This window comes from Lynx rufus, unplaced genomic scaffold (assembly GCF_022079265.1).
Source record: "Lynx rufus isolate CCGP_SWC_20201006 ecotype Redwood Valley unplaced genomic scaffold, mLynRuf1.p SCAF_6, whole genome shotgun sequence".
NCBI classification, from domain to species: Eukaryota; Metazoa; Chordata; class Mammalia; order Carnivora; family Felidae; genus Lynx; species Lynx rufus.
In genome coordinates, this window is record NW_025814878.1 from 14,638,999 (window position 1) to 14,783,177 (window position 144,179).

At 38.6% G+C, this 144,179-nt stretch overlaps 1 protein-coding gene and 1 pseudogene across 2 annotated transcripts; both read left to right on the plus strand.

Annotated features, from left to right (window-relative positions):
- The first annotated feature begins 8,910 nt into the window (after nucleotides 1–8,910).
- On the plus strand, nucleotides 8,911–115,730 carry EPM2A (EPM2A glucan phosphatase, laforin). 2 transcript variants are annotated; one of them, XM_047103145.1, is made up of 4 exons: nucleotides 8,911–9,211; nucleotides 47,988–48,162; nucleotides 105,016–105,257; nucleotides 113,360–115,730. In XM_047103145.1, exons 1-4 carry the CDS (start codon nucleotides 8,911–8,913, stop codon nucleotides 113,635–113,637), a joined length of 996 nt encoding a protein of 331 aa, XP_046959101.1. In that variant the 3' UTR covers nucleotides 113,638–115,730. The 2 variants fall into 2 exon arrangements, with proteins under 2 accessions (XP_046959101.1, XP_046959102.1); XM_047103146.1 differs by lacking the exon at nucleotides 105,016–105,257 and having other exon boundaries at nucleotides 113,360–113,638.
- LOC124528353 (ADP/ATP translocase 3-like) lies at nucleotides 27,520–30,443 on the plus strand (annotated as a pseudogene).
- Nucleotides 115,731–144,179: the final 28,449 nt, after the last annotated feature.

Here is a 144,179-nt window from a genome sequence, read left to right on the forward strand (position 1 = left end):
AAATTAAAGATTCTGGAAAATCAATTCTTTCCTCCCAGTGATAATAAATCACACTTTCTCAAAAGAATGTTACTGCATCCCAAAGATATTTACTTAAAAAAAGCAATCTCACGTACCTAACATAATACTTCAAAGAGTTTGATAACTAAATGAGATTATTAAATATATATTAGCCTTGCCATGATTAATACTCTTTGCCTGGTAAGCTTGTGGGTGGTGCACTCACATACTCACTGCCAAAGGTAAAACAAACAGATTGTAACAATTTATAATATACTAAGTTTTGCTGTTATGAAATGGCATAATTGCACTCGTTCGTTCCTTCATACTGAACTAAAGTGTACGAAATAGTTCACCTTTTGATTTTAAATAAGTTTGATATTCTCTCTTTGGAGAGTAAACACCCAAGATATTTTCTTTTCTCTATTTTCCATTTTTTAATTATAGAACTGCCATAATACACTTGTTACTTTATTTATTGTTTTTATTAAAAACTGTGAAACATATACATGAGAGCATATTACTAGTCTAACATGTAATTTATTAATATATAACATGTTTGTCATATAGTTATCTTAGAAACACAATTTCTGGGGTCCTTATCCTCTGTGAATCTGAAAATTCAAATAACTTAAAGAGGCCCACGGCTGGTGTAATAGTTGACTTGCTCTGTTTGGTAACAGTTTTATTGAGATATTATTCATAAAAGTAATCATTTAAAGTGTACAATTCAATGGTTTTTAATATATTCACAGATTCAGGCAACCATGACCACAATCACTTTCATTTATTTTTATTTATTTATTTAAAAAAAAATTTTTTTTGACGTTTATTTATTTTTGAGACAGAGAGAGAGACAGAGCATGAACCGGGGAGGGTCAGAGAGAGGGAGACACAGAATCTGAAACAGGCTCCAGGCTCCGAGCTGTCAGCACAGAGCCCGACGCGGGGCTCGAACTCACGGACTGTGAGATCATGACCTGAGCCGGAGTCAGCCGCCCAACTGACTGAGCCACCCAGGCGCCCCCACAATCACTTTTAGGATATATTATTTATTTTTAAATTGAAAAAAAAATTATGTTTATTTATTATTTTGAAAGAGAGACAGAGACAGAGTGTGAGCAGGGGAGGGGCAGAGAGAGAGGCAGATACAGAATCCGAAATAGGTTCCAGGCTCTGAGCTGTCAGCACAGAGCCCAACGAGGGGCTCAAACTCCTAGACCGCAACATCATGACCTGAGCCGAAGTCAGACGCTTAACCGACTGAGCCACCCAGATGCCCCTTTAATTTTTTTTTTTAATGTTTATTTATTTTTGAGAGACAGAGCACAAGTGGGGGAGGCACAGAGAGAGGGAGACACAGAGAGAGAGGGAGACACAGAATCCAAAACAGGCTTCAGGCTCTGAGCTGTCAGCACAGAACCCAAGATAGGGCTCGAACTTGGGAACCGTGAGATCATGACCTGAGCCAAAGTCTGACACTCAACTGACTGAGCCACCCAGGCACCCCTAGAATATATTTCTTAAAGATTGTTTTTTTAAGCAATCTCTACAGCTAACATGGGGCTTGAACTCACAGCCCCAAGATCAAGAGTCACATGCCCACAGTCTGAGTCAACCAGCCACCCCAGTTTTAGAATATTTTTAACACTCCCTCTCCCAAACTCCATACCTTTTACCATCACTCTTCATTTGTCCTCATTTTCCCGATTTCCTTCAACCTGAGACAACCACTCCTTTCCATCTTGTAGATTTGCCTGTGTTCTGGACATTTCATATAAATGGAATCATACAATAGGTGGTCTTTTGTGACCGGCCCTTTGACTTAGCATAATATTTTCAAAGTCAGGCCAAGTTATAACATACCTCAGTACTTCATTCCTTTTTATGGCCAAATTATATTCCATTGCATTTTGTTGATCTGGCCATCACTTAATAGACATTTGGGTTGGTTTCAATTTTGGGCTACTAGGAATAATGTTGCCATGCACATTCGTTTACAGATTTTTAAATGGACGTATGTTTTCATATGTTTCAAGGAGTGGCATTGCTAGGTCATATGGTAGCATGATGTTTAACCTTTGGAGGAGCTGCCAAATTGTTCTCCAAAGTGGCTGCACTATTTTACCTTTGCATCAACAATAAATGAAGCTTCCAGCATCTCTACATACTTGCTACTTTGTTTTTAATGCTATCATAAAGACTAACAAACAGAAACTCTCGGAGTGCATGGGTAAACAGCAACTTGGCCCCAGTTTCAGGGAGACTTTGTGGGTGTGGTGGAGACCTAGTGTCAGGAGTTCAAGCCCATCAAAGGGGCCGGCAGTTCCTACTCGGTTCCAGCCCTTTATGCCTTGGAGCCTGGGGCACCTTCTTGCCAAATCTTGTTTTTCCAAGAGAAGACAAAAATTTGGATATTCCTGTGAAATTTCCAATATTTATATTTTGGCAAATTAAGTAAAAGTTCATGTCTGTCTGTCTGTCAGGTATGGTCTGCTGTTTTGCGTCCTTTGCTATAGACAGTACCAGAGGCTTCTAAGGTCACAGACCAACGAGATTGCAACAACCATGTTACTTCCCTCAGAGGGAACAACAGGTGCTATTGTTACAATTTCTTTATCGGAAGGAGCTCCTCCCACCCTTATCCCTTTCTCCCCACCCCAGGGTGACTTTGGAAATTCTGCAAGCCCTTTTCTGTGTAGAGGCATAGAGACAAGGACACTGCAATCCATTTGGTCACATTTCTGGCTGAAATTGAAGGGAAATGTGCTAAGTCAGGTTACAAAAACTGTTTCATAGTAGCAGTCTCTGGCCTCCTTCTAAGGAAGTATATATTTTTGTTTCCTGTTTCATTCATCTCTTAGAGATCCTTGAGCTAAAGAAAGGCTGTGGAGTTTCTGGTGAAATTCCTGCAGAACTAAGTCGTAGTGCAGAATCTCCCACATGGCAGACGCCAAAGACAGACAATTTCCACACAGTGACTGTATATAAAATCTAAGTTACTGTTTTAAGTCTAGTCAGATGCATCTGTATTTGTCCAGGCTGATGCATATAATCTGTTTACAGCTGTAATTTTACTAAGGATCTGTCCCAATGAGTAAAAATATTGAAGTTTGCCAACTGTATCTAAACAGCTATCAATTTTTTTTTCTTACACTATTGGAGTCAGGGCTTTAGCTTATATATGCCTTTGTGAGAATTGGCAAAATTTTCTGCTGGGAGAAGGAAATAGTGAAATGTGTTACCCTTGAGCAATCACAGCCCTTATGGCTTTGTATGTAGGTTTGCCATGCAGCACGAAGTTTACCAAGGAGCAGATATTTTACGGGAGGAAAAAGGCACCCAGAACAAAAGGCTTTGCAAGTGGAACATGGATGGAGTTTCAGCAGCCCCCTCCGTTCATCCCTTCAGCCTGGTGCTTCTGTGTAGTATTGAGCTGCACAGCCATGTGCTGAATCCCTGCCTGGAGACGTTACTAGGTCTGGCATTTCCGGGTGCAATTCTTGGCTCTGTCATTTATTAGCTCTGTATGGCTTTAGGCAAATCAGGTAATGTTCAGACAATTTGTGTCCTTCTTCTGGATAATGGAGATCATGACTACCTCATGGAAATGTGGACAGGATTAAATAAGGTGTGTTTGACACTCAGCACAGTGCCCAGCCCGTGATAGACAGGAGCTCAATAATGGGGATATTATTATTAATTATTGTCATACACTGTTAAGAAAAAGTATCCAAAACCTAGAACTGAGGTTGGAAGGGTGACCGCCTGTCCCGCAGGCTGGAGCAGTGCACTCCAGGTTCATTCCAGAGTTATTCCATTCTCTACAGGATATTCGTGCCCAGTTGATGTTACTATTTCCTATTGGTTCAGACCCTCCTACTAAAGTTATAAATTCAATATTGTAGATTTTATCCATTTAGGATGCAAGTGATTTCTGTGTGGTAGGATAGACAAACCCAAGTCTTTCGTTGCCCAGTAGTAAATGAATCCATTTTGTATCTAACCTAGTAATCTTCTAGGAGTCTTTCAGAGTCTGTATACATTAGATCTTGAGTTCTTTTTGAACCATCTTTACCATCCTGCTGGTTCCCTCATTAATTTATACGACAGTCATTTTGGAAAATTAGACTTTGACAATGTCCATAGTGCATGCTTGGACAAGTATATATATATTTTTTTTTTCAAAAATTTTTTTAATGTTTATTTATTTTTGAGACTGAGAGAGACAGAGCACGAATGGGGGAGGGGCAGAGAGAGAGGGAGACACAGAAACCGATGCAGGCTCCAGGCTCCGAGCCGTCAGCACAGAGCCTGATGCGAGGCCTGAACCCACCAACTGTGAGATCATGACTTGAGCTGAAGTCAGCCACTTAACCAACTGAGCCACCAAGGCACCCCAAAAGTTTATTTATTTTGAAAGAGAGAGATAGAGGGAGAGCTCGCATGAGCAGAGGAGGGGCAGAGAGGGAGAAAGAGAGGGAGAGAGAGAATCCCAAGCAGGCTCCACGGGGTCAGCACAGAGACCGACATGGGCCTGATCCCACAAACCGTGAGCTGATACCCACAAACCCCATGATCTGAGCTGATCCCAAGAGTCGGATGCTCAATCCACTGAGCCACCCAGGCACCCCTAAAATACTTTTATTCTTGATATAAACACATAGTAGTGTTAGGAAAAATAAGCAAAGAGTGAATTACAGATTGTTCAAATTCTTCAAAAAATTTTTTAATGTTTATTTTATTATTTTTTTAATATGAGATTTATTGTCAAATTGGTTTCCATACAACACCCAGTGCCCATCCCAACAGGTGCCCTCCTCAATACCCATCACCCACCCTCTCCTCCCTCCTACTGCCCATCAACCCTCAGTTTGTTCTCAGTTTTTAAGGGTCTCTTATGTTTTGGCTCCCTCCCTCTCTAACCTTTTTTTTTTTTCCTTCCCCTCCCCCATGGGTTTCTGTTAAGTTTCTCAGGATCCACATAAGAGTGAAAACATATGGTATCTGTCTTTCTGTGTATGACTTATTTCACTTGGCAGAACATTCTCCAGTTCCATCCACGTTGCTACAAAAGGCCATATTTCATTCTTTCTCATTGCCACTTAGTATTTAATGTTTATTTTTAAGGGAGAGAGAGAGAGACAGACACAGAGACAGAGACAGCGAGCGAGCTGGGGAAGGGCAGAGAGAGAGGGAGACAGAATCCCAAGCAAGATCCAGGCTCTGAGCTGTCAGCCCAGAGCCCAACACGGGGTTCGAACCCATGAACTGGTAAGATCATGACCTGAGCCGAAGTCAGATGCTTAACTGACTGAGCCACCCAGGCACCCCAAGATTGTTCAAATTCTTAAAAAGTACTTGTGACGTTTGCCAGCCCCCTGTCCCACCCCTACTGTCCCCCTTTTCCCCCACCTCAGTGTCCATTCCCCATTTAAGTCTAAATGAACCAGTTCAGCTTTCAGCTAACCTCTTTCCCCTTTCTCAAACGCTTTGCAAGTTCCCTTGGGAGTTTCAAATCATCCCTTCCAGCCACCACTCTTTTATTCCTACTGGTTGAGTTATCAAGCCCTCTACCCCTTTTGAGAAAGGTGTCCACTGGCCTGCCATTCGAATTCCCCCAGACCTAGGAGGATCTTCTTACATCTGAAGGAAGCTCTGAGCTGGTGTCTCTACCCTCAAGGTCCAGTCACCTGGTTTGGCTCTCTACTGTCCCTAGGAAAAGTGAGCTGAGGTCATTGCCTGACAGAACCCAGGCTTGGCTGACCTGTCGGGAAGAGTCTCTCCTTTGAGAGGTGTGGAGAGAGGGTGTGGGTTTTGTAATGCTGACGGCAGGTGGGAATGGGCTGTGTCAGGGAAGGGGTAGGGCAATTTCTTTTGAAAAGGCATATGCTTCCTTTTAATATTATACTCGGACCATTTAAAAAAAATCAATCTTTCTATGGCATAAATTACAGGAAAAAATGCTTGACTAAACTGACTGTTGGTGACGCACTACAAGTGCAGTACTTGTCTGCGGTGGGATGGGGTGGGAAGAGGAATTACTGGAATCTTCTGCAGATAGGAGATTTTTACATGTATCATAAAGGGACATGCATTTTTAAAATAGTTGAGAGATGTGGAATTTTGGGACGAAGCTCTGGTGTGGATCAAATCAGTCTGTTGTTCCAGAGCCTCCAAGGGATTTCAAGTAGCTTAACGTACAATTTTCCAACTCAGAGAAAAGTCAGTTGCAATATGCAAAATTTCTAAGCGATCATCAAATTCTCTCTGGAAGGGTTTGTTTTTATTTTGCTTTTGAAGCCACAAAATTGGGAATAGTAAATGTGGCACGTGTAATTCTTAGTGTGTTCTGACAAGCAATAAACTAATGCTCATAACGGTCCCTGAACTATTTCAATGAAATGATTTGCAGCAGTGAGTGTGTCTGTACATATACAATATTATGAGGGAAGATTTATGATAACTCACTGACTAGTGAAAGATTGTTTCAGAAAACATAAATTACCATAGTTCCAAATAATAGCTTTCCCTGAGGGAGCTTTCAAAGAATTTACATTTGAATTGGATCCTGAAACTCTAAATGTGAATTTATCACCCATTCTTCAAGAAATATTGCGGTTATATATGAGATAGCACTATACAAATGAAATTCAATGACAACAAATTAGTTAGGTCTTTCAAAAATTATTATCAGAATTATGTTTCTTTACTGAGCTGATTCTTGCTCTAAATTCAGCTGGTCTTAATAGCTTCAAGAATCTGACCTCAAATGGATCCCATAAATAATCCCTTCTAATAAATACCATGATTCTTTGAAATGTAAAAAGAAATCTCACATGGAGAACTCAACCAGGAAAAAAAAGCTGGGAATAACACAGCTTAATGCCTGGTAAAATTCTTCACCTTGACTTTTTAAATTTGTATTTCAGTGTCAACAAGATAGGTGTATAAAGGCATAACAGTGACCATTTTCTGGGGCCTGAGGTCAAATCCACTCTAAGTACCAAGACATTTATGCCTTTATAGACTCATTGATTGGTTTAGCTTCATCTGTTTCATCATTCCTAAGGATGAAACTGGTTATTGGAAATAATTATAGGAAGTTCATTTTTCATTCAGAGCTAGTGGTGAATAACTCCTTTAAATACGCTGGGATTTGAAGGCATTCTGTAAATGATTCTCCTAGAAATCAAATTATATATGTATGTGTGTGTGTGTGTGTGTGTGTGTGTGTGTGTGTGTATACACATCTTTAACTGTAAATGGATGAATTTTAGTAATGTCTCTGTCCCTTCCTTGCTGTGGGCTGCTTACTGAAACTTTCTGTGCCTTTTTACTCACACATAAAAATGGAGATAACAAGGTTAGTTACCTCATAGGATTGGTGAGAGAATTAAATGAGATAATAAGAGTTTGAAAACCACGTGCCTGGTTCATAATAATGGTGCAATGGCCGTTATAATTTTCATGGTTAATACATTCAAATGATTGACAAAGTACGACTGAGGCTTTGGTGTATGTCCTTTTGATCTTGTGATTTCTGACTGCATTTTACTCAGTGCACGGTGTAGCCATAATATTTGTATTATATTTCAATCCATGCCATAAAATAGGCTAGAACAGATTTTGTTCAGGGGATTAAAGGAGTACTTTCAACTGTTAAAATTACTCAACTTCTTTACGATAAGAGAAAAGGAAATAATGCTTCTTAAATATGTTGTTTCGTCTTCCTTCGTTCCTTTCTTTCTCCTTCTTTCCTCCCTTCCTTTTCTTCCTCTCCTTGTTTTATATACCGGAATGGGCAGTACTTTGGAAGAGCTGGTAGGAATAATGCCATTTGGACAGTGTACAACACAAGCTGCCCAGGAGAACACAAGAAAGTCCTCAACTGTCAGCTCCCAGGGTCCTTGCATGGCCCAATGACTCTCAATTTCCTAAAATGAGCGTAAGAATATTTTGCAACAGCAATTTGAATAAACTGACTCACATGCCACTGTGATTTAGTGTCTGTTTTGCTACCGAGTCAGCCATGTTTGGCCAGCCTGGCTGTCTTCACGTTTTTCTTTGTGTTTACCGTTAAGCTTAGCAACCAACCAAACACTCAGTGGAATACATCAGTATTGAAGAGTCAAGCATATTCGTTTACTAGATGTTCCACTAAGACACCGAGTTTGTATGATTAACATTTTTGTACTTTTTTTGTTTTACTAAGGCTATTATGAACACGTGAAATTTTGGCTCCCCCCCCCTTATTCACAAGCTTTCAAATAAAAAGCTGATAAAAAAAGTGAACTAGAGGGTATTATATGGGTCGAATGGCGCCTCTTCCAGCAATCAGATTAACCTTCAAGAGCTAGCAGCGTCTTTCAACATCAGTTATTTTACACCTTCGATTTACAAATAACCAGAGGCGCAGGGCGAGTTTAAGGGCCGGAGCTCTCCAGATACCTGGTCCGGGATCTTCCCCTAACTTCACTACCGGCCTCTCCTTTGTTCGTTACGACCGGCACAAAGATAATTTTGGGGCCTGGGGAAAGACGACTGGAAACTCGCGGGGCTTCTGATACGTTTCCTAACCCGGGTTGGCCTCCCCTGCCTTCCCTCCGCCGCGTCCCCAGCCGCCCGGCGGAGCCGCGCCGCAGGACCAGGCGGCCGGCCAGGGCAAGCGTCCTTCCCCGGCGGAGCCCACTTCTCCCGCCGCCACAGGCCGGGCTGGAGCAGGCCCCGGCTCCTGGGCCGCGTGATGCAGCCCAAAAAAGGTGCATCCTCGCACGTGTCCCCGCCGGCGCCCCGGCCCCTGGCGACCAGGCCCCCCGCGCCGCCGCCCAATCGCCGCGGCCGCCTCGCGCTCGGGCCACGTCCGCCGGCCGCGGGGACACGGGGACCGCAGCCGCGCCGCCCGCCGCCATGCGGTTCCGGTTCGGGGTGGTGGTGCCGCCCGCGGTGGCCGGGCGGGGGCCGGAGCTGCTGGTCGTGGGCTCGCGGCCCGAGCTGGGGGGCTGGGAGCCGCGCGGGGCCGTGCGCCTGAGGCCGGCGGGCACGGCTGCGGGCGCTGGGGCGCTGGCGCTGCAGGAGCCGGGCCTGTGGCTCGGGGAGGTGGAGCTGGCGCCCGAGGAGGCGGCGCAGGACGGGGCGGAGCCGGGCCGCGTGGACACGTTCTGGTACAAGTTCCTGAAGCGGGAGCCGGGAGGAGAGCTCTCCTGGGAAGGTACTGGAACCCGGCGGCCGTCCCCCAGCGCGGACCGGGGGCTCGGGGCTCTGCCTCGGCCTGGGGCGTTCGGCCGGGGCCCGCTGCGCGCCCCCTCCCGGCCTTCGAAAGCCGCCCCGAACTCCCCGGGTGCCCCGGGCTGACCCTTCGCGGCCGCCCGGCGGAGCGGGGCCCGGCGCGCCCCTTTCGCCTTTGCTCCCCGACCCTCCGCCCTCTTCCCCGCACACCCAGCACCCGGTGCCCAGTGTGTGTCCCCCGCGCCCCGGCCGCTCCCGGGTTCGCTCGTCAGCTCCGCCTTAGTGGTTTCTGTGTCCTCGCTTTCCCGCCTCGTTCGCCGAGACATCACCCAACCGGAGAAGCTGGCCTGCTCGCTCATCCTCGCGCTTCCTTCCCCTCTTAGATCTGAGAGTGAGCGAGTTGCAAACACGTTGAGTGTTTCTCTTTTCGGCCAGACTCTGGTTTCTTAGGCTATACACACAGTATACGTAGTTGTAAAAACAGCCAACTTTCAAGGTAAAAACTTACTGTTTCCTCCGCACACCTTAAGCCCACTGCCAACTGCCCAGTATATGTGTCCGTCAACCTATCATGTATCTATCTCACGCGCAGATCGTGTAATAGAGGATTCTACGCCTTGCCTTTTCTCGCCTAACGATATGTTGCGGATGCTTTTCAGTGTCACTCCATAGAGATGTATCTGGTTTTTGAAACGGCAACAAGATAGTCTGCATCTAACTTGGGTGCATTTACGTTGTCTCTTTCTCCTTTGCTATAAACAGTAATAGCTTAATGTGTGCAGCTGTCTTTGAGTGTTTGGGAGTGTTGCGGTGGGGTGGATTCTGCCAAGGGAAATTGTTGGGTCAAAGTGTGGCCATATTTTACGTTTCAAAAAGGACTGCCAAATTATACCCTGAAAAGGTTCTACCAGTGTGGACTCCCGCCGGCGATGTGTGAATTCAGATGGCAATTTCTCTTAAGTGTGGTGTGCAAAGTACAGGATTGGAGTAGGTGCGATTCGGGAGTTGTCTAACGATGATGAAATGAATGTCTCTGTAGAAGTTTATATGACAAAAATGGGCCATTTAGTCATAATGGTGTGGAAACAAAGAATCAGTAAAGAGCTTGAGTATTCTGTAATACGTTTATATATTATCCTTGTCCCACTGGGTTTTATGGCCCGGTGGCATTTATTGTTACTTTGTATTACCATGCCAGAATTGAAAGGTAGCCTCACAGGTTTATATGCCCTTCTTTATAGGATACTTCAGTAGGATACTACTTTAGTAGGATACTTTAGTAGGATACTACTTTTATTAATGACATTATATAATAATTTTTTCCCAGTAAAATATCTGGTCATTTTATTAAAAATTAAAGACTTACCCTTCCCTAGTCCCTCTCCTTTTCTGTTTTTAGCTTTTCTGATATTCCTTTCACAGTTCGAAATAATTTGCTTATTATTGCTATTTCTTAATGTATTAACTTTTCTGAGCTTAGATTTTCTGAGTTACTAGGTAAATCATATGTAATATTTTAAAATTAGAAATCGACAGCCACTGTATACCCATAAATTTAGCCATCATACTGTGAAATATGAAGAATTTAAGTTCATTATCTTAATTATGCTGATTTTTATATTATTCTTTGATATAAAAATTATATATTTATATCATTGTTGTCTTTCTATTACATAGAAATTTCTGTGTTAGAATTCTATTATATGGAAAGTTACTCCTGTGTAAGAGGATAAGAAAAATAACTGACTTACACATGCTCCCCTCTCTCCTTACTTTGGTTAATTATTTTCTCTACATTGGTAAGTTTTGTATAATTTTTATTTTGTTTTATAATTGTTACTATTCCTTCTTGTTTTAGATTGGTAACTTGATTCTAAGAATGGTAAATTAACAAACAGCATTATGAGAGGTGTTGTAGGATTCTGGAGCCAGAATGCCTGGGTTCACTGACCTGTGTGTGACCTTGGGCAAGTTACTAAACCTTACTGTTCTGTTGTTGAAAGAACCAAGCTGACTAAAATCTAAAGGAATTAGAATAGGACTTACATTAAGTGTTAAGTAAGTGTTAGTGATTATTACCTTTACTGTTATGATTAGGAAATAATTACTGCAGAACCAAGTAGTGCAATTAGTCTCATTAAAAAGGAAATATAATTTTGTGACACGGAACCTGTGCCACCGGAAGGAAAAATTCTCTGCTCTTCTGCTATAAATTACGATTAGAGTTTACTTAAACTTTGTATTTGGGTGGTAATGTTCTTCTACAACTTGTTTCAAAATTTCTAGTTAATTTTTTTTAGCAGAAGACCCACACTGATCATCATAATTTCCCAGCTTGATTAAGTATTTGATGGATACAGATTTCTCACTCTTTGAAAATATTTTTCCTTGAAAAATTGGGGTTATTCTAATTTTCACTGATACATAGCTTTCTGAGTACAGCTATCTGGGACTTTTTTCTTTTTTTTTCTTAGTTGGACCCCTGTGTTAGTTACATTGTTTGGGATTCCGTGTCTTCCTCTTTCTTAAATATCTTACTCATTTTGTTGGATTGTATCCTAAAATAATTTTGAAGAAACAGTAAATGAGAGATAACCTGAGAGGTTAAATACCTGAATACTTAAATGCCCGAGGATATCTTTATTTTGCCCTCACACTTGATCATTAGGTAGAGTTTTCTAGTCTCAAATTAATTTTCCCTTAGAAGCCGTTGCCTCAGCGCCTTCTAGCACCCATTGTAATTGACAATTGTGATGCCAAACTAAGCCCGTTCCTTTGTAGACAGTCTTTATATTTTTCCTCCCCTTTTGAAACTTTAGAAGCTTTCCTTAAGTTATTTTACCAGGATTTATCTGAGTCTCTTTTGTTTATATTCCTTGACAGTTAATTGGTTGGCTGTTTCAATTTCAGGAATTCTTTCTTTGAACTCAGGGAAATTTTTTATTTTTTCATTTTCTCCCCTGTTTTCTTTGTTCTTCCCTCTGAAATATCTGTTACCCATATATTGTACCTTCTGCATATATGTAAGCATCTCTTAAATTTTGTCTTGTATTTTCTATGTTTTGTGTTTGGATGGATTTTCCTGACAGTGTTTCTCAGATCACTGTTTGGTTTTTAATTAAAAAAAAATTTTTTTTAACGTTTATTTATTTTTGAGACAGAGAGAGACAGAGCATGAACAGGGGAGGGTCAGAGAGAGAGGGAGACACAGAATCTGAAACAGGCTCCAGGCTCTGAGCAGTCAGCACAGAGCCCGATGCGGGGCTTGAACTCACGGACTGCGAGATCATGACCTGAGCCAAAGTCGGACGCTTAACTGACTAAGCCACCCAGGCGCCCCTGGTTTTTAATTTTTTTTTTAATGTTTATTTATTTTTGAGAGGGGAGGGAGGGGCAGAGAGAGGGACACAGAATTCAAAACAGGCTCCAGGGTCTGAGCTGTCAGCATAGAGCCCTACGTGGGGTTTGAACTCAAGAACTGCAAGATCATGACCTGAGCTGAAGTCAGACGCTTAACCCACTGAGCCACCCAGGCGCCCCTCACTGTTTGGTTTTTAATAGTAGGCATTCCATGATTTAGTCCTTACACTGGAATTTTTTTTTTTTTGGTAATCATATTTTTAATCTTCCACATTTTTTCTGTTATTCTCTGATTTCTTTTTTAGAAACTGCTTTTCTTCCTATATGGATACAATTAATAACCGAATCTTTCTGATGATGACATTAGATAGAATTGATTGAAAGTTGTTTCTGTCTTGCATTTATTTATTTTTCTCTATAGGCAATTGTTTTTTTATACTACAGATTTTCCTCAAATATCTGGTAATCCTTGGATGACCATTCATTTTTATGAATAAAGGCTATGCGGATTAGTATGGGTAGTTGGGCTGGTTTTGTTTTGAAGTTGCTTATGCTTACCCCAGATCCCCTCTACATGGGAGGTCATGCATGGGATACTGTGTAATTTGACAGATTTTGCACAGAGAGGTTTCCTTCCTTAGGGTGTGAGGCTGGGGAGCCAGCCAGCTCCAGGTCCTTAAAATTAGCAAGTAAAACCAGACAAACAAGCAAACCAAACTTTACTATGTGGAAAGATATTTTAGCTTATTTATTCGTAAATGGAATTGCTTTTTTTTTTTTTTGTTTTCTTTTTTCGGTTTTGTTTTGTTTTGTTTTTACCTTTACCTCTACTGGGTGGATCCATAGATGTCTCAAGATCTTTCCAGAAAAATCTCTCCTTTCTATGTTTAGGGCATACTGAATTCATGTTGCTGATAGGGTGGGCTGGGAGGAGCCATGTGGGAAACCTTCTTTCCTTCCAGTCTTCTCCAGGTTTGCATCTGTTTATTTGTTAGATCTCTTCTTACCTGTTGCTTTATTTTAGAAATCTTCCCTAACTCCTCTCTTAATCTTTCTCATAGTACCTCTTCCTTTCCTCATACTTCATCTTATAATTTAAAATCACATTAGTTATATTGGCCTAGACTCTTTGATTGCAAGTAATAGAAAACTGAGTGTAAATGAGCCTAAAAAAAAAAAGAAATTATTATTAACTCATATAACCAAAGTAAAAGAAGCATGGTATTTAACCAGACAGAGTTCTCCTCACTTGCTCTCCAGCTCTCTCTCTTCCCCCTTGGATTTGCTTTACTCTGGTTTGGACTTCATTCTCTCAAGCAAACTCTACCAAGCTAGATTTCCCCACAGGGAGCTCCAGGCTTACATACTCAAAGCCAGAGAAGAAAAAAATGTTCTTCCCTGACAGCTCTAGTTAGTAAAATGTGTGGGAGGGGCGCCTGGGTGGCTCAGTGGGTTAAATGTCGGACTTCGGCTCAGGTCAAGATCTCACAGTTCGTGAGTTGGAGCCTGGTGTCGGGCTCTGTGCTGACAGCTGAGAGCCTGAAGCTGCTTTGGATTCTGGGTCTCCTTTCTCTGCCCCTCCCCGGCTCAAGCTCTCTCTCTCAAAAAACGAATAAATGTTAAAAAGAAAAAAAAGAAAACTGGGGGGGGGGGAGAAAACTGGAATTCACCTTTCTTGAACCAATCCTTCTTGCCAAGGAGGTGGGAGTACAATGAGCACTGTCAACAGCAAACCCTTCTTGGAGTTGAGGAGGAACACGTCCCCCCGAAAGTGTGTAGTGTTTCAGGGACAGTTTAGAATACGGTGGTTAACGGGAGGTTATCAGGAAAACACAACAGTTGCTTAAACACATAAGAGTTAAATTTTCCGCTACAGAAAGTACATAGATAGATGGAGGTGGTGATGGTCCACAGCTAATGGATGTCAGGAGAGGGGTCATCATATTTCCTTGGCTTTTTCCTCAAGACACCAGCTGCCGCTCTTATCACCACCTCTGCATCCAGTGGAATATGGGAGGAGAGAGAAGAGTGGAAGTGTCAGCCATGAGTATCCCTTTTATCTAGAAAGCTGTAACTTCAGCTCAGTCCTCTCCTGTCCAAAACACACACTTCTTTTCACTTGGTGATTGTGAGTAAAGCCGCCGTAAACAGTGATGTGCAAGTTTTTATATACACATAATAAAGATTTTGAAAAATATTTAAGAATGGGTTTGCCAATCATATAAAGCTAGAATGAGCTTTAGAAGAAACTGCCAAACCATCTTCCAGAGTGATTCTAGCATTTTTCATTTCTACCAGCAATGAATGAGACTTCCTATTGCTACACATCCTCATCGGCAATTGATTTTGTTAGTTTTTTTGGATTTTAACTATTCTTACAGGTGTGCAGTAGTCTCTGAGTTTTAAATTTTTAATGTTTATTTTTGAAAGGGAGAGAGCGTGAGTGGGGGAGGGGCATAGAGAGAAAGAGGGAGACACAGAGTCTGAAGCAGGCTCCAGGCTCTGAGCCGTAGGCACAGAGCCCCATGCGGGGCTCGAACTCACAAACTGCGAGAACATGACCTGAGCTGAAGTCAGAGGCTTAACCGACTGAGCCACCCAGGCTCCCCTGATTTTTAAATTTTTTAAAAATGTTTATTTATTATTTTTGAGAGAGACAGAGCATGAGCAGGGGAGGGGCAGAGAGAGAGAGGGAGACATAGAATCTGAAGCAGGCCCCAAGCTCTGTGCTGTCCGATGCAGGGCTCAAACTCATGAACCATGAGATCATGACCTGAGCCGAAGTCGGACGCTTAACCAATTGAGCCACCCAGGCACCCCTCTGATTTTTTAAATTAGCAATTCCCTAGTAATAAATGATGTGAAGCATCATTTTATATGCTTATTTGTCATCTGTAATGTCTTTAATTGGGTGTCTGCTCAGATCTCTTCTCCACTTTTTAGGTAGGTTGTTTTCTTATTGCTGACTTTTAACAGTTCTTTGAATATTTGGATACAATTCTAAAGTGATAGGTGATTTGCACATATTTCCTCCCTGTCACCTGTCTTTTAATTTTCTTAACAGTATTATATACAGTGTAAACCTTTAAACTTTAATGCAGTCCAACTTATCTTTTTTTTTTTTCTTTTATGGATTGTGCTTTTGGTTTTGAATAAAAAACTCATTTCTAAGTCCAGGTTATCTAGATTTCCTTCAGTGTTATCTTCTAGAAGCTTTCTATAGTTTGGCATGTTACATGTAGGTGTATAATTCATTTTGTGTTAATTTTTATTTATGATACAAAGCCTGTGTCTAGGTTCTTTTTTGGTTTTCATGTGGGCATCCAATTGTTCCAGCCCTATTTGTTGAAAACTTTGTCTTTCCTTTTTTGATGTGCCTTTTAAAACTCAGTCGGCTGCATTTGCACTGCTCTATGTGCCCATTCTTTCACCCACATCACACTGGGTTGGTTACGGTAGTTTTAGGCTAATCTTGAAATATTAATAGTATGGGCCCTCCATCTTTGTTTTCTTCAGTATTGTGTTGAGTCTTTTTGATGTTTTGCCTTTTCACTTACATTTTAGAATCAATTTGTTGTTATTACAAAATAGCTTGCTGTGATTTGGTTGGGATTGCATTGACTATATATCAAGTTCAGAAAAACTGACATCTTAACAGTACTGAGTCTTTTAATCTATGAACCTGGAATACGTCTCCATTTAATTAGGTCTTCTTTGATTTCTTTCATTAGTGTTTTGTGGTTGCTCACGTACAGATCCTGTACATGTTTTGTTAGGTTTATACATTGTTTTTGGGAGGGTTGTTATTTTAAAGGGTGTATTTAAAAACTTTTCCATTTTATTTTATTTTTTATTAAAAAAATTTTTTTAGGGGCGCCTGGGTGGCGCAGTTGGTTAAGCGTCCGACTTCAGCCAGGTCACGATCTCGCGGTCCGGGAGTTCGAGCCCCGCGTCGGGCTCTGGGCTGATGGCTCAGAGCCTGGAGCCTGTTTCCGATTCTGTGTCTCCCTCTCTCTCTGCTCCTCCCCCGTTCATGCTCTGTCTCTCTCTGTCCCAAAAATAAATAAACGTTGAAAAAAAAAATTAAAAAAAAAAATTTTTTTTAATGTTTATTTATTTCTGAGACAGAGAGAGACAGAGCATGAGTGGAGGAGGGGCAGAGAGCGAGGGAGACACAGAATCAGAAGCAAGCTCCAGGCTCTGAGCTGTCAGCACAGAGCCCAAAGTGGGGCTTGAACCCATGAACCATGAGATCATGACCTGAGCTGAAGTTGGTTGCTCAACCGACCGAGCCACCCAGGCACCCCAAAACACTTTTCAATTTTAAATTTCAATTGTTCATTGCTGATACATAGAAGGAAACTGACTTCCATATCTATTGATACTTGTTTGGATGCTGGACATTGTGGTTTTACATTGTTTTAGAATTTCAGATTTTTTTCTGGCAGTTATTTGTGAATTAGTTTGTTACCTTTGAAGTTTATCTTGAAGGTTTATAAGGTTTATGTAGGTATATAGTCGTTTTTAGTGTAGGGCTAATTTAGCCCCACTACTAAACAATAACCCTTCTATGTTCTCTTTTGAATGCCCCATGTATTAAATAAGATCTCCTCACCCTGATGGAAATGCAAATGTTTCTCGGTTTTGTATTAGCTCTGCCAAGTCTTTAGCATACAATATTCAGAAATTTACTCTGTTTTTTGTATGGCTTGCCATTTGTCCTTTGTATGGCTCTATCAAATTTCATTTTATGCATCCACAGATTGGCACGAAGCCGAAGAATCTAGGAGACTTTTGTGAAGATTTATCGAACTCTTTCTCTTCATTGCTTTCTCATTTCTGGCATTTGTTCTTACAAATTCTACTCACCCTGTTCTCCCCATATTTGTATTTCTGTTTTCTCAATTACAGGTACCATTAAGTTCTATTTGGAATCCTGTCCCTGTGTCATGGCTCAGAAATTCTCTATAAGTAGAAATCCATGGCATTCATATTGTTCGCCTTGTTTCTTTCTCTTCTCTCAGAAATTATAGTCCTGTGCTGCCTTTTGTTCAGCATTTGAAAGCAGTTGTTTCATACATTGTGCCATTGTTTTAGTTGTTACTTTAACAGGAAAGAGAAGAAGTCTTGGACTGATTTTTAAAAGTTTGCAGGTAGATATTTTTCTAGCATATTTTTAAAAATTTTGCAGAACAATTCTTTTTTAAAATATGTTTATTTATTTTTGAGAAAGAGAGAGAAAGAGCCAGCACAGAGCCCAACTTGGGGCTCAAACTCACGAACTGTGAGATCATGACCTGAGCTGAAATCAAGAATTAGATGCTTAACCAACTGAGCCACCCAGATGCCCCACAAAATAATTCTTGATTTTGTGGTTTATTTCTAATATATTAATGTGTGTGTGTATTTATATGTACATGGATTCACACACATACAGAGTCTAATATATGTATTTTTCTTGTTAAAATTAGGTTGTTTTCCTGGTTTTCTTTTTTTTTTTTTAATCAAAAAAAAATTTTTTTTTTAACATTTATTCACCTTTGAAAGACAGAGAGAGAGTGCGAATGGGGAAGGGGCAGAGAGAGAGGCAGACACAGAATCCAAAGCAGGCTCCGGGCTGCAAGCTGTCAGCATGGAGCCCAATGCGGGGCTTGAACTCACAGACCACAAGATCATGACCTGAGCTGAAGTCGGCCGCCCAACCGACTGAGCCACCCAGGCACCCCTCCTTGTTTTCTTTAATGCTGAAGATCCTTAACTCTTTACTTAGAACCTGGCATTAAATTTTGTCCCTATTCAGTAACACTCTGTCTCGGTTTATAGTTTTAGATGTTAATGGCCGTAAGTTCAACATTCAAATTATCACTATTTTTACTCCACTCTTTTTTTCTCCTCAAAAATTAATTTATCTTCATTTCATATTACTTTTTGTGGCACGACAATGATTATGTTAAGGTAGAAATGCCATGAACATTTCTAATTCTTAAATAATCATATATTATAATTTAAGGAGCTTAAACAAATCAACATACATAACTTTATATTTTAAGATAACGTATTAGTTTTCTAGGGGTACCATAACAAATTACCACAGACTGGATGACTTAAACAACAGATTTATTTTCTCATAGTTCTGGAGGCTAGAAGTCCCAAATCAGAGTTTCAGCAGGATTGGTTTCTTCTGAGGTGTGTGAGGGAAAGATCTGTCCAAGGCCTTTCTCCGTGGCTTGTAGACGGTCATCTTTTCCCTAATCCTTACTTGATCTTCTCTCTATGCATCTCTCTGTCCAAATTTTTGCTCTTTATGAGGACACCAGTCACATTGCATTAATGCCTATCCCAGTGACTTCATTTTAAAGTTGACTACTACTATAAAGGTACTGTTTCAAAATAAGATAATATTCAGAAGAACTGAAGGGTAGGATCTCAACATATGAATTTTTGGGGACACAATTCAACCCACAACGTGTAGTAAATTTTTTCTAATATCTAATTCGTTATTATTAACATTCTAAATTATTAAAGAAGGTTATCAGTTGTCTTTGGGTGGGAAAACTTGCCGTATGCCTAATTCACTGTTTTCTATATTCTAGATAAAAGACATGTATTTAGAAGGAAATATGAAGGGATACCATAGCACAGTGGAAAGAACAAGTGTTTGGAATAGGATAAACTCTGATCAGACATCAGATTCTGCCACAGACCTGTATAACCTTATATAAATTACTTAACCCCATAAGTTTGTTTGCTTCCTTTCTAAAAAGGGATGATTAAAAACTGTACTAGGGTTGTTATGAGGACTAGTTCATAAAGTGCCTAGAAGAAAGTAGTAGCTATCACTTTAAGATAGCCAACAGTTTATAGCAGCTGAATTACCTTGGTCTTTCCATTTTCAATAAAAATTCATTGATCTTGAAGAAAGTTTATGTTCATTGAAGCAGCAGTTTTGTGTAATATTTGACTAATCCATACAATGGATTATATTCTAGATTATGCTACATCTTCCCAATATTACTTCCCTTTCCTATTTCTACTTCTGCTTCTACTCCAGCTATGCTATACCTTGGGGAAGACTTGGTTTGAGTGGAGGATAGATGGACATGTACTGAATAAGGGATATCATCCACGTTGCAGCTGAGTTTTGTGGATACAGTGCACTCAATTTTAATTGGATAAACTTTGAGTAGAAGAACAATCTCCTAAGTATGACCTTGGTCCTTTGTTTCATCCATTATGAGGTGAGAGTCTTTCAAGAACATAGTTTTGCTTACTACACTCAAAGGAACCATCAAAAAGGAAGGAATCAAAGTTAAGGAATCATTAAAAAGGCAGTACACACAGAGGGGCCTGGTAGAGCATTACAGGAGAATAGTGTAATGAGATATGAATGACAAGGATAAGGAAACCTTTGAAGAGTGACATATGACATGGTCAAGAAAGATTTATTTTGGTAATAGTTTATTACTGTTGAATGAAAAATTCCACCTAAAAATTATAATGAAACTTTACTGTTTCTTGGTCACCTGAAATTATTGTATGATGATTTCATTTTATGATGGAGAAAGTGGGGTCCAAAGAGGTTTAGTGGATAATCTAAGCTCACACGGTGCTAACCTATGGGAAACGCTGGCTGTGGGAAACAGCTTCTTTTAGGCATGATTCAGCACTAAGCAGGGCATGGGAATTTGGTGAATGAATTTTAATATCCCATCTACAAACTCTTAACTGTGGGACTTGACAGATGAGAAAGAGTTCGTGCTGGCTGTGTAAGATCTGGGATATCTCTGTATTATCCGCGAGAAGGGACTTGACAGAGAATGAGAAGGAATGGGGAAGTGAGTTGATACTCTACTTACTCCAAATGATCCTTCTCTTGACATTCTCTCGGTGGCTCCCCAACTCCTTTTTCTTGAGAGCATTCTTTTTTGTGTTGTATCAGCCAAAGTGACCCGAATTTTTAACAACATCAAGAAGGATCTTCAAACCAAAATGGCAAGCATTTCCTTGCCTTGTGGATCCAAACCAGTTGTACTAGACGGGAGGAAAATAATCCAGGAGTAGATATTATTGCAGTTTCTTATTCAATCTCCCCCAGTACCTGATCCTCTGTCATTTTCCAGAGAGTTAGTGAGAGCTGAAATGAAAATTCTTGCTGCTTTTATACGATTTGTTCATGTGCCCTAGAAGCAGAATGAGGTTCTAGTTTTAGGGTAGGTTAAAGAAAAAATATGTCGCATGCTCCCACAGTCTGGAGGGAGAAAAGTTACGAACTTTTTCTTTTTAAAGGTGGTACATTGACTACAATCTTAAAAATGTTCTTTGCTGCTCCTAAAGAAACAAAATAATCAGTTGGATAAAGCATTAATTTAAACAAGTGTAGGGGCACAAGTATAGGGTTAAGCATCCGACTCGATTTTGGCTCAGGTCATGATCTCACGGTTTGTGAGTTTGAGCCCCGTGTTGGGATCTGCATGGGCAGTGTGGAGCCTGCTTGGGATTTTCTCTCTCTCCCTATCTCTCTGCCCTTCCCTTGCTTGCTCTCTCTCTCAAAATAAAAAATAATAAGAAAATAATTTAAAAATTTTAAACAAGTATAACATACTTTATGTTGTTTAATTTGGGAAAATAAAATGCATATAGTGGAGATTTTCTATTTCACTGTGTTTCTTTGTGTAAAAATAATGCTCATGAGTATTTGGGATGCGAGAGGGAGTGAGGAAAAGATTTACAGTTGGACTTAATGAGATGAGAAACGTCAGAGGAGATTTCAACTTTCTGCAAAAGACTCAGGCTCTGCTGGCAGGTCAGGTCCCCCTCGCTGGGTGTCGCTTAGGTCTTGCTATCGGCTTCTGCACAGGAAGGCTCATTAAAATGTTCTGTTATTCCGAGATCCTCAACTTGAATATTGTTATCTGGACGGTTCTCTGTTTTTTGCTCCGATGGTGGGATCCTGGGCTGCGTCCAGCCAGCGTAGGTCTGTAGTACAGCCAGTATGCACCGAGTGAGAAGCTTAACATTTTCAGTTCTATGACCTTCATGTTTTTAACTGTTAAATCATAATGTCACGTTAACATAACATAGAGCTTTATCCTGAATTTTAGCTAATTAAACCATAGAGAATTAGATAAACGGTTACTGTGAAATCATTTTCTTTTCAGTTTAGTAAACTATAATTTTATATTATAGTTATTATATTATATTGTATTATATTATATTATAATTATAATGATGTAATATATTATATTATGTTGTCATAATTCTATATTATGTCCATGAGCAAAGAAGATTTTTATCAACATTTCACTTATGATTGCCAAAATTTCTGGATGCTATATTTGTAGATTTTATGAACTATTTGTGCCTTTGGAAAAAGTTACTATAGCATTTAGATTCATGTCTTTTGCTATAAAGTACCAATTTATTACCTTCATCATTGACTGAAATCACTAAAAAATCTATTTGAGGAGCGTGACGACCGTTACCCAGAACAATTCCAGAGCTAGAGAAATTTTGGACTCCCATTCACCGAAGATTGTATTTGGAGGTTACACTGTTATTTCCATGATCTTATATTCAGAGCTAATCTCAATATAGTCTATTAAGTTCTGAGGTTGTGTGGATTCTGAATGTTGAATACAGAAACATATTGGCTTAAAGCATCGCTTTAACACCAGTTCAGAATAATTATGAAGTATTGAGCTAATACATATGAATATGCTTTGTAAATGGAAGTAATACTTATTTTATATTAAAATATTGACAGGATTTTATCACTGGCTTATTTATATTTATCATTTTTTAGTGATATTTCGCATTTATTTGCAATGAGGGAGTATCCTATAAAAATTTTCTTGGAAAAGCACTTTACCCCCAAACTGTGTATACATTTTTGCAAAAGCTTCAGTCTTTACTTATTCTGTTTGGAAATTTGAATCTGCAATTTTTACTTGATGATGTCTTTTGATTGTAGTTGAAGAGGTTTTATTATTTTTCAGAGAGATGCACTTAGAATTCATTAGTGAATTGATCTAATTAGGTGTGAGGAATGTAGAGAGACATAATCCAAATCAGACTTAAAACAGGGAACCCTTTTAGGTACTCTGCTATTACAAAGATGAAAAAAAATACTATGAAAATAAAAATGTATTAATTTCACTAAACTTCACATTTTAGTCTTGTTTAAAACCTTATTTTGGTATTAGCCATTGAGAAAGGATGTATATAACTTTCCCTTCCTCAATTAGAAAAAAATCCTAACAAATCAGAATAGGTGTTTGATTCACATATTCAACTCAACACAATTTTGAGGCTCAGTTATCCACCTGGAATTGTAATAGGTGCTTGGAAACAACAGTGAAAAATTCACAGCTCTTGAACTTAAGAGATTTATATTCTAGCTGAGAAGGCAAAGATTTATAATCAAGGAGGGACCGTGACAGAAATCTGAAAATCTATATGCAGTGATGCGGAGGAAGTTCATCCCAGTAAGAATTCAGGAATGGGAGAGGGGTTAGGGAAGTCTTTATAGAAGGGATAGTGTTTTAAACAAACCTGGTATTTAAAGAAAGAGGATCTTCCCTCATTTTTTTCTGTAATTGTGAAAGTAAAAGCATCAGAATTATTTTTAGAAATCAGCCAGATGTGAGAATCATGGTTTTATTAGAGTGAGTGACAAGGGAAAAGCCGAAGTCTGGGGTTCAAAGGCATTTAAGTGGTTAGGCCTTTTGTGATAGGACTCCCTGGAAGGCCTGTGATGGGTGGCTGAGCTGTACAGGGGAGAGTGCTTTGGGGGCAGCTGGTGAGGGAGGTGGGAATGGGGACTGCAGGAGGGAGGGGGGCATCCTCTTGGGGGGGGTGAGTAGGGCCTTCTTTCCTGAGGCCTGGAGGACTGAGGCAGGGACAGCCTTTCTCTCTGCTTTGTTCATTTTGAGCCACTGCTGTTGGCATCTTTTCTTTTTCTGCAAGTGTAATTCAGGGAACTCTGTAGTGAATTTTCTAGATGCATCAGTGATTCCCTAACCTGACTGAGCATTAGGATCACCTGGTGCATTAATTAGTTAATATACAGTGCAATATTGATTTCAGAAGTAGAATTCAGTGATTCCTCATTTATATACAACACCCAGTGCTCATCACAACAGGTGCCCTTTTTAATACCCATCACCCATCTAACCCATTCCTCACCTACTTCCCTCCATCAACCCTCAGTTTGTTTTCTATCATTGAGTCTCTTGTGGTTTGTTTCCTTCTCTTCTCCCCCCCTCCCCCGCCCCCACGCTTCCCATCTGTTCATCTGTTTTGTTTTTTAAATTCCACATAAGAGGAGGGATACCTGGGTGGCTCAGTCAGTTAAGTGTCTGACTTCAGCTCAGGTCATGATCTCATGGTTCCTGAGTTTGAGGCCTGCATTGGGCTCTCTGCTGTCAGCACAAAGTCCACTTCAGATCTTCTGTTCCCCTCTCTCTTTACCCCTCCCCGCTCACATTTTCTCTCTCTCTCTCTCTCTCTCTCAAATATAAACATTAAAAAATAAATTCCACATATGAGTGAAATCATATGATATTTGTCTTTATCTGATTGACTCATTTCACTTAGCTTAATACATTCTAGCTCCATCCATGTCATTGCAAATGGCAAGATTTCATTCCTTTTGATGGCTAATTTCCAGTATGTATATGTGTGTGTGCACACACACACACACACACACACACACACACACACATGCGCGCACGCATCTTCTTTATCCATTCAGCAGTCGATGGACATCTGTACTCTCTCCATAGAATGGCTATTGTTGATAATGCTGCTATAAACATTGGGCTGCATGTATGCCTTCAAATCTGTATTTTTGTATCCTTTGGGTGAATACCTAATAGTGCAACTGCTGGATCATAGCGTTGTTCTATTTTTTTTTTTTTACATTTATTTATTTTTGAGACACAGAGACAGAACATGAGCAGGAGAAGAGCAGAGAGTGAGAGACACACAGAATCCGAAGCAGGCTCCAGGCTTTGAGCTGTCAGCACAGGGCCCAACACAGGGCTCGAACCCATGAACCAGGAGATCATGACTTGAGCTGAAGACAGATGCTTAACCAACTGAGCCACCCAGGCACCCCTACTTTTAGTTTTTTGAGGAAACTCCATTCTATTTTCCAGAGTGGCTGTACCAGTTTGCATTCCCACCAACAGTGCAAGAGGGTTTCCCTTTCTTCGCATCCTTGCCAACACCTATTTTTCTTGTGTTGTTAATTTCAGCCATTCTGACCGGTGTGAGGTGGTATCTCATCATGGTTTTGATTTGTATTTCCCTGATGATGAGTAGTGTTGAGCATCTTTTCATGTGTCTGTTAGCCATCTGGATGTCTTCTTTGGAAAAATGTCTTTCACATCTTCTGCCCATTTCTTAACTGGGTTGTTCATTTTTTGGGTGTTGAGTTTGATAAGTTCATTATAGATTTTGGATACTAAAATCATATATGTTAATGCAAATTTCTTTTCCCATTTTGTTGGTTGCCTTTTAGTTTTGTTGATTGTTTTCATTGACCTAGTGAGCTTTTAAAATGTTAAAAACATTTAAAAAATGTTTTTATTTGTTTATTTATTTATTTATTTTTGAGAGAGAGAGAGAGAGAGAGAGAGAGAGAGCAAGAGAGTGAGCAGGGGAGGGGCAGACAGAGAGGGGAACAGGATCTGAAGTGGGCTTTGTGCTGACAGCAGGGAGCCCAATGCAGGGCTCGAACCCATGAACCATGAGGTGCCCCAACCTGGTGAGCTTTTTAAACATACAGATTCTTGGGTCAGTTGCAGATTTATGGAATCTCCAAAGGTGGAATCTAGAAATTCATCTATTTAAAAGGAGTTTTATTGAGATCTAAGTTACATGTCATAAGATTCACCCCTTTAAGCGTAAAATTCAGTGGTTTTTAGTATATTTACAACGTTGTGTAATTAACATTAATTCTCCAACATTTTCACAACAAATCAATCCCCATTTCTCCTTCCTCCATCCTCTGGCAAATGCAGTAATATATTTTCTGTCTCTGTTCATTTGCCTATTCTGAATATTTCATATAAATGGAACCATACAATATGGGGCTCTTTGTAACTGATTATACATTCTTCATTCGTACTTTCATGATTTAAAGACACTAGCTCAGTCACTTAAGTAAGTTTGTAGAAGCATAACTTCTTAGGCTGGGCTGATTACATCATGAACCCCTGGGGTGTGACCAGCATTTCCTAGTCTACATCCTTAAGAGATTTTGATTTAATAGTTCTGAGACTGGCCAGGGAATAAGAATTTTACAGTTTCCCAAGGTACTTTTGAAAACCAGGTGGTTTGGGAGACCACTGTAAGGGATTCTGCAAGTTGCAATAGTTCCATTCAACCCATACCCCACCCCCAGCCACCTCTTTTTATTTTCATCCTACTGCTTCTGTTATGGTTTGGTTTCTTGGCATTTCAGTGGCCTTTTACAAGATCTAACTCCTTTGTGTCCCTTCTCTATTCAGTCCTTCCTCCACACTGCTACCAGGATTATCTTCCTAAAATACAAATTGGATAGTGTCACATCTATGATTAAAAATTCTTTGATGATTTCTTATTTCCTGCAAAATGAATCCAAACTTCTTACTATGACCTTTGAGGCTCCTCACAATCTGTCAATTACCTACTTTTGTCTGCACTCCTGCCACTTGCTGAAAACAGTCGAGAGTTCCAGCCACCCAGACTCTTTATTTCCCCCCAACATTTCATGCAACTCTTTGATAATGCTATCGCTTTTCTTGGATTTCTGTCACAGTTGTGGCAGTCTTAGATCTGCAGTGAACCATGCTACATTATTCCATTGGCTTTGGTGGAATAATATGAAAATCAGAGGCGGCTTCTTCAAATAATTTATACTTATGATACAGTTCTTAAATACAAATATTATATGATGTGAAATTATTGAATCTATCTAAACCAAACCTCTGGTTAAGGTACAACACCCATACAGGCATATACTTATTTCCTTGGATTAGGGATACAGGGGGTTAGTATGTTAATCTCTATGGGGTGTCTGCCATGGTCCATTGGTGGCATTGTAGGCCAGATTGCTTTCTTTTTCTCTGGCAGCTGCCGAGGCCATCCGTGTTGGTTGGATTCAGTATGAAGGCTTTCATTAGAGCTTCTGGTCAGAGGCTCAACCTTCCAGCATTAGCAACGGGAAGGAATACTATGCACTCTTCCAACTGGAGATCTTATGGAGCTATGAAAATTGTAGCACACATTTTAGTGAACTCATATAGTTTTAGTCATATACAGTAAAACTTTGGATTGCAAGTAATTTGTCCTGTGAGTGTTCTGCAAGACGAGCAAACATTTCTAATAAATTTTAACTTGATAAATGAGCGATGTCTTGCAATATGAGTAGTATGTGATGCTGAATGTCACATGATCACAACTGAGCCACTGGTTCTCATTCTCTCTCTCTCCCTCTCTCCTTCTCTCTCTCTCTCTCTCTCTCTCTCTCTCTGTGGGATTGTGAGTGATCATCTCCCATGCTCAGATGTTTGGTCTCAGGCCGCAGTGTTAGGCAGAAATAAGTGATTTTTCAGAACATTGGAAGGTGCCCACAACTGGCACTAGTGTATTTTCTGTCACTTAAAAGCACCCATGGACTGTCCTTTGCTTTTCCAGACAAGAATAAGCTAGGAGTGCTTTGCTTCCTTCTATGTCAGGCTGCCTGCAGATACAGACCCTTTGCTGCCTTATTGCCAGTTACATTAAATACAGTATATGACAGGAGTTTATTAATACTGTACTGTAGTCAACATCCATGAGAGCGTGTACAATGGCCCTCATGCAGAAAAAGGTTGAAAAGAAAGGCAGTAAGAAGAAGGAGATGATTACAGTGGAAGTGAAGAAAGAAATCATCAAGAAGTACGAATGAGGTATGCGAGTGGCTGAAATTGCAAGATATTATAAGAAATCCACATCTGCATCTTGTCTGCAGAGGAGGAGGAGAAAAAAGCGGACGAATCCCTTACTTCAAATGAGATTAGGGAGATATGTAAAATGTGGGAAACAGTGCCAAATTTTGTAGAAAAGCACCACCTGAATAAGGCCGTAGTAGTGTGAGCAATGAATCTGTTCAACAACAATGCAATGTCACATTTTCACAAAATCCTCAAAAGGAGGCAAAAACAAATGTCGTTGGATAGATTCCTTGTTAACGTTGCGAGAAAAGAAAAAGAGTCCATTGGGCCAGTAAACAGCAGTGATTTCTGTGAGTGATAGAGAAAGTTGTCCTACACAGTAACCCTCCTCTCTCTTGTCTCCCTCACAGCAGCCACGAAGGTTTTCAAAGTTAAGTGAAGGTTAATTTGTTTATTTTCCTTTATATTTTGTATTTTTTATTGTTTTGTATTATATTACAGTATTGTAATCATTTTTAAGTGTTTTTTTCTTACTTTTTTGAGAGAGCATGAGTGGGGAGTGTCAGGGAGAGAGGGGGACGGAAGATCCAAAGCAGACCTGGTGCTGACAAGCTGACAGCAGCAAGCCCAATGTGGGGCTTGAACTCATGAACTATGAGATCATGACCTGAGTCAAAATTGGACAATCAACTGACTGAGCCACCCAGGTATCCCTATTGTAACCATTTTTATACGAATATTTTTGGGTTGTGGAACGAATCATCTGAGTTTCCATTATTTCTTATGGGGAAATTTGCCTTGATATAGAAGTGTTTTGGATTACAAGCATGTTTCTGGAATGAATTATGCTCGAAAACCAAGGTTTTACTGTATACAATTAGTGCCTGTATTGGCTCTGTTGCCCCACTCAACTGGTTGTGGGTTTGACATACATTTGAGTTAGGCAACCCTGACATGTTGATCCTGGATATAATTTGTGTACCACTCCCACCTCCATGGCTATGGTTTTATTTATAGGTACATTGAGCAACCCTGCCATATTGCTTCTGATCAGATGTGGTATCCTGCAGTAGAAACAGGCAGCTTTCAGGACTTTGTGCTGATAAAGTACTATGTCAGTACTGGGACTTGGGACCATAAATCAGAGTTATAAACGTTCGAAATACGTTTCTACTTGTCTAATACATACTTGTGTAGATCTCATGTGTCTGACATCTACATACTCCAAGTCCTCTGGCCTTCTATGATAACCCTTTCTTTTAACATTTAAGTAAAACTGCTTGAATTCCCATCTGGCAGACTGAGAGATCTGACCACTGTCCTTTATGTTACCCAGAACCACCTTTCCTCAGCATATTTGGAAAAGGTGGGGTAAGGCATACTGTTAATTGTTTGCCAATGTTCACATCCTCTCCCTCTGGGTGAATTATTCTTCTTTGCTCTGTTGAAGAAGAATATCTTTGTCATATGGCTTGCTTTGGTTAATAAAATATAAGAGGAAATGATGTGTGTCACTTCCTATTGCTTTGCCGCACTCCTTTCTCTCTGCCAAGAGATTACTATTGATGTTCCAAATAGTGACTGCTCTGTCTGATGATCCCGGCCTGAAGATGATGAAATGTGAAGAATGGCCCTTGCTTAGCCAATCCACAGTGAACTCCAGCCCAGGCAAGAAATAAACCTTTGGTCTTCTAGGAGACCTGATAACTTAGGTGTTTATTATCATAGCATGCCCTATGATCTAAAACAATGCCTAGCATTTGGCGGGTGTTCATTAAATACTTGATGAATGAATGAACTTGAGCAAGGTACTTTCCAGGTGTCTCAAACTGGTATACTAAAACTGTCTTCTCATCTTCAGTGTGGTCCTGGACTAGTGAATAATAGAAATACACTATTGTCTTAAAGCAACAGTGTCTAAAAGACATTTCAGGGGGACAAAAACATTATTTCAAGTTGAAGGACACGTTCATATAATATAGAATAGAGCACAAATCTCACGGGAATTTTTAAGGGAAAAATACAAGTCTTCCAAGAATTTTCATGACAGTATGGGATACTGCTTCAAGCTATGTTCCCAAGACCCCTTGGAGATGTTTGAGAAGCTTTGATAATCGCCGAGTCTCTGTTTTCTCTTCTCTGAAATACTCACTGCCACCATCTCTAAGACGGCCGTGACCCTGATCAGCGGGCTCAGTGGCTGCTGCAGGTGCGAGCAGATTGCCGCCAACCAGCGGTGCAAGGGCATCGCAGACTGCATCGTGCGCATCCCCAAGGAGCAAGGTGTGCTGCCCTGACCTGGCCAACGTCATTCGCTACTTCCCCACACACACCCTCAACCTGGCCTTCCGGGATAAGTACAACCAGATCTTCCTGGAGGGGGGAGGGGCGTGGACAAGCGCACACACTTCTGGAGTTATTTTGCCGGTGATCTGGCCATCTGCCACCTCCCTCTGCTTCATTCCCTGCCCCCCCCCCCCCCCCCCCCGCGCTGGATTTTGCCAGAATCCAAGTGGCAGCCGACATGGGGAAGTCCGAGCAGGAGTTCAAAGGCCTGGGGGACTGTCCGGTAAAGATGACCAGGCACCGGGGCCTGGATCACGGCTTCAGTGTCTCGGGGCAGGGCATCACCATCGTCCACCCGGCGGCCTACTTCGGCGTGTACGACCCAGCCGAAGGCATGCTCCCGGGCCCCAGGAACACCCCCAGACCGTGACAGCCGCGGCAGGCGGGCTCTCCTGCCCCTTCGACACCGTGCAGCTGCGGGTGATGATGCAGTGGGGGCACAAAGGAGCTGACGTTACATACGAGGGGACCCTCGACTGCTGGTAGAAACCTTCCATGACGAAGGGGGCAAAACCTTATTCAAGGGCACATGGTCCAATGTCCTGGGGGCCAGGGTGCGCCTTTGTGCTGGTTCTGTACGCGAGCTGAAGAAAGTCATAGCGGTGTGCTTCCCAGACACGGGGACCAAGGCCATCACGTAGAATATTTATGTTAGGGACCACTGATATTCGAGAAATTCCAGTGTCCTTGCCCGGCCAGATCACGTATAGAGGACTAGGGAAGGTTCTAAAAGGAGCTCTTTGCGATGGACCATTGGCACCAGATTCCATGTATGGGTTGTGGAGGCTGGGGGTGGAAAGGGGATTTAGGACCTCTTCGTGAGTCCACAGGCAGTTTCGCCACACTGACCCTAGAGTCCAGGTGCTTGTGGGACCTTAGTTGTGTTTAAGCACTTAATTTAAGAATCATGTCTCCGTTTGTACTTAAGCACTGTTCTCTTTTGCACAGCTGAATGTTTGCAATTATGTTTCATGTCCAGCATTCTCCTGCAAAACCATAAAAACTGGGACACAGAGAAAAAACAAAACAAAAGAAAACAAAATTCTTGTTTGGACAAGAGTAGGCAGAGGGTCTTTCAGGGGGGCTCCGTGGTGTAAGCAGCCTTGACCTGGGAGCGCATCCTTGGGCTCCAGTGAACATAGGGCTCTGTCAAGTCACTTAATCCACTAGAACCTCAGACTCAGGAAAAGATGTGCTTACACAGTTGCTGTCTGTCCCACTGGACTTTTATTTTTGAGGAATAATATATTTGAAAGTACTTTGAAAATCACTAAGCTTTATCATTCCAATTAAAAATTGATAGGGAATTTTTGCAGTCTTTTCAAATTTCAAGATTTTATTTATGTTATAATTCCACTGGGTGGCAGCATTTCACTTATACTCTACTATAATTCTATAGTTTGTATATAATCTCAGGAAAAAAAAAAAAAGAATTTAATCACAATCTCATTATCTCCCCAACTTATCTTTCCACTTTCTCCTCCTGTGTACTCCCTATCTCCCAAAAGAATTCTGAGAAACAGTCACCATTCATTTAAAAAAGATTTAATGACATAAATGTGAGGACAGTCACTGTAAGAGATTGGTTTGTCCAGAACTTCTGCTTCATTTGGGAGGAAGTGTTAGATAGCTTAATTTTGTTCAGATGTAAGCAAATTACTTTGATGTAGGTAATTAAAACCAGTTGAAAATCACCTATAAAAATCTTGCCACTGGCTTTTTTGTGAATGCTTTAACAATGATTTTTTTTTTAAATAAACTCATTTGGGCATTTTTGACTGATATTATCATGGATGCTTGCTTATTTTATCCTGTGTATCATAAGATCATAAAGTTGTTGTGCAGATTCCTTTGATGTCTACGACATGTTTGAGAAACACTTTATCATGGTTCTATATCAGTTAACTTTGTGTCAGAATTTCTTAGAGAATCAATTCTACAAGATAAGTTAAATAAGACAAGTACCCTTATAAATCTTGGTAAGTGATTCCTTGCTGACTTCTGTTAATATTGAGGCTTCAATGTAAGTGGCAGGCTAGGTCTCCTGGAGTAGTCTTGTTCTGTAGCATGGAAAAAAGTAATTCTTTGGCAACATGGTGAAATGCTAGTTTTCACTTGTAAAGAGACTGCCAATATGATTTTTATACGTCTGCAAAGACTACATTCTGTATGTACAAGCGAAAGCAGCTAGGTGCTTTGGAAAAATTAGGCTGTTGAAAAGCTGTTTATAAAACTTGATGTCGATAGAGAAATCTTCATTTTTAAATGGTGATTCTTGATGTTTAATTTAAATTTTGTGTCAAATAGATCTTTGCTGTTTTCAGGGAGGAAAAAAAAAAGAATAAGTTAAAAAATATATTTATGTCTAAAGTTGAATTGATATGTTAATGAAAATTTCATCTCTTTCTCTGGTGGCCATAGTTATAAAGCACAATTCCTTTTTCCACTATACATAATAATGATAAGCTGTATGCACTGTGTGCATGAGCATTTAAAAACATTTTTTGAGGGGCACCTGGTAGCTCAGTCAGGCGTCTGACTTAGGCTCAGGTCAGATCTCACAGCTCATGAGTTCCAGGCCCGCGTCAGGATCTGTGCTGACAACTCAGAGCCTGGAGCCTGCTTCCGATTCTGTGCCTCTCCCCTGCTCATGCTCTGTCTCTCTCTCTCTGTCTCTCTGTCTCTCTCTCAAAAATAAACATTAATTTTTTTTAATTTTGAGGAAGATTATTCATAGCTTTTCACTGATTCTCAAAGGGACTTATGACTCACAAAAAGATAAAAAAAAAACCCACCTTGATATTTCGCCATCATTACATATTTTTAAGGAGCTTTAAAATTGCTTTAGAAGTCTTACCTCATCAAATAATTAATAATCATCATTTATACAAGGGGAAAAATGGAGGAACGTTGCATCTTAGTTTCAGTAAAGAATTTTAGAAAAATTTCCCAATTTTTTTGTCCGCAAATTGGAAAATGACTGGCTGGCTAATAGACAAGTTAGGTGGATTCACGCTAGTTGAACAGCTGACTGATGAACCAGTAGAACATGAGCGTGAGTGCAAGTGGCTTTTTACAAGTCACTTTATTCTAGATCCTTTCCTGCTAAATCTTTTTATCAGTAATTTAGGACGCATGCTTATCGAGTTTCCTGGTAAGAGATGAACTGGGTGAGATAGTAGTTATTTTGTTTGAGAGAAGCAGTATTCAAAATTTGAAGTCCCCAAAGTAGGAATAAACCAACAAGAAGAAAATAAAAGTCAAGTCTTATATTTGCACCAATGAGCTATTTTTAAACAGAGAGAACTAAGAGAAATTTGCCTTGGGAACAATTCAAAGTGAAAAGATTTGGATGTTTCAATTAGTTTTAGTTTTAGGGAGAAGCTGGCATGATTTGGGCAGAAATTGGTCAGCATTTATAAACTAGGTGGGTTGTTGAAAAACTCAGTGGTCCTATCTTTGGAACACATGAGCCCATGTGGAGTCACTGTTACTATAGTTTTGTCTTGAAACATATAGGTCTGGACAAAGCTGTTGTTAAAACGATACGAGCTTCTTTTCGGGGCACATCTGTTTTGTAAGTCAGCCTACAGTTTGCGAACTAACAAGAAGGACTGGAAGGGATATGAGAGGAATGGTAGTTAAGAATTCTTACTGAACACCAGCTGTGGTAGGTCCTATGTTAAATCCTTTGAATGGGTTATCTAATGGAATTCTCTCATAACAACCCTGTGAAGGAGCTGGTACCAGGATTCCTTTTTCACAAATGAGACAATGGAGGCACAGATTGCTTAAAGGGATTTCTCATTCCTGTTTACAGATGGTAAATTCATATAACTTGGAATGGAGTCCCCGTCTGGATCATGAGCCCATGCATTTAACTGTTCTAATATACTGCCTTCCAGAAGAGGAGTATTATGGAGCCAACAGGGGAAAGATTAAACAGAGAGTGGTCACTATCTTTAAATGCTATAGGCAGGTAAAGAAAGATAAAAAATGAATCTGACAGGAGATGACTTCATTTCAAGTCTTTTTAGTGGAGTGTTGAGGGCAGATGTCAAATTGTAGTGCCCTGAAGATTGAATATTGAAGAAGGGTATATTTGGTGGGGACAGGGCTAGTTAGGGGAAAGAGAAGGTTATAAGAGATGATGGCAGGGCAGCCCACAGGAAAGCCGGAAGAGGAGGAGAAGGTGTATGGCTAGAAGCCGGAGGAGATTTTGTGTTACAGCAAAGAGGTTCTACGAACCAAACATATCAAGAACTGGACAAACAGACTGTTCCTCTCTCTCTCTGTCTTTTGGGCAATTTTCAAGTTTGTAAAGTGCATTAAAATGCTTTCAGTTTTACTGTTGATTTATTTAAAAATACTTTACAATTCAAATGTAATGCATTGGGTACTTTTGAATAAAATCAAGTAGAGACATGTGATACCTAAACCAATGTGGTTCCTTTTCCAAAATGGTTTGCTGGGAAAAGAGACATACATGCTGAAGCCCATCACAGCCACTATCAGTGGCCTAATTAGCATTTGTCCCCCCATGCTTTGTCTGATTTGTCTTGACTGCACTGGGATGAATCATTAGTGCTTTAATCTGTGTGGTTCTCTTATCCCCCCAGGGCTAGCAGTTGGTCTCAGGAGAGCTGTGTCATCTAGTTCTGGTGAATGAGATGCAAGAAGTTTTTTAGGTGTGGCTCCCAGGAGAGCTCTCACTTTTCCCATGAAAAGGAACCTAGGTCCCTCCCCCTTTTTATGACTGGGAAGTGGAGTGTCCGTCCGGACGTGATGCCTAGGGGTCAGCCTTTGAACATGAGGTGACAAGTATGACAACAAGATCAATGTGTGAAGGGTGGCAAAGCGGACCGTCAAAAAGCACTTGGTATTACATCAGTTCTGGGCTGCCTGGCTTTATGCCTCTTATTATGAGAGAGATAGACCTGTATTTGTTGAAGTCCCTGTTGGTCAGATTTTCTGTTGCTTGGAATCAGACAAAGTTCGGAGACCAGCAAAACCCTTCTTCAACTATTTCTTAATACAGACGTAGTTTATGTTTATAGCTATGGTAACTTCTAAGATAATGTCTCTGATTGGCCCTCTTTTATTTTTTACAGCCTGTAATATCTCACTAATATCACATTGAAAACACTGTGGCTTATCAATTTCAGAAACAATTTCGTCTTTAAAAATTATATTTGACCACTCTATTTGCTATTTCAGTTAGCTGTACATGTCTAGTTTCTTTCCAGTAACTAGAGTCATGCCTGCATGATGTTTGCATCAACTCCGTAATATCAAAAAATACTTTTTCTGTGGAGGAAAGCAAAACACAAAGCCACTAGAGATGGTTCTCACTTCAGAACTAGATCAGGGAATACTTTATTAAACCATTTGATTGACACTCTAGAAAATCTTAATTGAAGAGAGATTTTTATGCCAAACATTTACTTACTATGGAACCGCTAAAATGCATGTCTGCTTGGTTAGGAGGAGGTTAAATGTAAAATAATCCTCAATGTTCTTCAGAGTCCTGGGGTGAATATGATTATTTTGTGTTCTTTGCATCTAAATGTTCACACTCTTGAGATGTGCCTTCTAGGGAAGGTTATCACCTTCTGCCTCAACATTATTTGTGTTAAAGTACACGAGGTGGCCCAGGAGCTTTTGTAGTGGGCATGGAGCTATGAAAAACAAACGGGTGAAATCTGGTTGGAAGCATATTCTTCTATATAGGGAGTCTAATACTAATATAGATGCTTCCTCTATTTTTAGAGTGACTTGGATTTGTGTTCGGATGATGAAACACGATAAAATTTCTACTCAATTCTGGGAGTGCTATGGTGAGAAAAATTGACCTGCCAATTTACAAACAGCAAAAGTCTAGACACTACCATAAAAATTGTTTAAATGACAGTGGGGAAATCAACATTAAAAATTATTAGAGCAATTAAGAAAAAATTTATTAAACACATGAATAAGCATCTCTGCATGTGACACAGAAAGTAAATGCAATATCCAGAAAATATATCCAATTATGCAGAGATGGAGCATTTTAATATGCTGATCTGCTTGTTTAATCCCTTGAGTCAAGGCATAATTAGCTACCAAAAGATTTGATCACTTCAAATCAGATGGTCAAATCTTTTGGCTTTGCTCTAGACTATCATCACATTGAATGAATTATTAATAATTCAGTCTTGGTGCTTTGAGTCAAGCCTATTAATAACAATCTTAGTTTTAGATTTTCCCTAAAAATTTTATAAGAAGGAGAGCTCTGTTATTATATTTAAATTTAAATGGAAGTATAATTGCCTGGTTATGCCATTGTTTGGGATACTTTTCAAGAGAGGCTTCAATCCTTGAGATGCTTCCCATTTTGAGATGTGTGTATCATCATGAATCCCTAATTAGTGTAAATCTTCTGCATTAGAAAAAAATCTGAGTTCTTAACTAATGGCTAGAGAAGTGGTAGTTCTGTTCTCTGCTTTTTCAAGTCAGTTGTTTTACTGTGCTTACTTTAGAATTTGGTAAGTAGGATCAACCCCCTGAGTCTATATTGTGTTGTCACTCTACCCACTGGAATAAACAGATTTGTTGCTGTTATCTACTTCCTGCTTTGAATCATACTCATTCATACATTGCTGTCCTCTCTGTTATGTATCCAGAACATACCCTGTTGTCAGTCACAACTTGACAGCCATCCCCTCCATTGCAAATCCTTTCTTGGTAATTCTGGCCCACACGGATACAGCCGTCTCCACTTTTCAGTCTTCCACATCCATGTACACATCATAAATCTATCATAGTTTTCTTTCCCAGTGGGCCAGTTGCCCATTAAAATATATCTTAACATAACATTTCAGTCACCATACATTGAAAATCGCATTGGAAAGGAAGCCTGTTTGCCATTCTTGAATATTTCGTTTATGTGTTAGTATTTTGTCATATGGTTTTACAATTATTTTCATAATTTAAGGTAGCTTTGTTTCATTCACTAATTGCTTTGTGTAACTTTTGTGTAACTAACAAGGGTCCATTCATTGGGAATCATGTTTTAAATTTCATTTTTCAACCTCAGTTTACCACAGAGCTGGATACATAAGCTCTCAATAATACTTGGATATGTATTAAACTCAAGGATATTTCTTGGGTATGAATGCATTAATCTGCTCATGCTGCTATTGCAAAATATTCTAGATTGCTTAAACGACAGTTTAATTCTAGGTGGCTTAAACGACAGAGGTTTATTTTCTCACGGTTCTGGAAGCTGAAAGTCCCAGATCAGAGAGCCATCAAATTCGGTTGCTGGTGAGAACTCTTTTTCTGGCTTGAGTTGGCTGCCTTCTCACTGTATCCTCACACTGCCTTTCCTCTATATGTGCATGGAGAGAGATCTCAGGTGTCTCTTCCCCTTTTTGTAAAGACACGAGTCCTATTGGTTTAGGATCTCACCCTTATGATCTCACTTAACCTTAATTACCTCCTTAAAGGCTCTATATCTAGATACAGCCCGCATTAGGGTTTTAGAACTTCCACATACAAATTTGGGGGAAACATAATTTAGTTCATAACAAGGAGCTCTTAAGTTATTAGTAAATATTTTAAGAAAATAACTATTGAATTTTTCTTTTTCTGTAAGTTCTTTTTTTTCTGTTATATTTCTTCAACCTAGCTTGATGTAAGCCTCCATTTCACCTATATTTTTCTATAATCATGGAAGTTTTCCCTTGTAATGTTTTCTGCTTTCTATGGCTTGGCAGGTGTTAACTTTTTTCCTTAAAGTCTTAGCTGGAACTGGTCAAGACTCTTCTGGGAGTTTTACCTAAAAGGTCCCCCCCTGGAGGCTTGGCAGGGAGTGGGCCCAAGGCTGAGCTTTGTTAATCACTCCTGCTGCTCCCCTTTTCTGTATACCTCAAGCTCACCTTGAAGGGACCAACACATCATACCCACCCACTAAACAACTGTCTCAAGGACTTTTGTTGATGATCTCATAGGATTGGAAGCATATATGAATGGTGTTAAGTCTGATTATTAGTGAGGCCAGATCTATGATGTGCAGAGGTTAGGGATGAGCCTGCTGACTTGTAGTTCCATCAAGTAAACGTCTTAGTGTCAGTGGCTCATTTTTGACTAAAAGGAATGGACAGGTTTGTATGTCCAGATATACAGAAAGGATGATATTGATGTACCCCACATTTCAACTTACTATTTGCCATAAAAATAGGAATCATAATTAATCCTCAGTTTTCTACTTTGAAAGACAGTCACACACACAAGTGCATACATGCACATGTGCCCACGTGTGCACACACACGCACATACATACATACCTGAGCCAGATGTTTGACTCATTACCATAATCATCCTGTCACATTTGATATTTTCTTTCTTGGTTCTCCAAACTCTAGCCTCCTTAACAAATAGCATTTTCATATCTCTAAGTCTAACTCCTGTTTTTTATCATGGCTAAGTGGGCCACTTTTTTGTGTTTGGAGTTATTATCATTTTTAATCAAAACCCTTGGAGCTCTTTCCTGAATTTGTTGGATTGCTTTTTACTGGATTTTTCTTAGATGTTATTTCAGCTCTAACTATAGGTATGGCACTCTTAACTGTATGAACTTCCTATTATTTTAATGCAATATTGTTCTACAGGAATGAGGTTTTGTCTGTGTGCCTGAGTTAGTATAGAAATGTCTTCATATCCCCAGGTAGTCATTGATTTCCTAGCTTTCATTAGCCAAATAACATTATTTTTGCCAGTAGCATGAAATGTTGCCTACTTATATTTTTCACGTAAGATTTGTGCATTTCTTTAATGAACTAAGACAAAAATCTTGTAAGTAAAAATGTTCTATGTAAGTGTTGTATTATCATTTTCTTATTAGATCTTATTGTTTTATATCTTAACACTTTATTCTGTTGTGTGTGTGTGTGGGTGCTGATATTTATTTATTTAATTATTTAATCTATTGGAGAGAGAGAGAGAGAGAGAGCGTGAGCCGGGGAGAGGGGCAGAGGGAGAGAGAGAGAGAATCTTAAGCAGGCTCTATGCTCAGCATGGAGCCTAACATGGGGCTCGATCCCATGACCCTGGGATCATGACCTGAGCTGAAATCAAGAGTTGGGCGCTCAACTGACTGAGCCACCCAGGCACCCCCATATATACTACAGATTCTATCCAGTCCCTGTTGTTGTGAATTTGGGAGGTTGGAACCTCTCTAAGATGCCTGTGGAAGCAGGGAAGGTTTACATCCTCGTGGTCATCCTTGAGTTTGCTTTCCTGCTTCTGCTCTGCTTAGCAGATGCACCTTGTGGCCTTGCTTATGTTGCCCTGTTTTACATGAACTCAATGTAGGCGAGGAATCCAGTTTTTAAGTAAATTTTTCTTAGTGGACTGTCTTCTTTCTGTCCACATAAGAAATTCATGTGTGAATGTAGTAGATAATTTTGAGGGTTGAGGAAGAAGAGAAGAGAGGGATGTTACAGGAGGGCAAACAACTTCAAAATAATATTAAAATGCTTGTCTTTAACTGCCCTTTGGTGTTCTCATGACCAGCTTGTTTTGACTATCCACTTTACCTTACGTAGCTTACCCCTGAACTGTCTCTTCTCTTTCCTCTTTCTCCATTTTACCTTTCCTTCTTAACCTTTACATCCCCCGCCCCCATCCTCTCCTTTAATTGCCTCTGAGTCCTCTAGTCTTTGAGGCAGTTCAGCTGTCTCCCACCACTGGCCCCCAACTCAGCTATTTTCTACCATTGCATATTGCAATTTATCAAAGGGCTCAACTGGAACAGGATCCACTCTTAAAGAGGCAATTCGCTGAACAAAAAGACTTTTTATGTTTTATTTTGTTTTACTTGTGCCATAAGAACAGAATATCAAAATGCTGAAGAGTTGGTAATGGTTATACCATGTTTGTACAACTTTATGCACCAATAACTTTTGAGGTAGTAACAGATGGGGCATGAGAGAGATTTGATTTGGGTGAATTACTAGCTAAAATTAGAGATTAATGTGTTAGGTTCAGAATTTATTTTCATGTGCTAGAAATAAAAACTTCAAAGTAGTCAAATTCCAAAAAGGATAGATTCACATAAAATAACATGTGCATAATAATTATAATTTTAATCTTAAGTAGACTACACTATCCAAATAGTTTTCGCTTATCTAATATAACTTCAAAACTTTTGACTTTGTAAAGAATAAACTTCTTTTAACCTGAACTTTCAAACTGGTAGAACTATTTTTATTTATTTATTTATTTAAAAAAAAAAATTTTTTTTTTTCAACGTTTATTTATTTTTGGGACAGAGAGAGACAGAGCATGAACGGGGGAGGGGCAGAGAGAGAGGGAGACACAGAATCAGAAACAGGCTCTGAGCCATCAGCCCAGAGCCTGACGCGGGGCTCGAACTCACAGAGTGCGAGATCGTGACCTGGCTGAAGTCGGACGCTTAACCGACTGCGCCACCCAGGCGCCCCTAAACTGGTAGAACTATTTGAAGTAATGTGTTATGATTTTAAATTCTGAGGTTTCTTCTCTGGTTTTTACTGGAGTGTCAGAAAGCAGGCCTCTTACTCCTTCACATTTATTCACTTTATATTAACTTACCAAATTTGCCTTGATGAACAAATAACATGATAGCCAAATTTGGTCCCAGGAAACAGGTGTTTATTGTTCATTAAATCAATCCTTTCCCACTTTTCTGCCAATAACATATTAGTTTATCCTACTTTAGTGAGCTATTTGTATGTTTACTTACACTAAATTAATGCTAATGAATAACTGGCAATGACCAGCTCCAATCTGGAAAGATAATTCACTTTTATTTTGAGGTAATTGTATATTCACATGCGACGGTTAGACATAATAGGGAAAGATCCCGTGTAACTTTTATTGTTTCCCTCAGTGGTAATATTTTCATTACCACAACATTCCCCCTCCTCTCCAACCTTCCAACCCTCTCCAATCCTTGGCAACCACTAATCTGTTCTCTGTTTCTATAAATGTTTTCATTTCAGGAATGTTAAATACATGGAATCCTAGAGTATGTATACCTTTTTGAGATTGGCATTTTTTCCACTTAACATAATTCTTTGGAAATTCGCCTAGGTTGTTGCACATATCAATAGATCATTCCTTTTTATGGCTAATCATGGTATAGATGTATCACAAATTTGTTAAAGCATTCACACACTAAAGAACATCTGGGTTATTTCTAGGTTTTGACCATAATAAATAAAACTACCGTAAAAATTCTTCTACAGGTTTTTGTGTGAAGGAAAGTTTAGTTTCTCTGAGATAAATGCCGGGAGTACAGGTGGGTAGTATAGTACTTGCAAGTTTAATTTTTAAAAGAAATTGCCAACATTTTATCAGAGTGATTGTACCATTTTACATTCCCATTAGCAGTGTATGAGTTATCCAATTTCTCCCAGCTTTGTATATAGAAGTTGATGTCCTATTTTTTCTTTTATAAAAATAAAAAAAATTCTTATAGGTGTGTAGTGATATCTCATTGTGGCTTTAATTTGAATTTTCCTTAAGGCTAGTGATGTTGAACATTTTTTCAAGTACTTATTTGCCATCTGTATATCTTTTTTGGTGAACTGCCACTTCTTGTCTTTTCCTCATATTCTAATTAGATTGTTACTTAATTGTTGAGTTTTGAGAGTTCTCTAATATTTTAGATATTAGTCCTTTGTTGGGTATATGGTTTGCAAGTATTTTATTCTAATCTGGACTTGTCTTATTTTTCTCTCAACAAGGTCTTTTGCAGAACAAAAGTATATAATTTTGATGAAATCAAATTTATAAATTTTTGCTTTTTGGATTGTGTTTAGTGTGAAGTCTTAGAACTCTGTCCAGCCCTAAATATTGCATTTTCTCCTAATTTTTTTCTGAAAGTTTACATTTAAGTCCATGATCCATTTTGAATTAATTTTGTATCAGATGTAGAGGTTGAGTTATCCAATCCATGAACATGGTATGCTTCTCCACTTATTAGATCTGCTTTGATTTCTTTTCTAACATTTTGTGGTTTTAAGCATATAAATTGTGTACATGTTTTTCTTAGATTTATACCTAAGTGCATGGTATTGTATTTAATTTTAATTGTCAAATGTTCATTGCTATTATATAGAAATAAAGTTTATTTTGCATAATTGCCTTATATCATGTGATCTTGCTAAACTCTCTTATTCTAGGAGGTTTTTTTTTTTTTTAATTAGTATTATTGTTTCCTTGGGGTTTTCTTCTAGACAGTTATGTCATCTGCAAATAAGGACAGTTCTTTCTTTCTTTCTTTCTTTCTTTCTTTCTTTCTTTCTTTCTTTCTTTCTTTTCATGCCTATGTTGAGATTGCATAGAATTGGTATTGATTCTTCTTTAAACATTTGGTAGAATTATTCATTGAAACCACTTACTTGGGCTTTGAAACTTCTTTTTGGGGGGTTTAAATTATGCATCCAATATCCTTAAGAGTTATAGGAATATTCAAATTACCTATTTCATATTCAGTGAGTTGTGGTAATTTGTGTTTTGAGGATGGTCCAATTCATCTAAGTTGTCAAATTTTTAGTTTTAGTTTTTATAGTATTCTCTTACACTTTTGATGCCTGCAAAGTCTGTAGTGACATCTCTCCCTTTTCCTTTCCCTTTCCTTCCCTTCCCTTTCCTTCCTGTCCCCTTTTTCTTTTTCTTTCTTTCTTTCTTTCTTTCTTTCTTTCTCTCTTTCTTTTTCTCCCTTTTCTTTCTTTTGTAATTTGTGCCTTTTCTCACTTTTCTTTGCCAGTCTTGTTAGAGGTTTGCCAGTCTTAATGATCTTTTCAACAAACCAGCTCTTTGTTTCATTGATTTTCTCTAATGTTTTTCTGTTTTCAATTTCATTGATTTCCATTCTTATCTTTATTATTTCTTTACTTCCATTTGCCTTGGATTTATTTTGCTCTTTTTTTCATAATTTCTCAAGGGGGAGCTTAGATAATTGATTTGAAACTGTTCCTATTTTTACTGTATGCATTTTCGGACTATAAATTTTCCTCACAGCACTGCTTTAGCTATGTCACACATAGTATTTTGATTCATACTATTTTAATTTTCATTCATTGGAATGTATTTTTAATTCCTTTGAGATTTCCTTTTTGACCCATAGATTATTTAGAAATATGTTGATTAGTTTTCAAGTATTTGAATATTTTCCCATTATCTATTATTGATTTCCAGTTTGATTCTATTGAGGTCAGAGAAAACACTTTGTGTGATTTAATTCTAAAGTTTTGAGATTATCTTATGGTCCAGGATATGACTTAGCTTGGTATATGTTCTGTGCACACTTGAAAATGTGCATTCTGCTATTATTGTGTGGTGCGTTCTATAAATGTCAATTAAATTCCATTGGTTGATGGTGTTGTTGAGTTATTTTATTCCTTGCTGATGTTCTTCCTAGTTTTTCTATCAGTTGTTGAGAGAGAGTGTTGAAATTTCCAATATAATTCCCAACTTGTCTATTCTCCATTTAATGGTCTTAGTTTTTGTTTCACATATTTTGCAACTCTATTTTTTGGTACATACACGTTAGAATTCTTATAGCTTCTTGATAGGTTGATACTTAAGATTTGTTTTTATTCATTTAAATTCAAGTTAGTTAAACAGTGTAGTATTGTTTTTTTTTAACATCAGATAATTTCCTTCTCTATCTCTAGTAATTTTCTTTGCTGTGAAGGTTCTACTTTATATAATATTAACATAATCACTTCTGCCTTCTTTTGATTAATATTTACATGGTATATCTTTTGCAACACTTTTACTTTCCATCTTGTATATAATTTGAAGTGAGTTTCTTCTAGATATCATACAATTGGTTCTTTTTTTTTAAAGTCCACTCTGCCACTCTATTTTAATTGGTGTATTTAGCCTATTTAACTTTAATGTAATTATTGGTTATGTTAGGACTTAAGTTTGTCATTTTATTTTTTTCATTTTAGTTTTCTCTGTTTTTTTTCGCCCCATGTGTTTTTCCTACCTTTATATGCCATGTATAGTACATATTTGAACATTTTTTAGAATTTTATTTTTATTTACATACATCATACATACATAACTTATTATAGTTGATGGTGTCATTATTTTGCAAGTTTGAATAAAGTGGAGAAATCTTACCTTCCTTTTTATCCTTTTCCCCTTCTTCATAGAATTGTCTTAAATATTTCCTCTCTATACATGTAGAACCATATCAGGTAGCATTATAATTTTTGTTAGAAACTCAAGAGGAGAAGGGAAGTCTATTGTTTTTACTCCTATATTTGCTTATTCTGTTCATCCTTCCTGATGTTCAGTGATTTCTTTTCTGTTTCTAGATTGTCTATTAGCCATTCTTTTGAGAAGCGTACTCACATTTGAATTGTTCTCCTAAATTGTTATGTTTCTCTGGCTACTTTCAAGATTTTTTCTTTGTTTTTAGTTTTCAGAAATTTAATTATGATATGTAGTGGCATGGAGTTCTTTATTTTTCCTGTTTGGAATTTGCTTATCTTCTTGAATCTGTAGTTTATGTTTATTGGCAAGTTTGGAAAGATTTTAGACCTTATTTTCTCAAGAATTTTTCAGCCACACACTTTCCTCTCTTTTCAGGATTCAACTGCATGAATGTTAGATGTATACAGCAATTTTATTTATTTTACAGTAGTTTTATTTATTATAGTCAAAAGCTAGAAACAACCCAGCTGTCCCACAGGTCTCTAAATCTGTTCTTTTTTTCAGTCTATTTTCTCTCTGTTGCTTTGATTGATTAATTTCTGTTGTCTTGCAGCTTGCTGATTCTTTCTTTTGTCTGCTCCATTGTGTTCTTGAGCTTATCCACTGAGGTTATTATTTCAATTGTTATATTTTTCAGTTCTAAAATTTCCATTTGGTTCTTCTTTACATCATCTGTTTTGTGTGTGTGTGTGTGTGTGTGTGTGTGTGTGTGCAGAGACTTTCTAATATTTTCATTTGTTTCAAATGTGTTCTAATGGGTTGTTGAAATTTAAAATCCTTTTCAGATAATTCTCACATCTCTGTCATTTTGATGTTGGCATCTTTCAAGCATTTAAAATTTTTATTTAGCTTGAGATCTTTGTGATATTTGATGTAAGGAATGACTTTCTGTTGAAATGTGGCCAGTTTGAGAATTATGTAATGTGACTCTGGATTTTATTAAAATCTTTGGGTTTAACTGGATTCCTTTAACACTCTCCATTAGGAGGGTGGGAGTGCTGCCTTGTTACCCAGATTCCCCATCCATTGACAACTGAAGGGATTGACCTTATTATTACTGAGTATGGTGGGAGTCCCAGCTTTCTAGTGGCCTCCACTGATACCTTCTTGGTGAAAGAAATAGAAATGTTTTGTTACTTCTCCTGAAACATGTGTGTGTAAAAATGAGTATTTCCAAAAATTAATTATAGGGATGAGGTGGTTGATGTTATGTAAATAATTTTTCTTGAATATTTTAATTTATGTATATTTGAGCTCCTGAATAATTGTTTTTATTTAATTTGTAATATTTAAATTGTTGTAAGTCTACTGTACTGAACGGTGGGAGCCATAGGTATTATTCCTTTATTAAACCAGAAAGTAATACTTGTGCTCTGTGACAAATCCAGTGAATTCACAATAATTTAGAGTAAAATGGTCCTCCCCATCCCAACTCCATTCTCCAGATGTAACTACCTTTAACAGTCAGACCCAGTTTCACCCAGTTTTTAGTCTCTATTTACAGTTTTATTCATGTTTTTCCACCTCATTTACTCACTCCTGGTCTTTCTCTCCAGCTTATTTCTGTACATCCTTTGTAAGCTTATCCTTCTCTATCTAGCTATTAAATGTTGGGATGCTTTCAGACTTTGTTCTAGAAACCTTTTCTTCTACATCAATATTGTTTTTCTTTGTCACTCATCTATCTCCTTGCCTCAGTTGCCACTTCGATGACTCATAAGCTTATTTTTCTAGTTCAGATCTCTGGTCTGAGTGTCAAACCAATTATGCCAACTCTGCATGTGACAGCTCCTTTTGTATCTAAATGGCACTTCAAGCCCCATACAAAAACCAGACTAGTGATCTTCCCTTCCAGCCTCTTACAGATTTCACATCTTTTTTTTAAAAAAATTTTTTTTTTCAGCGTTTATTTATTTTTGGGACAGAGAGAGACAGAGCATGAACGGGGGAGGGGCAGAGAGAGAGGGAGACACAGAATTGGAAACAGGCTCCAGGCTCTGAGCCATCAGCCCAGAGCCCGACGCGGGGCTCAAACTCACGGACCGCGAGATCGTGACCTGGCTGAAGTCGGACGCTTAACCGACTGCGCCACCCAGGCGCCCCTGGATTTCACATATTAATGAGTGGTACAACTATATATTGAGTTATATTTGCCAGAAGCCTAGAGTCATTGTTGCTTCCCTTTTTCCTTCACCTCCCATACCCAGTTCATCCACCATTCCTGTGGCTTTTCCTTCCTGAATCTGCCCACTCCTTCCCTTTTCTACCTCCAGGCTTTCATCATCTCCTGCCTGGGCTAATGAAGTCCTTTCCTAAATGGACTTTTTCTGCTTTAATCTCATTGCGTTTGAATTAATTTTTTACTCTGTAACAAGAGAGATACTTTCAAAATAAAAATTTGGTCATGTTACCAGGCTACTTAAAATGTTTCATTTTTTTTTATTGCTCTTACAGTAAATACCCAAATCCTTAACATGACTTAGCATAGTGTGGATTGTGTACTTGACAATCAGTAAGTATTTGTGGAAAAATGAATAGATGAACTTACATAGTTTAGAGTGTTTGCTATTAAAATAGTATTGTTAATACATGTATCTCTATATATCATTTTTTACTCTTGTTATATTTCTATTTGATATATTTTTAGAAATGGGGCTGCTAGTATGGTTTGTTTCCTCATCTATTAAGTATCAGGGGTAAAGGAGAAATTGGTGTAGTGCCTTGTAGTCATCAAGAGAAAAAGAGAAGTCTGATCTAAGAAGATCAGTGATGATTTATTAAAGGAGCTGTCTTGTACCTTCTATTGGATTGGGGGGGGGGAAATTATATCCCAAAGAATTGCCCAATGACTTAAGGACTTTTTGTTTTTGACATTTTATGCCAAATAACTTTAGGTAAAATGTTTTGTAAGAGAGAGAAAAGAACAAATGAGTCAGATTTTCATATTTGTAACAAATGTGACTTATTCCTATGTTTATTTTGCTTACATGTTTTTCTTATTAAAGACAATATATGGAAACTAGGTTGTTTAAGGAAAGGCATGATTTGAAATAGGGTGGTCACACAAGAAGGGTGAATAGAAGTAATGTATGAATTGTAATTTTCATAGAAATAAAGGATCTGTTTACGAGTGTATTAGATACTGGGCAGAATGTGATATAGACAAATAGTGTTTTCAGAGACATGTTCTTCCACCTCTGTCTCTTTTGGTTTACTCAATGGAAGGAAGGTGGCGGTGCTGGTGCTTGTGAAGTAGGTAGAAAACAGGGTGAAGGTCCTGAACAGGGGCCTGAAAGATGGGGGACTAGGAGTATCAGTTTGCTACTGGTGCTGCATTTACTAGTTTTATGACCTTGGGCAAGGTAGCTAATCTCTATGATGCTATGTGTCCCATCTGAAAATAGTACTAACCACTGATTTACATGCAAAGTAGGTTGGGTGTGATCATTTGTTTTATTATTTATTAATGTATTTATTAAAAAAATTCATTTGTTTGAGATGATACTAAAATGCTTTATTGCTGATTTTAGTTATAAATTTGCATACCAAAAGATAAAAAGGCTGTAAAATGACTCACAACGGGCAGTTAGGGCAGTGAGAGGTAACCATAAAAGTCTGAGAGTTAATATGCTTCTGGAAATATGCATTTATTCAAAGGGAGCACAGAACTCTGTGAAATTTATATGTAACTCTACAAATTTTTTTTTCTGTTTCTCCCCTCACTGTAGCCTATTTTTGTTGATACTGAAATGTGTAGATTAAGCAGCTTTATATTTATTTTCTTCTTCCTATTAATTTTGCATCAGCTACTTTGTGGCTGTTTAAGCAAAACATTGATTTAATTTCTCTGTTTGTCATTTCTTCTTGTTCCAGGCAATGGACCTCACCACGACCGTTGCTGTACTTATAATGAAAACAACTTGGTGGATGGTGTTTATTGTCTCCCAATAGGACACTGGATTGAGGCCACTGGGCACACCAATGAGATGAAGCACACAACAGACTTCTATTTTAATATTGCAGGCCACCAAGCCATGCATTATTCAAGGTAAAAATAGTGCCATGTTTATAAGCATAGAAGTAGGACGAGAGGTAGTATTAGGACAATGGAAGTGTTTACTGTGTTCAAAGCAGCAGTGTCTCCCTTTGGGGAGGCATGTGCGCCTGCAGTACTTTAAGGAGATAAATTATAGTGAATCATTGTGTGAGCTTTTCTGGTTCTAGATGTGAAGGATCCTTTTTATAGAATTCTTTTATTAATTACATAACCTGGCATCAACGTATTTTGACCAGACTGTAGTTGGCCAATCTTTGTACTTACATAGTGGATCCTAGACCAGCATGTATATCTTTTATGCTACTGACCAACAGTGAAACAAAAACTGGTGTCTCTTTATAAAGTTTTATTCAGATAAACATGTGTAAATACAGACATAAAACTAGATCAGATGTGATCATTTACTATACTATTTAATAATATATTTATTTTTTGTGTATGTAATTGTTAGGCCAGCAATATTTGCCATAATAAAAACACTAATGAGGCTGCTAACTAAAAAGTAAGGTTCGGTACACTTTCCTTCATTTCCACTCATCAGAAGTAATTATTTCCAATGATTTTATGGTTAGTTTTTCTGGAGGTTAAATCCAAGTCTTAAATAATATTCCTATCGTGTTATCAATTCATATAATGTATCAATTTAAAAATAGCTATTATTTCCTATCTGTGGCATGAGAGAGATTTAGCTCACTTCTATTTGTTCTCTTTCCCCACTGCCAATCCCTACCAGCTCATTAAAAAATTCTTTTGTTATTTGACTTCATAAAAATTCTGTTTCTCGACCCATACATTTTTGACAGTGCCTCTTGATTTCCTACTGGATAAGTCAGGGATTTATTGTCCCCATATTTTCCTCCACATCTACTTCCGCCTGTTAACTCCTACTGTGCATTACTTTCACCTTCTCGAGGTTTATAAAATTTACACTTCATTTACTAAATATAAGTAAGTCTTTTATAGTTTGATGATTTAAAAATGGAAACCAATATTCAACATTTAAAATATCATGTAAATACTATTTACTGTGGATCATGCAGTGTTTGTATCATAGACAAAGAGAGACATTCTCATCTTCTTAAAAACTATTGCTTTGGGGCTCCTGGGTGGCTCAGTTGGTTAAGCGTCCAAATTCAGCTTGGGTCATGATCTCACAGTTCATGAGTTTGAGCCCCACATTGGGCTCTGTGCTGACAGCTCAGAGCCTGGACCCTGCTTCAGATTCTGTGTCTTCCTCTCTCTGTGCCCCTCCCCTGCTCACTGTCTTCTCTCTTTCTCTCTCTCAAAAATTAATAAAAAAACATAAAAAAAACTGTATTGCTTTGAATGAGAGATATAATTAATACAAACAGGGTTGTGAGTGGTAATATGAGTATAACATTTCATCATGGTATTAGGGAATTCATGTTCTTCTTGGACACACCATTTTTGTAAATCCATGCTAGATGTTGGCCTTGCTGATGGATTGGAGGCAGAGCATGAGGAAGAGAGGAGTTAAGCATGACTTATGGCGTTATGGTCTGAAGAACTGGATTAATGGTATTGCTGTGTATTGAGATGAGGAAGATAAGATGAGAAGACTAGAGTATGGATTGAGATAACAATTCTGTTATTGGCATATTACATTTGAAATGTAGGTTAGATTGCAGAAAGGAAATCAATTTGATATCTGGATGTTTATGGAGAGGTTGGGAGTGGACAGATAAAATTGGGGTTATCATTATCTGGGTGACTTCTAAGTAATGAGTTTAGATGGAATCATTTAGTGAATGAGTGAAATATAGCAGAGAAAAAGAAAATAAGGGAAAATAATAAGCCTGTGGATCCATACAATTTGGAGATCAAAGAGAAGAGGATCCAGAGAAGAGAACTGAAAAGAAGCATCTGTTCAGATGTTCTGACCTTTAATGAGGATGTGTTTATGAGTTATTTTTCATTTTTCCTGGGCCACAATTGCTGAAGAGTCGTGTCTTAGGCTCTAGGGATTTTCTTCTACTATTTGATTATTCCTCTTCCTTCATTGTTTTTGTTGTATCATTAAAAACCTTCCCTAGATGGATTTTGGACCTCTTGGATTTATATCTTTTGTTGTTTTTGTTGAATATCACATTTTCTGTTTAAATTTAACATCTCAGAACTAGATAGGAAATTTTTTTTCAATTATTGTCAAGTTAGCTAACATACAGTGTATACATTGTACTCTTGGTTTCAGCAGATTCCCGTGATTCATTGCTTACATGCAACCCTCAATGCCCATCATCCATTTTCCCCTTCCCCCTCCCCATCAACCCTCAGTTTGTTCTCTGTATTTAAGAGTCTCTTATGGTTTGCCTCCCTTTCTCTCTGTTTGTAACTATTTTTTCCTTCCCTTCCCCCATGATCTTCTGTTAAGTTTCTCAAGTTCCACATATGAGTAAAAATGTATCACATCTGTCTTTCTCTGATTGACTTATTTCACTTAGCATTATACCCTCCAGTTACATCCATGTTGCTGCAAATGGCACAGTTTCATTCTTTCTCATTGCCAAGTAGTATTCCATTGTATATTTAAACCACATCTTCTTTATCCATTCATCTTTTGATGGACATTTAGGCTCTTTCCATAATTTGGCTATTGTTGAAAGTGCTGCTATAAACATTGGGGTACATGTGGCTCTATGAATCAGCACTCCTGTATCCTTTGGATAAATTCCTAGTAGTGCTATTGCTGGGTCATAGGGTAGTTCTATTTTTAATTTTTTGAAGAACCACCACACTGTTTTCCAGAGTGGCTGCACCAGTTTGCATTCCTACCAGCAGTGCAAGAGGGTTCCTGTTTCTCTACATCCTCGCCAACATCTGTTGTTTCCTGAGTTGTTAATTTTAGCCACTCTGACCAGTGTGAGGTAGTGTCTCAGGGTGGTTTTTATTTGTATTTCCCTGATGAGGAGTGATGTTGAGCATCTTTTCATATGTCTGTTGGCCGTCTGGATGTCATCTTTGGAAAAGTGGTTGTTCGTGTCTTCTGCCCATTTCCTCAGTGGATTATATGTTTTTTGGGTGTTGAGTTTGTAAGTTCTTTATAGGTTTTGGATGCCAACTCTGTATCCGATATGTCATTTGCAAATATCTTCTCCCATTCTGTCAGTTGCCTTTTAGTTCTGTTGATTGTTTCCTTTGCAGTGCAGAAGCTTTTTATCTTGATGAGGTCCCAATAGTTCATTTTTGCTTTTATTTCCCTTGTCTTTGGGGACACCTTGAGTAAGAGGTTGCTGTGGCTGAGGTCAAACGGTTGTTGTCTGTTTTCTCCTCTAGGGTTTTGATGGTTTCCTGTCTCACGTTTAGGTCTCTCATCCGTTTTGAGTTTATTTTTGTGTATGGTGTAAGAAAGTGGTCCAGTTTCATTCATCTGCATGTTGCTGTCCAGTTCTCCCAGCACCATTTACTAAAGAGACTTTTTCCCTTGGATGCTCTTTCCTGCTTTGCCAAAGAGCAGTTAGTTAGCCATGCAATTTGTGGGTCCAATTCTGGGTTCTCTATTCTATTCCATTGGTCTATGTGTCTGTTTTTGTGCCGATACCACACTGTCTTGATGATTACAGCTTTGTAGTAGAGGATAAAGTTCGGGATTGTGATGTCTCCTGATTTGTTTTTCTTTTTCAACATTACTTTGGCTATTTGGAGTGTTTGGTGGTTCCATATAAATTTTAGGATTGTTTGTTCTAGCTTTGAGAAGAATGCTCATGCAATTTTGATTGGGATTGCATTGAATGTATAGATTGCTTTGGGTAGTATTGACATTTTAACAATATTTGTTTTTCCAATCCATGAGCATGGAATGTTTTTCCATTTCTTTGTGTCTTCAATTTTTTCATAAGTTTTCAGCATTCACATCTTTTACATCTTTGGTTAGGTTTATTTCTAGGTATTTTATGGTCTCGGTGCAATTGTAAATGGAGTCCATTTATTGATTTCTCTTTCTGTTGCTTAATTATTGGTGTTAAGAAATGCAACTGATTTCTGTACATGATTTTGTATTCTGCAACTCTGCTGAATCCATGTATCAGTTCTAGCAGCTTATGGGAGTCTTTTGGGTTTTCCGTGTAGAGTATCATGTCATCTGTAAAAAGTGAAAGTTTGATTTCTTCTTTGCCAATTCGGATTTCTTTTATTTCATTTTGTTGTCTGATTGCTTTGCTGAAGCTAGGACTTTCAATACTATGTTAAACAACAGTTGGTGAGAGTAGACACCCCTGTTGTGTTCCTGATCTTAGGAGGAAAGCTCTTAGTTGAGCATGATATTAACTGTGGGGTTTTCATACATGGTTTTTATGATGTTAAGGTATATTCCTTCTATCCTGACTTTCTTGAGGGTTTTTATTAAGAAAGGATGCTGTATTTTGTCGAATGCTTTTTCTGCATCTATTGAGAGGATCATATGTTTCTATTAATGTGATGTATCACATTGATTGATTTGCAAATATTGAACCAGCCCTGCATTCCAGGAATGAATCCCACTTGATCATGTGAGTAATTCTTTTAATATACTGTTGAATTCAGTTTGCTAGTATCTTGTTGAGAATTTTACATCCGTGTTCATCAGGGATATTGGCCTCTAATTCTCTTTTTATGTGGGGGTCTCTGTCTGGTATGGGAATCAAGGTAATGCTGGCTTCATAGAATGAGTCTGGAAGCTTTCCTTCCATTTCTATTTTCTGGAACAGCTTGAGAAGGATAGGTATTAACTCTGTTTTAAATGTCTGGTAGAATTCCTCTGGGAAGCCATCTGGCCCAGGACTCTTATTTATTCAGAGATTTTTGATAACTGATTAAATTTCTTTCCTGGTGATGGGTCTGTTCAAATTTTCTATTTCTTCCTGTTTGAGTTTTGGTTGTATGTGAGTATCTTGGAATTTGTCCATTTCTTGCAGGTTGTCCAGTTTGTTGGTGTATAATTTTTCATAGTATTCTCTAATTATTGTTTGTGTATCTGTGGTTTTGGTTGTGATGTCTCGTCTTTCATTTGTGATTTTATCTGTTTGGGTTCTCTTTCTTTTCTTTTTGAGACGTCTGGCTAGGAGTTTATCAATTTTGTTTATTTTTTCAAAAAACCAGCTCTTAGTTTCATTGATCTGTTCTACTGTTTTATTGGATTCTATATTGTTTATTCTGCTCTAATCTTTATTATTTCTCTTCTTCACTGGCTTTGTGGTTTCTTTGCTGTTCTACTTCTAGTTCCTTTAGGTGTGCGGTTAGGTTTTGTATTTGGGATTTTTCTTGTTTCTTGAGCTAGGCCTGGATTGCAATGTATTTTCCCCTTAGGACTGCCTTTGCTGCATCTTGGATTTATATCTTATTCTGGACTTTTTAAAAATATTTTCATCTCTTGGTTTTATTGATTTAAATTTTGGAGACTTTATTTTATTTCTTCCAACTCAACTAACTTTTTTCCTTAATTTTGATAATTGTATTCTTAATTTTCATGGACTCTTATTTTGTTATTCCCTTATTGCATATTCATTTATTCTAGTTTGTGAATGGATATCTTCTTGAGTTTTTCTTATAATACTATTAAGAATGATTTGAAGTCCTCCTATCTTACTGGAATTATCTTGTTTCCTTCAGAATCAGTTGTTCTCTTCTCGTTTGACCTTTCTCTTTTTTGTCATTAGTTTTAAAACATTGTTTTTTGTTTGTTTGTTTGGTTGTTTGTTGTTGTTTTTTTTCCTGAGAGAGAGACAGAGCCCAAACCTCAGAGAGACAGAGAGAGAGGGAGACACAGAATCTGAAACACGCTCCAGGCTCTGAGATGTCAGCACAGAGCCTGACATGGGGCTTGAAGTCACAAACCACAAGATCATGACCTGAACTGAAGTCAGACCCTTAACTGCCTAAGTCACCCAGGTGCCCCTTTTGTTGTTGGTTTTAAATATAATTGGAAATTTTTAGTTGTTCACATTTATTAATGGAAAGAGTAGGTTGATTGTTCAATTTGATGGGTATGAGTTTCCTCTGCCATTACTAGCTTCTAATCCTATAACAGTGTTGGCACAAGCTGTGTGCATGTGGGTAGATCATGTCTCCCTGAGTAGAACAGAAGCAGACAATCAGCTTGGGCACTATGGCTACCCTACTCTGCATGAAAAGATGAGGAGGACCTGTGTGGGACACATGTCTCACTCTGAGAGTCTTTGCTCCCCATATAGATGTTTCAATTTTTTTTTTTTTGAGAGAGAGAGAGGGGAAGAGGGAGAGTGGGAGAGAGGAAGAGAGAAAGGGAGAGAGAGAATCCCAAGGAGTCTCACTGCTGTCAGCACAGAGCCTGATGCAGGGGTAATCTCATGAATTGTGAGATCATGACCTGAGTAGAAATCAAGAGTCAGATGCTTAACCAGCTGAGCCACCCAGGAGTCCCGGATGTTTCAGCATTTAAAAAAGGTATTTCTTCACATAAAGTATCATAGCTGTATGGGGGATGCGTATGAATCATATTCTCACAGTTCATTCACAGTTCATACAAAAAAGGGTAAATTAAAAAATTTTCTTTAGGGGCGCCTGATTGGCTCATTCAGTTGTTTGACTTTGGCTCAGGTCATGTTCTCAGGTTCATGGATTTGAGCTCCACATTGGGCTCTCACTCTCAGCACAAGCTTGCTTCATATCCTCTGTCTTTCTCTCTCTCTCTCTCTTGCCCCACTGCACTTCTCTTTCTCAAAAATAAGTAAACATCTAAAAATTTTTCTTTATTAAATTTTTTTTATGTTTATTTATTTTAGAGAGTGAGAGAGACAGAAGGCGAGCGAGGGTCAGAGAGAGAGGGAGACACAGAATCCGAAACAAGCTCCAGGCTCTGAGCTGTTAGCACAGAGCCCAATGTGGAGCGTGAACCCACGAACTGTGAGATCATGACCTGAGCTGAAATCTGACACTTAACTGACCGAGCCACCCAGTTGCCCCCCAAAATATTTCTTTAAAGCAACTTAGTTTTACATCTAAGTCTCTATTCTACTGAATTCTCAGATAATTCCACTTGTTATTATCCTTCTTAGGTGTGTGTGTATATATATATATATATATGTATGTATATATATTACACAGAATTTATATGTATATAATATATACACATATTTGTGTATATATGTATACATATGTTCAGATATATACATATATATTTGTATGTGTATATATGTGTGTGTGTGTATATATATATATACACATATATATATATAATACCCATCTGTTGAGAGTTATCATAAATTGATATTGAATTTAATCATGCTTTTCCTGAATTTTACATGTATGTATTTACATCTGAGAAGGATAATAATAGGTTGAAAAAACACATAATATATATATGAAAATATAAAACATATAATATATAAGTAACACATACAATATAGAACATATATTTGTACATGAGGTATATATGTAATATATAATACACACAGAAACACATAGCTAGATACATATATAAATGGGATACAATTACAGAATTATGATAGTTTAGAACTAAATAATGGTATTCTTTGTTCCTCTATTTATTTATCTCTATAACATAGATAACTGGAAACTTGGGAATAAATAACAATTGTTTATAATGGACCTGGAGCCATATCTTTACTTTTCAAGCATCCTCTTAACTTCTAAGATTTCTCACATTTCAGTTCCAGAGTCATCTACTTGAAAATCAGTTGAGTGGTATGATTTAAAAAAAAATTTTTAAATTGAGGCATATTTGACATATGACATTACATGACTTCCATGTGTACCACATAATGATTTAATATTTATATACACTGGGAAATGATCACCACAATAAATCTTGCTTCCCCTGTCACTATATAAAGTTACATAGCATACATACAATATTATTGACTGTAGTCACCATGCTGTACATGATGTCCCTATGGCTTATTTATTTTATGACTGTAAGTTTGCACTTTTAACAATTTTCTCCCATTTCACCCCACCTCCCAGCCCTCTCGTATCTGGCAACTATCAATCTATTCTCTTCATCTATATGTTATGTTATATTTTATTTGTTTGTTTTGTTTTTTAGATTCCACATCTAAGTAAAATCGTATGGTGTTTGTCCTTTCCTCTGTCTTACTTATTTCACTCAGCATACTGTTATGTTCCATCCTTGTTGCAAATGAATATTTGATTATTTTTTTATGGCTGAGTGGTATTCCATTGTGTGTGTATTTGTGTGTGTGTGATATCACATCTTTATCCATTCATCCATCAACAGACACTGGTTGTTTCCATATCTTGGCTGTTGTGAATAATACTGCAATGAACATAGGGATACATATGTGTTTTTGAATTCATGTTTTCATTTTTCTTCAGATAAGTAACCAGAAGTGGAATTTCTGGACCACATGGTGGTTCTATTTTTAGTTTTTTTTTTTAATTTTATATTTAAAATTTAATTTACTCAGCATGGAGCCTGCCGTGGGGCTCAGTCTTCCCACCCTGGGATCATGACCTAAGCTGAAATGGAGAGTCAGATGCTCAACCAACTGAGCTACCCAGGTGCCCCTATTTTTAGTGTTTTGAGTAATTTCCACTGTTTTCCAGAGTGGTGACATAAATTTGGATTCCCACCAACAGTGAATGAGGATTCCCTTTTCTCCACATTCTCACCAACACTTGTTACTTCTTGTCATTTTGATAGCAACCGTTCTGACACATGTTAGAATGATATTTCATTGTGGTTTTGATTTGCATTTCCCCAATGATTAGTGATGCTGAGCATCTTTTCATGTACCTTTGGTCATCTACATGTCTTATTTGGAAAAATGTCTATTCAGATCTTCTGCCCATTTTTGAATTTTATTGTATGAGTTCTTTATATATTTTGGATATTAACTCCTTGTCAAAAATATGATTTGCAAACATCTTCTCCCATTCAGTAAGTTGCCTTTTTTATTTTGTTGATAATTTCCTTTGTTGTGCAGAGGTTTTTAGTTTGATGTAATCACATTTGTTTACTTTTGCTTTTGTTGATATTATCTTTGGAGTCAGATCCAAAAAAATATTGCCAAGAGCAGGGTCAAGGAGCTTACTGCCTATATTTCCCTGTAGGAGTTTTATGGTACCAGGTCTTACATTCAAGTCTTAAATCCATTTTGAGTTAATTTTTGTGTATGGTGTAAGATAGTGTTCCAGTTTCATTATTTTGCATGAGACTGTCCAGTTCTCCCAATATCATTTATTGAAAAGACTCTCCTATCCCTATTGTGTATGCTTGACTTCTTTATCATAAATTAATTGGCTATATATGCAAAAGTTTATTTCTGAACTCTGTGTTTTCTTCTATTGATCTATGTGTCTGTCTTTATGCCAATACCCTACTGTTTTGATTACTAGAGCTTTGTGATGTAGTTTGAAATCAAGGAGTGTGATTTTGCTTTGTTCTTCTTTCTCAAGATTGCTTTGGCTGTTTGGGATGTTTTGTGGTTCCATAAAAATTTTAGGATTGTTGTATTGCTATTGGGATTTTTAAGAGATCACATTGGATCCATGGATTGCTTTGGATAATATGGAGATTTTCATAATATTAAGTTTTTAATCCATGAGCACAGAATATTTTTCCATTTATTTGTGTCTTCTTCAATTTCTTTTATCAGTGTCATGTAGTTTTTAGTGTACAGGTCTTTCACCTCCTTAGTTAAACTTATTCCTGGGTATTTTATTCTCTTTGACACAACTGTAAATGGGATTGTTTTCTTAACTTTTCTTTCTGATAATTTGTTGTTAGTGTGTAAAAAAACAATGGATATTTGTGTGCTGATTTTGCATCCTGCAGCTTTACTGAATTTGTTTATCAGTTCTAACTTTTTTTTTAGTAGAGTCTTTAGAGTTTTTCCCATATAAAGTCATGTTGTTTGCAAATAGTGACAGTTTTACTTTGTCCTTTCTAATTTGGATACTTTTTATTTCTTTTTCTTGCCTAATTTCCTGGTTAGGATTTTCAATACGATGTTTAATAAAGGTGGCAAGAGTTGGAAACCCTTGTCTTGTTCTTGATCTTAGAGGAAAAGCTTTCAGCTTTTCACTGTTGAGTATGATGTTAGCTATAAGCTTGTAATATATGGCCTTTATAATGTTGAGGTACATTCCCTTTATTATCTACTTTGGTGAGAGTTATTATCATAAACAGATGTTGAACTTAGTCAAATTCTTTTCATACGTCTATTGAGATGATCATATGGTATTTATTTTTTGTTAATAACAGGTTTTTGTTAATATTTTGTTAATATCAGATTGATTGATTTGCAGATATTGAACCATCCTTTCATGCCTAGAACAAATATCAATTGATCATGGTGTATGACTTTTTAAATGTATTGTTGAGTTCGGTGTGTTAATATTTTGTTGAGGATTTTTTTAAAATTTTTTTTAATGTTTATTTATTTCTGAGACAGAGAGAGACAGAGCATGAACAGGGGAGGGTCAGAGAGGGAGACACAGAATCTGAAGCAGGCTCCAGGCTCTGAGCTGTCAGCACAGAGCCCGACGCGGGGCTTGAACTCATAGACTGTGAGATCATGACCTGAGCCGGAGTCGGAAGCTCAACCAACTGAGCTAGCCAGGCGCCCCTTGTTGAGGACTTTTGCATGTGTGTTCATCAGAAATATTGGCCCATAATTCTCCTTTTTTGTTGTTCTTATTTGGTTTTGGTATTAGATTCATACTGGCCTTGTAAATTGCTTTTGGTGGCATTCATTCATATTCAAAATTTTAGAGGAGTTTGAAAATGATAGATATCAAGTTTTATTTGAATGTTTGGTAGAATTCACTAGTGAAGTCTCTTGTCCTGGATTTTATTTGTTAGGAGGTTTTTGATTACTGATTCACTCTCCTTGCCAATAATCAGTCTATTCAGATTTTCTGTTTCTTCATGATTAAGTCTTAAAAGATTCTATGTTTCTAGGAAATTACCCATTTTTCCTAGGTTGTGCTTGGCATGTAATTTATCATAATAGTCTTTTATGATTTTTTATATTTCTTTGGTATCAGTTGTAACTTCTCTTTTTCCATTTCTGATGTTATATATTTGTTAATATTCTCTCTTTTTAAAGTGAGTCTAGCTAAAGGTTTACCATTTTTTTATCTTTTCAGAGAATCAGCTCTTAGTGTCTTTATTTTTTCTATTGTCATTTCAGTTTTTATTTCACTTTATCTTTGTTCTGAGCTTTATTATTTCCTTCCTTCTATTAACTTGGGGCTTCATTTTTTCCTCCTTTTCTAGTCATTTAGGTGTAATGTTTGCTTACTTGAGATTTTTCTTGTTTCTTTTTTAAGAATTTAGTTAATTTATTTAAGTACTTCTTTTACACCACATGTGGGGTTTGAACTCACGACCCTGAGGTCAGGAGTTGCATGCTTCTTCAACTCAGTCAGCTAGACACCCCTAGATTATTATTCTCATTTCTTGAGGTTGGCCTATCTCACTATGAATTTTCCTCTTAGTTTTTCTACATCTAATAGATTTTGGTATGTTGTATTATAATTTTTCATTTGTCTCAAGGTATTCTTTTATTTCTCCTTTGATTTCTTTGTTGACTCATTTGTTCAGTAGCAGTTTGGTTCTTCATATATTTGTGACATTTCATTTTTCTTTTTATGATTTCTACTTTCATATCACTGTGGTCTGAAAAAATGTTTTGTATGATTTCAGTCTTCTTAAATTTATTGAGACTTGTTTTGTGGCTGAATTATGATCTATCCTGGAGAATGTTTCATGTGCACTTGAGAAGAATATGTATTTTGCTGCTTTTGAAGAGAATATTCTGTATATAGTAGGATATTAAATCCCCTCATTATTATTGTATTGCTTTCAATTTCTCCATAGGTCTGTTAATATTTGCTTTACATATTTAGGTGCTTCTGTGTTGAGTGCATACATATTTATGAGTGTTATATATGCTTGCCAGATTTGTTCCTTTATCGTTATGTAATGCCCATTTTTGTTTATTTCTTTTATTTTTATTTAATAAAATTTATTTGATTTATTTAATAAATAAACTATTTATTTGTTTTAAAGTTCATTTTATCTGCTATCAGGAGAGCTATCACAGGTTTCATGTGGTTTCCATTTGCGTGAAATATCTTTTTCCACCTTTCAGTTTCAGTGTTTGTGTGTCCTTATGTCTGAGGTGGGTCACTTGTGGGCAGCAAATATATGGGTCTTGTTTTTCTTTTTTCCTTCAGCCACGCTATATCTTTTAATTAGAGAATTTCCTTTAAAGTAATTATAGATGAGTATGTATTTGTTGTCTTTTCTTAATTGTTTTCTGGCTGTTTGATAGTTTTTTTCTTCCTGTCCTTTTCTTTTCTTGGTCTCCTCCCTTGTGGTATGATGACTTTCTGTAGTGTTATGTTTAGATACCTGTCTTATTATCTTTCCTGTATTTGCTATTGGTTTTTCCTTTGTGGTTACCATGAAGCTTGTATATATCAATCTATCTACATATGTATCTATATCCAAATCTATATTTCTCTATTTCTATATCTGTATCTGTACCAGTCTGTTTTAAGTTGATAGCAAGTTAAGTTTGAATGCGTTCTAAAACTACATTTTTACTACCCCCACCATGTTTTATGTTTTTGATGTCACATTTGACATCTTTTTATTTTGTGTAACCCTTAACTAATTTTTTATCACTATTATTATCTTTGTCTTTTTAACTTTATGCTACCTTTTTAAGTGATTAGTCCACTTCTTTTACTACTATACTTATTTTTAACTGTGAAATTTTTACTTTCATATGTTTTCTTATTATTAATCAGTGTCCTTTATTTTTAGCTTAAAGAAGTCCCTTTAACATTTACTGTAAGGCTGGTTTAGTTTTTGCTTGTCTGAAAAACTTCTCTTTCCTTTAATTCTGAATGATAATCTTTCCTAGGGTATTCTTAGTTGGAAGTATTTTTCTTTTAGCATTTTAAATATGTTACTCCACTTTCTTCTGGCCTTCAGTTTCTGCTGAAAAATCTGCTGATAGTCGTGTGTGTGTGTGTGTGTGTGTGTGTGTGTGTGTGTGTGTGTGTTGTCAGGAGGGTACCCTTGTATGTCACGGGTTATTTTTCTCTCGTTGCTTTTAAGATTCTATTTTTATCTTTAAATTTTGACATTTTAATCATAATGTGTCTTGGTATGGATCTCTTTGGGTTCTTCTTAATTGGAAATTTCTGGACTTCCTGGATCTGGATGTTTGTTTCCTTCCCCAGGTTAAGGCAGTTTTCAGCCACAATTTTTTCAGATAAATTTTTGACCCTTTCTCCCTTCTCTTTCTGGGAGCACTGTATGAAGAATGTTGTTCCTCTTGATGTTGTCCTATAGGTACCATCAGCTGTCTTTACTTTTTTAAAATTTTTTTTTTCTTTTCGCTGCTCTGTTTGTGTGAGTTCCACTGCCCTGTTTTCCATGTTAGTGATCCTTTCTTTTGTTTCATCTAGTTTGCTGTTGAACCATGCTCATGTATTTTTCACTTTACTTACTGTATTCTGCAGCTCTGTGACTTTTGTTTGGTACTTTCTTATGTTCTAGGTCTGTGTTTATCCATTCTTCTTCCAAGACTGATGAGCATTTTTGTGACCTCTTTATCAGTTAGTTTACTTATCTTTGTTTCATGAAGGTGTTTTTTTAGTATATGTGCTGCCGAAGCGAGCACACATGAAGGTGTTTTTTTTTCTGGGGTTTTTATCTTGTTCTTTTGTTTGGAACATATTCCTGTGTTTCTTCATTTTGCTTAGCTGTTTCATTTTTATGTAGTAGGTAAAACGAATATCTTTTTCAGTCTTGAAGGATTGGTCACAGGAAGACTGGTGATGTGCTTCAGTCTGCTGTCTGTGCAGTGACCTATAGGTGGCAATCTGCCAAGCACTATCTCCCTGATGTTTCAGTTCTCTGGGGCCCAGAGACACAAGCCCCCTTGCCACCAGTGCCAGGCATTCAGGGGGAGTCCTCTGTGTGGACTGCATGCACCTGCTGGCTTTGGCAGGGCTATGGGAGAGCACTGGGTTGGGGTTGCCCACCTGCCAGGTTTAGCAGGGCAGAGTTGTAGGGGAGCATTGGGCCAAGGCAAACCCACCAGGGTCACAGGGACAGGGTCACAGGAGAGTGTAGGGGTCTGCCAAGTGGTGCCAGCGAGGTAGAGAGAGAGTGTAAAAATTGTGCCTGCTAGCACCTCTGTCCCCGGAGACAGCTCTACCAGACCCTCACCCCTCTGGCAGATGCTTTTAAGATTAGCCAATGAATCTCCTTCGCATATGTCTAGATGTGTTTCAACCTGATGCTTTTGCACTAGGGGCTCAGAGAGTGAGTGAGTCTGTGCATGACCCCTTTAAGAGTCTCTTTTTACAACAGGCTTTTGGGTCTCCTGGATGTAACTCTCAGTTTCAAAGTCAGATGTTTGGGGGTGAAGATGTTAGTGAAGATCCCAAGGGCTGGGGTGGCTGAGGTGGGGCTTGAACCCCTCAGTTCTCAGGGATGTGCTTGGTATTTGTGAGACCCCATCTGCTTGTGGGTTGCTGTGCAGGGTGTGGTTCCCATGAGACCATGTCTCTGCCCCTCTTACCCATTTCAGTTTGGCTTTTTTATCCTTCGTGGTAGAAGAGCTGCTCAGCTAGTGTTCAGGTCCTGTTCAGAGAGAGTTGAATTAATTATGAATTAATTCCAGCAACAATTCACCCTCATGTGAACTGGACCAGATAAAAATGCGAGTTAAGTTTCTAAGAAAAGAATTGTAAAGACATTCATATATTTCGTTATTAACTTGAGAACATCTAATTATCTGCTTGCTATATTCATCTGACTATGTATAATGCTAAAATAAGTTGTGAATTTACTGTAGCTGTTGAAATAGATGCATACATATATATGTTTGCACATATGTAAAAATAGAGATCTTCAAACTCACCCAATAATTTGTAATGTCAAACTATCATCTTTAACTTTGAATATGGGAGTGGAATTATGCCTGCACTTTTTTTTTATGGTTGGGATAAATCTTATCAGAATTGAGCTGTCAGTATCTTTCATGATGACAAGTCTTTCAAGACTACAAATGTCCAACAATTAAATTTTATATAATGTGGCAAATTCAGTCACTCAGTGACAATCGTGTGGATCGCTGCATGTAGCCCCCATCTTCAGTGCTAGACAGTTGAAGATGGAGACCAATGATCCCTGCTCTCAGAAACTCATGTTCGTGTGAAAACATATGCAGCTGCAACACAGTGTGAAAATCGTTATGCTCAAGTTGTATATGCAGTGTGATGAGGGTTGGGAGGAGAAGTGTTTAGTTCAAGGAAATCTTTATGAATAGAACTTGAATGGAAATGTGAGGGAGGACATTTGGGAGAGGGACGTCAAGTAAGGAAGATAGCAAGTGCGAATGTACAGAGGTAGGAAAGTAATATTTAGCTGAGCAAATAATTTTGTTCAATCCGGATAATTTTGAGAGTGAAAAGAGATACTTTTAATAATTAGCCTGCACAACGCATTACAATAACACAACAGTACATAGGGCAACCTAGACACCATGTCCAGAAGAGAACCTTCTGGTGCCCTCTTAAGAGTCAGATCCAGAGAGAGATGCTGATAAACACTCTGGGCTTATGGATATTCTTTTATAGAAATTCAGACCCATTAGGTAATATAACTGTGTTTAGAGAGTTTGTGTGGTATATTTTAGTCTTAAAATTTAGTCAAGTTATACACATATTTAACACATTTAGTTTATCTACAAGGCTTGTAATGAAAAGAAGACGACTGCCTACATCCCTACATCTCCCCAAATTTGGTCTTTCCACGGGCAACCATTTTCACATCTTAAGCAGATTATTTGCTAATTACCTTAATGATAAATAATGTGAATATATTCCCACTTCTTTGTTTTAGTTTTAGGTATTACCTATTGATCTCACACTGCAAAGTATGAAGATTTAGCTCTTTTTTTTTTTTTTTGGTCTTTTTTTCTGAAAGAGATTTCACAAAATCTCTTTAAATTGTTTATTTTATTTTTTTTAATGTTTATTTTTGACAGAGAGAGGGACAGAGCATGAGCAGGGGAGGGGCAGAGAGAGAGGGAGACACAGAATCCAAAGCAGGCTCCGGGCTCCAAGCTGTCAGCACAGAGCCTCATGCGGGGCTCAAACTCACAGACCGCGAGATCATGACCTGAGCCGAAGTTGGACGCTCAACTGACTGAGCCACCCAGGCTCCCCTAAATTGTTTTTTAAAAGGGATTTGGTGAGAGTCTCACATTAAATATGTGGAATCAACTTGTCTAACATAACTTGGTAAATAGTAGCTCAATAAATATTCAATTCATTGATATCCTTTCAATTCTGTGATATCCTTTCTGTTGTTCAGTCTTCTTGACATAGTTATACAGTAATTTTGATGAGATCAGTATTTTTCATGTTTATTTGTATGCCTATGTAAATGCTATTTAATACCCCTAACTCTTCACAAATGTCTAAATCTCCTTTGAAGAATGTAAAGTTTCCAGGGTTGCTATTGAGAAGTCAGAGTCATTATGGTTCTTGATCCTTTATATTTGAACTGCTTTTTTCCCCCCTCTAGAGAAGCCTTCATTTTCATTTCTAATATGAAATTTCATGATGGTATGTCTTGATGTGGGTGTATTTTTGTCTATTTTTCTGGGCTCTCAGTGAGTAGAATTTTAAATTCTATAAACCCAGATACTTCTTTGAATGTAAATTTCTTGAATTATTTCTTTGATGATTTTTTTCTCCTTTCTTTCTGGAACTCCTAGCAGTCTCTTCTGTTTTGGACATCTTTGCTTTTTTCCCTCTAACATATTTTTTAACCCATTTTATCATCTGCTATTTAGTTTTACTGTTTTTTTTTTAATGTTTATTTTTGAGAGAGAAAGAGAGAGAGAGTCAGAGCGTGAGTGGGAGATGGGCAGAGAAAGAAGGAGACACAGAATCTGAAGTAGGCTTTAGGCTCTGAGCTGTCAGCACAGAGCCTGATGCAGGGCTTGAATTCATGGACCGTGAGATGATGACCTGAACCGAAGTTGCATGCTTAACCTGCTGAGCCAGCTATGCACCCCAGTATTTTAGTTTTTATTTCTGTTATCATCCTTTATTTTTTTTTAGGAGCCCTTCATTTAATTATTGGAGTATTCCCCAGTCCAGAAACTTGTTTAACTTTCTCCATAGAATAAACTCCCAGTCTTATTCAGGACTGGGGAGGGAAGGGTTTTCCAGCTGAGGAAAGTGGGAAAATGAATCTGAGGGTCTGGCTGCTTCTTAAGCAACTTGAAAACAGTTCCCCTTATTCCTTTCACTTACTGCCTGGTGAACCCAATGTCTGAGCCTGGTGGGGATTCTGTAATGTAATTCCCATCTGTTTGTAGCGTTTTCCACTCCTGGCCTTAGGATTTGGTTTTTCAGGTCTGCTAAATTGTTCAGGAATCAGTCATTTGCTTTGCAGCTTCCAGAATTTTGATCTTGTCATTTTTCCTCCTGTTCTCTTCTTTCTTTCTTTCTTTCCTTCTTTCTTTCTTTCTTTCTTTCCTCCTGTTTCTTCTGTTCTCTCTTTCTTTCTCTCTCCTCTCTCTTCTTTCTTGTGGCTTTGTGTGTTTAGTTTTTCACAAAATCTCTTTAGGTTGTTTTTTAAAAGGGATTTAGTGAAATTCTCATATTAAATATGTGGAATCAATTTGTTTAACATAAAACTTGGTAAATAGTATCTCAGTAAATATTCAATTCATTCTTTATTTCTCACATTTAGCTTGTATTCTATTCTTCTGACCCAGATCAGATTCTACCGTGCTAGAATAAGATTTTAAAAATCAGCCACATTCAGGTTACACTTGGTACCAAGCTACATCTCCCTCTTCAATATATATTTTTTGAACAGACTCTTTTCTCTCTGTCTCCCTTTTTTTTGAGAGAGAGAGAGAAAAAGAGAGAGAGAGTGCTAGTAGGCTAGAAGGGCAGAGCGAGAGAGGGAAAGAGAGAGAGAGAGAGAGAGAGAGAGAGAATCTTAAGCAGGTTGCACACTCAACATGGAGCCTGACACAGGGCTCAATTCCAACCATGACCCTAGGATCATGACCTGAGCCACAATCAAGGGTCTGACGCTCAACCAACTGAGCCACCCAAGTGCCCTAATAGATTGCTTTTTAATGCAAAATAAGAAATGTTTGCTAAAAACTGATAACTAATTCAATGAGGCTTTAGTGGAAAGGGATTGTAATTTCTGTATCTTTTTAAAAATTTTTTTTTTAACATTTATTTATTTTTGAGACAGAGAGAGAGCATGAACAGGGGACGGTCAGAGAAAGAAGGAGACACAGAATCTGAAATAGGCTCCAGGCTCTGAGCTGTCAGCACAGAGCCCAACGCTGGGCTTGAACCCACGGACCGCGAGATCATGACCTGAGCCGAAGTTGGATGCTTAACTGACTGAGCCACCCAGGCGCCCCTGTAATTTCTGTATCTTGAGAAGGCCTATTGCTAACTAAACACATTTCAAAAGACATAAATTAGACTTCATGAAAATCACACTTTATATGCTTTTTAAAAAGTTATAGTTCATAGGGGCGCCTGGGTGGCGCAGTCGGTTAAGCGTCCGACTTCAGCCAGGTCACGATCTCGCCGTCCGTGAGTTCGAGCCCCGCGTCGGGCTCTGGGCTGATGGCTCAGAGCCTGGAGCCTGTTTCCGATTCTGTGTCTCCCTCTCTCTCTGCCCCTCCCCCGTTCATGCTCTGTCTCTCTCTGTCCCAAAAATAAATAAACGTTGAAAAAAAAAATTAAAAAAAAAAAAGTTATAGTTCATAAAAAGTATTATGAAAGCATTCTTTTACTTTGTAGCCCCTTTGGCTTATAAAGATTAACAATATTTTCAATACAATATACAATAATTTTCAAAACTCAAAATTGTTTTAAAGACTGTAGAACAATAATTTTGCACATTAATAAATCCTGTTGTATCTAGCACATTTTCTAACATGAATGAAATTAATTACTTTGGAGAGAGAGTAAAGACTTTGGGTACCAACCAACTCTTTCATTTATTGCTGGGTAGCCTTAGAACAACAATTCTGGATTTCAGTTTCCTGATTAGCAAAAGTGAACTGGTTGAATTTGATGACTATTAAAGGCAGTTCTGGAAATAATGAAGCATTAAAATTAATTTAAAAAACAAAGGCTTATGCAACATTTTGCCGGCATGTTACATTGGCCGAACAATGACTACATTCTATATATGCTTCTCTGGTTTCAGATCCAGGGACTAAATGCCTTCCACATAGCGCTGCCTCTAGATGGTACTTTCTCTCATTTTTGTAGCCAAGGACATACATTCAGTCCAATTCCAGAAGCTATATTTGGAAATACACATATTTTATAGCCAGTATACAAATAAGCCTTAGTAAGTATGTGTATGCTTATATAATAATATTTTTACACTGCTCATATTTATAATCAAATTTTGACAAGAAATGTCTTTTGGAGTAAATAAAGAATAGCTACAAAATTTTGTGTGCAGTAGGAATCAATCACATTGTCCCACTTCAGTAGTTCACATTCAAGATATCATTGGTTAAAGGAAGAATCTAATTTCAGTTGGCATTTACATCTGATTGAATGATTTGAGACTTTTTTAAACATTGAAGCCAAGATTATAATTGTTCATCCTAGTAGCAGAAAACAGCATAATCCTCCTTCTTGTTGAATTCTTTTGGTTAGGCAGTGATTTTTATTGAGGTTTAACTGAATGTGTGAGATTCCTCAAAGAATTCCTTTTTTTTCCTATAAATAAAGTTGTTCATATTTTATAAGGCAGATTAATTGATGGATATCCTCTTTTGCATATGATTAAAATATATTTCATATGAAACATATTTAAATATGTTAAGTAGATTATATATTATATACATAATTATATTGGGATGATTTATTTTCAATATCACATCCAAAAATATTAATGATAGATAACAGCGTTCTAATGGTAGTATGGACTAATGCAGACATACCCCTTAATTCTTGTTTCTTAAGAGTCCTTTAAAATATCTGCTAAAATTCATGGAGAAATAAGTGTTTGCTTGCGTGCTGTTGTGGAATCATACAAGTATAAAAAAAGTAGCTAGATTCTGTGCTGCTTTGAATGTCAACAGCATGTTATTTAAATTATGATTGAAATGTCTTGGTCACTGCTGATTGAGAGAGAAGCTTGATTGAAGGAGGAAAATTGATGATCAGATCTCAGGTTATGTCCAAATCTTAGTATAAAAGAGGGGGTATTCTATCATATAAATTAAGCAAATTGGACCCCTAAGTCATCATGTGGGTAAAATGTGAAAATATTATTCTATAAATATGGATTTTTACTACCAAAGAGAGCAGAGAAATAAGGATCTATAGGGTAGTGGACGGTAGTTTGTAAGATGGATGCTACTATAGAATGTTTTGATGTTGAAGAACATCACATAGAGTTGAGAAAAATTAATGATTAAGAAAAAGGAGAGTTGTAGGAGCAAAATCTTTGTGTAAGCAGGAGTGAACTGAATCCGGAACAAACAGTTCATCCAAGGTCATGGGAGGAAGGCAGAATATTTGGGCATGGTTACAGGTAGGTCAGTGTGATAGTGAGAAGTGTGGAAGTTCAGTTTTTCATTGCTTCTATTTTCTTAGAGAAATAGGAAGCAAGGTCATCAGATGACAGTAACAAGAGAGGAATTTTGGCTTTGAGTGAGATATATAGACTGGGTAACTAATGGAATGTAAATGTACTGACTCATGAATTTTAATTTTTACAAGACTTTCTCAATTCCAATATGTAGTGGCCATGACAACCAAAGAAGACTTATTCTCTCATAATAAATGAGTACAGGAGACAGACAGAATATTTTTGACAATCTGAGATAGCCTTTTTCTATGTTTTTCTGTGTGACTCTAGCCTGATCAGAAAGGAGTCTACGTAGCACATTAAAATAGAGTCTGGGTAGGGTGGGGATTATATAACAAGTTTTTCAGAGCTAGAATTAAATTTCTTATTCTTAGCCATTATGGAAGGTCCACTTCAGGAAGACCAGTGAATGTATTTATATTAGAATAAGTGAATACATCAGGGAATTCTGTTTTGTTTTCAGAGGGTTGGAATATTTAGATCATGTTGCCAATCATTCATTATGACCATAACTGATGAGTTTCTCAGATCATAGCCTCATCTTTGCTGAACAGTATAGAAGTATTAAACCCATGAGGAGGGATCAATTCAGAAATAGTAGTTAAAATGCATATGTTACTGTATATGAAGATCAGTTTTGCTATTGGTTATTTTTATATCATAAGTCTATTGTGACTTTTCTGTTCACAGACTTTTTTTTTTTGAAAAATGAGATCTTCATTTTCATGCTTGGATAAATTATAAAACGCCTTCCTCATCCTTTTTTTCCTAAGTTCTTTGAAGTTTTTTCTTTGAATGTCATGTAGATTTATTGTTCTTCATAAGTGAATCAATAGCAATAAACATATTAACTTAATTGATTAGCATGTGTAAACGTTACTCTGAAAAAATACATGGTGTGTATACACACACACACACACACACACACACACACACACACACACACCATGTACTTGTAAAGGCTCTCCTTTTATAATGAAAGGGTTGTTTTCTACCCGCAGGCCACTTGTGTTTGACAGAGTGCTGGGGCAGGACTACTCCAGGACCCAGGGTAATGAGAGCAAATTTTAGATGTTGAACAAGATTGTACTGGGCTAGTAAAACCAACATAATGCTCCATAACCCTTTGCTACTTCTGAGTGTGGGAGAAAAGGAATCTTACAAAGTATCGTCTCCTGTTCTAGAGGGCACAGTGAAAACCAGAGCTACGTAACAGCTGACGTCATTGCCAGATTCTCCTCCATGTGCCTCTGTTTTCTCCTTGTAAGACAAGGAGAGCTGTTTCTTGTAGCAGAGTATTTTACTGCCAGCTTCTGATCCAAATGCATTTCTGAATACAAACAAATGACCAAAAAGAGCCAATTTATTTTTTCTAATCAAATTTTAAAGTTTATATAATCCACATAAATCTCAATAAGTTCAAGTAATCATAAGAACCTGAAACCTTTTCCTTTCTCCCAGACCTTCATGCCATTTTTTTTGAAAAGCATTACTTATTCAGTTATTTGCCTTGCAGTTAACTCACTTGCTTATCCTTTCCCACCTTATAAATTTGAACTATTGTACCAGTTGCTTGTCTCATTTCCTCATTTCCTAGATTGTAGATCTTATCCCAACAATGCTTTCTTCCATAAGATCCCTTTGTTAGGCCTGTTTTGTTTTTCTCTAACAATTACTTTTAATCTTCTTAAGTTAGTCGCTGGCATTTCCATTGCCACACCCTTTCCTCACAATGTTTCTTGCACTTGCCATTATGAATAGGCATATTGGTTTTAGAGGAAGGCATTTTATGAGAGGATCTTCTTAGTATAAACTATGTCACATTGGTTTTCTACTGCTACTCCAGCTTAATTACTGAGGTCTGATTCCTCATGCTTAGTTTTATGGTTGCTGAGTATGTAAAGTCCCAAAGCTCAAAGAGACATATTTGCATTCAATAGGAAGTCACTGGAAAATTTGTTTAAATGGTGACCTCCCCAAGGATTTAAGGGTTTATTTCCAGACATTTTTGGGGGGGGGAGGGTCTAGTTTTAGGAGGGAAGAGAAACCTAAAGCTAAAATTAATGATCAATCAGGAGTGAAACTTAAGCATCTCAAAAACAACAAATCGATGAGAAGCATTGTTAAATTGTTATAAAAGGTTTACACACATCATGAGGAGCATTTTGTTGTGCAAAGTGGAGTTTGTCTATATTTGGAAAGCTACTTGTCTGTTTACTATAGCCTAGAAAGATTAGAAAAGAAGAAAAAAGAAGGAAGGGCAGAGAAGATAGTGGGAAGGAGGAAGGAATACAGAGTTTTTTGGGTGGTGGGTGGTGGGCTACTTGTCATTCAGTTTTTCTGGGATAGCAGGTGGTCACGTGGATTATTTTTTTCGATCCCATTTCCTTCTGAAGCATGCTCTGTCCCTTGAAAGTTCACTCTGAGTTATCTGTTGTTTCTGGTGTTACCAGGGATTTGGGAGTAGGGCTTCATGGGTCTCATTGCTTACAGCCATGACGACGACTTTTTACTACTTCAGATCTTTTCAAAGAAAGCAAAGCCTAGGGATGCAGTGAAAGAGAAAGGAGCATTCTCGATGCTTTAGTCAATGGTCCTCAGCCAGAATAATCACTATTTGCAGTTGCTGGGGTTTTGAGAGCTATTCTTTAATTGGGGATATTCAAATCAGATATGGTTAAGTCAGGAGAGAATAAAAAGGGCAATAAAAATGGTATCACAGAAGTTAGAAATTCCTGTGGTTGATTATAGAACTAGATTTGAACATCAGAACACCCAAGTTTCAAAACCTTTTCCATGAGCTTACCATCATTCCCTACATGAAAAAAATACAACCTAAAAAGCTTAATTTAGAAGTGTCATTTTGATTCTATACCATGTACCCTGTATTGTGTTGTGTGATGTTAAAAATTTTGTACTTAAATAATAATGAAGTTCTATGGCATTTACTTATATCACAGAAGCGTTCTTCGCTTCGTGAAGAGATGTCCTTACATTTAGAGGAATCAGCATTTTGAGGATAGAGCTGAGAGGCATGATCAGTCCCTGGCCTGAATTAATAATACCCCAAGGAATGTTTATGTCCTGGTCACTGTCACTATGACTGGGACAAATTAAGAAAGAAAAAAAATTCTTAAAACTATAAACAGTAATTAACCAGCTATTTCACATTTCAAAGAAGAGTAATGAGAAGTTTAAACTGAAATTCATGCTTGGGTGAACAGATTGTGGGATGGCATTTATAAAACTTAATGTATGAATGCACCTTTTTGATCAGATTTTGCCCTTGTTTTTTGCCATGTTTTCTATTTCTCTTCCATCTTCTGTATTTCCAGTCTGCTTCTCTCCTGCTCCCCACTCACTTTGTCTTCCACTGTCTCTTCTGCTGTGCCTCTGTTTCCCTGTTTTTCTCTTATCCTTCCTCTGTCTTCTCCTATTTATCATCCTTCCTGTTTTTTTCATTTTCTTCTTGATACTTTATTAACTGGTCACACACAAAATGGGGTTGAAGTCCATATTTAAACACATATTTAAATCACTTTCTGTATCCTGTTCTTCATATGGGTAATCAGGTAACTTTGGTCTGTTTTTGTTCCATTCATGCATTCAACTATTTTTTAAGCACCCCCACTATTTTTTTTTTTTTGCCAGAAGCTAGACACTGGGGGAATAATGTTAAACACGATCTCGTGTCTATTGTTCAAATATAAATAGCTCCATGGTAGAGACAAATTAAATATATTACTATGAAGATATTAATCCAGTTAAATTACTTTTACTTCTCTGTGATTTTTCAACGTATTTCCTTTAGGTGTCCCTGACTGAAGTAAGGTCTTGAATTCCTGTTAAAATCTCTCTACATTCAAAATGTGACTTGGGGAGCCTGGTGGCTCGGTTGGTTAAGTGTCCAACTCTTGGTTTTGGGTCAGGCCATGATCTCATGGTTCTTGGTTCCAAGCCCTCTTGGGATTCTCTCTTGTCTTCTCTCTCTGCCCCTCCCCTCCTCATGCCCTCTCTCTCTTTTTCTCAAATAAATAAATAAATAAATAAGTAAACTTAAGGAAAATAAAATGTGACTTGGCTTACAAAAACTTAAATTTTTTAATAAAGGGAGAGTCCATGGTATTTAACATTTTATGAATTAAGGAAATTAGTACAAGTTTTATTTACCTTATATTCTAATTTTCTCATCATAATAAAATCTTTTCAATAATTGCACTGTTGAGTTACAGCAAATGCCTTCTGGGTAAAGCACACTGTCTTAAAATTGTGCTTTAGATTCTTACCATTGTTTAAAAATAAAACTTCATAGAGGGTTGGGTAGAGGACCATGGCTTTGCACAACTCCAGAACATATGATTCTTACGGCATTTTATATGATATCCTTTCCCCACCCCCACTTGCTCTGTGCAGTATAAAGACTACTTTGCTGTATGTAGAGGGCTTGGTTGGGTAATAATTTTAGACACCACATAGAAATCTGGTTGTTGGCATTGTAATTTTTTGGGTTGATATATACTTTAAAGTTTTATAGTAGACTTGTGGTCCAAGATGTTATGAGTTCTAAGAAATTACCTCTATTGATCGTTTTTTTCTAGTTTGTAAGTCAAATGATTGATACTGCATCACATCTGTTTTGGGACTCTGATTGAGTTAGGCCTCTTCTGTTATTTAATCTTTAAGCATATCCAACTTCACATTGATGGAGTTTAGAACACACTATCCCAAAATATGGCACCTTGGGATATTGAATATAGTAGGCTGAAAGAATACGAGAAATAGCGTGTATATAAAGGACTTTCTGACCTCCCTCCAGAGCAGATATTGAGACCCTTGTGTGAGAGGCACCTTCCTTATACCTGGAAGAAAGGAGCATCCTTATCCCTGAAGACTGAGAAGGCTCCAAATGGACAGGCCTTGCTAAGTTTCTCCCAGTTTACTGCCCATAGCTCATATCCTTTTGCCCCATGACGTTTTCCCACAACTTCCCACTCTTCATCAAACCTAGTATAAAAATTCTCAGGTTTAACCTCTTCTTTAGGTCCTCATTTCCTTTTGAAGCCTTCTGTGTCATGAAAAACATATTAAATGTTATATAATATTAAATCTATAAAGTTATATATTAATATAAATAAATTTGTACGCTTTTTTCTTATGCATCTGCCTTTTGGCAGCCTAATTTACAGAGCCTCAGCCAGAGAACCTAGAAGGGTAGTAGGAAAAATAATTTTTCTTCCACTACAGCAGTCTGAAAGATCTTTCTGGAGCTTGTATAGGGAAAAGTATCTAAGCCTAGAAACATCTAGAAAATATTTAGAAAATATTTCTAAATACAGTAGGACAATGGGGATTAAACAATTAAATTAAGACCCCAATCTATTGGCAAGATTAACAGTTAGCATTAATTACATAAAAGAATGAAAACCACTTCTGGGTTTTGAATTTAGAAAGCAGTTATAGCTTTTCACTACTTTAACTTATAAAAGGCAAAATAGATTTTTCTACCTATTTAGGTTTTTGAAATAGCCTTATAATGTGTGTGTCATCCCAGAGCAAATTTTTTATTCTTAAATAAGAATTGACTTTTAATGGAAACAACATAACTGTCATCTGGAATTCAGTGAACTGTGCCATCACAGAATGAGACTGAAATAAGATCTTTCAGTTGTATTTTAAATGAAAAGAATAGGAACGGCATCTACTGGGATTTCTCCTTTTAGAAATAAAAGTAAGAAACAACTAAATCTGTTGAAACTGTCTCAGAGTTCTAGTAATTATAATAAGGAGAAATAATGAGTTTAGGAGCAAAAGTCATCTCTTGTGTTGTAAATGGTGACTCCAAACTGCAGATCTTCATGAAAAATAAGGAGGCAGTAAAATTTTAAAATGCTGTGGAGTGCAGAACAGGTCAGTCATTTAATGGAACATATCTATAAATAAAATGCAAAATAAAGAGAAGAGTAAAATATGGCTGCATGCTCGGACAGATGCAGACAGTATTTACTATCCAGCTTTGGCTTAAAGTATTTCATCTTGGTGACTTGACTAATTTCTTCAAGTTATTTAAAGATGTTTGTCTTGGGCTGCTTTCTTGCTAATGCAAATAGATTTTTTTTGTTTGTTTGGAAAATCAAAACAGTAAATACAGAGTGTACATAAAGGCAGCTAGGGTACTGAGAAAAGTAAAGGAAATGAAACAGACAGTTGAGGAAACAATCACAGTTTTAGGATATATGAAGCAGGTGGGAATTTGGTATTATCAGTTTTGGAGAAAGTTAAAGCGCAGTTCAAGGAGATGCGTTACCTGTGTGCCCATATGTCTTGAGTTCAGCAGACTCTGGGCACAGAGATTGTAAATCTTCAGATGTTTTAAGAGTGAAATGACAGTCTTTTGATTAGAACATGAAAGTAGTCCTTAAAATGAATTTGAAAAACTCAACAAAGGCTGCCTTATGTTCCTAAACTTCTAATAAAAACCCGCTCTGTAGCAGCCTCAGAACCCAGCTGACCAAACAAGTTCTTACAAAAATGCCACTGATGGGGCGCCTGGGTGGCGCAGTCGGTTAAGCGTCCGACTTCAGCCAGGTCACGATCTCGCGGTCCGTGAGTTCGAGTCCCGCGTCAGGCTCTGGGCTGATGGCCCAGAGCCTGGAGCCTGTTTCCGATTCTGTGTCTCCCTCTCTCTGCCCTCCCCCGTTCATGCTCTGTCTCTCTCTGTCCCAAAAATAAATAAATGTTGAAAAAAAAATTAAAAAAAAAAAACCCAAAAATGCCACTGATGTTGAAACAGATTCCTGATTATGGATCAAGTGTTTTAAAGAAGCTAGCATAGGGGGAGAAGGGGCAAACAGAAGAAAGGGAATAGAGAAGAATGTAAATGAGAAAAAGCAAAGGTCAGAAAGAAAAACTAAATATATCCTAATGATGAGACTACATCTTGTCAGATAGGAAGTACAGCTTCCATACAAGCAAACAAACAAACAAACAAACAAAAAACAGCAAAACAAAACCAACAAAACCAAGCAAAAAAACCCAAGAAACAAAACTACTATACATGTCTGGAAAATTAGAATCAGAAGGCTTCAATTTCTCAAATAAAAAAAATGGAGCATATTCTTTTGTTTATTGTAATTTATCACTCTACAATTTTATTCTTGATTCTAAACCTGTTACTCACATTAAAATGAATTCTGCCTTTATTAGTAGACATGGAAAAAATTTCTAGCATTTCCTAATAAATAAAGTAATAAACGTAAGACCCAAGAAGATCTTTTATCCCTATCCATGCAATATTGAATTGTGTTCATTTTTATTTACAAGACTGGGAAAATTTCATGCTGCCGGGCTATCAAAGGAGTGATAAAGAGCTCTGTAGAACAGGAGCTTTTTTTTTTTGAGACATCAAATACTGTGCATGGCATTTTGTGAATAAGAAAATAAATAGTCATGGTGGGTCAGGAAATTATCCCATCTAGCTTCATGTGGCTCCTTTGATAACAGCACTGTAACCATGTTTATTTTTCCATCATACTGACATTACGTAATCGTACTGACATATCCTGGTCTTGACCAGTTCTCTTCTCTGATGCCACTTCCTGTGGATCGTTCTCTGGTAATGAGTGTAGTGTTAGTGTGGTGTAATAGTGTATCTACTTCATCCACTGTTGTATTCCCAGCCTTGCTTGTATTCCCTGCCCTTTGCTTATGTATGCTTTTTGATCACTTCTTATTTTATGGGAAAGTTATTTACTAATGCATCCTAACAAGAAGACAGTATATTCTTTCAGTGCAGGATATGTCTGAATTTAGCTTCACATTTATTGGCTGCTTTGAACATAATTCCTTGCAGATAAATGATGGTTATATGTGTGGATTGAATGATGAACTTCATAACCTTTCATGGATCATTAGTATTTGCCATCTAGAACTTACCCAAAACTTTGGGAACTCATAGGTAGGTCTTGTGTGGTGCCACAGGGTGGGGTAGAGGGGAAAACAACTGGATTGCTACGAAGTCATAGCTTGGCCACCATCAGACACAATGCATTCTCCCCTCTTTGATCCTCTAGAGTGCCAGTCTGCTCGTGTGTCATTGGCAATTCAGAGGGAATGTTTTTCAGAAGTAACTAATTATGATGAGTAAAAATTTCAGTGGACAAGTGTGCAGGTGGGGATAGAGAAAGGTGACGAATTCAAAATTATAAGAAAATTATGAATAAAGAATTGTAGAATGTTAAAAGGGAAGTGTTACAGGGTCATAGAGGGAAACTCAGATCATGTCTCCTGTGCAGCACAAAGTAGAGCAGCCTGAGATTGCCTCTTCTTAGAAAAGCCTGCTTGCAAGATTGGCCCTTCTGGTGTTGTCTGGGAATTTGGCTAGTAAATGGTACTCTGTACCAATTGAAAACTTTCCCTAACTAGTAATGGTGGCTCACTGTGCTTAAAATATGCAAAGAATACATTTATGCTTCAGAAATCTGCCTTCCTTCTGGGAGTCCAGAATTTTGGTGCATGCTACTCAGGTAGCCCCAAGTGAAAAGCATTGACAGTGTCTCTAATGAGCCACTCTGGTAGATAACACTTCTTATTTATTGTCACAACTTGCTGCTTGAAGAATTCAGCACATCCTGGGAGGGGACTCTGAATCTTGCAACTGGTTTAAAATCCCAACTTCTCCCATGCACTTTTTCCCTTTGCTGATTTTGCTTTCTATCCTTTCATTGTAAGAAATCTCAGCCATGAGTACAACCATATGCTTATTCCTAAGAGGTCTTCAAGCAAATCATAGAACTGGGATGGTCTTGCATGGCACATCCACTCTATAGGACTCAGTCCAGCTAATATCTTGAGTCAGTCCTAGGCAGGACTGCAGACCATCAGAAGGCTCATCATCACCAATCAGTAGGGGTGAAGGAAGCCTTTTTCTCTTAGACCAGTGTCTGTTCAGCTGGTATGAATCCAAGGTACATATGTGCCTATAATGTGTGGGCAGGTTTTTTCATTATATTCTAAAGTTAATTTCTGCTCATGTAATGTGGTCATTAAACATATATGCTCTGAGCAGTGCTTGGCTGGCTCAGTCAGTAAAACAGGTGACTCCTGATCTCAGGGTCATGAGTTCAAGTCCCACACTGGGTGTGGAGCCTACTTAAAATAAAAATTTTTTAAAGAAAAAAACAAAAAAACAAACATATTCTCTGAGTTGGGCTGCCAAGGTTTGAATTCCAGCTTTGCCACTCCCTAACAGTAGGACTGTGGGTACATTACTGTTGTGCATCATCTTAAGATAATGATAGCAGTACAACTTACTTTAATAGACTGTTTCCAGGCTTAAATGAGATAAAGTAATGTGCTGATTCTTTGGACTTGGTTCCGTGGTTTTACATTTTGACCATTTCTTGAGGTTGGTAGTATAGGGTTGGTCTCTTCTATTTGTTGCAGACCTGGTGATATATTCTTCTTCACGATGTTGACTTCGGGTTAGGTGTGTTCTGGGAGGCAGATTTTGGAAGTCTATGTCAATGCTGCCTTTTGCTGAGATTTAATTAGTCTTCTATTCCTTGTGTATTTTTTTTATAAATCACAAGTAGCAGGAGAACACTTGAAAACAGTAGAAAAAAACAACATTGAGAGTAAGAAAGTAAATAAAAATTTCCTGAGCCATTTCTTACCTACTGAGTATTATGTTGGGTAACTAACTACCTGCACTAATTCAGTTTATTCTTTCAACCCTTTATAATATGGGTGTTAATATCCACATTTTAATGATGAGGACTCTAAACCATAGAGAAGTTAAATCTGTTAACCACATTAATATAGCCATTAAGTTGCAGAACTGGGATTCAAACACAGGACTCTTGGTTTTAAGGACTACTGTCCAAGAATTATCCTGTCCTGTTATAAAAAAGTGTAGTGAAAATAAATACTCATTATCAGAAATGAAAATTAGGGGATGAGGAAGAAGACTCCTATGTTTACTATGTATATGCTTTTTTAAAAGTGTATTTAGCTACGTGAACATGGCCAAATTAGTCATACTTTTTGAGATTTTTTGTGGCAGAATTTGTTGTGTTTTCTATGGATTTGTTTTTAAAAAAGTTTTTAAATGTTTATTTATTTTTGAGACAGAGAGAGAGAGAGAGAGACAGTGTGAGCAGGGGAAGGGCAGAGAGAGAGGGAGACACAGAATCCGAAGCAGGCTCCAGGCTCTGAGCTGTCAGCACAGAGCCCAATGCAGGGCTCAAACCCATGGACCACGAGGTCATGACCTGAGCCAAAGTCAGACGCTTAACCCACTGAGCCACCTAGGCACCCCTCTGTGGCTTCATTTTTATCATTATCATAGAATTTTGAAATCTAACATCTTAGCTGATAACTTCCCTACCTTTTTGCATATTAGTAGATTTCTAGATTTGCTCTGAGCATTTCCTTTTCAATTATTGCAGGAAAAATAGGTCTTAGCTATGCCCTCAGACTGCGTTTTTGGGTTAAAACCTTAAAGATATCCAGCAGTAGCAACTCTTAAAAACATTTTCCCAACACTAAGGACTAAGCTTGTTTCCTGTGTTATGATGTAGTACATTTTAATGAGATAAATTTTATTTGCAACTTAAAAATCAATTTTTGAATTAGTAAATGCCAATGTTCTTTTCTTTTCCTTTTTTTTTAAAGTAGTTTTTTTGTTTCATCAGAACCATTTCTTTTTTTTTTATTTAAAAAACCTTTTTTTTTTTTAACGTTTATTTATTTTTGAGACAGAGAGAGACAGAGCATGAATGGGGGAGGGTCAGAGAGAGAGGGAAACACAGAATCCGAAACAGGCTCCAGGCTCTGAGCGGGTCAGCACAGAGCCCGACACGGGGCTCGAACTCACGGACCGCGAGATCATGACCTGAGCCGAAGTCGGCTGCCCAACCGACTGAGCCACCCAGGCGCCCCTCATCAGAACCATTTCAACAGACGTACCAACCAAAAAATTTTTACGTATGCCAATCTCTGAAGAAATTCTCTTTTAAAAAGATTTAGGAAGCTCTAAAGCCTAACAAGCAACATCTTCATCAAGTAGCACATTTCTTGCAAATTTGTGTCCTTCAGATTTTAAGTTATTATTTTTAAAGTAATTATGCTTGCAAACTTGAAAATAAATGATGTCTTCTACCTCTCAAATATTATTTTAGAGGACTTGGATCTCTGTTTTGGAAGTGTTTTTTTTTTGTTGTTAAGGAATTTATCTTATTTATGTCTATATTCTTGTAACTTATTTCAATGACTGGGTGGCGGACTACATAGTCCAAAGTCACTACACAGTTCCTCGGATCGTTGTTTCCTTGACCATTGTAACCATACACGAGTAGCTTTTACTTGATAGCGGTTTTTCAGTTCTGTAACAACTTTGGATGGTTTCTAAGATGTGAAATAACAGATGTTTAGGCCCTTAAATACATACCATATGATAGAATATAATGGTAATAAACCATTAGGAAGACCAGTCCTGTTTTCATTTCACGGTAAAATATTGCTGTTTGGAATACCAGGTTCTTGGAACTTCCAAAAGTCTAGATTTGCTTTAGTGTCAACATGGCATGTATGTGTTTGCTTGTGTGCATGCACACACACATACACACAGACACACACAACCAAACCAAATAAACCAGACCAGCCGTACAATCTTGGGCCGAGACAAAGCAACTCACAAAGGTAAGTACAAATGTTATCCTCACGGAGCTGACAGTGTAGAGCAGGAAATAGACTTATAAACAGATCCAATTACTAGTGGCAAAGGTGTAACATTATACGAGTAAAGCAAGGGATTCTGGAAACAGGAAGATTGCCCAAAACTTCAGGAACTTTAGAAAATCATTCTGTTGGCACGGGAGACTCAAACTAAGCAGAAACTGGGTTCAATGTTAGCCACCCAGGAGCTAGTTATCAAACCGTAAGCTAAATCCTCTGCTTCACTTTAAACTTTGAGTAACCAGGAAGTGATATCAGTGAGAACAGATTACTCATACCTTCCCATGCTAGGGAAATAAAGAAGTGAGTTGGAATCTAGGTCAGATGGTAATAAGCTTGATAGACTTTGTAAAGTGCTTAAGGCAACTGGGAATTTTTGTTGAACTCTGAGTATGGCATATCAAAACCTTTTCTGTATTTCCCGCAATCAAAATTTTCAGTAACATAGAAAGTTAATTATTTTTTGGTTTCTGCTTCCTGGTCCTGAAATAATTTTCTGCTTGTCTATGCTTTTATGCAATATTAGAATTGCATGGCCTATGCAGAAAATGGTAAAACTGACACTTTAAAAACACACCATTTGATCAACAAATATAATGAATTCTGAGATCAGGACAGTGGAGGATCAAAGAAATGCAGGAACAGCTCCCTGACTTTTTAGAACTCACTGTCTGTTTGGAATGGTACAGCATTAAATGCATGAACATATTAGTAATAATGTATAAATTAAACAAGTTTAAAGAACAGTAGACTTGCTTCTAGAGGCAGCATGTGATTGCTAATCTTAGGTGTCAGCTTGGTTGGGCCACACTATGCAGATATCTGGTCAAATGTTATTCTCGAGGTTTCTGTGAAGGTATTTCTTAGATGGGATTAACATTTAAATAAGTAGACTTTAGTAAAGTATATTACTTTTCATAATGTGGGTGGGCCTATTCTAATCAGTTGAAGGTCTTAATAGAAAAAGACTGACCTTCCCCAAAAAGGGAATTCTGTCAGCAGGTGACTTTGGAGTTTGGCTGCAATATTGTCTGGTCTCTGGGTCTCCAGTCTGCTGGTCTACCCTGACGATTTTGGACTTGCCAGTCTCTAGTCGCTTGTGCCAATTCCATAGAATAAATCTGTTTCTCTCTCTGCATGTATATAGTTAGTTCTGTTTCTCTGTAGACTGGCAACTAATAACAGTACCAGTGGAAGGTGAGCACTGTCACTTGAGCTGAAAGACTGAGTGCCATATATATCTTACTTCCTTTTCCCATACTTAATCTTTCTTCCTAGATGATGAGCTCCTAGAGATCAGTGCAAACAAGATCAAAGGGCTAGTAGGGATAAATTATGCCGAGAAAGTGACCTTTAATTCCTGTATTTAAAGCAGTCAGAAATTAATGTACAAAAAGGCTACACTTCTCATATGGATTTCACTCTCCATTGGTTGTTAGGAGGCTTTTAGAGAACAGGCAGTCCTGTGGAAACCATTAGATGAGAAGTCTCGACTTCACTCTTCAAGATCTGCATGGCATTATACAAACTGCCCTAGGTGTTCTTGCCTCTGTTTCTGCCTGTAGATTAACCAAGATAATAGAAGTTCATGAACTCACTGGAAAGGCAAAAGTAATCTTTGTATTAAAAGTCCAAATAGTGGTTAGTCTTCAAAAAAAATTTTTTTTAAGTATTTTATTTTTAAGTCTCTTGTCCCAACATGGGGCTCGAACTTACAACCTGACATCAAGAGTCGCACACTCTACTGACTGGGCCAGCCAGGCACCCCTCAAAATTAAAAAAAAAACTTTAATTCCAGTGTAGTTAACATACAGTATTATATTAATTTATGGTGTACAATATAGTGATTCCACAATTCTATACACTAGTCAGTGCTCATCAAGATAGATGTCTTAATACCCTTTAACTATTTCACCCATTCCCCCCCACCCTCCCCTTTGGTAACTATCTGTTCTCTATTTTTAAGAGTTTGGTTTTTGGTTTGTGTCTCTTTCCCTTTGTCCATTTGTTTTGTTTCTTAAATTCTATATATGAGTCAAATCATATGGTATTTGCCTTTTCCTGGCTTATTTTGCTTAGCATTATATTCTCTAGATCCATCTGTGTGTTACAAATGGCAAAATTTCATTCTTTTTTATGGCCAAATAATATTCCATTTTACATATCTGTGTGTGTGTGTGTGTGTGTGTGTGTGTGTATACACACACCACATTTTTTTATCCATTTATCTATTGATGGACACTTGGGCTGCTTCTATAATTTGGCTGCAGTAAACATAGAAGTGCATATGCCTTTTGAATTAATGTTTTTTTTTAAGTTTATTTATATTTGAGAGAGACTGAGAGCATGAGTGGGGGAGGGACAGAGAGAGAGAGGGAGAGAGAATCCCAACCAGGCTCCCTGCGGTCAGCACAGAGCCTGATGCAGGCCTTGAACTCACGAGACCATAGGCTCATGACCTGAGCCCAAACCAAGAATTGGGCTCTTAACTGACTGAACCGCCCCGGCACCCCTTGAATTAGTGTTTTCATATTCTTAGCATAAATGTCCGGTAGTGCACTTACTGGATCATAAGGTAGTTCTATTTTTAACTTTTTGAGGAAACTCTGTACTGTCTTCCACAGTGGCTACATCAGTCTACATTTCCACTAACAGTGCACGAATGTTCCTTTTTCTCCAGATCCTTGCCAACACTTGTTGTTTTTTGCATTTTTGACTTTATCTATTCTTTTTTTTTTTTTTTTTTTAAATTTTTTTTTTTCAACGTTTATTTATTTTTGGGACAGAGAGAGACAGAGCATGAACGGGGGAGGGGCAGAGAGAGAGGGAGACACAGAATCGGAAACAGGCTCCAGGCTCCGAGCCATCAGCCCAGAGCCTGACGCGGGGCTCGAACTCGCGGACCGCGAGATCGTGACCTGGCTGAAGTCGGACGCTTAACCGACTGCGCCACCCAGGCGCCCCGACTTTATCTATTCTGACAGTTGTGAGGTAATATCTTACTGTGGTTTTGATTTGCATTTCCCTGATGATGACTGATGTTGAGCCTCTTTTCATGTATCTATTGGCCATCTGTCCTGTCTTCCTTGGAGAAATGTCTGTTCATGTCTTCTGCCCATTTTTAAATTGAATTATTTGGGGTTTCTTGGTGTTGAGTGAGCTGTATAAGTTCTTAAATATTTTGGATATTAACCCTTTATTGGATATGTCATTTGCAAATATCTTCTCCCATCCAGTAGGTTGTCTTTTTAGTTTTGTTGATTGTTTCCTTTGCTGTGTAGTAACTTTTTATTTTGATGTAGCCTCAATAGTTTATTTTTGCTTTCATTTCCTTTGCCTCAGGAAACATATCTAGAAAGATGTTATGGCTGATATCAGAGAAATTACTTCCTGTGCTCTCTTCTAGGATTTTTATGGTTTCAGGTCTTTTAGGTCCTTAGTCCATTTTAAGTTTATTTTTTTGTGTGTGTGATAAAAGAAAGTGGTCCAGTTTCATTCTTTTGCATGGAGCTACCCAGTTTTCCTAGTGCTGTTTGTTGAAGAGACTATCTTTTTCCTGTTGCATGTTCTTGCCTCCTTTGTCAAAGATTAATTGACCATATAATTATGGATTTATTTCTGGGCTTTCTGTTCTGTTCTATTGACCTATGTGTCTGTTTCTGTGACAGTACCATAGTGTTCTGATTACTATAGCTTTGTAATATAACTTGAAGTTTGGAATTGTGATACCTCCAGCTTTTTCTTTTTCAGGATTACTTTGGCTATGCAGGGCCTTTTGTGGCTCCATGCAAATTTTAGCGTTGTTTGTTCTCGTTCTGTGAAAATGCTGTTGGTGTTTTGGTAGGGATTGCATTAAATGTGTAGATTGCTTTGGCTGGCATAGACATTTTTAACAGTGTTCATACTTCCAACGCTTAAGCATGGAATTCCTTTTTGTTTCTTTGTATCATCTTCAATTTCTTTCATCAGTGTTTTACAGTTTTCAGAGCATAGGTCTTTCACCTCTTAGGTTAAGTTTATTCCTAGGAATTTTATTATTTTTGGTGCAATTGTAAATGGGATTGATTTCTTAATCTTTCTTTTTGCTGCTTAATTATTGGTGTATAGAGATACAATGGATTTTTATATATTGATTTTGTATCCTGTGACTTTACTGAATTTGTTTATCAGTTCTAGCAGTTTTGGGGTGGAGTCTTTAGTATTTTCTTTTTTTTTTAACTTTTATTTATTGTTGAGAGACAGAGACAGAGAGAGCATGAGCAGGGGAGGGGAAGAGAGAGATGGAGACACAGAATCTGAAGCAGGCTCCAGGCTTTGAGCTGTCAGCACAGAGCCCGATGCAGGGCTTGAACCCATGAACTGTGAGATCATGATGTGAGCTGAAGTCAGATGCTCAACCACCTGAGCCACCCAGGCACTCCTCTTTAGTGTTTTCTATATATAGTACCATGTCATCTGTAAATAGTGAAAGTTTTACTTCTTTCTTACCAGTTTGGATGCCTTTTATTCCTTTATCTTGCCTGATTGCTGTGGCTAGGACTTCCAATTTTATGTTGAATAAAAATGGTGAGGGTAGATATCCTTGTTTTGTTCTTGACTTTAGGGAAAAAGCTCTCGTGTGTGTGTGTGTGTGTGTGTGTGTGTGTGTGTGTGTGTGTGTTTTACTATTGCATATGATGTTGGCTGTGGGTTTTTCATATATGGCCTTTATTATGTTGAGGTATGGTCCCTGTAAATCTACTCTGTTGAGGGTTTTTATCACAAATGGATGTTGTACGTTGTCAAATGCTTTCTCTGCATCTATTGAAATGATCTTATGGTTTTTATCCTTTATCTTATTTATGTGATGTATCACATTGATTGATTTGTGAATGTTGAACTACCCTTGCATCCCACAAATAAACCCACTTGATCATGGTGAACAATTTTTTGAATTTATTGTTGGATTTAGTTTGCTAATGTATTCTTGAGGATTTTGCGTCTATGTTCATCAGAGATATTGACTTTTTTGTTGTGTTTTTGTTTGACTTTGGAAACAGGGAAAAAAAGATATCTCTTTTTTTGTTGTGTTTTTGTTTGACTTTGGAAACAGGGTAATGCTGGCTTCATGGAATGAATTTGGAAGTTTTCCTTCCTCTTCTACTCTTTGGAAGAATTTGGTAGAATTTACCTGTGTAGCCATCTGGTCCTAGAAGTGTTTTGATCACTAATTCAGTTTCATTGTTGGTGATTGGTCTGTTCACATTTTCTATTTCTTACTGATTTAGTTTTGATAAGTTATATGTTTATAGGAATTTATCTGTTTTTTTAGGTTGTCCAACCTGTTGGCATGTAATTTTTCATAATGTTTTACAATTATTTGTATGTCTATGGTGTTGGTTGTTATTTCTTCTCTTTCATATATGATTTTGTTTATTTGAGTCCTCTCTCTTTTTTTTTTATGTTTTTTGATGCATGTGGCTAGAAGTTTATTAATTTTGTTGATTTTTTTTCAAACACCAGCTCCTGGTTTCATTGATATGTTCTATTGTTTTTTTTCAGTTTCTATATCATTTATTTCTGCTCTAATTTTTATTTTTTCCTTTCTTCTGCTGGTTTGGGGTTTTGTGTGTTTTTCCTTTTCTTGCTTCTTTACGTGTAAGGTTAGATTGTTTGACATTTTTTCTGGCTTCTTGAGGTAAGCCTGAACTGCTATAAACTTCCCTCTTACAACTGCATTGGCTGCATCCCAAATATTTTGGATCATTGTGTTTTCATTTTCATTTATTTCCATGTGTTTTTGATTTCCTCTTTGATTTATTGGTTGACTTGTTCACTGTCTAGTAGGATGTTATTTACCCCCCAAGTATTTTGTGTTCTTTCTGGATTTTTTATTGTGGTTGATTTTGAGTTTCATAGCATTGTGGTCAGAAAAGATGCATGGTATGACATTGATCTTTTTGAAGACTTGTTTTGTGGCCTAATATGTGATGTATTTTCAAGGATGTTCTATGTGTACTTAAAAAGAATTTGTATTCTGCAGTTTTATGGTAGAATGCTCTGAATATATCTGCTAAATCCATCTGATCCAGTGTGTCATTAAAAGCTACTGGTTCCTTGTTGATTTTCTGTTTGGATGATCTGTCCATTGATGTAAATGTGTGTTAAAGTTCCTTACTATTATTGTATTACTGTCAATTAGTTCCTTTATGTTTGTTATTAACTGTTTTATGTATTTGGGTGCTCTCATATTGTGTGGATAAAGATTTACAATTGCTATATCTTCTTGTTGTATTGTCTGTTTTATTATTTTATAGTGTCCTTCTTTGTTATAGTCTTGTTTTAAAGTCTATTTTGTCTGATATAAGTATTGCTACCCTGGCTTTGTTTTGTTTTTTTGTTTAAAAAAAATTTTTTTTTAACGTTTATTTATTTTTGAGACAGAGAGAGGCAGAGCATGAACAGGGGAGGGGCAGAGAGAGAGGGGGACACAGAATCCGAAACAGGCTCCAGGCTCCGAGCTGTCAGCACAGAGCCCGACGCGGGGCTCGAACTCACGGACCGTGAGATCATGACCTGAGACGAAGTCGGACGCTTAACCGACCGAGCCACCCAGGCGCCCCGAGTCTTTGTTTTTTTAAAAAAGTTTATTTCTTTATTTTGAGAGAGCGTGAGAAAGAGAGCAAGTGGAGGAGAGGCAGAGAGAGAGGGAGAGAGAATCCCAAGCAAGCTCTGAACCATCAGTGCCTAGCTGATTCAGGGCTTGAACTCATGAACCATGTGATCACGACCAGAGCCAAAGTCAGATGCTTAACCAGCTGAGCCAATCAGGTGCCCCTAGATGGGTCTTTTTTTGTATCCATTCCATCACCCTATGTCTTTTTATTAGAGAATTTAGTTCATTTACTTTTAAAGCAATTATTGGTAGGCATTTATTTATTGCTATTTTGTTACTTGTTTTGTGGTAATTTTTGTAGTTCTTCTGTCATCCTTTCTTCTCTTCTTCTTGCATCATTTGCTGCCTTTCTTTAGTGATATACTTGTATTCCTTTCTTTGTATTTTGTGTGTGTCTATTATTGGTTTTTCATTTATGGTTACTAGTAGGTTTGTGTATAACATCTGCATGTAGCAGTTCATATTAAATTGATGGTCACTTAAGTTTGAGCCTACTCTTTACCCCTCCCCCCTCCACATTTTAGGTACATGGTGTTATAATTTACCTCCTTTTATTTTGTGAGTTCTTTGACTGGTTTTTACATATATACTTATTTTGGTTGCTTTTTTGATTCCTACTTTTTGAGTAGGAATTCCTTTTGTCTGCTTTTTTGATTCATACTCTTATTATAGTTGTTTCTTTCCACTCAAAGAGTCCTCTCCACTCCCCCTTAACATTTCTGGTAGGGCTGGTTTAGTGGTTGTGAACTCCTTTAGCTTTGTTTGTCTGGGAAACTCTTGAATTTCTCCTTCTATTCTGAATGATAAGATAGTGGCTATCCTTGTCATGATTAGAAAGGAATAGGAGGAGAGACTTCTAGGGTTTGTAGCAATTGTTTCTGGATTTGGGTGTTGGCTGTACAGTTATGTTCAGTTAGTAAAAAGATGTATTGAGCAGTCTACTTATGTGTATTTTTAATGTATATTATTTTAATAGAACGTTTTTAAAACTCAGGTACCCAGTCTTGCAAATACTTAAAAAAAATTGACAGAGTGAAAAAATCCTAATGTATTACAAAGATAAACAACCAAAATGACTGGTTGTAACATTTCTCTTCAGTAGTTTCCATTAGAAAATTAGGTTCCCATTAAAAACAAACAAGTAAGGATGGTAAAATAGAGGGTAGAGGAAAATAAAATTTTTTTTGAAATCCATTAACTGATTTTCAATAGATCCACTTAAATTGTGTTTTAGATCTTTTGTACTGTACTAATTTTATTTGTTGATGTTTATCTCACGAATGTGATAGGCCAAATGGTTGTATTTGTGAAAGTGCTTTCTGCTGTTTGCTAAAACACATTGGAAAAGCCAACATAATAGCACGATAGCTTTTTATAGATCATAAAAGAAACAACGCCTCTTAAAAGTGTATTGGAAGCTTCCTGGGTCCTAGTCAGAAAATGGAATTATTTAGTGTTTCAGTAAAGCCATGGGGCCATCCTCCTTTTATGCACCGTAAGTATCATGCCAGCTGCCTACTTTTTATATCAACGAGAAGAGGATAGATAGAATCTTCACATCCATAATTTGTGTTGGAAACAATAAAACATTTACCAACACTTTCTGCAGATCCCTTTGACTTATTTAATAAAGTAACAGAATCCTAAATTATGAAAATTAAAAAAAAATGCTCTGAGTAGCTGAGGGGCATACGATGGCAGGTGTGTTGGTCACTAGCATGGGCATCAATATTACTCAGGGCTCTCAATCAGCACCACACTCCCTCTTCTCTTTTGGTTATTTTATATTCATGACCATTCTTCTTCCTTTCCTTACGCAAACATAAAAAATACACCACTTAATTCCTGATTCTGTTTGTTGGATAGAGAAGGCAATTCATTAATACATCACTCACTATTTCTCATTGCAGCCATGCTATGCATTGGTAGGCAGCGGTAAGGTCTCTCAGGAAAGCTTCCTTTACGTTGATGGAAACAGGTGTTCTCTTTTAGTTGTCAACTCAGCTCCCTTCTGAGAATCTCAGATAAGTGGTCCAAATTACATCTAAGAGGAAAATTCGCTCAAGCATAATTACTTTCCATCAGGGTGCCACAAATAATGAAAAGAACAGAACATTGGAAGTATATTGTAGTCTACTTAATCACCATCATTTTAAAAAGCTGATGTTGAATTCCTTACTTCAAGACAAATTGTATAGCTTTGGTGGAAAATTAGGCATATTTTCTAAACACTAAATTATGTTTCTTCTAATTCACATTTGGCTAAGAAAAGCTGGCTAGTTTTTGTAGCAATGGAATATAAAAGATAAGGTTTGCAGCTGCCATTTCAAACACTGCATTTTTTGTCTGTTCTTTAATAACTTCCTGTGTTTTTACTCCTATTGAATGAATCCCCTTCTTTATATTTCTTGGTAAGATAAATTTCATCAGGGTTGCTATCTATGCAGGATATAGGCAGATGCCTTATATCACCTTGCCCCTTCATCTCCCATTATTCCTCATCCTCACCCAAGAGCCAAACATGTGGAGAGCAACAGATCGTTAGTATGGGTAGACCTAGTAAAACTTTGCCCAATGATAAACAACTATCTAGCACCGTGCCTAAGAAATCCTGGTCATCAGAATTTTAGATAGCATTTCTCTGCACTTAAGAGCAGTTCTAGAATTGAAAATCTTCAATTGAGGCATGATGGAAAATCTGAGACCAAAAAAAAAAAAAAAAATCCCAGTGTGACTAGAAGCTCAACCATTGATTAGATATGCAGAAGTTGCTTTAACTTTGCATGGCTTGGTTTATTCATTATAAAATTAGGATAATAATACGTAAGAATCAAGTAGAATAACAAAAACATTTTGTTATGATTGATTGATTAATAGTGGTAATTATAAATGAAATGTAATATTTTGGGGAGGGTGTGTAGACTTTTGGGGAGATGATAGGAGAAAGTGCCCATCATACATTAGCACCTTCAACCAGGGTCAAGGGCTTCAGGTCACTTTCTGTTTTTCCAGTTGCCTTCTGTTTGTTCCCCATCAGCAGCTCTTCCTCTGTGGTCCTCGCTGTTTATCCTGTCCAGCCAATTATTGAGAGCCTCCCATCATCTCTTTTCATCCCACATTGATGAGTGTTTCTTTCGTTCCATCAGCCAAGCACATTGATGGACTAGAAATGCCCATTCATAAAATATAATTTGTTTGGTGATTAAGTTACCCTGGGTAGAGCTATAGGCTTCCCCATATATTACATATGTAAGGCAGGGATCGGCAAGCTTTTCTGTAAAGGGTTGGGCAGTATCTATTTTAGGCTTGCTAGGTTCTATGGTTTTTGTTGTAGGTACTTAACTCTTTTGTTGTAACGTGAAAGTAAATGTAGATAATATGTAATCAAACACGACAGTGTTCCATTAAAACTTTATTTACAAAAACAGATGGTGAGCTGGCTTTGGTTCATGGGCCCTAGTTTTCTGGGTCTCCAAGACATAGAGATGAATCACACCTTGAAAGGGTCACAACCATCATCGCATAGTATGGCTGTCCTGAAAAGGCGCTCCATGGAGAGCTGTAGCCCCACAATCAAAGGTTAAGTGGTCAAATGTATTTTTGAAATGCTATATGATATTTTCCCTTCTTAGAAGGACTCCAGTGGATTGGTATACTAAAGGTCCTGACTTTTTTCAGGAGTGTAACATTAGTAACAGGAATGGTAACTAATGCTTTACCAGTGCTCTTACATATATTATTTCATTTAATCTCTCTGTGAGATGTAGAGTTATTATTAATGTCATGTTATAGTCGATGAAACTGAGGCACTGGAAGGGTAATAATCTGCCAAAGGTGCCGTAATTAGTGGAGCTGGGATTCAAAGTTAGGCAGCCTGGCTCCAGGGTCTGTGGCCTGGGCCACCCTGTGCCTCTACATAACATGTAGACACCTGTGTGAGGTACCGTGTGAGCTGGGAAGGTGCTTCTTTAATCTAGTTCTCTCAGTGAGGTCTGGAGAGATTCAGTGACTTTGCAAGGGTCACAAGCATAATTAGTAACTAAGATAAGTCTACAGATCAGTTAAATCACTGCCCTTCACTGGAAGAAATGTTTAAATTAATCCTTTATAAAGATAAAAAAGTCCTTTTAAAAATGAGTAATCATCTCTAATTTCCTTTTTCTAACTCAGGTTTTTATAACTAGTCCCATTTCAGTGGGGTGAATTTACAGTTTGATTTTTAAAAGATAGAATTATTGTCACTTTAAAAAAATGGGATAGGCAATCCTCTATCAAGGGGAAGATGACAGATCTTTATCTCCAACTCACATCCCTCTCTCAGGCTCTAAATCAGTGTTCCCAAGACTCAATGCACATCAGAATCACTTGGGCTGCTTGGAAAAAATGATGCTGAGCCCCACTCCACTGCTTTAGAAATTCTGTTTTGATTGCGGATCTGGCTTAAGTATTTCTAAAGATGTCTGTATCCAGGGTTGCAAATCACTGGTCTAGAGTCACATTTGTTATTGTCTGATAAATCGTACACCTACATTAACAGCTAACATTTAAAATACTACATGGAATGAAATAAAACTTATGTGGGCCATGGGTTATAATTAATAAAAATGTGACCACATTGCAAGCATGAGTGGAACTTTATTATTGCAGATTGATTGTGCTGGCAGCTATAATATTCAATCAGTTTTATGTGAGTGGAGCCTTTGGTTTGACATGCATAGCTGCAGGATAGACTGACTCTGATAGGTTGCTGTAAGTCAGTATGGCTCAAATAGAGGCTGATCTCTACCTTTTATGTGTTTGTTTAATGCCTGGGACTTGTAGAAGAATCATGTATTTTGGAGGATTACGTTTTGCTACTTTCCTTCAGCAACTTAAATATATTATAATTGTTTATGATAGAAGACTTCAGAAAAGAAAGCATGTATATTAGAGGAATTTAGCATAGCAGTGGACCATCTGGAGATCAAAATTCAGACTTATAGACTGTATGAAAGTGATGGGGTTGAAATTCCCAGGATTTGAGATGGTCGAATTACTACTGTGAAACATTAAATTTATCTTTAAGTTTTCTGGCAGTTAAGGCAAAAAAGTAAAACATGCTAAGGACATAATTTTATATTCTGGATAAAAACAGCTTCCACACTCACAGAGAAAATTGTTATTTTTGGACTAATTTCAACCAATAATTTAATACATATATCTTTGGGATAATACAGCTGAAAATATCTTCACCACAGTTTTGCAAGTCATAGAAATGATGTTCAGTTTATGATAGTTGAATGAATCCTCACGTAGTTGAGTGAACCAAATATCATGAAAAGGTAGACATTTCTATAGTTGTTCATTCACTTATTCATTTATTTGTTCAGTCACCTATTTGCTTTAAGTGCTAACAATGTACTGGATACACTGTTCAGTTATGGGAATATGATATCAATAAGATCATTCTTGTTCTTAAGGAGCTCACAGTACAGAGGAGGAAATGCTCAGTAAAACCAACATCTCAGAGTGAGAGAGGACAGAGCTCAAAATGAAGGTGTGTGATTGTTTATGTTTTGGGGACACAAAGAAGGAAGACCTAAGTGAGACCATGGGAGATCAGAGAAGACTGAATAGGCTTAAGATGAGCCGTGAAAATGCATTTCCAGAGGAAGAGTAGCAGGTTAAGCAGCAGGGAAGAGTACTGAGCAGTCAGGAAAATTGCAAATGTCTCTCCTAAGTTGGAGGGTGGGGTTCACATGGGGATGTGGAATCAGTAATATGTGTGGGGATCAGATTCCAAAGATCAGGCCAAAGACTTATAGACTGCATGAAAGTGATGGGTAGTCACTTCCCTATTTTAGGCAGGGGAGTCACATGATCAGATTTGTGTTTTATAAAGATGACTCTAGCTACATTGTGGAAGGAAAGAGACTGGGAGGTCACGTGGGAGGCTGTTCGTATAATTCACTTCTTAAGTGTTAAGATCTGAAGGGAAGCAATAATAATGTAGAATAGGGGACAGATTCTACAGCTGTTTAAGAGATTGACTTATATGGATTAATGACTATAAGAAGGGGAAGAGAGAAGAATTAAGTAAAGTTACCTGGCTTAGATGACTGTGAAGCTGTGGGATAATTTACAGAGATGAAGAATGACAGTGGAAAATTAGGTTTGTGGGTAGTGAGCAAAGAGTGGAAGATAGTGAAGACGAGTTCAGTTGATAGTTATGGGACATTGACTGGAGAATTCCAGCAGAGCATTGAGGTCTGAGCTGGAGGCAATGGTTTTGGAATTTACCAGCATGTAGATGTCAGTTATAGATGGCAATGTATATTAGAGAGATGAGTTACATTCTGAAACTCTGAGAAACATTTACACTTGAAAGGCTTGTAGAGGATACAGAGACAGAAGCATAGTAAGAATACACTGAGAGTATGTGTGGTAATGGAAGTGATTAATAGGATACATGGGACCACCTGGGGATGTAATCTTGAACAGCGATAGAACTGAGATAGAAACACACTAAACTCTCTCTGTGAATATCAGTTGTGCTAGATGGGACTTGATAGGAATTGGCTCTTTGACACCAGACTGAATATTATTAATAGGAGTCTATGGGTTCATATTGTTTAAGGGACATACGCTTTAGATATCAGATATATTTCAAAAGTTGGAGATCCAAACATTTCTCCACACGCTTAAGTCCAGTTATGAATGCAGAATAAATATCTTCAAAAGTCTTGAAAGAAACCTAAGTGCTTGCGTAGCACAAGGTGGAGACGACAATGTCCTGGGCTATGAAACATGGAAAATTAAGGCCAATTTCTACCAATTAAGCACTTCAATTAATAAAATACTCGGTGGAATGGATGGTCTTAAATAAAACTGTATTGTGAAGGTCTTGCCAGAACAAATTAGCTGCAAGTAAGAGCACCACGTAACTGAATGCACTCTCATAACGAGTAGAGTTATTAAAGATTACCAATTTAAATATGACAGTTTTGGTTTGGGTATAAGTGGTACTTCTCCTCCTTGAGAATTGTATTAGACTGCATGTCTGACTCTTTAAGACCTTTCTTAGGAATAACATAAGGAGATGAAGTATCACTGATACCTGGCCTCTTTTCCCATATCTGTGGAGCCTCAGGACCCGCAGGTAACTAAAAACAGAGGGCTTTTTGATCTGCTCATCCTTAGGAGGGTTTATTGCCTATCATGTCTTCTCTCTATACACTGGGAAATATACCATGTGCCCTGACTCCAGGCTGACAGAAAGAAGCAAAGCTTCTCAGGGATTTTGTAGGTCTCAATATTGGAACATTAATAGTTTGACATCTCTCCTCTGTTCTTACCATCGTAAGAATTCACCTCAAATAGGGAAGGGGAGATGTTCATTGTTTGTCTTTCTGGAACCTTATCTAGTTTCTGACACCCTTGTCTGCAACACTGCTAATTGCATTAAAGTTTTCCACCATTTAAATCCCTTAGTTCCCCCGTAATATTCAAGCCTTATGTGAAATTTCCCCAGTTTTCAGCATCTATATGTAAAAAATCTCCAACTGCATTTTTAAAAGATAACACAAAAGGGAATTTTAGGTCACTCTCAAGAAGCCAATGAGTGCTGTAGAAAGGAGGAATGTCTTAGAGCCAAGCAAGATTGTTATGTAAGATAGTCATTTGGCTTCCTGCAGGCTCTTCACTGGAAAATCAAGAAAAAGGGCTAAAGAGATTTTAAAATGTTCTGTAATTAGGAGAAATTTTTTAAAAATAGCAGCCTCCCTGCATGGTTGATATCAGGCCTCTAATATTAGCATCAGTAATAGAGATAAAATGCTTGTCTTTCTGTTTGCTCTAGCACAAGGATCTTACTTCATTTACTTAACAGAGTTCCTAAGTACTGAAGTACTGAGTACTGAAATGTAGTGAACTGTTGTGACGTTTAATAAAATAATACTTTTAGAGTCAACACCATTGTTAGAGTACTCCTGGCTACTCAAAGTGTGTTCCAAGGGCCAACAGCCTTGGTACTACAGGGGAGTCTGTGAAAGTGCAGAATATTAGGCTCTAACCCAGATTTGACTGAATCCTTATCTGCCTCTTAAGGTGATCCCTAGGTGATTTGTCTCCACATTAATATTTGAAAATCACTAGTCTAGATGAATAATCTCATCTTTTAATTTTTTTATTTTTTTGTCAAGAGATTTATAATGAGAGGCGCCTGGCTGGCTCAGTCAGTAGAGTGTGCAACTCTTGATCTTGGGGTTATAAGTTTGAGCCCCATGTTGGGTGTAGAGGATATTTATTTATTTATATTTTATTTTATTATTATTTTTTTTAAATATGAAATTTATTGTCAAATTGGTTTCCATACAGGGTATAGAGGATATTTAAAAATAAAATCTTAAAGAAAAAAGAAATTTACAATGGAAACATCTGTTGTGCTGACAGTACTGAACAGAATTGTTTTTCTCACTAGAAACTCCTATTTTAATCACTCAAATGACTGGTTGGCAATGAAGAAGAATTACCATAAAAAAAGAAAAATCATGATTTTTTTCATTTTTTGATTGTCATGTTTCCTAAATTCATTTTTATTTGTTCTAGAGCTGAAATAAAGACCCACAGGTATAAAAAATAAATTTTAAAAATATCTTTAGTGAATTGATTGAGTAGATACATCAGTTTCCTGTGTACCACTTTGTGTACATGGATATTTCTTTCATATGAGTTAAATCTGGTTGATTTAACTTATTCTGTGTACAAAGTTCTCACATCAATAAAAACCCTATGTTATTAACACTTTTATAATGGGAATAAAGATTTGAGTGGAACACTGAAAGGAAGTTTGAATAGTTTGATATCATCAAGCTTTTAGGCATGTGGGTGCCATTAGCATGATGCCTGGTGAAATGTTGGTTAATCTGAAACTTGTAAAAATACATAATACACAAACTGAGAGCTGTAGGCTTCACTGAAGGCAGACCTGGTTAAGCAACTGTAGCTTAGGATATCACATTAGTAAATTTGGAGTCATTTTTGAATTTTTCCTTCCCCTCAACTATTTCATCTGGTTAATGTGCAAGTTCTGCTGGTTCCACTGCTAAAGTACATTTTGAGTTAATCCACTTTTCTCTATCTGCACCGCTGTGTTCCAGGCCATCACTATCCCAAAAGTCCTCCCTCTTCCTCTATAGTTTCTGCTCTATCTTCTGCCCAATCCATTTTCTCCATAACAGGTGGAGTCATCCTTTAAAAATGCTGACATAAGTCCGTGTAACTCCTCTACTTAAAAATCCTTCACTGCTTTTCTATTGCTTTTGTTTTGTTATACAAATTCCCTAGCACAGCAGTAAGGCCTGGCATGGTCTTCTCAGTGTATCTCATGCCATAGTCCCTTCTTGTTCACCTCACTCCATGTCTCCAGATTCTTGTCAGTTCCTAAGGTATACCTCCTTCTCACCATAAGACCATTAAATGTCTCACTCCTTTTTCCACATCAGGTCTCGGTTTTAATGCCACCTTTTCAGGGAGGGCCTTCCTGACTGTCTAACTTTCCCATGATCCTCCATTTTAACTCCCTGTTTATGTCCTCAGTAGCGCATTACAGATTAATTGTATACATTTTGTATATTTATTTGCTAATTGCCTGTCTTTCTCAAAGAATGTAGGCTCAGATGAGGGTGTACTGTCTTGCTCACAATTTATTAAGTTCCCAGCAAAAAGCAAACATCATTACATATTTGTTGAATAGATAGAATGACTTTAGAACAATCTTAAAAAAAATCTTATGTTTAATTTTTAATTACTTCTTTGATCTTCAGTGGTTCCTCGTTCATTATGCAAGTGATTAATTTTAAACAAATCCCTTCAAGTTCATTATGTGAAAAAGTATTAAATGTGACACTTTACTCTTTCAAGGAGTGCTCAATATTGGAAACAAAATTAACATGCCAAAAGGATATTTTAATAGAACATTTTGTTGAGATTTGTATCACAGTAACCAACTGAGGCTGCTTAGCCTAGTTATTTGTCTCAATCTTTGTGTTACCGTGTGACTGACTTTAAGAAAATGAAGTATGCCAGTTGTCTTATTTACCACTGTAATCTATTGATATGGTCTATAAACCAAATTTCAGGGCAACAAATTCTCAAAACTCAGAAAGCCAAAGTCTCTTGGACTCAGGGTTAAGAATTTGTGAGTCTGAAGACTGTGCTCTTACATATTTCAGGTGAGTCTCCATTGAGGTCCAGTTTCTGAAAGCCAAGCAAAGGGGCCCAAGACTATATTGTAGTTACCAAAACTGGATATCTCAGAACTTCAGAACTGAGTTATTAGATCAAGAAGGAAACGCAAGGGCGCCAGGGTGATTCAGTTGGTCAGGCATCTGACTCTTGATTTTGGCTCAGGTTACGATCTCATGGTTGTGAGACTGAGCCCCGCGTTGGGTTCGCAGAGCCTGTTTAAGATTCTCTCTCTCCTCCCTCTGCCCCTTTCCCACTTGCATGTACATGTGTGTTCTCTCTCTCTCTCTCTCTCTCTCTCAGAAAATGAGAACAAGCAAACAAACAAACAGAATGAATTCATGAAAGAAGTAAGCCAAAATAGCCCAAACAGGGGCCTGATGATCTTGTCTGCCATGCTGGAGGTGCTCAAGTGATGGACTGAAGGATGAGTTAAGGAATGTGGATGAGTAGTATTGTGTATGAGAGGACGACTGGAATGCCACAATCAAAAGTTAATTTAGACTTTCAGAGATCAGGATGAAAGCTGAAAAAATCTATTAAAATGTTTTACTTTAAGCATACTTACTTTAAGTATACTTTAAGCATATGGATATTTGAAGAATCTGGATGATTGAACGTACATATTTTAAATTGGAATGTTCAGACTTTGTATTAGTTTCCTGGGGCTGGTCTGACAAAGTGCCACAAACTGGGTGGCTTTTAAACAACAGAAAATTACTATCTCAGTTCTGGAGGCCAGGAGTTCAGGATCAAGGTATCTACAGGGTTGACTCATTCTGAGGGCTGCAAGGGAAGAATGTGTTCCAGGCCTCTCTCCTTGCCTTGTAGATGACTGTCTTCTTTTATGTTCACATCATCTTCCCTCTGTACGTGTCTGTCCAAATCTCCCCTTCTTATACGAACAACAGTCATGTTGGATTAGAGCCCACCCTAAGGGCTTCATTTTAACTTGATTGCCCTGTAGAGATCCTATCTCCAAGTAAGAAGAGGTGCTGGGGTTAGAAATTTAGAGGAAATACAATTCAACCCATAGCAGACCTTAATAATTAATTATATGTCATTTTTAATATAGAAAATAAAAAGAACATATGTCAAAAATATTTGCTTCATGTGGCTTTAAACTCAAGCACATCCCCCCCCCCAAAATCTAAGAAACTAACTACCTGTAGAAATTAGAATGTGCTATCTACGTACTGTAGTCTATAACCTGTAAGCAAACTATAATAAAACTACTTTAATAAAGAAATTAGTATCACTCTCTAAGTTGAAACTTGTCTTTGCGCAGTCATTTAGCCTTAACTGGAGTGTATTAGAAGCACCCTTTTTTGGGTAGAAGTTTGGTATTAATAACATAGCAGTTGACACAGAGGACAGATTTTCAGCAGGAGTTACATGTGCTAATGAAGCTTGGAGCTTACTGGAGGTTGATTTTAACGTTTCTCTTGCTTTCCCACTAATGAGATCTAAATGATAGGACTGATAGACTTTTTTTTTCTCAAGTATTATTTAAAAGCCAGACCACATTTTAATTTAACATTGAATTGCCCATAAAATATTAAATAAGGTAAATGCAGCAAAATTATCCAACTTAGGAAATGTGCTAATCTTTTTTTTTTTTTTTTTTTTTGCTTTTAAATCCTTAGCTGGGTTTTATAAAGAACCTCAGCAAAATCCATTTTCTTCCTCTTTAAAATGGTGTTGTGTTTGTACGGCTAGGAACTGGGCACTGTCTTCAACAGTGGTGGTCTCTTAGTGTGATAAGAGATAAACAAATCCTATGTTCATTCATTGATTGCATGATTTCTATGTTTCCTAACTTTTTTTTTTCTTATGGACAAAATATAATGCTAATTTTCACCTTCAGGAAAAGGTTATTCTGCCATTTTTCAAGGCCATTAGTGATGGAACTTGTGATGTGGTGTCCATATAACTGGCTTTTTTTTTTTTTTTCTGATATCTTCTGTTTATCCCATGCCCCCTCCTCCTGTCAATGCCCGGCGGTATTTATTTTGCAAAGTGCTTGGATGCTCATTCTGTCTGATGCACTCATCATTGCCAACAAGGCCTCCGTTCACTGACAGCTGAGGTACAGCAAGCGGGCACTGGTTCATTCATACGCTTCAGTTGCTGTTGTAACACGGGCCCCAGCCTGACAGGTGAAGCGAACGGTGTAGTTTTGTGATGTGATTACCTGGAACCACAGGTCCACATTCACCCAAATGAATGAAATTGATTTTGATTTGCAGTCCAACAAAGTAAGGTTCCAGAATGTCAGCGATCCATCCATCCATCCCCTGTCCCCCCACCTCTGGTCTTTAGTTAAGTTGCAATATTAATGGGATGGATTTTATTTAAATACAATTTGGTTGAATAAGGGTGGCAATAGTCAAGACTCCCATTAATAAAACTTTTTTTTCTGCAAAAGTTTATTCTTAGAAATATAACTATATTAAATACTTGGCATGACTCAGAAGAAGATTTAGTTTTGACTTTTTAGAAGATACTACACATTAAACATAGACACATATCCTTGTAGCTACACTCTCCTAACAGTTTCCCATTCCTCAATATGTCTAGGAATCATTTTTAGTCTTGGAAGTATTTTTTTTTAATTTTTCAAGTTTTTATTTATTTATTTTGAGAGAGAGACAGAATGAGCAAGAGAGGGGCAGAGAGAGAGGGAGAGAATCCCAAACAGGCTCTGCTCTGTCAGCTTGAAGCCCAATGTGGGGCTTGGACTCATGAACTTTGAGATCATGACCTGAGCCCAAACCAACAGTCAGATGCTTAACCGATTGAGTCACCCAGGTGCCCCATAGTCTTGAAAGTATTTTTGGAGAAAGGCACAGACTTAATTTTCATATGCATGTGTAGGGCTGAGCACTTCATTCCCTCTCATTGCCATATTTTTTGCTGCTATTAAAAGGTGTTGAGATCTCTGTACTAAACTTCTGCATGTTTATTGGTATCTGCCAGGCTAGTGGTTTTGGAATCTGGCTGTATATGTAATATATATAACCTAGTCAATTTCTTGAAAAAAAAATTCCACAGACTCATAGGCCTCACTCCACAGCCACTTTATGACTGTCTCTCGAATAGATCCTGTTAGAGCCCAAGTAGCAATAAAAAATTGGTTTATCTTCTGGAGTGTAAGTAGGATTCAAGTTTTAGATGATGCTAGATATTGTGAGATATTTTCAATGAGGATGGATAATACCCATATTTGAGGATTAGTCAATTGGCTTCTTATTAACATTAACAATTACAATAGCAACAGCCATAAGGAAAAAACCCCACAAAAACAAGCTGGATTTCATCTAAGAAAATAGAGTGAATATTCCAAACTCTGCAGCATTCAAATGAAGGATACACAGAACAATGGGAAATTATCTGAATAGTCATTACAATACAAAGTAAATTACTAAAATAAGTAAATTATAACAACTAGACATTAATGCCACTTGATTTATTGCACATACACTAGTATCAGTCCTGTTCAAATACCTTATTACATTGAATTTTCTTCCCATGAATTAGTTATTTTTAGACCCATTTTAAAGATGATCAGCCAAAGGCTTAGAGATGAGAAGTAACTTTCCCTGATGTCACACAGTTATTACCAAGTGCTTTTAAAATTATCTTGCTATGGGGTCACCTGGGTGACTCAGTTGGTTAAGTATCCAGCTTTGGCTCAGGTCATGATCTCGCGGTTCACGAGTTCGAGCCCCACATTGGGCTCGCTGCTGTCAGCACAGAGCCTGCTTCGGATCTTCTGTCCACCCCCACTCTCTCTACCCCTCCTCTGCTTGCTCTCTTTCTCTCAAAAATAAATAACATTAAAAAAAGTATCATGCTATGATTGGCATTGTTTCTGGCTTATGTTTCATGCCCTTTCCATTACACCACACTTAAAATGTTTAGTGCTGTTCGACTCTGTACTATTAGACTTTTGCTCATTCTCTAACTCTCTCTCTTTATGCACATACATAGATATTTTAAAATATGACGTGGAATATCGTATTATCAGAATGGCATAACTGATGAGCCACAAACTCTGTGTCAGATATGTTGGTCTTATTCCCTGTCCCACGTTCCCTTTCTTCCCTCCCATAGTAAGGAGGTCTATTCCATTTTTATTCCCCCAGCCCAAGGCTTCTTAATCACAGCATTATTGATGTTTTGGATTTGCTAATTCGTTGTTGTGCGGGCTACCCTATGCATTATAGGATGTTTGGCAACATCCCCACTTTCAATCTAATAGGTACCATTAACACCACCCAGTGTCATAATCTAAAATATCTCCATAATTGTGGCCAAATATCCCTTGGGAAACAAAATTTTCCCCAACAGAGAAGGATTGCTTTAAGCTAGAAAGTAGCTAAATAAAAGTGTAGTCCCTCTGCTCTGTTTCTTTCCTGCACATCAGGGGCTTTAATGGATTAATTATTTAGGCGTCGAGTTAGAACAAGTCAGGTTATGCTGTGGTAACAAACAATGGCAAAATTGGCTTAAATCAACAAGCCACTGGCTCTCCAGGGCAGCTGGCCTCCTGAGCTTAGTTAGCATTCTAGACCACTTCAGTCTTCTAGCAGTTCACTATCCACACATGTTTTCATGACCATTGCTGCAGGGAAAGATAGAGCATGGAGACCTGTGCATGACGTCCTACATATGTCCTTCTGGAAGGTACAGGTGTTACTTCAGCTCACTTATTATTGACAAAAGCAAGTCAGATGGCTCTAACTTTCAGGCAGAGAAGAAATTTAGCCCTCCATACTTGAAAGAGGATAACTGGGAGCACTGGTGAGCATCAAGTAATATGTACCATCATCATTTATAAATTGTTGTCTGAATGCTTCATATTGAATCTAGTAAAGTTCTAGGTGACGTGATTCAAATAAAGTTGAAATAGAGTATTTACCCATTATTTCAGGAGAGAATGTACACGTGTGAAATAATCAGTGTGGAAGACAATATATACCACACACAATAAATTATAATAGTGTTCATTAAAGTTATATATTGATTTGGAAAATATTTGCATTTTTATGATATTTGCATGGCATTTCTTTTGGGTTCTGGGACCCAATTTCAATGTGTATGATGTGAGGAGATTTCCCCATACAGTCATCAATTTTCTGGGCACCAACTTGGGGTCCTACAATTCGACCTGACTCTGATACTATCTACCTGGAAGTATCATCAGATTCCCAAGTTAAGATTTCAGTCCTAGAAGACTGTCCCCCACTCTCCACTTCAGATGTCAGTTGCAAGCCCAGGTTGTTACCTGTGCTTCTGACTGGTTATAAATCACAGGTACTATGACCCCTTCCTTTTTTTGGGTTTGATTAATTTTCTAGAGCAGTTCACAGACTCAGGAAATGTTTCACTAGGTTACTGGCTTACTTTAAGAGGATATAATTCAGGAACAGATGGATGGAATAGACGCACAGGGCAAGGAAATGTGGGAGATGGCTTGGAGCTTCCAGAGCTTCTCTGGGAGCCCCACTCTTTCTGTGTCACCAACCTGGAAGTTCTTGGAATCCTGACCTTGGAATCCTGGGTTTTATGGAAGCTTCATTATCTAGGGATAATTGATTAAATCATTGGCCACTGATGATTGGCTCAACCTCTAGCCCTCTCTCTTCCTGGAAGCCGAGGGGTGGGACTTCAGGTTCAGTCCCTCTAATCACAAAGTTGGTTCCCCTGGTCAACCAGGCCATCCTTAGGTGCTATCCAGAAGTTACTTCATTAACACAGCAAAAGACACCTTATGGCTCTCATCACTCAGGAAACTGTGCCAGAAACTGCGATGAAGACCAAATATATATTATTATAATATCACAGTATATCTATTTATTCATTGTCTTTTTTCTTAATGTCCAATAAAGTTTCATAAATCTTTCTGGTTCAATGTCTGCCTAGTTGTTTTATAATTTTGCTTTTATTTTTGAATGAGATTCACCTCTACCTCCTCATTTGTTTTTTTTATTGTTTATTAACAAATGAACGTAAAATTGTTTTTTGAGAGAGAGAGAGAGAGCACGCTAGTGGGGGATAGGGCAGAGAGACAGGAAGACACAGAATCCGAAGCAGGCTCCAGGCTTTGCGCTGTCAGCACAGAGCCCAGTATGGGACTCAAACCCACAAAACGTGAGGTCATGTCCTGAGCTGAAGTCGGCCACTTAACCGACTGAGCCACCCAGGCACGCCTCTGGTTTTTTTTAATGTCTATTTTTGAGGCACAGAGAGAGTGTGGGATAGAGGATCCCAAGTGGGCTTTGTGCTGATAGAAGCCAGTCCAAAATGGGGCTCAGACTCTCAAACTGAGCGATCATGACCTGAGCTGAAGTCAGACGACTGAGCCACAGCCACCCAGGCACCCCTCCACCTCCCCATTTCTACCTGGCTACTGCTGGCACACAGAAAAGCTGTTTGATTTTGGTACATTCTCCTTAATCCGTATATCTTAATACCTGTAATATTTTGTATAGCTTTGTAATTGAGTCTTTTAAGGAGTGATTCTCAAAGTTTTGCCCTGAACTAGAAGCATCAGGATTGCTTGGGAACTTGTTAGAGAAGTCCAAATTCTTGGACTCTCAACCCAGATCTACTGACTCAGAAACTTTGAGGGTAGAATCTAGACTTTGGGATATTTAGATATGGAAACATAGTTGAAAAATAATGACATTTTCTTTTTCTTTTTTGATTTTTTACAGATAGTTATATTTCTTCTTAACTTGTAGCATTAGGTGAAACATGTAAGACAACGTTGGGTACTAATAGATATAATCTTGACTTTGATTTTGTTTAAAAGAAGACTATTGTTGGGGCGCCTGGGTGGCGCAGTCGGTTAAGCGTCCGACTTCAGCCAGGTCACGATCTCACGGTCCGTGGGTTTGAGCCCCGCGTCGGGCTCTGGGCTGATGGCTCAGAGCCTGGAGCCTGTTTCCGATTCTGTGTCTCCCTCTCTCTCTGCCCCTCCCCCGTTCATGCTCTGTCTCTCTCTGTCCCAAAAATAAATAAAAAACGTTGAAAAAAATTAAAAAAAAAAAAAAGAAGACTATTGTTTGTTAGTTTCTGGTGTTTAAAAGTTCTCTTACTATTTGAACTTTTTACGCAGAGTTTTAAACAGGAATGATGGCTGATTTTTGTAAATGTTTTACAGGATTTACTCCCATAATCATGGGAGTTTTGCCTTTAACTTATTAGTGTTTGAAATATGTGGATGAGTTTCCAAATGTTGAACCACATATACAATCAAGGAATAAATACAACTTGGTGGACTTATTTTAATATGTTGCTGGATTTGTCTTGCTATTGCCTATTTCCTAGCATTTTAGTTAATTGAATTGTTTGTTTCCTTAAAAACAACATTACGGTATTTTTTCTTCCAATAATAATATTATTATATCAATAATATTGTTACAACATCTAATATTGTTAATGCAGATTTTCCTGTGTCAGATTTAAAGGTTAATTGCATTTTATTACCACATATTTTCTGTAGCTCCTCAGACCTCAAACCATAACAGTAACAATAATAATAGTTGCCTCTATGTATTCTCATTAGAATTCTTCCAAATATCTGGCTGGGTAGCTGCCCTCGTCAAGTGGAGCATGTAACCATCAAACTGAAGCACGAATTGGGGATTACAGCTGTAATGAATTTCCAGACTGAATGGGATATTGTACAGAATTCCTCAGGCTGTAACCGCTACCCAGAACCCATGACTCCAGACACCATGATTAAGCTATATAAGGAAGAAGGCTTGGTCTACATCTGGATGCCGACCCCAGATATGAGCACTGAAGGTAAGCATCAGAAAAATCTTTCTGGCTTCTTGTTGAAGTGTTTCAGAGAAGCCATTGCTGTCTGTCTGTCTGTCTGTCTTATCTATCTATCTATCTATCTATCTATCTATCATCTATCTACCTACCTATCTACCTACCCACCTACCTTTATGTCTATAATTGAGTGACTTAAATATGAGTGATAGAAATGGAATAACTATAAGGTTTTACGTTTAATAGATTTGACATATTTTGATAATTTGGCCAAGATTCTGTTTAACATGGCTGCTTTGATTTGTTTATTCATTAACTATATGTCTGTTGTGTGCCTGATGTATGTGTGGCATTATGCCGGCAGCTGGGAACACAGTGGTGAGGAAAAGCAGGCATAGCTCCTGTCCCCATAGACCTTATAGTCCTAAAGGGAAGACACATATTAATCAAATAGCCATGAACAGAAATTCACAAATACGATGAAACTTGTGTTAGAAAGATACTGCTGTGAGAGCATATGCACAGTCAAATCAGATGTAGGAAGAGGGTCAAGGAAGGTTTTCCTAGGTATGTTTGAGCTAGATCGAAGGATGGGGTTGCTGGGGGTGAGGTGGGAAAGAGGCTTCCAGCAAGAGGGGGCAGCTTAGGAAGTCTCTGCTGCAGAAGAACATAGAATGTTCTAAAAGAAGCCCAGTATGGCTGCAGGTCAGGGAATGAAGGAAGAGGATCTTGCAGATTTGGGCCACAATAAGGATTTTAGACTGTCTCCTAAAAGCAGTAAGAAGCAGTTGAAAGGGTGGGAGACTGGGCTAGTGCCAAGATCACCTTTTTTTTTTTTTTTTTCCCCTTCAGAAGTGCGGTTTGCCCAGTGGACAGAAGATGGAGGTGGGCTCTCAGTGGATCTGGGGACACCAGTTAGGAGGTTACTGCCAGAGTTGAAGTGAGAGATAATGAGGGATGACACAGTTGGGGGCAGGGTGGCAATGGTGAGGCTGTAGTTACTGCACAAGTACTGGCTGAGCATGTCTTTGTGAAGAGGGGTCAGGACATGCGTGCTGCTGGGAAAATGAGAGAGACAGAAGGCATAGTTTTGATCTAATGGCAAGAGGTGATAAGACAAGCTCAAAACTAATTACAATGCAGAGAAGAATGTGATGCGAGTAATGAGTCACATGTTCCTCATGGGTTATGAGGTGGGGAGAAAAGCACAGGGAGGCTATATCAATGTCATGGCATTTGAGGTGGGCGTGGCTTTGACAGGTTGATGGAGAGGGAGGAAGGGCATGCCAGGTGGATGAAACAGTGTAAGTCAAGGCCTAAGGCATGGCATTTTACAGGAATGCTCTGTATTTCAGCATGGCGGTAGAGTAAGATTCTCTCTGGGAAAGGAATGAGGGGAAGTGAAGCTGAGAGAACCAAGTTACACTACTAGTTCAACCGGCTGTCAGCAGGGGGCAGCAGAGGGCTGTGGGAATGGCATTGGCAAGGGACTTTGGTGAACTGCTATTCTGGGGGAAAGAAGGAAGGCAGGGATGCCTAGCCAGGAAATATCTCCACCCTCAGTCCTCTTCCCCCCAAAGTACATAACGTATCAGACACTCTCCTAAGCAGTTTCGTGCCCAACTCATATAATTCCGACAAGACTCCAGGCATATGTAGTTATCTCCATTTTGTAGAAGAAGAGACAGGTACGAAAATGTTAAGTAATGTGGCCAAGGTCATAGGGAAAGACACACAGCCTGGATTTCAACACAGGCAGTCAGACTTGGATCATGGCTGCAGACACAGCGCTACGACACTACTCCCTGGGTGCTCATGTGGACTTTCAGTCCCCTGTGCTCATGATGACCTGGAGTTAGACAAAGACCATTTGCCAGGGAGATGGCTTGTCTCCCCAGAGTCAACAGTCCAGGATGTAGGTGGGGACAGAAGACCTTGAGGATCCTTGGGAACCTGGCTGTCGCCTGCCTTGGCTTTTTATGAATCTCAGGTGGTTCTCATGGCCGGGCTGGACTGAACCATCACTCGGGATGAGGTGTAATTTTTCTTCCTGAAGAGGAGATTGTTTGGTTACTCTTGGTTGTAATGCTGGTCCAAAGAAACTTGATTGAGCCATTAGAGCTGTGCTGTTTTTCAAGGAAACAAAATAACTTTGCTTGCACATAAGACCATCGGTTGAATCTAGGCCCACTATAGTTGTGTTAAAATCTTTTGTGGGGGTCACGCAGTCACCAGGCCCCCATCCCCGCCACAACAGTGGAGTGCCTTCCACCCCGGGGCAGTTTGACAAACACTGGTGACAGCAGAATGAAAGCCCCTGAGTATCTGTGTGATATCGAGCAAGCTAGTTCCTGCATTTGGAAAATAGGGTAATAGTTTCTGCCTTACAAGACGATAACAATAGAATAAGATGATTGATACGAAAGTGCTTTGTGTTTCTGGTTTCAAAACAGAGAAGATTGTAAGGACCACGTGCCTGTAGCTTCCAGAGAGCGTTCTGATTCTTGCTGCTTTGATTCTGATTTCATAACATTGTTACCCGTTGGGAGTGTAACGTGAGACAAGCTTGGAGTAGCTGAGCTGCTAACTGTAGCCGCGTCCCGTTCCATTCCAGGCATTGATTACCCGAGGGCCCTGGTGACTAATAGGTGTTTGCTCGATAGTTTGGGGTATGCAGAAGCCTAAGGGAAAACTCCACCCCCAAAGGCCCACTGTAGTTGTGTTAAATTCTTTTGGGGGGTCACAGGGTCACCAGGTCCCCATCCCCACCACAACAGGGGAACACCTTCTACACTGAGGCAGTTTGGCAACACCAATGACAGCGAATGAAAGCTCCCACTTGGCAAACTCTGAAGGTTAAATGAAGGCTTTCTTTGGCTCCGCATAACTGGGGGAGTAATCAAAGGGTTAATGACCATTCCAGAGTCGCAGGGGAGGTTTGGACCAATAGATTAATCTGTGTGGCTCACAATATTAGCACAATGAACATATAGGTTAATTTAGCTGAATATTTTTAGAACTCTAGAGAAAAATCCATCTGGAAGTGTTTTGAGCTGTAGCATAATGCTGTCAGATAAAGTCTGAGAAAGAAGACAGTGTGTTAGGCCTGACTGTCACCACTGGTTGTCACAGGCCTGTTACAATCAATTGTACTATCGATCCTTACTCTTGTACATTTTGTCATATGTAGAGGAGTTAGTTAGGATTTTTCTTTTCTTTTCTTAAAAAAAATTGGTTTGCGTCTTTCACCTGAGACATGAAAAGCTCCCAAATCTAGCAGTCACCTGAAAAAAAACCCAAGTCTGTTCATTAAAATTCAGTTTTCTTTCACATAGGAAGTACTCCGATTGTGTTTTGACCGCTATCAGTGCAGTGCTGGTGATAACAAATGGTCTGCCCTTGCCTCCCAAACGACTTAATGTGCTTCCCAGAGTCCCCAGCTGCCCCTTTGTTTGGACAGTTCTGTCCAACGCTACCCAGTGTGTGCAGCCCTGCCATGAGGCGGTCACTGACCTTGGGGCCACAACACCTTGGGCTTGGGCCTTGTTGCCACCACGGAGCTTTGTGATATCAAGCAGGCTAGCTCCTGCATTTGGAAAATGGGGTAATCATTTCTGCCTCATAGGTTTATAACAATAGAATAAGATGATTGATATGAAAGTGCTTTGAAAATCACAAAGTTGGGACTATATTTTTTAGTCCCAAGTTCTTAGTTTTCTACCAGAGGATGTACTAGACAGTACGGACCTTATCTATATTACACTGCAAAGGTGAAAAAGGAGATATGCTCAAATAAAATAATCACATATCCTGCCATAAATCTGCCTGGAGTAAAAAAGGAAGGGAGGGAGGGAGGGAGTGAGTGTGTGTGTGTGTGTGTGTGTGTGTGTGTGTGTGTGTGTGTGTATGTGTTGGAAAGGCTGAGAGTTGTTCCAGAAGTAATTTCTTTCAAGGTCAACCTTAGGTAAAGGGCATCTTCAGGGCCTTTTCCACTCTTCTCCCTGATTTCAAGCCCTTGTCCCCTTTCTCTCAATCTTTGTTTGCTCACTGCATGCTTTCAAGAAGCTTTTAATCATTACAGAGTCGGATTAGCCTAGAGGAGGTGTGGACCACAAGTTAGATTAGAGGGGTCTGGTAGTGTCTCAGATCTAATTAGTATTATTGGATTTTGTTTCATTTTATTTTTTATTCATGCACTTAATGAATGCTTCTTGAGCATCCACTGAGAGCCAAGGCCTGTTTTAAATTCCAAAGTAAGAACCACAGACAGTTAAATGTTTTGTTAGACCTGCACAGGGTTTAAAATTTTCAACTTAGTTGCCAACAGTTAAAATTTGGAATACTTGCTATAAAAAATCTGGATTTCTCTCTTGCCTTTAGGTATTATCATTTGTATGCATGGAAACTTCTTATCTAATTAACTTCTATATGGAACCGAAGTATATGAAACGTGAAAAATTAGAGGCCCTTGTTGACACCGGTTTATTGTGCAAGCTCTGATTATGGACACCCTCTTTTTATTCCTTGGTGGGTTTTGCATTAGCTCAGGCTCCTAGAATGGGTTTTGTAATCGAGGGATATGGCCCATTGGGCACAGAAAGCTCCTGTAGGGCAGAAGGCCTAACCCCCAGCGAGGATGTTGCTCTCACCTGGGTTAGGAGCAACAGTGTAACCAGGTAGGTCGGGGTCAGAGGCTGAGAATTCAGACTGACAGCATGGGGGCCAGCAAGTACCACAGACCAGGCAGGTTAGGGAAGGGCAGTAGTATAGTGGTTAAGACCAGAGGCTCTGGAGTTGTGCTGGCTGGGTTTGAATGGTCACCTTGGGCAAATCTCCTCGTCTCAGTTCCCTCAGGTATAAATGGAGGATAATAATAGCACCAACTTCATAGTTGTTAAAAGGTGATTGTAAATGAACTATTGCATGCACAGTGCTTAGAACAGCACTTGGCAGGTAGAAGGGGCAGGTAGATGTTAGCTGTCATTAATCAAAGTAGACTGATTTGTAGTCCCTAGACATCAATATAAGTGAGAGCTCCAGTGGAGGCCAGGCTGAGACAGGTGGACATCCTGGACCAGGTCCTTGTCTGCTGTCCTTTCTTCTTATTTAGTTTTTTGTTATGTTATTGAAATATTTGTGTGGCAGTTCTTAAGTGAGGTGGCTAAGTGATTCTAGGAGAAGACCACTGCAGGGTGAAACCGGCAATTAAACGGGGGGCCTTCTGGAGCTTCCCGATGGCAGCTGCCACTTACTTTCCAGGACTACATGTCCGAGGTCACAAAATTCCAAACTCACACATTTCCCTTTTCAACTTCTAAGCTGTATGCATGCCTCTTGAAGAACCTTTTACAGATAAAAAGGAAAGGGAGAGATACTGCCTTATTTGGGCCATTTGATGCAGACCCTTCCTCCGGGAATCTCTGGCCAGAGAGTGCGCTGGGGGAAGGGATCCTGATGGGTCCATGTGAACCTGGGCTCGGGCAGGTTGGTGGCACCGATGCTGTGTAAGCTGAACACAGGGGCTGGGGTTCTGACTCCAGAAGCTCCTACAGCACATGGTCACTATTTGGACACTGGACACTGAATGAAAATCCATGTTAATAATAATTCTCAAGGCTATATTTTTTTATTAATTTTTTTTAAACCTATCTATTTTTGAGAGGGAAAGAGAGAGAGAAAGAAAGAGAAAGAGAAAGAAAGAGAGAAAGAGAGAGAGATAGTGTGAGCAGGGGAGGGGCAGAGAGAGAGGGAGACACAGAATCTGAAGCAGGCTCCAGGCTCTGAGCTGTCAGCACAGAGCCCGATGCAGGGCTCGGACTCACGAACTGTGAGTTCAGAACCTGAGCCAAAGTCGGATGCTTAACCGACTGAGCCACCCCAGGCTCCCCTAGTCAGTAATCTTATAACATTGTGTGGTGACAGATGGTAACTACACCTATTGTGCTGAGCATAGCATGTAGTATAGAATTGTCCAATTACTGGGTTGTACCCCTGAAACTAACATCGTATGTCAGCTGTATTTCAAGAAAATAAATTTGTTTTCAGCTCATCTCCTGGCAAAGTACACGGTAGCTGGAGAGGCGGCTGTAACAGGGAGCTTGGCACGTGATGCCAGCTGTGGCAGGGGCAGGAAGAGCCCGGCTTCACAGTTTGCTGTATGGTCATTCCCTTCCCAGCCAGTATTACTTGGGCTATACCTCTAACACCCCTTCCGCAGAACAAAAGCCTTGCACGTGGGCAGGCCTCACCCTTGTTGGCAGGGCTGCTCAAGCATATTTTGGAAGTTTTGCCTCTTCTGATCTCCCAGCTCACATGGTAAGTCAAGTACACAGTACTCTCCCTGAGGCACGCAATGAGACAGCTCTCTGGTGCGTATGACATTTTGCATCTTTCCATCTCCAGTGATATGTGACTGCCTCTGGGGAAGTGCCATGAGCAGCTGCCTGTATGGGATGCCCCCCCAGCTCTAACCTCAGAGTACCCCACAGCCTAGTGAGGAAGTGCAAATCGGTTACAGTTGATGGCTGGGTTTGGACCTGCAAACTCAAGTGGCGCAGAGGAGCTGGTGTGTCCCCACCTCAGACGCCCTCGGCAATCAGGCAGGGAGCACGAACGTATGGCAACAGGCAGTAGGAGGAGTTGGAGCCTGAGGAACTGCGAAGGGTGCCCTGACTAAAGACATTCCAGTCAGAAATGGCCCTAAACTGCTGTGTGGGACCTGTAGCTTTAGATGCCTTGGAAAGCGATGAATAGAATGCCAGCAGCAAACGTAGAATATTGTACTGGCTTCCATGTAGATGTTTCTGCTCCTGTCTCAGAGCAAGGTGAGCCTGAGGCTAAGGTGGACCCACCCCAGACGGAGGGGCAAGTGAGAGGGCCTTCAAACCATGATGGGGTCTTGTAACATCTATCTGTTCTTCTGAGATGCTGACCCCTGATTCCCATGTGTTGTGTTGGCCTCTTAAGGGGCGCTTGCATTTTAAAAGAGGACATCTAAAGAGGGAAGTCTAAACTTACTTCAGTGGTTCTCATGACCTCGCAGCTCCACTCCACCGTGGAATTCCAGGCCTCCATGAGGATCTGTATTGAAATCATTTGAGGGGGGAGTTTCCCCCACCTATCCAGTTATCCAGGGGGGTAGCAACGTGAAGCGCCATTGTGTCCCTGTGACTTCGAGAACACAGAGTAGCTAGAGGGTGCCAAGTCACAGGCACATAATCCAGGTTAGGTAATCCGTATAGTTTCCTTCTTTCATTCCCCTTTGAAATAATTTATAGTGACCATCATCCACCGCCCCCCCCCCCCCCGCCCCGGCTGCAAATTCACTGTCTTTGCTCTGAGAACCTGTGTGCAAAAGAAACTCCAGGCATCTAGGAGTTTGATGACTTTAGGGGGCTCCTGCCTCTCATGAGATAAGACAGTCCAGCAGGCCTGAGCAGACCATTGCCTATCCTTTCAGTGTGTAAAAGAGAAGACATTTGATCACCTGATAATCAAAATAATAGTCACAAGGTGATAATAACTATAATCACAGTTGCACAGCAAAGGAGAAATGGAATCATTTCAATACTCACTGGTTCATGAGGGAACAAATGAATGATCGTTTATCACATGTGTATCAATTAATGTTAGCATCTCATTGGCCAAATGAAAATTAGCATATATTGAGTGAAGAAGATTGACTCCTTTGACGAACATGGATTAATTCTGTGTTTTGCATTTATCGTGAAGATCCATTTGGATTAAAGAAAGTCCAGGTGAAATCCTCTAAATCTCTGCCCAATCTGTACAAGCCAATCTGATAGATGTAAAAATCCATTCTTCTGACTATAGACAGTGGTTAACTGTTCTTTGAAAGGAAAGTTGCGCCGATGCAGAAGTCACTCAAAGCAAAAGCAAGTGAAGGTTCAGAGCTGATCCGTTGCCTCTGGAGGGCTCTTTCTGCTTTATCATTAGCGGGCTTTGATATCGTCTCACCTTCTCCGTCAAAACAAAGGAATGGAGCCAGCTCTAACGTCCCCGCCTCTCTCTGCATGGCACTGATTTCACCAGGCGCTGCAGGACTTATTATTAGTGGCGATATTGGGGTTCGTTATTCATGTGTATGTGCTGTGCTTTCTCAATCCCAGGCCGAGTACAGATGCTGCCTCAGGCTGTCTGTCTCCTCCACGCACTGCTCGAGAATGGACACACCGTGTACGTTCACTGCAACGCCGGGGTCGGCCGGTCCACCGCGGCCGTGTGCGGCTGGCTCCAGTACGTGCTGGGCTGGAATCTGAGGAAGGTGCAGTACTTCCTCATGGCCAAAAGGCCGGCTGTGTACATTGATGAAGACGCATTGGCCCGGGCAGAAGAAGATTTTTTTCAGAAATTTGGGAAGGTTCGTTCTTCCGTGTGTAGTGTGTAGATGGCCCATCTGCCTCCCCACCCTCCCGATGTCCTTAGGAACCCAGTTTCCTTAGGTGACGTCAGTGGAAAGACCTAGAAACGAAGATTCCATCAGAACTAACAAGACTGGTCACTTGGCTTTTCCCACAACCCGCCCCCTCTAGTCTGGGGCTGACTTTCTATTATGCTTTGGTTGGACTGTATTTTCTTTGAAATGTTTTACAGTGGAAATTGTGACTGACACATGAGAAAAAGCCACAAGCAATTGCACTGTGTAGTGTTCTAGCATCAGACAGAAAAGTAACGCATCAAGTTCCTGCTGCCTGCCTGCAGACCAGCCCTTTGCTTTACAGTTGCTGGATTTGTTGTGCGAATTAATGACCACATCTTCTTGCTGCATTGTAATGTGACAGGCAGGATTGTAGATTTGATCACTTGTGTGTTGATACATACATACACACACATACACACATACACACACACAGGTGCATCGCTTTCCTGCTCAACTGAATTGAAATGATAAAATGAGAGCTGGTCAGTTGCCAGAGAAGGGAATAGGGGGAGAGGCCTGGGCTGTGACGAAGGAAGAGCTCACACTGACTGAAAAGTGATGGCTTTCTAGACTTCGTGTTGGCATCCTGCTTCACAGTTGTTCAAGTTGGTTCTAGGGAATCACCTTTCTTCTCTACCCACAACCCTGTGTGACAACCAAAGGAGAGTTATTGTCTGTCTCCTTGTTTTAGTTGAGGCTCAAGGAGCATTGACGGCTTGCCCGAGGTCTGAGGGCTAGTCGGGGGCCAGCTGGTGTTTAAAACCCACGTTGAGGTGACTCAGTGCTTTCAACACAACTTGTCTTTTCGGCACAGTATAGTGGATTCTGTTTCTCTCAGAATAGGGTCAGTTTTTGTGCAGCAGTGTCTACAGTGAGAAATGGAACATCATTCTGATTAGTTGCCAGAGAATTTAGGAAAGTGGTTATGTTTTGGGCAACCTAATTTGAAATATGATGGGCTGTCTCAACACCCAAGTGGCCGGAGCCATCGCTCAAGAGGGGAGCTGTCCTACCAAAAGAGCCCCAATCCATGAATAATTGTTGCACAGTTTAGGAGCCATCCTGTTTCAGCCCTCAGTTTAAAACAATACGTGGTTAACTGTGCCTCCAGGATATCTAGCTCACTACCCTAGGTTCTGTAGGAAATACAAAGATTAACAAGACTTTGCCTTCGGAAAGGTCGCGGCACAGAAACAGCCGTGTGTTCAGTCAACCACACTGCAGGGTCGAACCACGAATGATATGCCAGAATAGGGGAAAGGAGAAGTAACTTTTATTGGGTGCCTCGTGTGTGCCAGGTGCTTTACAATTTTAATTTAACCTTCACAGTACCCTATGAGGGCGGTTCGTTACTTCTGATACATAGATGAGGAAACGAAGGCTCAGATAGTTAAATCAACTGCCCAGCATCACACGGTGAATAAATAGAGGAAACGAAATACAAAGCTTGGTTTGTCTGATTCAATGCCTGTGCTTTTTCTATTAAGTTACAATGCCTGTTTACTTTTCTGCTCCTTTTTTTCTTCCATAATTATTTATTGATAGATATGAGAGACTGTGAATTAGGACGTATGGGGGACACATGGGTAAGTCCCCTGGAGTTCAGAGGAGGGAGGGGTGTCCTCACTGTGGGACTCGCGGGATGACTTTTGATTTGTCAGAGAAGGCCAGACAGCTCACATTTCTCCTGCAAGTTTACAAAGTTAAATTTATAAGGCAGGATTGAGTATTATGAAATCTAGCTCCCTTGCTAAAAATAACTAGAGATAACTATTGTATCCAAGTAACCCATTTATGATCATAATGTGTTGTGTAAAACTCAGTCTTAAAAATGGAATATTTCTAATTATGTGTGTGTGTACATGTGTGTGAGAATTTCTTTAATGCCTAAGAAGTTCAGCTATGTAACCACCACTATAGAAAGACCCCTATGGATGGATTTTCTTCCTTTTTCTCCTGATAGGCAAAATCAGTTTAGTGCTATTAAAGAATGTTTTAGAATAACCTCTCTTGTCCTCAATAAATGGATGTCTGATGTATTTCAAAATCACCTGGAATTTTGCTAAATAAAAAGCATTAAAAATGACCTCTGATTGGGGCACGTGGGTGGCTCAGTCGGTTGAGCGTCAGATTCTTGATTTCAGCTCAGGTCATGATATCACAGTTCGTGAGTTCAGATCAGGTCATGATCTCATGGTTCATGAGTTTGACCCTCACATCAGGTTCTGTGCTGAGTGCAGAGCCTGCTTGGGATTCTCTCTCTCTCTCTGTCTTTCTGTCTCTCTCAAAATAATAAGCTTTGACCTCTGTTTATAGGATTGAAATTTTTTATTAATTTAATCTGAAATCCAGGAGAACACACTGTGTTTCCCTATTTGTAGAAGAAACAGCTGAGCTAAATTGTTTTTTCCTTGTCACTCTTATTTTTTCGGTCGTTGATGAAAATCGGCAGTTACAGAACAAAAGGAAGACAAAGGTGAGGGCACCACAAAGAAGTGAGGATGAAAACCTCAAAAGTGTGTCACAGAAAATCAAAGCAGAAACCGTGCCATTAACTGCTTGTCACTGGCATTAACCAAACTTTCCAGTCACAGATTTCTTAAAGAAAAGCAAAATCTCACTCATGGTTAAGAAATGTCCAAATAACTTTGCGTCTTTAAGCTTGAATCATTGTCCCTCAAATATTTTGTGTGTAATATTAGGAAATATCTAGAAAAATAAACCTTTTTTGACCAACTTAAGGTTTGGGTGAAATAACGATGAAAAAAAAATGTGGTTAGGACCTTGGAAACAGAGTATGAAAGGCAGGCTGTGAAGATGAGTTAGAAAGGAGAACTTGCCACACAGGAAAAACACCGAGTCGGGGTGTTCAGAAGTTACAACTGAGAGGCTCTTTACAGATGATCTAGTTAATTCCTTTATTTGACACAGGAGCAAACTATCACTCAGAGACACCAAGCAACAATTCCTGGGGCAAGAGCTTGAATTGACAGCCAGAGGGAAGGGAAAAGCTGGGAAGATGAATCGCAGAATTTATTCAGATTTACTGAGGGGTTACAGCAGAATTCATGAGCGAGAACAGCCAGGACCGTGTGTGGGGAAGGATTAATGGAAAATGGAGCAAGCGGAAGAAAAATGGCTAAAATGAGAAAAAGCGAAGGGCAGTGGAATTTCCAAAGGAAGAAAAGGCAGGGATTTCCTTTCACAAAGACTGTCCTGGGACATTGAGAGGGAAGGTGTGATGGGAGGAACAGGGGTGAGATGAGGTCATGTTCCCAGGAGAGGGAGGGGGGCACACTCTGTGTCCACTGACTTCCCTTTGGGACCAGATTTCAGCAGGAAAAAGGGGCAGCTGGATGTGATGTGCTGACCCCAAAGTGGCTTGTTACCTATAAGGAAAAAAGAAGGTGCCATTGGAGACGGGACTGAGACTAAACAGGACAGTGTGGGTTAAGCCACCTCTCACTTTAATAACAATAACTGAAGTAATAGTAAGGGGACGAGGAAGGACCACAGTAACAACTTCATTCATTCTAACAATAAAAATGGCAATAAGAGTAACAGGAAGAGGAAGGATAACAGCAAAAAAGTAACAAATTCTAACAGTAACAACAGGAATAATAGTAACAGGAAGAGGAAGGACAATAGTAGCAACTACTTTGGTCATTCTAACAATAATCATGGCAAAATTGCTAAAGGTAAGAGATAAGACAATGGTAATAACAACTTCACTCTCTCCTTCCCCAACCCATTGCTCCAAAGTCTGTTCCTTATTTGGTTAATGTTGCTCAGGACTGAACCTCAGAGCCATTCTTCACTCCTCTCTTTCATTCAAATATCACATTCAATCCATCAGGATAACTTGGCACTTCTCTTGTCAAAGCATCTAGAGACTATCTACGTTTTACCTCCTCCACTGACCAACTCTGGTCAGAGCCAGTGTGATCTCTAGACTGGACTCTGGAAACAGCATCCTTACTAGTCTCTCTGATCTCTTCTTCCTCAAATCTACTCTCACCTAGTGGCCAGGGTGATCCTATAAAATGTATGTCAGATCATGTCATTCCTGTGCTCAAAACCTCCAATGACTTGCCATGTTATTCAGGGTGCAAGCAAAAGCCCTCCTGGGACACGTACACCGGTCCTCTGTTACATCTGTGACCTCCTCTCCCACGCCGTCCCAGCTCATCCTGCTGTAGTCGCACAGGCCTTCTTGCTCTTTGAGTACTCCAGCCTGGCTCCTACCACAGGGCAATTGCACTTGCTTCTCTGTCTGCCTGGTGTGCTGGCTCAGGCTCTTACCTCCTCCAGGGATGCCTCTCTGGGCCAGCCTATCAACAGCTGCCATGTCCAACCCCAGCCCTCCCTCTCCTCATTCTCTGCTTCCTTTCTGCATGTGGAACTTAGTACTGGCCCATACATTACATAATTGCTTATTTGTTTTATTGTCTGCATCCTTTCGCTACAATGTCAGCCTCAGAAGGGCCACAGTTTAGATTGTTCTGTTTGGTGACTCACCTAGAGTGCCTCTGTCGGAGCCTGCATTATAGTCCGATGGGTGCAGGCCAAGAATAGCTAGTAACTGTTGAGAGCATCCGTGTTTCACATACTGTTCTCTATGCTTTATGCATATCAGCTTAGTTCAGTTTCCCACCACTGCTATGAGGTACATGTTGTCATAGCCCCTATTTTGCAGATAAGAAAACTAGAAGCGTAGAGAAAACATTAACTTGTTCTAAGTAAGACAGTTTCATCCCTGGTCTGGGGGAGTAATCTGATGACCTCCCTGTATAAACACTGGGCATAGTATGTGTGTTGCTTTGCTGGGGCGGCCTTTAAGAAGTACCACAAATTGGGTGGCTTGAACAGCAGACATTTACTGTTTTACCATCTTGGAGGCTACAGGTCTGAGAACAAGGTATCAGCAGGGCTGGTTCCTTCTGCGGGATGTAAGGGAGGATCTGTTCCCAGACTGTCTCTGAGTTTGCTGTCGGTTCCTTGGTTGGTAAAAGCATCATCCTGGCCTCTGCCTTCATATTCACATGGTCTTGTCCCTGGGCGTATGTCTGTGTTCAAATTTCCCCTTTTTATAAGGGTACAAGTCACTTTGGGATAGTGGTCCCCCCCATCCCCAACTCCAGTATGACCTTGTCTTAACTAGTTATATCCAAATGATGTCACATTCTGAGCTATTAGAGGTTAGGACTTCAACATATGAATTTTGGGGGGGAGGGACATAAGTCAAACCATAAAACTACAGTAAACAGCTACCTGAAGTCTATGGAAAGTGAAAAAACCCCAAGTAGTTGGAGGAGAGTGGCAATTTGGAAGGAGGGACCCGAACGGCCAAGTTTTCCTTTTTATAGGTATTAACGTGATGTCAGGCCACATTTATAGTATTGCTAAGACAGCTAAACACTGACAGAAAACCTTCTCATTTTTGGTTCAGGGATCCAGACTTGAGCAAAAAAAAAAAATAAATAAATAAAATAATAAGCCTTTCCCAGGTGACAGATTAGTACCGGAAAAAAATGTGCTTTACCACGGGCCCCTGCGATACTGGAAGAATTTCTGAGGGCTTCTGGATAAAGTTCTCTCATCCTGGAGAAAGAAAGAACTACAGGCAGAAACGCTCATTCTTCCTTTGGTGTGTGGATGTGTGATCCCAGCTAATAGAATCATGCTCCTACCAGCCCGGGAATAAGCCGTCATAAAAGGACAGAGGAGAGAGACTGACGAAGCTGGAGGTACCTGCTAAGTTACCCTTGAAATCTACCCACCTCCTTGGCTTCCTGTTGTGTATGATGGTGTTCTTCTTTGTGTTTGAGTTAGTTAGAGTTGTGTTTTCTGTTGTTTATAGCAGAAGACATTGTAATTGGTACGCTACCAATACATGCATTCTAGTTTTATTTATTTATTTTTTCAACGTTTTTTATTTATTTTTGGGACAGAGAGAGACAGAGCATGAACGGGGGAGGGGCAGAGAGAGAGGGAGACACAGAATCGGAAACAGGCTCCAGGCTCTGAGCCATCAGCCCAGAGCCTGACGCGGGGCTCGAACTCACGGACCGTGAGATCGTGACCTGGCTGAAGTCGGACGCTTAACCGACTGCGCCACCCAGGCACCCCAATTCTAGTTTTAAAGTAGTAGTTATTTTTGTCATAACTTGTAGCATGAAAACACATTTTGATCACAATTTGAACAGCTTATGTTTTACATTTTGCTTCTCCTGGGGGCAGTGCCCAAAAGTGGGTTTCAGAGGATAGTTCTTTTTTTTTTTTTTTATATATGAAATTTATTGACAAATTGGTTTCCATACAACACCCAGTGCTCATCCCAAAAGGTGCCCTCCTCAATACCCATCACCCACCCTCCCCTCCCTCCCACCCCCCATCAACCCTCAGAGGATAGTTCTTAAAAGGAAGATGGAAACTCTTGAATTATGACCTGCAATTTGAAATCTTGTGATGGAGAAAAGCCATGTGAGGTGGATTTATTAGACTTCAGGACATGTATATATTTGGGATTTGTAGTTCTTGTCCTTTAAGCAATGGTTCTTATGTAGCTAGCTGAAAGCCAACTCCAAATGGAAGATATTGAAAGTTCTCCATTTTTTGGACAGTAGACAAATATGCTCCATAGAATTACACCTTCAGATGGTCTCCAAGCCTTATATGAAACAGGTAATCGTAATATCTACCCAAGTAGCTAGAAAAAAGTGAAATGGATGGAGCTGGCTTGAGGTTTATGACTTCTTCTTCCTACCTTTAGACATAAATTATACTGAGTATAAAGGTTAAGAAAGAAGAAGAAGAAGGCGAGGGGGAGGAGGAAGAGAAGGAGGAGAAGCAAGCAGAGGAAGAAGCAATAAAAACAAGAGATTTTTTACAAATGGAATCATTAGCCCCTGAACATATGAATTGGGTTTTCTCATTTAAAAGTAGAACTCTCAAGTAGAAATTTAAATGAGAGAAACTTTAGACGATTCACATGACAATGTTTAGTGTTTCCAGTTATACACTTACATTATAAACTTAGAACAAGTTGTTATCTAATAAAACATATTCAAAAATCTAGTACAACTCACATTCAAAACATTCTTTGGTTGAATAATGAGCTGTTTTTTCCCTCAGGTAAGGTCATCGAGAGTATGGTAAAAATGTATTTGTATGTTTCATATCATTGGTCTTGTACCAAGAAGCTCTTTGATCACTTTTTAAAGATGTTCTCGTAATCATTTTTATTTGTTTGTTTATCTTTGATTTCTTAGCATTAATTTAGTGTGGACATAAAATATGTGGTTAACATACAGTCTAGTAGGAGTGGAATAGTTAAGAAGTTAAGCGTTGGGCTCCTGTAACTAGAGGGTATGATAGGATTTCCAAGAATCTGTCCATGGGGAAAAACCTTTAAGCTTAATGCAATCTGAAAGTTATCATTAGACCAAAGGACAGAAACTCACGAATAAATTCCAGACAGCCAAAAGTCAGAAAAGGTGGGGTCATTCAAATAAAAGGATGAATTCCTGTCCCATAATTGTATCAGGCACTATACCAATATTACTAAAGGAAATAATACTTAGCATTCAGTGAGTGGGATGGCTGTCATTTAAAACCTGAACTGTTGGGGCGCCTGGGTGGCGCAGTCGGTTAAGCGTCCGACTTCAGCCAGGTCACGATCTCGCGGTCCGTGAGTTCGAGCCCCGCGTCAGGCTGTGGGCTGATGGCTCAGAGCCTGGAGCCTGTTTCCGATTCTGTGTCTCCCTCTCTCTCTGCCCCTCCCCCGTTCATGCTCTGTCTCTCTCTGTCCCAAAAATAAATAAACGTTGAAAAAAAAATAAAATAAAACCTGAACTGTAACCAATTAGTATTAAATGATCTGGCATAGCATCAGAATGGTATGGATTATAAAGGAGAAATTCGGAAGAAACTGGACAGTGATAGAATAGAGAGCTGGACCTAGAACAGCACAGAATACGTAACTGTCATTGTCACACCTATCAAAGCTTCCATTAATTCTTAGAGAAAACTCAGAATTCACGGAATGCAATTTAGTTGGCTTTATATGGTTGTTTAGTAAAATGAAATATATTTTCATTCAGTAGAGATCCTCTTCTTGCCCTCTAAAGTTAAATGACAAATCCCAAAGTGGATTTATGTTCCAGACAATTTCAGTGAAGATTTTGTATTGTGGACAAACAAGGTAACCATCCTCTATTTCTTACAGAATGGTGTTCAAACAAAGCTTATATCTGCCCAGTACCTCACAAGTTCAGGGATGTAAGCCATTTCTGTATATAGTGATTACTAATGTATTTGAGCTTATTTCTATTTGCTTAATTTTATTTAAAAATTGTTTTTGCTTTTTTTTGTTTTATTTTCTCCTGTCTTGTTTTTATTTTTGACTTTAATGATTTCTTCTCCCTTACATGGAAAGAACTTTGACATTGACTTATATCCAGTGGTCTTTGCCTTCCTTCGTGTTGAAATTATTATAATTATAAGATGTTTTTGATATACTTTCTCTTTTCTATCTTAGTTTAAAAAAATCTGTTAGATATGGCAAAGAAAATATTTGTGAGGGCACATGCTAGACTTAAAATTACCACACCATCCCATTTTTACTTTCTTATGTTCTCTCAACTTCCATTAAAATCGAGAACATGAAGCCCAGTGACTCTCAAGTTACTGGAAGATGAACATATTATTATCCACCTCCCCTGAGGTTCTCCATCTCCTCATCGCCACAGCTTTCTTTCCTTTGCTTCATCCACTGGCACGTTTCCAAAAGCATTGTTTCATGCTGAAGTAGCTTATCTGCTGGGTAATCCTTCCTACCTTTCTCTTCATTGTGGCAGGTGGAATTATGCCTTCAAATTTTACATTGTAATTTCCATTCAGATGTCAGGAGGTAGAGTATGTTTGCCACTTTAAATCAGAGTTTTCTCGATCATTATCGGTACCAGTGACACCCAAATCTCAATCTCGGCTCTAAAGCCCTTTCTTGGGGTCCAGGGCTCTATATCAAAAATTTTTCCTGAACATTTTTACTTGGACATCTCCCAGTAAATATGCCACAAGCCAAAGTTTTCTTTCTTTTGCCAAGTCTCCCATTTTGTTGTTGTTGTTGTTGTTGGGCAGACTGTGGCAACACCTTCTCTCCAGTTGCTCAAGTCAGAAAACTGAATGTCATTTTTGTCATCTCCTTTCCATTTAGCCCTCTTATAACCACTCAACAAGTTCTTTCAATTATACCTCCCACATATCTCTTAGCAATGTCCACTCCCAACTATCAACTCTGACATAATTTAATAAAGGATCCTGACTTATCTTTCTTCTGCCATTCTTACTCCTTTCTGGTCCATTCTATACATTGCTACCAGAGAAACCATTGTCAAACTCAACTCTGATACTGTCTCTTTCTCGTTCAACATTTCCCAATGCCTCCCCATTGTTCTTGGGAAAAAGTAAAGAGTTCCAATTGTGACACATAAGGCACTTTATGATCTAGACCACGCCTTTGCCTCTAGTTTCTCTTGTTATTCCTAAGTCCCCCAAGAGTACTCTTCAGTGACAGTGAGTTACTTAAATGTTCTAAGACCTTTGTGCCTTCTGGTTTTTGCACATGCTCTTTCCTCTGCCTGGCGTCCTCTTTCCTCCCATCTATGTGTGGCCAACATCAACTCATCCTTTGGGTCTCCAAAGTGACCCTCTTTGAGATATCTTCAAGACTCTCATGAGTCTTCAAGGTTACTCCTGTCAGACATTTTCATGAGACCCCATGTTTGTTGCTCTTGAAGCACTTAGCACCCTGCACTATAACATCTTTAGGACTTAAAAATAGCACTTAACAACATAGGCTCTTGCTCACTCCCATGTTATGTAAGCCAAATACTTCTTTGAATCCTGTGCCCAGATCTAATTTATATTGTATCTAAGAGACATGTGAGGAATATATTTCATGAAAGCTTTTTTAAAATGTAAGTTAATGATTGGGGTAACTTACTTAATGAAAATACTATCAAAGGTTTGCTTTTGTTCTTTTTTTGTTTTAAGCATTTTAACAACTATTTCTATATATGCTACTAGTATTTAACAATATTAGATCATAACAAGTATCATATACCAACATCAGAAAGCCATGATCCTATAAAATATTATTTTGCATTTTCAACCCAGTCTCTTGCTGACAATTGCATGTATTCAGTTCCTTTATGGTTTGTCATCATGGGCTAACACTGATGACCTTCCCAAAAGAATAGTCTTATGAAGTACACTGCTATGTGCACTAAGAATATTCTTGATTGTATTACATGGCACAGTATTCTCCCAGTAAGTGATCTCATGGAAGAAATTTTCTTCTGGCCAGGGAGTTAAGCACAGTTGTTATTTCCCTGAACAATAAAAAAATAATACTTTATGCAACTGTGAAGCTTACTAATAATTATGTTTTCCTCTTCTCAGTAACAATTAGGATTATGTAGGATATTTTTTTGAATTAACTTTACTCCTTGGCCTGCTTTGTATTTCCACCCATTTTTACCACATTGCCTTATCCATTATAAATGTCATATTTAAATGATTCCTTTTGAAGGAAGAGAGGTACCTATAAATACACACGTAAAATGGTTGCCCTGCAATTGATACATTCAATGTAATCTCTATCAAAATACCAATAGTGGGGCACCTGGGTGCCTCAGTTGGTTAAGTGTCTGACTCTTGATCTCAGCTCAGGTCTTGATCTCAGTGTTGTGAGTTAGAGCCCCGTGATGCTCTAAGTAGAACATCTAAGTGGACTTAGATCCCACTTAAAAAATACCAATAGTATTTTTCACAGAGCTAGAACAAATAATCCTAAAGTTTGCATGGAACCACAAAAGACTCTAAATAGCCAAAGTAATCTTGAGAAGGAACAACAAAACTGGAGGCATCGCAATCCCAGATATTAAGATATATGCAAAGCTGTAGTAATCAAAACAGTATGGTACTGGCACAAAAATAGGCATATAGATTAATGGAACAGTATAGAGACCCAGAAATGAATCCATGTTTTTATGGTCAACTAATCTATGACAAAGGAGGCAAGAATATACAAGGGTGGAAAACACTCTTTCCAAATAAATAGTGCTGGGAAAACTGGGTAGCCATGTTAAAGGAAGAAACCAAACCACTTTCTAACACTATAATAAACTTAAAATGGGTTGAAGACCTAAATGTGAGACCTGAACCATAAAACTCCTAAAAGAAAGCACAGGCAGTAATTTCTTTGACATTGGCTGTGGCAACATCTTTCTAGATGTCTCCTCAGGCAAGAGAAACAAAAGCAAAAATAAACTGTTGGAACTACAACAAAATGAAAAGCTTTTGCACAGTAAAGGAAACCGCCAACAAAATGAAAAGACAACCTATTGAATGGGAGAAGATATTTGCAAATGATGTATCTGAGAAGGGGTTAATACCCCAAATACAACCTATACAACTTACCCAACTCAACACCAAAACCCCAAATAATCCAATTTTATTTATTTTATTTATTTTTTTAATATGAAATTTATTGTCACATTGGTTTCCATACAACACCCAGTGCTCATCCCAACAGGTGCCCTCCTCAATACCCATCACCAACCCTCCCTTCCCTCCCACCCCCCATCAACCCTCAGATTGTTCTCAGTTTTTAAGAGTTTCTTATGGTTTGGCTCCCTCCCTCTCTAACTTTTTTTTTCCTTCCCCTCCCCCATGGTCTTCTGTTAAGTTTCTCAGGACCCACATAATAGTGAAAACATACAGTATCTGTCTTTCTCTGTATGACTTATTTCACTTAGCATAACACTCTCCAGTTCCATCTACATTGCTACAAAAGGCTATATTTCATTTTTTCTCATTGCTACCTAGTATTCCATTGTGTATGTAAACCACAACTTCTTTATCCATTCACCAGTTGATGGACATTTAAGCTCTTTCCATAATTTGGCTATTGTTGAAGGTGCTGCTATAAACTTTGGGGTACAAGTGCCCCTATGCATCAGCACTCCTGTATCCCTTGGGTAAGTTCCTAGCAGTGCTATTGCTGGGTCATAGGGTAGATCTATTTTTAATTTTTTGAGGAACCTCCATGCTGTTTCCAGAGCAGCTGCACCAGTTTGCATTCCCACCAACAGTGCAAGAGGGTTCCCGTTTCTCCACATCCTCGCCAGCATCTATAGTCTCCTGATTTGTTCATTTTAGCCACTCTGACTGGTGTGAGGTGGTATCTGAGTGTGGTTTTGATTTGTGTTTCCCTGATGAGGAGGGACATTGAGCATCTTTTCATGTGCCTGTTGGCCATCTGGATGTCTTCTTTAGAGAAGTGTCTATTCATGTCTTCTGCCCATTTCTTCACCGGATTATTTGTTCTTTGGGTGTGGAGTTTGGTGAGCTCTTTATTTTGTCTGATATGTCATTTGCAAATGTCTTTTCCAATTCCGTTGGTTGCCTTTTAGTTTTGTTGGTTGTTTCCTTTGCAGTGCAGAAGCTTTTTATCTTCATGAGGTCCCAATAGTTCATTTTTGCTTTTAATTCCCTTACATTTGGAGATGTGTCAAGTAGGAAATTGCTGCAGCTGAAGTCAGAGAGGTTTCTTCCTGCTTTCTCTTCTAGGGTTTTGATGGTTTCCTGTCTCACATTCAGGTCCTTCATCCATTTTGAGTTTATTTTTGTGACTGGTGTAAGAAAGTGGTCTAGTTTCATTCTTCTGCATGTTGCTGTCCAGTTCTCCCAGCACCATTTGTTAAAGAGACTGTCTTCTTTCCATTGGATATTCTTTCCTGCTTTGTCAAAGATTAGTTGGCCATACTTTTGTGGGTCCAATTCTGGAGTCTCTATTCTATTCCATTGGTCTATGTGTCTGTTTTTTGTGCCAATACCATGCTGTCTTGATGATTACAGCTTTGTAGTCGAGGCTAAAGTCTGGGATTGTGATGCCTCCCACTTTGGTTTTCTTCTTCAATATTACTTTGGCTATTTGGGGTCTTTTGTGGTTCCACACAAATTTTAGGATTGCTTGTTCTAGCTTCGAGAAGAATGCTGGTGTAATTTTGATTGGGATTGCATTGAATGTGTAGATAGCTTTGGGTAGTATTGACATTTTAACAATATTGATTCTTCCAAAATAATCCAATTTTAAAAATGGGCAGATGACCTAAAGAGACATTCTTCCAAAGAAGAAATACAGGTGGCCAATAGTCACGTGAGAAGATGCTCAACATCACTAATCATCAGGGAAATGCAAATCAAAACCACAATGAGATATTACCTCACACTGATCAGAATGGCTAGAATCAAAGTGACAAGAAACAACAAGCATTAGCAGGGATGTAGAGAAAAGGAAATCCTTATGCCCTGTTGGTGGGAATGTAAATTGGTGCAGCCACTGTGGAAAACAGTATGGTGGTTCCTCAAAAACTAAAAATAGAAGTACCATATGATCCCGTAATGTTACTACTGCGTATTTACCCAAAAAACCCCAAAACACTAATTCAAGAAAATATATGCATCCCTGTGTTTATTGTAGCATTATTTACAATAGCCAAGATATAAAAGTGACCTAAGTGTCCATTGATACATGTATGGATAAAGAAGATGTAATATATATACAGAATGGAATATTACTGAACAACAAAAAAGAATGAGATCTTGCTATTTATGACAGCATGGATGGGCCTAGGGGGTATTATGTTAAGTGAAATAAGTCAGAGAAAGACAAATACCATATGATTTCACTTATAAGTGGAATCTAAAAAACAAAACGAACAAAGAAACAGAAACAGACTCATAAATACAGAGAACAAACTGATGGTTGCCAATAAGGAGGGGGAATCTCTGAAACTAATATTACACTGTATGTTAATTAACTGGAACTTAAATACAAATCATTAAAAAAAAGAAGGGAGGAAGACAAGGGAAGGGTAGAATAGGTAAAGGAGATTAAGATTACAAATTTACAGTCATAAAATAAGTCATGAAAATGGAAAGTACAGCATAGTTAAGATAGTCAATAATGTGATAATGTTGTATGGTGACAGTAATTACACTTCCATGATGAGTACTGTGTGATGTTTGGAATTGTCAAATCACTAGGTTGTGTACCTGAAACTAATATAACATGATTTGTCAACTATATTTCAATAATAAATACTTAAAAAATCAAAGAAACAGAGGGGTGCCTCAGTCAGTTGAGCGTCCGACTTCGGCTCAGGTCATGATCTCTCGGTCTGTGAGTTCGAACCCCGCATCAGGCTCTGTGCTGACAGCTCAGAGCCTGGAGCCTGCCTCAGATTCTGTGTCTCCCTCTCTCTCTCTGCCCCTCCCCTGCTTATGCTCTGTCTCTCTCTCTGTCAAAAATAAATAAACATTAAAAAAATTAAAAAAATAAAAGAAACAAAAGGAAATAACAAAGAGAGAAACACTATTAACATTTTGTCATATTCTGTCTAACCCTTTGTTTCCATCTGTGGGTGTGGATATGTATTTTGCAATATACATATAAAATCATATTTTATAGAAAAATAGTGCCATGTTGAAGCGGTTGCACCACATACAGACTGACATCATGAATACTATTGGTATATATGTCAAAAAAAGGTGAAATGTCATACATGTTTCAGGGTAAAATTCTAACTTTTGGAAATGAAGGTACTCTCAAAATAGTATAGTCCTTTACCCTTCACCTTATGGACACAAACATCAGAGGATTGTCTAAAACCTACAGAAGGTCTCCATGCTTATGTGTTAATTTGATTGATAGATGCATTGTCATGATTAAGCTAGAATGAACTAGAATTTATGTCATTGTTATAAGTTTCCATTTTCCTTTTCGTTTTCTAACCCAACAATTTGCCTAGTATCTATAATTACTCTTATAATCAGTGGAGTAAATAATCTTTTGTGACCACCTGTTCTTCCTCCATATATTCTGTTGAGCATAGAAACAGCTGCAGGCCTCAGAAAGTCATAAATAAAACTCATGACTAAAAGATTAGGCAGACCTGGTGACCCGCTACATTTCAGATGTCTGAGTAGTGGAATTCTCTCTTCCAGAGAAAACTGCAGACTTTATAGTCAGTGTTATTGCATTGTCAGTAGTCACTTTTAAAGTTAGCACCAAGTTGTAATTTTTTTTCCTATTCATAGTATATTATTTGCTCCAAGGGTAACCAAAATTTGTTAACTCGTTAGTTAAAAAAGATTTATGTACACAGAAAAGTTTTGTATATTTTTAACATATTAAGCTGATGATTAGAAAATGGAGGTGACACTCTTTGGATGATACTGAATCATTACATATACAAACCAAACTGAGAAAGAAACCCTGTATATAGTCACTGGCAAGCAAAGATTGGAATTGCGTGCAAAGAAAATTTATTTTATTATTTAGAAAATTGTTCTGGATGTGCATAAGGAATAACAACTGATATGAAACATGTTTGTTTTGCAAGGTGATTTTAAAATGTCCTAAGCAAATGTCGTAGTTTAGTTTGAAGAATTTGCCAATTTTCTTTCTCCAAGCATTACTTTCACAAAGATATTTGTAGTTAGTACAGAGTGTATCTTACCTCTTAGTGGTCTCTTTTCTTTCAGATCAAAAAGAAGGACTTTGTGACCTATTTCGTTTTTGATTGTCATTTTTAATGACAGAAATAAAGGATACATAAATGAAATCCACATTTTAGTCAGGAGTCCATCTTCCCACAACTCATGGTAGAAATATTATCAATAAGATACTTTGCAAAAAGACAAAAGGGAGAAGCCTGGGTTAGTAGTAGTTCAAGTAAACACAATCGAGGTTATTTAAACGAGCCAGCCATTTGTTTTTGCTGCTAAAAAGGCTAACAAAATGATGGGCTGACTTATCATACACAAAAATGTACAATCAAGGTCCTGACCACACAAAACACAAAAATTTTGCTCTGATCACTAATCAATTAAAGGATTATGTTCAGTACTGTCAGCATATTTGAAGTAGGATATTGACATTTACAGAGTAGACAGTTTTCCAAAAGGGACTTCTGATGTCTTCAGAAGTACAGATGAAGAAAAGAAGCCCCCGAGATCTTTTTGCATTAGTACTTTCACCTTTTGAACAATTATGCAAATGTTTCCTATCTTCTAAGTGTTGTGTGGGACTTCACTCACTTAGCTGTCACAGTGACTTTGTCCAGTGGACGTAAGTATCAAAATAGAAGGAAACGAGCTTAGGAAGACTCACTTGGAGAAAAGAAGACCATGGAAAGAAATAACATTCTTTAAATGTTTGAAGGATTGGTATATAAATAAGGCAATTACCTTGTGCTTGCTGCCCCAGAGAGCAGAAGTAAGCTCCACGGTCAGGAATTATAGGGAGGTAGCTTTTCGCTTCCTTTAGCAAAGGACTTTCTAAGCAGAATTGGAAGATGAGAAATAGATTGCTTTGTGAGGTAAAGAGCTTCCCATCACTATGTTCGTTTAAACCAGAAGTTGAAACCTTTCCCTCCAAAAATATTTTAAAGAGGATTGATTACTGGATGGAAGATTTGATCATATGACTTCTGAGGTCCTTTTCATAGTTAACAATCTATGCTTCAAATTATTGATTTATGTCAACTTTCAATTTCCTCTTTTCCCCTGAACATTAGACATTACAAATTAACATTTACCAAGGCAACCAAAGGACATGGGAGCAAAGTACAAATGTTCTACGATGCTCAAAGAGCAAACAGTACTCATTGGCTCTTGCCACTTCCAAGTGATGTTGGAGTAAACAGGGTAAAGAAAACGTACAGCCTAAATAAGTGAGAACATTCTGTAGCTCTGCAGAGGGTTTCACATTATGTGTGTAGGGAATACTGGAATAACTTGTGTGGGACCAAATGGAGTCATCTGAGGGTAGCTTCTTCTAAAGAAGAACTTTAAAGGACAAAGGGTCAGAGTCTGCAAGAGAGAATCTTTGCTACAGGAGTCAGCCCCTGAAATCATGTAGAGTTCACGTAGCTGGCTTGATTGGGTGTCAGTCGTCATTTCCATGTACCTCTGTGTAAGATTTTTATTCAGAATTCTTCATGAAGATTTCACTTTAAAACATGTCTGACAAAAATTCGGTCCAGTGTCAGTAAAACAGTTTTATATTTGATCATTCTTGGACCCAGTTCTAGCTTATTGGCTGACAGTTCTTGGGCTGTGTTGGGTTCGATATATGGATTGGTCAAATCCTGCCTGCCTATCCATGTATTATTTTAACTTTGAGCCAAGTATGGAGTCAGATCAAATTAATTGACTCAGATGGGGCGCCTGGGTGGCTCAGTCGGTTAAGCGACCGACTTTGGCTCAGGTCATGATCTCATGGTTCATGGGTTCAAGCCCCGAATCAGGCTCTGTGCTGACAGCTCAGAGCCTGGAGCCTGCTTCGGATTCTGTGTCTCCCTCTCTCTCTGCCCCTCCCCTGCTTGTGCTCTGTCTCTCTCTATCAAAAAATAAATAAAATGTTAAAAAAAATTAAAGAAGATTAATTGAGTCAGAGCACTACTTGAGGCAAGTATATTTAGACATGGCAGGATTTTACTGGTTACCAAGTCTTCTGGGTAAATACCATCCCTGCCCTCCCAGTGGAAGAACTTGACTGCTTTTACTGTTTTGTGAAACAAGAGCTGTTTGCTGTGATGATGTCTCAGCCAAGTACATTAAAGAGAAGGATACTTGTGAATGTGATCATATTCTCAAATAAATAATCCCCTGAGTTGTTTTCTCCCTGTTTTCCCTGCTGTTTAATTCCTTCCCTTTGACATAATTTGCTGCCTGTTTGGTTAAAGCAATTAGATATTTGTGTTAATTAGATGCTTGTTGTCTATCCCGAAGTGGATGTGCTTAACTTATGAGGTGAGCTGGCTCTTAGATGCTTATTCTAAGAGTAACTCTTTATTTTGCTATTTGCTCTGTGGCACACTCGTATCTATTTCTTCAGCTGTGTACGACTCTCTGAAAATACATCAAACCTTAAATGAGTCCTCAAAGAAGTACTTCTTTTGTACTGTCTGTTGTTTAAAAATGTGTTGATTATGCTCTTATATTCTCTTGTACCTCTGGAGAAAAAGAGATGACCAGCTAAGGAGGTAAAATGAACATTTCCTCTCTAATTTAGCAAGATCTTGAACTGCTTATGAGGGGATACGCATAAAACAAATGCAAGGGGTTAGCAAAGAGAGTTTTCACAGGAGTAAGTGCAGAAAGTAAAGTCACTTTACGAAAGAAAACTACATGAAAAGCGCATTAATGAAGCAGTTTAATCCTAATACTTGTTCTAGCTTTGGAAGGTGTGTGTGTGTGTGTGTGTGTGCGCGCGCGTGTGTGTGCATGCCATACTATGTGTGTACGTAAAACTCTTTCTGAATCCTGGGTACGGTCTGCCAAGTGTCCAACAGGCCAAGTGTCCAGCCACTGGGAGTGACAGACGTCAAGGATAGGAGAGAAGCAGCAGAGAGTTATGATGGTAAGTGCTGACCTCACAAGAAAGCAAGAGCTTTGAAGTGCGTATGTAGTTTTCCTTTAACCCGCTCTTTCCCTTGATTTATATTACCCTGACTACTGGACAAGTTGGGATGGAGATCACATGTCAGTTGAAGATTAAAGGACAGTGTTGTGTCTCTCCCTCCTCTGTTCTGCCTCACTGTCAATCAGAGCAGCTGTGTCAGCCCTTTCCAAGCACAAACTGGTGTCACGTTCACTTCCTCTGCCTTCCTCATTCTGTTCACGCACGTTATTGCTAAATTAAATTTCATTTCATCTCATGCTTTCCCCCCTTATATCTGTTTCACCTGTTTTTCACTCCCGATGGCTAACACCTGTCCCAGGTACTTTTTCCTTCTATTTATTTATTTATTTATTTATTTATTTATTTTTTAACGTTTTATTTATTTTTGAGACAGAGAGAGACAGAGCATGAACGGGGCAGGGGCAGAGAGAGAGGGAGACAAAGAATCGGAAGCAGGCTCCAGGCTCTGAGCCATCAGCCCAGAGCCCGACGTGGGGCTCGAACTCATGGACCGTGAGATCGTGACCTGAGCTGAAGTCAGACGCTTAACCGACTGAGCCACCCAGGCGCCCCATCCTTTTATTTTTTTTATTGTTATTATTATTACTATTTTTTACCTGGCCCAGGTACTTTTAAATGTTGTATCTTGATCAGTTTCAATCTCTTCTGGACTCCCTGCCTGCACCTGTTGTGCATGTATCATTGTCCTCCTTGCAGTTAGCATTGTTGTCTTCTCCCATCTCTTAGCCTCTTAATGTTCTTCCAGAAACACCCTTTCCAGTCTTCCCTCAAAGACTTGTAGTGTGTTGTCATTAATTATGTTGTCCAGAATTCTAAGATCTACAGACTGTACATCACAGCATGCCAGGAACAAGCCTTGAACTTCATTTCCTTAGTTTCTATTCTTTGGTTCATGGGTCTTGACTCATGTTAGACAAACCTGTACCAAATTCCCATGATACAGTCATTCCAGTCCAAATGCCAAACCTTGAAGAAAACAGCCTCATGAGCCTAGAGCAGTGGCTTCTTTTAAACCCACCCAGTTGTGTCTCTGTTGTCATGAAACTGTCACTATCATTGCTCTTCCATGAAATCTTTCTAGATTAACCAGAGGGGACCTGCACTTTGTGTTGTAGAATACGGGATCCCCAGCAACATCAATGAATTTCTCAGCAATCACCACATTTTTTTGTATAATCAGCACAGCACATCCATAGGTGATGTTCTTAATTGGATATCATAGAGCTATATATTGGCCACTTTGTTACAGGCTGTTTGTGCACATGTGAGTTTGCAAATTTTAAGAGGAGTCAATCAATGGATTCATGTAAATAAGGGTCTAGCAAAATATCATGTGTTACATGTATATTATTGATTCTTTGGGATGAGGATAAAAGCAATATCAAAATATCCTTTTGGTATTAGACATGATAGTAGCAGTGATGGTTTAAAATGAACTGGGTTTTCTGACAATTCTGTGATGTAAGTGCTATGATTACGCTTATTTACTGATGAGGAAACTGAAGTACAGAGAGGTTACTACCTTTTGTAAGGTCACACAGCTTGTAAGTGTTAGAGGCAGATGAAATCAGGCTGTCTGATACCATAAACCCTGCTCTTCACCGCTATGCCATGTTGCCTTACAGCTGATTTACTTTTCAATCCATATTAAAGGCAATCCAAACTATATTCATGGTTTTTAAAACAGAAAAATATTATTTAAAATATTGAGCAAAAAATTACAAAGCAAATACTTATGTCTTGGCAGAGCTCAAATAGATTCTGGTTAGTAATTTAGAAATGTTTTCCACATGAAATTTTAATGCAATATATAAATATTTAAGTATTAAAAATTAATATAAAATGTAAATACATGCTTTTAAGAGCATACATTTTTTATCTACACCAGGGTGTTGAGGTTATTTTGTCTATATGTACAAAATACAAGCGGGGAAAAAAAATGACGATGTCTAAGAAATTAAATAAATTATGCAGTTAAGATATGTCAGATTAAATGATACGTGTGTGCTGCATACAGCTGTTCATGCAGGGCACTGAAATAACTGAATAGGGAGGCAAGAACCATAAACAGTTGGTTTCTTTTCAGCCGGAGTCAAAATTTTCTGGAATTACTTCTGGATTTGGTTTTCATTTTCTTCTTTTTCTTTTTTTGTTGGAAGTGAAATTAAATAAGAATCTAGCCTGTTGGTAAAGGGATGATCAGTTGGCAGAAGTAAATTTCCACAGCTAGTCATGTGGTTCGAGAAGTATCCTGGAATAGGATAAAAAACTGTAGGATGAACAGGTAGGATTATACAGGGCTTCTTTATCAATACATCCGAAGTGCAGTGAGTTTCCTGCGTTTTTGTTTTGTTTTGTTTTGTTTTTTTTCCAGAATTTCTCCCTAACCATGCATGTTAAATGTGCCGTTCTTTGATGTATCACTTTTTGAGTCATTTCTTCTGACTTTGAAAGATTTTTTTTGTTTTTTCTTCTTTTTGTTTTTTTAATTTAAGTATAATTGCCACACAGTGCTACATTAGTTTCAGGTGTACAACTTACTCATTTGACCATGTTTTTTCTTGACCATGGAGCTTTTTCTTTTAATTTTTAATCTTTTTAATTGTAATGGACCTAAATGTTAAAATGTAATATTAACATTTGATGCCAAGAACTACCCCCCCCCGCCCCCACCGCTCCTTTGTCTCTGGAGAGCAGCATTATAAGCAATGTATCTTTCCCTGCCTGAAAACATTCTGAGTGTAAGTTTTCTTGAATTACAGCAACGTTGGTCTTCCTCTGAGGCACATATATTCCTTTTTGGGGTTTGCAGTCAGCATAGTCACACCCCTGCCTTTCTCTGTGGTTGAACTTCAAAATGAATTCCTGTATGCCATCCTGTTTCAGGCAAGAGAAAGGCTAATGGAGCAGTCTGAATTTATGAGATACACACATCATAGTATAGGGCCAGGTTCCAGGCATTAGTGATATCAAAGTTAGGGCAAGTGTTTGAGCCGTTCAGAGTATGTTTTTTTATGTTTCTGTCGATGATGAAATTTGGTATTCTAGATTAAATACCAACGGGTATTTTACTTACCAAGTATATAGCATGTGGTTTTAATTGTAATTGTTGAATAATTATTTTTTTTTCTTTTTTTTTTTATATATGAAATTTATTGACAAATTGGTTTCCATACAACACCCAGTGCTCATCCCAAAAGGTGCCCTCCTCAATACCCATCACCCACCCTCCCCTCCCTCCCACCCCCCATCAACCCTCAGTTTGTTCTCAGTTTTTAACAGTCTCTTATGCTTTGGCTCTCTCCCACTCTAACATCCTTTTTTTTTTTTTTTTTTTTTCCTTCCCCTCCCCCATGGGTTCCTGTTAAGTTTCTCAGGATCCACATAAGGGTGAAACCATATGGTATCTGTCTTTCTCTGTATGGCTTATTTCCCTTAGCATCACACTCTCCAGTTCCATCCACGTTGCTACAAAAGGCCATATTTCATTTTTTCTCATTGCCACGTAGTATTCCATTGTGTATATAAACCACAACTTCCTTATCCATTCATCAGTTGATGGACATTTAGGCTCTTTCCATAATTTGGCTATTGTTGAGAGTGCTGCTATGAACATTGGGGTACAAGTGCCCCTATGCATCAGTACTCCTGTATCCCTTGGGTAAATTCCTAGCAGTGCTATTGCTGGGTCATAGGGTAGGTCTATTTTTAATTTTCTGAGGAACCTCCACACTGCTTTCCAGAGCGGCTGCACCAATTTGCATTCCCACCAACAGTGCAAGAGGGTTCCCGTTTCTCCACATCCTCTCCAGCATCTATAGTCTCCTGATTTGTTCATTTTGGCCACTCTGACTGGCGTGAGGTGATACCTGAGTGTGGTTTTGATTTGTATTTCCCTGATAAGGAGCGACGCTGAACATCTTTTCATGTGCCTGTTGGCCATCTGGATGTCTTCTTTAGAGAAGTGTCTATTCATGTTTTCTGCCCATTTCTTCACTGGGTTCTTTGTTTTTCGGGTGTGGAGTTTGGTGAGCTCTTTATAGATTTTAGATACTAGCCCTTTGTCCGATATGTCATTTGCAAATATCTTTTCCCATTCCGTTGGTTGCCTTTTAGTTTTGTTGGTTGTTTCCTTTGCTGTGCAGAAGCTTTTTATCTTCATAAGGTCCCAGTAATTCACTTTTGCTTTTAATTCCCTTGCCTTTGGGGATGTGTCGAGTAAGAGATTGCTACGGCTGAGGTCAGAGAGGTCTTTTCCTGCTTTCTCCTCTAAGGTTCTGATGGTTTCCTGTCTCACATTTAGGTCCTTTATCCATTTTGAGTTTATTTTTGTAAATGGTGTGAGAAAGTGGTCTAGTTTCAACCTTCTGCATGTTGCTGTCCAGTTCTCCCAGCACCATTTGTTAAAGAGGCTGTCTTTTTTCCATTGGATGTTCCATCCTGCTTTGTCAAAGAGGAGTTGGCCATACGTTTGTGGGTCTAGTTCTGGGGTTTCTATTCTATTCCATTGGTCTGTGTGTCTGTTTTTGTGCCAATACCATGCTGTCTTGATGATGACAGCTTTGTAGTAGAGGCTAAAGTCTGGGATTGTGATGCCTCCTGCTTTGGTCTTCTTCTTCAAGATTCCTTTGGCTATTCGGGGCCTTTTGTGGTTCCATATGAATTTTAGGATTGCTTGTTCTAGTTTCGAGAAGAATGCTGGTGCAATTTTGATTGGGATTGCATTGAATGTGTAGATGGCTTTGGGTAGTATTGACATTTTGACAATATTTATTTTTCCAATCCATGAGCAGGGAATGTCTTTCCATTTCTTTAAATCTTCTTCAATTACCTTCATAAGCTTTCTATAGTTTTCAGCATACAGATCCTTTACATCTTTGGTTAGATTTATTCCTAGGTATTTTATGCTTCTTGGTGCAATTGTGAATGGGATCAGTTTCTTTATTTGTCTTTCTGTTGCTTCATTGTTAGTGTATAAGAATGCAACTGATTTCTGTACATTGATTTTGTATCCTGCAACTGCTGAATTCATGTATCAGTTCTAGCAGACTTTTGGTGGAGTCTATCGGATTTTCCATGTACAATATCATGTCATCTGCAAAAAGCGAAAGCTTGACTTCATCTTTGCCAATTTTGATGCCTTTGATTTCCTTTTGTTGTCTGATTGCTGATGCTAGAACTTCCAGCACTATGTTAAACAACAGCGGTGAGAGTGGGCATCCCTGTCGTGTTCCTGATCTCAGGGAAAAAGCTCTCAGTTTTTCCCCGTTGAGGATGATGTTAGCTGTGGGCTTTTCATAAATGGCTTTTATGATCTTTAAGTATGTTCCTTCTATCCCGACTTTCTCAAGGGTTTTTATTAAGAAAGGGTGCTGGATTTTGTCAAAGGCCTTTTCTGCATCGATTGACAGGATCATATGGTTCTTCTCTTTTTTTTTTAATGTGATGTATCACGTTGATTGATTTGCGAATGTTGAACCAGCCCTGCATCCCAGGAATGAATCCCACTTGATCGTGGTGAATAATTCTTTTTATATGCTGTTGAATTCGATTTGCTAGTAGCTTATTGAGAATTTTTGCATCCATATTCATCAGGGATATTGGCCTGTAGTTCTCTTTTTTTACTGGGTCTCTGTCTGGTTTAGGAATCAAAGTAATACTGGCTTCATAGAATGAGTCTGGAAGTTTTCCTTCCCTTTCTATTTCTTGGAATAACTTGAGAGGGATAGGTATTATCTCTGCTTTAAACGTCTGGTAGAACTCCCCTGGGAAGCCATCTGGTCCTGGACTCTTATTTGTTGGGAGATTTTTGATAACCGATTCAATTTCTTCGCTGGTTATGGGTCTGTTCAAGCTTTCTATTTCCTCCTGATTGAGTTTTGGAAGAGTGTGGGTGTTCAGGAATTTGTCCATTTCTTCCAGGTTGTCCAATTTGTTGGCATATAATTTATCATAGTATTCCCTGATAATTGTTTGTATCTCTGAGGGATTGGTTGTAATAATTCCATTTTCATTCATGATTTTATCTATTTGGGTCATCTCCCTTTTCTTTTTGAGAAGCCTGGCTAGAGGTTTGTCAATTTTGTTTATTTTTTCAAAAAAACAACTCTTGGTTTCGTTGATCTGCTCTACAGTTTTTTTAGATTCTATATTGTTTATTTCTGCTCTGATCTTTATTATTTCTCTTCTTCTGCTGGGTTTAGGCTGCCTTTGCTGTTCTGCTTCTATTTCCTTTAGGTGTGCTGTTAGATTTTGTATTTGGGATTTTTCTTGTTTCTTGAGATAGGCCTGGATTGCAATGTATTTTCCTCTCAGGACTGCCTTCGCTGCGTCCCAAAGCGTTTGGATTGTTGTATTTTCATTTTCGTTTGTTTCCATATATTTTTTGATTTCTTCTCTAATTGCCTGGTTGACCCACTCATTCGTTAGTAGGGTGTTCTTTAACCTCCATGCTTTTGGAGGTTTTCCAGACTTTTTCCTGTGGTTGATTTCAAGCTTCATAGCATTGTGGTCTGAAAGTATGCATGGTATAATTTCAATTCTTGTAAACTTATGAAGGGCTGTTTTGTGACCCAGTATATGATCTATCTTGGAGAATGTTCCATGTGCACTCGAGAAGAAAGTATATTCTGTTGCTCTGGGATGCAGAGTTCTAAATATATCTGTCAAGTCCATCTGATACAATGTCTCATTCAGGGCCCTTGTTTCTTTATTGACCGTGTGTCTAGATGATCTATCCATTTCTGTAAGTGGGGTGTCAAAGTCCCCAGCAATTACCACATTCTTATCAATAAGGTTGCTTATGTTTATGAGTAATTGTTTTATATATTTGGGGGCTCCGGTATTCGGCGCATAGACATTTATAATTGTTAGCTCTTCCTGATGGATAGACCCTGTAACTATTATATAATGTCCTTCTTCATCTCTTGTTACAGCCTTTAATTTAAAGTCTAGTTTGTCTGATGTAAGTATGGCTACTCCAGCTTTCTTTTGGCTTCCAGTAGCATGATAAATAGTTCTCCATCCCCTCACTCTGAATCTAAAGGTGTCCTCAGGTCTAAAATGAGTCTCTTGTAGACAGCAAATAGATGGGTCTTGTTTTTTTATCCATTCTGATACCCTATGTCTTTTGGTTGGTGCATTTAATCCATTTACATTCAGTGTTATTATAGAAAGATACGGGTTTAGAGTCATTGTGATGTCTGTATGTTTTATGCTTGTAGTGATGTCTCTGGTACTTTGTCTCACAGGGTCCCCCTTAGGATCTCTTGGAGGGCTGGTTTAGTGGTGACAAATTCCTTCAGTTTTTGTTTGTTTGGGAAGACCTTTATCTCTCCTTCTATTCTAAATGACAGACTTGCTGGATAAAGGATTCTCGGCTGCATATTTTTGCTGTCTAGCACACTGAAAATCTCGTGCCAATTCTTTCTGGCCTGCCAAGTTTCAAAAGAGAGATCAGTCACGAGTCTTATAGGTTTCCCTTTATATGTGAGGGCACGTTTACCCCTTGCTGCTTTCAGAATTTTCTCTTTATCCTTGTATTTTGCCAGTTTCACTATGATATGTTGTGCAGAAGATCGATTCAAGTTACGTCTGAAGGGAGTTCTCTGTGCCTCTTGGATTTCAATGCCTTTTTCCTTCCCCAGTTCAGGGAAGTTCTCAGCTATGATTTCTTCAAGTACCCCTTCAGCACCTTTCCCTCTCTCTTCCTCCTCTGGGATACCAATTATGCGTATATTATTTCTTTTTAGTGTATCACTTAGTTCTCTAATTTTCCCCTCATACTCCTGGATTTTTTTATCTCTCTTTTTCTCAGCTTCCTCTTTTTCCATAACTTTATTCTAGTTCACCTATTCTCTCCTCTGCCTCTTCCATCCGAGCTGTGGTGGTTTGCATTTTGTTTTGCATTTCATTTAAAGCGTTTTTCAGCTCCTCGTGACTGTTCCTTAGTCCCTTGATCTCTGTAGCAAGAGATTCTCTGCTGTCCTGTATACTGTTTTCCAGCCCAGCGATTAATTTTATGACTATTATTCTAAATTCACTTTCTGTTATATTATTTAAATCCTTTTTGATCAGCTCATTAGCTGTTGTTATTTCCTGGAGATTCTTCTGAGGGGAATTCTTCCGCTTGGTCATTTTGGATAGTCCCTGGTGTGGTGAGGGCCTGCAGGGCACTTCCCCTGTGCTGTGGTGTATAACTGGAGTTGGTGGGCGGGGCCGCAGTCCGACCTGATGTCTGCCCCCAGCCCACCGCTGGGGCCACAGTCAGACTGGTGTGTGCCTTCTCTTCCCCTCTCCTAGGGGCGGGATTCACTGTGGGGTGGCGTGGCCCGTCTGGGCTACTTGCACACTGCCAGGCTTGTGATGCTGGGGATCTGGCGTATTAGCTGGGGTGGGAAGGCAAGGTGCACGGCGGCAGGGGGGGCAGGCTTAGCTCGCTTCTCCTTAGGTGATCCACTTCAGGAGGGGCCCTGTGGCAGCCAGAGGGAGTCAGATCGCTGCCGGAGGTTTGGCTCCGCAGAAGCACAGAGTTGGGTGTTTGCGCGGAGCGAGCAATTTCCCTGGCGGGAGCCGGTTCCCTTTGGGATTTTGGCTGGGGGATGGGCGGGGGAGATGGCGCTGGCGAGCGCCTTTGTTCCCCACCAAACTGAGCTCTGTCGTCCGGGGGCTCCGCAGCTCACCCTCCCTTTGTCCTCCAGCCTTCCCGCTTTCCGAGCAGAGCTGTTAACTTATGACCTCCCAGACGCTAAGTCGCGCTTGCTGTCGGAACACAGTCCGTCAGGCCCCTCCACTTTTGCAAGCCGGACTCGGGGGCTCTGCTTGGCCGGCGAGCCGCCCCTCCGCCCCGGCTCCCTCCCGCCAGTCCGTGGAGCGCGCACCGCCTCGCCGCCCTTCCTACCCTCTTCCGTGGGCCTCTCGTCTGTGCTTGGCTCCGGAGACTCCGTTCTGCTAATCCTCTGGCGGTTTTCTGGGTTATTTAGGCAGGTGTAGGTGGAATCTAAGTGATCAGCAGGACGCGCGGTGAGCCCAGTGTCCTCCTACGCCGCCATCTTCCCAGAATCCCCGAATAATTATTATTGTCGGAAATTCTAAGCAGCCTCTCTCTCTCTCTCTCTCTCTCTCTCTCTCAAAAAAGGTACAGGTTTCTCTCAAAAAAAAAAAAAAGGTACAGGTTGTCAGTTAAAGTCACTTTTTGATTCTCAGGACCAATTTTTCTGTGGTAAGTGAACCATAAGAAATATAAACTGTCCTGGCAAAACTGTACATTTAATTTTTACTGTCATCTTGCTGTCTCTTTTGGCATGGTACTCTTCTCCATTCCTTCCTTCCCTCTCTCTACCCCCAGTGGTGGCAATAAGCCACCGTGTGAGTGCCAGGAGTGCTTCAATCTGGTTCCCCAACCCGCCGTCCTCAGGTATAGGTCAGGTCCCCTCTCTTCCCGCGTTATCTGATGTTCCTTCTGGCTTGTGACTTACTGTCAAGATTGAGCTAAGACTACATTCTGAATTCCAGATGCAACATGATTAAATAGTAGAAGTTTGATATATTTAATGCTCCCCCCAAAATTGGACACCAAAAAGAGACCTGCTTACACTGTGAAAATCCCTGATGGGATCCTAAGTAGTGAAATAGCTGCACTGTGACAGTCTCTGTGATCTTTAGAGGCCAGTGGTCCTTATTAGTGTTTTTCAAATGTAGACCTTTTAGCAAACCATCTACATACATATATTTAAGACTCTCATGATTATCTGAAAGGAAAGATTGGGAGGAGTTGGAGGTAATATGCTTTATTCTATTTTTCTAAAAGGAGGTAATAATATTATTGACTAAGGGATGTATTTTGCATGAGAATATGAGAAATAAAGCATCTATTCTCATTTACCTATTTTCTCCAAATTATCTTCCTTTTCTCTTCTGTTTCTTTGAAAGATCTTAATAAACTATTTGATTTATGAAAATTATTCTCATACTCCAAAGCAAATGACACTAAATACCGTGCATTTTTAAAGTAAATTAGTGTTCTTTAATCATATATTTTGAAGATTTTAATAAAGCTAAATGGGGAAAATTGTCTTCATGGGAGAAACATTATTTCATGTTGAATAGAGTATTGAGTGGATTTTCTGATAGCTTTTTTGTAGAGTCGATATAAAATTTACATTTGTAAGAGCAGGGTGAAGCTAAAACTGAATTCAAATATACGTAAGTTTTATTCTTCACTAGAAATCAAATTTGTTAAAAGAGAATCATCCTAAATGGTCCGATGGCCCAAACATCTAATATATTTTTCTTGAGTATGACAGTAGATTTCTAAAGGAAACTTTCAAGTGTTTGTATACGGTAATATTATCCAGCAAGCATACAACATTTCTCAAATTCCCAAGAAGTATAAACTACCGTTTTTCCTAAAATGGTAAGTTTTTAAAAATATACACACATTTTAGAGATTTTTCTGCATGCCCCCAAAGAGCATAAGCTCTTTATGGTTATCCAGTTTGGCTTTTGTAAGTAAACATTTTATTGTTTATAATTCCGCCGGGTAAAAATGAATCAACAAATTTCCATCCCATATATTTTAATGAAAATTCTCCCCACATCTTTAAATACACCTGAAGGCCTTTTCCCCCTCATTTAAATTACTTAAGATCTTGTTAGTGGTTTGAGATAGGAGAATGTATTTGGTATTTAGAATCACATAACTTTTAGCTTTTTTTAACTGGAAGGGATCCTAGGAGATCATTTCTAGAATAACTTCTTCAGTCTACAGAGAAAAAAAAGTTGAATCTCAAAGAAGCTACATAATGCATCTGAGATATATGGCAGATATACTAATTCCCAGTTCAGGGCACAGATTGGTTCAATAAACATTTATTACTTACTGGGTACTTTCAAACAATTGATAAATAATGTCAAACTTCTGGGAGCTTATAATCAAGTAGGGTGTGCAGACATGCTCACAGCTAATATCAATAGAATGTGGTAATTATTAAATACGGTAATAACGGCAAGTACAGGAGAAACATATGAAAGAGAAAGAATTGACTCACTGGATAAGCGCTTTTATTTTTCTTTGGTGAACATTCATCGGGAACTTACTCAATGTCAAGTGATAAGTACTAGTGAACTAAAATAGACACAGTCCCTGATGTCAGTATTCTTAGTCTTTGGTGGGAGTGGGTGGGTGGGGTGGGCAGAGAAGTCAGTGAATTAATCACATAAAAGGTACAGTAAGAACTAAAATAGTGTCTTGACTGAAGTTCTAGGAGGGCACATAACAAAAGAACCTGACTGGACTTGGGGTTTGGGAAAGGTTTCCCTTCCATCTGGTCACTGGGACAACCCACAAGTCGAAGGGAACAGACTCACTGATTTTAGCAGTAAGGTTTTAAAGAAAAAAATTATGAAAAAAAAATAGAAATAACAAATCCTTTTCTAGCCAGTGTAGTTTGTGCAGAAAAGGCATACACTAAGGGTATTACAACTTCACAGGCTTGGGGGAGTCATAGACACAAATGAAGCCCCTGGTTGTACCACTGGGTGGCTTCAGTGGCTGTTTTCTCCATGGCCAAGTACAGATGCCACAGAGAATCTTGGCAACACAGGGCATGGATGCCAGCATGAAGACTTCTTTTGCTCTGTCTCTGGACCCAGGATGTTTCATTCATTTAGTTAACAATTTTTTGTGTGTGGACCCAGGATGTTTCATTCATTTGGTTAACAATTTTGTGTGTGTGTGTGTGTGTGTGTGTGTGTTAAAATTTGGAAAAGTAGACAATTTCAATCTCAACAAGTTAAGACTGTATTCCTCTACCCTAGCTTTCCCTCCTCTGTATCAGGTAGTTTTGAAGTGATTCCAAGAATTTATGAGACTCATCTAAGAGAAAATGGAATCAGGGTATTTAACTTGCATTGAATGGCACATGTTTGTATAGTTTTCAGCCACTGTTGG

Coding starts and splice junctions, on each gene's coding strand:
- EPM2A (XM_047103145.1), top strand. CDS start 8,911: ATGCGGTTCCGGTTCGGGGTGGTGGTGCCGCCCGCGGTGGCCGGGCGG. Junction 48,163..105,015: donor CAAGCCATGCATTATTCAAG/GTAAAAATAGTG, acceptor TATTCTCATTAG/AATTCTTCCAAATATCTGGC. Junction 105,258..113,359: donor CCCAGATATGAGCACTGAAG/GTAAGCATCAGA, acceptor TCTCAATCCCAG/GCCGAGTACAGATGCTGCCT.